This window comes from Leucopleurus acutus (genome assembly GCF_964270905.1).
Source record: "Leucopleurus acutus genome assembly, chromosome: 3".
NCBI classification, from domain to species: domain Eukaryota; kingdom Metazoa; phylum Chordata; class Mammalia; order Artiodactyla; family Delphinidae; genus Leucopleurus; species Leucopleurus acutus.
This window is the reverse complement of record NC_139145.1, coordinates 2,181,485-2,318,807: the sequence shown is the minus strand read 5'-3', so window position 1 is coordinate 2,318,807 and position 137,323 is coordinate 2,181,485. Positions and strand designations below refer to the sequence as shown.

At 59.5% G+C, this 137,323-nt stretch overlaps 9 protein-coding genes across 11 annotated transcripts in view; 5 read left to right on the top strand and 4 right to left on the bottom strand.

The window, feature by feature from the left end:
* Positions 1-6,897, top strand: part of FZR1 (fizzy and cell division cycle 20 related 1) — a 24,142-nt gene extending 17,245 nt beyond the window's left edge. The window contains exons 3-14 of one of the 2 annotated variants that reach the window (XM_082836927.1): positions 1-85; positions 183-246; positions 323-450; positions 938-1,020; positions 1,423-1,606; positions 2,436-2,501; positions 2,970-3,072; positions 3,175-3,359; positions 3,509-3,742; positions 4,042-4,146; positions 4,585-4,677; positions 5,046-6,897. The exon at positions 1-85 is cut by the window's left edge and continues 41 nt beyond it. In XM_082836927.1, the coding sequence (XP_082693053.1) occupies positions 1-85; positions 183-246; positions 323-450; positions 938-1,020; positions 1,423-1,606; positions 2,436-2,501; positions 2,970-3,072; positions 3,175-3,359; positions 3,509-3,742; positions 4,042-4,146; positions 4,585-4,677; positions 5,046-5,087 (1,372 nt within the window). In that variant the 3' untranslated portion in view covers positions 5,088-6,897. Of the gene's footprint in view, positions 86-182; positions 247-322; positions 451-937; positions 1,021-1,422; positions 1,607-2,435; positions 2,502-2,969; positions 3,073-3,174; positions 3,360-3,508; positions 3,743-4,041; positions 4,147-4,584; positions 4,687-5,045 lie in introns of both variants that reach the window. The other variant, XM_082836926.1, reaches the window with a different exon arrangement.
* Positions 6,898-8,619: 1,722 nt separating this feature from the next.
* Positions 8,620-11,817, top strand: TEKTIP1 (tektin bundle interacting protein 1; the record flags this gene model as incomplete). The annotated part of the gene is given in 5 exon segments (XM_082835933.1): positions 8,620-8,753; positions 10,937-11,186; positions 11,188-11,200; positions 11,298-11,423; positions 11,522-11,817. Coding segments are annotated over 5 exon segments (702 nt in total). The 3' UTR covers positions 11,701-11,817.
* Positions 11,818-12,420: 603 nt separating this feature from the next.
* Positions 12,421-21,652, bottom strand: MFSD12 (major facilitator superfamily domain containing 12; the record flags this gene model as incomplete). 2 transcript variants are annotated; one of them, XM_082835779.1, is made up of 10 exons in its annotated part: positions 12,421-12,495; positions 12,611-12,741; positions 13,883-13,977; positions 14,063-14,233; positions 14,628-14,720; positions 14,805-14,897; positions 15,187-15,369; positions 15,490-15,628; positions 17,380-17,590; positions 21,355-21,652. In XM_082835779.1, 10 exons carry the CDS (start codon positions 21,650-21,652, stop codon positions 12,473-12,475), a joined length of 1,437 nt encoding a protein of 478 aa, XP_082691905.1. The 2 variants fall into 2 exon arrangements, with proteins under 2 accessions (XP_082691905.1, XP_082691904.1); XM_082835778.1 differs by lacking the exon at positions 12,421-12,495 and having other exon boundaries at positions 12,555-12,741.
* A 9,632-nt stretch (positions 21,653-31,284) lies between these two features.
* Positions 31,285-36,867, top strand: HMG20B (high mobility group 20B). Its single transcript, XM_082835373.1, has 10 exons — positions 31,285-31,308; positions 31,589-31,644; positions 32,131-32,239; positions 32,727-32,930; positions 33,569-33,689; positions 34,035-34,081; positions 34,362-34,434; positions 34,660-34,875; positions 35,501-35,633; positions 36,159-36,867. The coding sequence occupies exons 2-10, from the start codon at positions 31,607-31,609 to the stop codon at positions 36,169-36,171; spliced, it is 954 nt and encodes a 317-aa protein (XP_082691499.1). The 5' UTR covers positions 31,285-31,308; positions 31,589-31,606; the 3' UTR covers positions 36,172-36,867.
* Positions 36,868-39,577: 2,710 nt separating this feature from the next.
* GIPC3 (GIPC PDZ domain containing family member 3) lies at positions 39,578-43,009 on the top strand (the record flags this gene model as incomplete). Its single annotated transcript, XM_082835156.1, has 6 exons — positions 39,578-39,820; positions 40,582-40,767; positions 40,882-41,062; positions 42,253-42,365; positions 42,645-42,726; positions 42,858-43,009. 6 exons carry the CDS (start codon positions 39,578-39,580, stop codon positions 43,007-43,009), a joined length of 957 nt encoding a protein of 318 aa, XP_082691282.1.
* Positions 43,010-44,253: 1,244 nt separating this feature from the next.
* Positions 44,254-46,026, top strand: LOC309959952 (uncharacterized protein; the record flags this gene model as incomplete). Its single annotated transcript, XM_082836495.1, has 2 exons — positions 44,254-45,354; positions 45,814-46,026. The coding sequence occupies 2 exons, from the start codon at positions 44,254-44,256 to the stop codon at positions 46,024-46,026; spliced, it is 1,314 nt and encodes a 437-aa protein (XP_082692621.1).
* Positions 46,027-47,433: 1,407 nt separating this feature from the next.
* Positions 47,434-52,498, bottom strand: TBXA2R (thromboxane A2 receptor; the record flags this gene model as incomplete). The annotated part of the gene is made up of 2 exons (XM_082834850.1): positions 47,434-47,679; positions 51,713-52,498. 2 exons carry the CDS (start codon positions 52,496-52,498, stop codon positions 47,434-47,436), a joined length of 1,032 nt encoding a protein of 343 aa, XP_082690976.1.
* A 9,633-nt stretch (positions 52,499-62,131) lies between these two features.
* CACTIN (cactin, spliceosome C complex subunit) lies at positions 62,132-75,247 on the bottom strand (the record flags this gene model as incomplete). The annotated part of the gene is made up of 10 exons (XM_082836925.1): positions 62,132-62,975; positions 63,476-63,756; positions 63,847-63,969; positions 64,482-64,674; positions 67,826-67,940; positions 68,027-68,189; positions 68,956-69,101; positions 69,548-69,643; positions 72,253-72,739; positions 75,075-75,247. The coding sequence occupies 10 exons, from the start codon at positions 75,245-75,247 to the stop codon at positions 62,485-62,487; spliced, it is 2,268 nt and encodes a 755-aa protein (XP_082693051.1). The 3' UTR covers positions 62,132-62,484.
* A 4,268-nt stretch (positions 75,248-79,515) lies between these two features.
* Positions 79,516-137,108, bottom strand: PIP5K1C (phosphatidylinositol-4-phosphate 5-kinase type 1 gamma; the record flags this gene model as incomplete). The annotated part of the gene is made up of 19 exons (XM_082836494.1): positions 136,975-137,108; positions 108,200-108,231; positions 106,682-106,774; positions 104,699-104,829; positions 103,763-103,880; positions 98,474-98,626; positions 96,872-97,171; positions 95,932-96,137; positions 94,141-94,224; positions 92,859-92,907; positions 90,899-90,983; positions 89,084-89,245; positions 88,153-88,291; positions 88,030-88,062; positions 86,771-86,875; positions 84,172-84,271; positions 82,675-82,752; positions 80,031-80,114; positions 79,516-79,824 (listed from the first exon to the last, which is right to left on the bottom strand). The coding sequence occupies exons 1-19, from the start codon at positions 137,066-137,068 to the stop codon at positions 79,516-79,518; spliced, it is 2,355 nt and encodes a 784-aa protein (XP_082692620.1). The 5' UTR covers positions 137,069-137,108.
* Between the last annotated feature and the right edge of the window lie 215 nt (positions 137,109-137,323).

Here is a 137,323-nt window from a genome sequence, read left to right as displayed (position 1 = left end):
CGTGTCCTCCCCCAGCAAGCACGGGGACCGCTTCATCCCCTCGAGAGCCGGCGCCAACTGGAGCGTGAATTTCCACAGGATCAACGTGAGGGGGTCGGGAGAGGGACCCTGACCGCGCAGCCTTGGGGCACGGGCCGGGTCCTTCCCTCTCAGCCCTGCCTCCTCCCCTCCCTGCCCCGCAGGAAAATGAGAAATCTCCCAGCCAAAACCGGAGAGCCAAGGACGCCACCTCGGACAGCGGCAAAGGTCGGGACTCAGGCACCCCGCCCCCGCCCCGCCCCCGCCCCGCCCCGCCCCGCCTCACGGAGCTTGGTGCCCACAGACGGCCTGGCCTACTCGGCTCTGCTGAAGAACGAACTGCTCGGTGCCGGCATCGAGAAGGTGCAGGACCCGCAGACGGAGGACCGCAGGCTGCAGCCCTCCACGCCTGAGAGGAAGGGCCTCTTCACGGTGAGCCCCGCTGGCTGCCTCCGGTCTCAGCCTCCGCGGGCATCTCCTCCCATCTCAGCCCTGCCGGGGGGCTGGAATACAGGAGGCGCGGGGGCCCACTTAACCCCGTGCCCCGCACCAGGCCTGTCGCCCTTCTGCGCGCCTGCGGGTTGGAGGGACCTAGGGCCAGTGCCGCATGCAGGGCGGATGGGCGGGGCCTCAGCCTGAGCCGCCCCGCAGTCCACCTCTCCGTTTGGGCCCTGGAGCAGCGCTAGAAGGCCTGGCTTGGGTCCCTCAGGAGACGGGGCTGAGGGGCTGGTGGCTGCATGAGGGCTGGAGAGACAGGCTGATGCCAGCAGCCCTGCAGGAGGACGCCTTGGGTGCGAGGCTTGGTTTGCCTGGGACGCGCATCTCTAGTCAGAGCCCCTCCCAGTTTCGGCGCACCCTGGACTCAGGCACAGGGCTTCCGGGACGCAGCATCCACTCAGTGGGTGTCCCCTGCCCCCAGTATTCCCTCAGCACCAAGCGCTCCAGCCCCGACGATGGCAATGACGTGTCTCCCTACTCCCTGTCCCCCGTCAGCAACAAAAGGTGAGTCCAGACCTGCCCTGGCCGGGGTTGGGGCTGGGGGGCAGCTGGCAGGGCCCGGGAGCTGCCATCAGTTCTAGAGCTGTGTACGGGGTACGGGGTGGCCCAGAGGACCCCCCTCATTGGGGACTTGCTGCGGGCCCAGACCAGGTGCTGGGAGCCCGAGAGGGGTCCTGCAGGAGGCGCCGGGCAGAGGGGAAGGCGGGGCTGTCGGAGCTCAGGGCAGCTGAACATCCAGTGGTGGAGGGGTCGGTGGCCGTGGGGTCACCCACGGGTTTGGGATCACAGAGTGACAGAGTCGGGACAAGCGGGAAATGACGCAGCCTCCCAGGGCCACCGGGAGGAGATGGCATCTCTGCAGTTCTGTGCAATTGTTGCCTAATCTCTGCCTCGGTCTCCCTGCAGTCAGAAGCTACTGCGGTCCCCACGGAAACCCACCCGCAAGATCTCCAAGATCCCCTTCAAGGTCCTGGATGCGCCCGAGCTGCAGGACGACTTCTACCTGAACCTGGTGGACTGGTCATCCCTCAATGTACTCAGCGTGGGGCTGGGGACCTGCGTGTACCTGTGGAGCGCCTGCACCAGCCAGGTGGGCGCCGCTGAGCCTGTGCGCATGCGCACGGGCTCGGGGGCGGCAGAGCGGCTTCCTACGGTAGCCGAGCCGGGCCGGGGCCTGTGTGAAGGGTGGGAGTGTTGGTGGGGGCCTCCAGAGCCTGGGGCAGCTCCCGGCCACCCCCTCCTCCCAGGCCTGTCTCCTCAGTGTGCAGACTCTCCTGGGGTCGGTCAGCAGGGGTGAGCGGAGGCCCACGCCCATCCCTCCCTGGGCTGGCTTCCGAGAGTCAGGAGTCCTTGCTCCCCGGCCTGAGCTCCAGCCTCCGCCCGTGCCAGCAGAAGAGGCACGGTGTCCGGGCCCGGCTGAGTGCAGTGTCCCCCACCCAGCAGTAAATGCCTCGGAGTGGCTGCTGGACACATGTGGGCTCAGGGTCTGCAGGGCACAAAGACCCTGCAGGTGGGGTGTTTGAGGGACAAAACCAGATGCAAGTGGGTTCAGAGAAGGTGAGCGAAGCCAGCACAGGGAGGCCGGCACGCGCGCGCACACACACACACACACGGCACGGCACGGCACGGCACGGCAGCCTGTGGCCAACACCTGCTGCAGGGATCCCCCCGCCCCCGGGCGTGATGCTCGCGTCCCTCCAGGCTCTGTGCAGTCAGCATCCCTGTGCTTGGGTGTGTCCCCTCCTGGCCTGTGGCTTCCCGAGCCCCCTAGCTGCCTTCTACTGGGTCCCAGCACTGATGCCAGTGCCCCCAGGCCTGAGGTGTGAATGAATGAATGAATGGGTGGACAGACAGATGGATGAATGGACAGTCTGGACCTTGAAGGAGCAGTGGGCACCAACTGCTCCCCCTTCTGCTAGGTGACCCGGCTCTGTGATCTCTCCGTGGAAGGGGACTCGGTGACCTCCGTTGGCTGGTCTGAGAGGGTCAGTACACTAGCCCTATCACCCCGCTGGGCAGGGTTGGCCCAAGGGACGTCGACCGGCCCTCACTGGAGGGGCCCTCGGCAGTGTTGGGGGCCTTGGAGACCCAGAGGAGCCAGAATCTGGCCTTGTGGTCACTTGTCCAAGCCCCAGTGACACCTGTGCCCCCAGCTGTCCCCAGCCTGGTAGAGATGGTTGGAGTGACAGAGACTCTGGGGCAGGCTCGCTCCACATGTTGAAGCATGCAGATCTTGGGACACATTGCATGGATTTTAATAGTTCCACTCTCTGTACGACTGTCTGCCCAGAAAGTTCCTAGGAGGGGTGTCCGAAGGGGCGCGTGTTAGAGACCTTGAAAGAAGTGGGCCCAAGGCTCTCCCGTGGGGAGGTGAGGGGAGCTCCCCGGCCGCCCAAGCAAGGGGTCCCCACACAGGGGCCTGATGCCCGCTCTTGCCCGTTTTGCCGTCCTAGGGGAACCTGGTGGCCGTCGGCACACACAAGGGCTTCGTGCAGATCTGGGATGCGGCCGCAGGGAAGAAGCTGTCCATGCTGGAAGGCCACACGGCGCGCGTTGGTGAGGAGCCGCTCGGGGCCCGGGGGTGGGTGGGTCCCAAGGGGCCGGGCGGGTCCCGAGGGACCGGGCCACGTCCTCATCCCACCCTCTGCCTGGCCGCAGGGGCGCTGGCCTGGAACGCCGACCAGCTCTCGTCCGGGAGCCGGGACCGCATGATCCTGCAGAGGGACATCCGCACGCCGCCCTTGCAGTCAGAGCGGCGGCTGCAGGGCCACCGGCAGGAGGTGTGTGGGCTCAAGTGGTCCACGGACCACCAGCTGCTCGCCTCAGGGGGCAACGACAACAAGGTAGGCCCAGCCCCTGCCCTCCCTCCCTCCCCGCCGGCCCCCGTGCTGTGGAGCAGGGATGACAGGGGTGCACCCCAAGGGAGGCCAAGATGGGCCCTGCCTTCCCTTGGGGGCCAAGCTGCCCGGGCCTCACAGCCCCGTCCCTGCAGCTGCTGGTCTGGAACCACTCAAGCCTGAGCCCCGTGCAGCAGTACACAGAGCACCTGGCGGCCGTGAAGGCCATCGCCTGGTCCCCGCACCAGCACGGGCTGCTGGCATCCGGCGGCGGCACAGCCGACCGCTGCATCCGCTTCTGGAACACTCTCACGGGGCAGCCGCTGCAGTGTATCGACACCGGCTCCCAGGTGTGCAACCTCGCCTGGTCCAAGCACGCCAATGAGCTGGTGAGTGCGGGGCGCAGGAGGCCAGGCCCCAGCTGTCCAGGTCTGGCAGAAGCTGACCCGGTACCTGTGCCCAGTGACTGCAGGAGAGGCCCGAGGGCTCTCGTGTGCAGTGTGGTTCCCTTTCTGGAGCCAGTCATCGACCAGGGTGTGGGGTTGAGGGCTGACACCTGTGGTCTCTGCACCCTGTGGGCACGCCTTGGTGTCCTTGTGCCTCGGTGGGTGTGTCTGGGGGGGTCTATGCCCTGGGGCCACTGGAGGGGGGAGCCCCAGGCTCTGACAGCGTTCTCTGTGTCCCCTAGGTGAGCACGCATGGCTACTCGCAGAACCAGATCCTCGTCTGGAAATACCCATCCCTGACACAGGTGGCCAAGCTGACCGGGCACTCCTACCGGGTTCTCTACCTGGTGAGTCTCCCCAGCTGGGCCCTGTTCCTCCACCTGGAACAGCTTCGGGCTCTGGGACTGGACTGCAGGGCGCGGCAGCATCACTCTGAATCTGCTTCACCAGCGCCCCTGCCCTGTGAGCAGGGGCAGCTCCGCCTGCCTTTATAATCTCCAGGTGTTTGTTTCCACATAAAAATAGAAGATGCCACGGATAACCCACATCCAGCCCCTCAGATCACCTCTAGATGTTTCACCAAATAACCACTTGCACGTGTCTGGAGAAAGCCCCTCCCCGAATCCACTCACTCTTCAATATTTTGGTTTTTTCTAGAAAAAAGTTCTGTGCTTAAACCAGCAAATCCTTTGCCCAGTTGCACAGAGCGGGGTGTGGCATCCTTTGTGTTCTCATGGCTTTGCCCGTAGGCCACAAGGACAGAGGGGGTCTCTCTTCTCCCGCAGGCCATGTCCCCTGATGGAGAGGCCATAGTCACTGGTGCTGGAGATGAAACCCTGAGGTTCTGGAATGTCTTTAGCAAAACCCGTTCGACAAAGGTAAAGTGGGTCGGTATCAGCGCCAGATGTTCCCCCACGTGTGTGCCCTCAGCCTGTCCTGGGGCCTCCTGCCCCACCCCCGCCGCTCAGCCAGCCCCAGTCACCCCGTCAGCTGTGCCCTCCCCGGGATCCCCACACCCCCTCTCTCCTCCTGCATCACCTGGTGTCCCTGCACATCCTGGGGCACTCGCCGCGCAAGGTGCCTGCACAGGCCCCTCCTCAGGCCCGGAGCCTCGGGGTCCCTCCAGGCAGAACTTCCTTCCCGTGCCCAAGCGGCTGGCGCCCAGCCCAGCGGCCCAGCCTCGAAGCTGGCCCCTGCGGGAGGTCACCGGACCGAGGGCTCAGCGTCGCTCCTGTGTGCCCTGCAGGAATCCGTGTCCGTCCTCAACCTCTTCACCAGGATCCGGTAAACCCGTGGCCGTGCCGTCCTGGTCGCAGAGCGCCACCTCTCAGCGTGCATGGACCCTCCCCTCCCCCGAACATGGGCCCCAGAGGAAGACAGGCAGCCAGGGTGGGGCGGGAGCCGGGCCTGGAGAGACCCTGAAGGTTCTATTAAAGCCTGATTGTGAACCCTGTCAGCCGGTGTTTGGGGCGGGGCCGGGCTCGGGCACCAGCAGTAGTGGGGCCTCCGGATCCCTCCACCCTGGGTGGCCCCGGCTCGGACAGCTGTTCTCGGAGCGGGATGGACGCCTCCTGGATGCCGCCTCCTTCCGTCCGTGTCCATCACCGCCTCGCTGGGGCTTCAGGCTCTGCCCGGAAGCTCGTGCTCACTGCTGCCCACACCTGCTACGGGACAGACGGCTGGACACCAGGCCGGTCGGCCGGGGAAGGGCCTGGCAGGATGGCAGCTCAGGTTGGCCCGGGAATCGAAATGACGTCCCCACTCGAGAGGTTTCTTTGCAGCCACCTCTGCTCTCCCTGTCCCAGCAGCCGACCGGTGGCTCTTTCAGGGGCACGGCGTTGGGAGCAGGCCACACGCCAAAGGAGGTCACCTTGAGGCGGACTTGTTTGAGGGAGACTGATGTGGGACCTGTTCGCCATGATGGCTCGCCCCAACTGTCCTTGTCGCTCACGGGGTCACAGCCGACTGTGGTTCTTGCAGCTTGCTGGGCGGCCGGTCAGGGTAACCTGAGGACAGAATTGACCCTGCAGGTCAGGTCCTGTGGGCGCCCAGCCCTCCTCCAGCCCCTTCTCCTCCAGGCCACCCTAGTGGGTCCTGTCCATCTGCGCCTTCGGCTGCGGGAGGGGGCACCTGAGGGTTCCCCCAGAAGCTTCCTGAGCTCCCCCTGACTCTGGGCCCACCTCATTGTCCTCTTCTGCCCTGTTCTCAGGTGAGACGGAGGAGGGAGGTGGGGCCAGTGTGTGGCCAGGGGCCTGAGCAGCCACCCTGCCTCTCCTCCTCTCCCTCCCTCTCCCCTTCCCAGGTTGGAGGACATTGATGGACGTGGCCTGGGCAGGGCGGGGGTCCAGCGTGGCCAGGGGGGCCCCACAGAGTCCCATCGGTCACCCCGGCTCTGCCGGAGCCCCCGCTCCTCCGGTTGTGAGGGCCTTGTGCTCTGCTCAGCCAGCCACACGTGTGCATGTGTATATGTGTATCTGTGACTTTCCTTTGGATTTGTTTCTGTGTTTCTGTAAATCAGTCCCCAAAATGTTAAGGCTTGCTGGGGGAGAGCAGTGGCCCACCCTTACCCCTGGGGGAGACAGAAGTCACAGCTCTTAAGGTCTTCTTCAGAGGGGCAGGCGGCTGAGCCTGCATGAACTTGGGGAAGGGTGGGTCCCGCCTCCCGGCCCATCCCGGCTGCTTGCTGGGGACGGGCGGGGACGAGCAGGGACAGTGTACATAGATGTGTGTATTCCGATGGGTCCAGATTTTATTTTTGTTTGTTTGAGTTTTGTTGTGTTTTTTTTTAAATAAGAGAGCAGTCCTTTGTCTACCGCACGCCTGGCGCAGGTGAACCTCGCTCCTCCTGGAATTCAGCATCGCCGTCATTAAACCATGTGCGTCGTGCCCAGCTGGGGCTGCCTGTCTCTCGATCCATCTGGAGTCTGCACACACCGGGACCCCAGAGCGGCCTGAATGTCACAAACCGGTGGGGAGTGTGGCTGGCTCTGGGGGAGAGGCTGCGGGGGCCACTCAGAGGCGGTCAGCAGGGGGCGCCAGGGTCCTTGAATTCATGCCCCCGTGATCCAGGCCAGTCCTTGCAGCCAGGCTGGTTCTGTTGGGAAGTGGAGGGTGGGCCCGGGGCTGGTGGTCCGAGCACATAGCGAGGCCTGGCCCGGGGTAGAGGGGGCGGCACCTCTGCCTGACAGATGGGCTTCCGGGGCCAGCAGGGACACCGCTGGCCCAGCACCCTGTGCGTGGGGAGGGCCAGGAGGCCCCAGGGAGGAAAGCAGCCTGGACCAGAGGGGTTGTGACACTGGGTGGGCCTGCGGGCCCAGGGGCCCCAGGGGTCTTGAGAAGGAAGGGAGGTGAGGCTCTCTGCAGTGAGCAGCTGCCCACAACTGGTGGCGCACCCCATGCCCTCCCCGCAAGCCCGGGAAGATCCCCATCCTGGGCAGCCGGGGACAAGGGAGGCCAGAGCCCAGACCTGCCCTTGAGGAGCTTCTGTATGTCAGGGAGTGGACGACAGAGTGTAAGTGCATGTGGCCGTCACGGTGTGAAGGGTGGCGTGGGCCTTGGGAGAGGGCAGCTTGAGCCCAGGGCTGACGTGTCAGCAAGGGCCTGAGGGGGGCACGGACACACCCGGGCAGAGCTGGTGCTCCAGGCTGTGGACCCATGCAAAGGCCCTGGGGCAGGACTGTGCCTGATGAGCTGGAGGAACAGCCAGGAGGCCCCTGTGTCTGGAGCAGAGTGAGCGAGGGGGAGAGAGGGAGGAGGGGAGGGCAGGGAGGAGACAGGGCAGGTCGTGCAGGGCCTTGGGGAGGACTTGAGCTGTTACCCCAGGAGGGAGGGCGGGACCCTGGAGGGCTGTGGGCAGAGAGGGGAAGGGCCACCCTTCCCCTTGGTGTGGAGACCTGGAAACAGGTGGGCAGGGGCGCAGCGACCAGGGAGGACGCCCTGCCCGGGCAGGCAATGACAGGACTGCGGCCACAAGCAGGTGGAAATGGTGAAAGGCAGGCAGGTTCTGGATTTCTTGTGAATGTTTTAACGTGTAGTAAAATGTGTGTAACATTTTAAGGTGTACAATCCTGTGGGTTTTAGTATATTTACTATGTTGTGCTGGCTACCACCATCTAATTCCAGAACATTCCATCACCCCCAAAAGAAGCCCCATCCCCATTATCAGTCACCCCCATCCCCCTCCCAGCTCCTGACAACCATGAATCCACCCTCTGTGTCTGTGGATTTGCCTGTTCTGGACGTTTCCCATCAATGGAATCAGACACTGTTGTGCCCGGCTTCTCTCACTGAGCTTCGTGTTCTCCAGGTTGTGTCAGCGCGTCACCCCTTTCCGTGGCTAACGTTCCAGTGTGTGGAGGGACCCTGTGTTGGGTTTCTGTCCTGCGGTTGGTGGGCATTTGGGTTGCTTCCGCTCTTTGGCTGTTGTGGATCGTGCCACTGTGAACACGTGTGTGCAGATTCTCGCGCTGGACGTATTTTGGAAACAGATGGAGGACTGGACGGGGGTGGGGTGAGAAGGGAGGACCTGGGGGCTGCAGGGCTGCTGGCCGGAGCACCTGGAAGGGTAGGGCTGAGGTTGTGGAAACGAAATTCAGAAGCTTCGTTGGGTTTGGAGGCCCCCATGCGGCTGTGTTGGGGGGCAGAGAAGAGGTGGGAGGGCTGAGCCCCAGGTCGGCCCTACCCAGATGAGCGCCCGCCTCCTTCTCCAGCCTCTGCTCTCCCGGCTCGGCCCCTCAGCTGGGGGAGAGGCAGTGGCCTGGATGGTGGCCAGCAGACCCAGCTGTTGCCAGGACTCCGGGCTGCCTTTGTAGCTGTCAACAATGGCCCCGCAGGCCTTGGAGGCAGGAGCCCCCGGGCACCCAGAGGCAGACATGCAGACCCTGAGGCAGGAGGCTGCCCGGCCCTACGTCCCCCGGGGGACCCTGGAAGTGAACCTCCGGGCATCTGTCTACAGGTGAGCATGTCCTGCCCCTGCACTGCCTCTTTGGGTTTGCTTCCCACCAGTGTCTTTCAGTCTCCATAAAGGTATGTGGGTGCTGCACCTGCTCCCTGCACCCTCCCCACCCGCCTGCACCAGGCTTGGGACCTGGCAGGAGTGGTGGTTCACGCATGCAGGACACACACACAGCCAGCCAGCAGAGCAGATAGGTTCCCGGGAGCCCTGCGCTGCTGGAACAACCCCACAAGGGGGCGGCCTCGAGCACAGAATTTACCTCTCCCAGCTCTGGGGGCCAGGAGCCCCAAGACCAAGGTGTCAGCAGGGCTGGGGCCTTCTGAGGCCATGAGGTCACATCTGCCCCGTGTCCCTCCTGGCTTCTGGGGGTGCTGGCAGTCCGTGGCGTCCCTTGTCTCGTGACCTCCCCTGACCGTGTAGATACCCCAGCCTCACCAGGGCTCCGCATTAGGGCCTCCCTGACCCGGCATGACCCTATTGTCTTAAGTTATGTCTTAAGTTACATCTGCTAAGACCCTATTTCCAAGTAAGGTCATGTTCTGAGATTCCGGGTGGACGTGAACTGGGGGGACACGTTCAACCCATTAGAGGACCCATTAATAAGCGTTAATAAACTATAATGGGTCACCATGCTGCTTTACAGGAAAGGCGAGTCAGTGCCCTTGCTGCTGTTCCATTTCCAAGAAAATTAAGTAAAAAAAAACTGCCACCACGATAGAAGCAGGTTCCCACAGGCGTGTGATGGGATGGAATGGCTCGTGCCTACACGCTGCTTCTGGAATGAAGCAGAAACCAGTAAGAGTGGCGGCCCTGGTGGAGGGGACTGGCAGCTAGGTCAGGGAGACTCACTGCTTTTTCCAGTACTTTTATTTATTTAAATGCCATTGGATTTCTTGATTCTACGTCAAAAAGGCATTCATTTATTATGAGAAAAAAATGTTTTTCAGCCATAACGCGATGTTCTTTTATTAGTTTTTTTGAGGTGTAATTGACACAGAGACTCGCTTTTCATTGTGTGTTATTTTTGACTGTTTTAATTCCTTTTTACAAGCCAGGTGCATTTTGTAGTTTTGGTTCATTTTGTAGTTCAAAAGAGTGGGGCCTGCCAGACGGTCCCCAAACTCCCCTCCCTGCAAGTGGCAAAGCAGCCTGCGGCCACTTCCCAGAACTGACCAGGCCGAGCCCACCTCTTATGAAACACGTGGGTTTCTGGTCTTCCGTGTGGAGTGGGAACTCCAAGCAGGCACAGGGGAGAACGTTTTATCAGCAGCCCTGCTTGGACCATCTTGGGGCCACGGGCTCATTCCCTAGGGCATCTCCCTGGAGCAAAGCACGTGCCCATGTCTGTCTCTTGGGCAGTGGTGCTGCGAGGGTGTTCCCGAAGGATAGCTTTAGTTTTGATGGTATCTCATTGAGGTTTGATTTTTGCCATCGTTAGCCTATTTCCACTTCCCTCTTTGCTCTGCCAGCCTCTGTTCCTTACACCATCCCTGCTGCCCCAGGGCCTTTGCACAAGCGGGACCCTCCTCACATCACTGCCACCTCCTCAGGGGAGCCCTCCTGATGCTTTCAGCCTGGGACGGGCTCTGGCAACAGTGGCCCCTGAAACAGGCACTCCTGTGTAGCTGCAATAGTTTCTCCTTTAAATGTGAGCTTGCCTTCACTCCCCGCTGGCCCCCATAGCTGGGCGGGTGGCGATGGCACAAGGGTTCCCCAAAGGTCTACCTGGGAGAATGGGCTCCCCATACACTTTCCCAGTGTCCCCAACCCACGGCTCCCAGGCCAGACCAATGACGGTGAAACCTGCGCCACTCACTGAGCCATAGCTGAGACCACGTCCTCCTGGTGCACCTCCAGGCCAGGGGGGCTTCCTGGAGGAAAGGGCCTGCAGGTCTGGGAGGCTGGGCAAAGAACTTAGTAGAGGCAAGAAAAGATGAAATGTTTAGGAGGTCCTGGGGGTTGGGGAGGATGTGGCAGAGAGGAGGGGCTACAAGGAGTCAGCCTTCCACCCTCTGCCAGCCTAGGTGGGAGGGTGTCCAGTACTGAAGGACAGACAAGGCCCCCCGCACCTCGGGCCAGGCTTCTGCATTCTGCACCCTCAGTGCTGGTGATGGGGATGAAGAGGCCCGAGGAGGGCAAGGGGGCTGAAAACTCAGTCTCTGTCCTCCCACCCCTGCCCTCAGCAATGACTACCTGTCCCAGGAGGGGCCCCGCCAGACACCGGCCATCAAGCAGGAGATGCGCTGGAAGTACACACCCATGGGACGCGATGCGGCCGGCCAGCTGTGGTACACGGGCCTGACCAACTCGGACTCTCGAGAAGCCTGGAACATGCTCCCTCGGGCTCTGGACAGCCCGCACTTCGAGGCTTATGCCCGCAGGCACGGATGCCACAGCCCCCCCCCCCCCCCCCCCCCGGGAGCGCAGCATGCCCAGCATGCCCTCGGGTGAGTGCCCAGCCCGGCCCTCCCTGACACCAGGCTCACCTGGAGGGGAGGGTGAGGCCCACAGGTGCAGAGATGACCCCTGATCCCTACCCCACAGCCTACACCCAGCGTCTCCGGGAGACCGCCTGGTACGACCCCATCATCCCTGTGCAGTACAGGGGCCCCCGCACGCAGTACGGGAGCGTGCTCTGGAAAGACAGACCCAACCGGGACGAGGAGTACGGTGAGCTTGGGCCAGGGGCAGGCGACCCAGGGGCTGGCGGTGAGACGCCGGGGGCCAGGAGGCGGGGCCAGCCGGTGACCCGGGTCCTGGCCCCCCAGTGATCCACAGACACCAATTCGGGGTCAAGCCGCTGTGGCAGGCGTCTGACTACGGGCCATACCTGTCGGCGCCCCAGCGCCCGCGCTACACCACCCAGAACTACTGGCAGTGGGACCTGGAACCCTGCTGCCCCTCCACCAACCAGCAGCCCCGGCTCGTCTACACGCCCAGTCACTGATAAAGATCTCGTGCTGCCCGGTGTGGCTCTTCAGGGACCCGGCGCCTCTCCCCCAAGGCGTCTGTCCACCTCTGGGGCTGGGGCCTGGGGAGGTCAGGCAGCCAGATGAAGGGAGCTCTGAACCAGGACCCTAGTGACCAAGCTCCAGGGCAGAGTCAGACAGACGACCTCTCCTGCCCTCGGCTCCCTCTACCCCGGGCCCCAGGCCAAGGCACAGTCCTGGCCCCAGGCGGCTCTTTACTCACTGTCAGCAGTGGCCTGGGTGCAGGGAGCCGCACTCGGGGCCCCGGTGTGCTGAGCCTCACCATCGCCACGGGCAGGGTCTGGGCCCAGCCCCCTAACCCTGAGGCTGGGGCTCCTGGCAGGCTCCGCAATGGCTCTGTCCTCCAGGGCCTGGCGGCACCCGGTACTAGCACCCAGGAGACCCTAGGCTGGCTGGGGCTGAGCTCGGGGCAGGCCCAGCGCCCAGGAGCCTCACATCCGGCCCCCACACAACACAGGGCACCCCGAATCATCCAGACAGCTGGGGGTGGGTTAGTCAGGATTGGGGTACCCCAGACCCACAAGGACCCCACCAGCCCCTGAATACCAGAGGGCCTAGCTCGGTGTCCCCGCCCACCAAGCCCCACCTGACCCCCCCGCAGCCAGGCAGGGATGGGACAGACGCAGGAGTGGGATCAGAGCAGCAAAGGGGCCGCTTGCAGGCCTTGTAGGGCAGCGAGCGTTCACAGTCGCGGTTAATTTACAAAGGGTAAAGGACCATGGGGCGGTGTCAAGGTTGGGCTCCAGGGTGCCCTGCAAGAGAAGGGGGTGGAAGTGGGGTTAGGGAGGGCGGGGCCTGTCCTGGCCCAGACCTACACACCCATGGCTGGTTTGGGGCTTTTGTGGGGTGGCGGGGCCTGCAACTCACAGCTCCGAAGGCGGACGGGCCAGACCAGGAGACTGCACAGAGCCAGGGTGGCAGCCACGCCCACGCCACCCGTCACGGCCACCATCACCCAGTGGTAGAAGGCCACGCAGGCTTTGCAGCAGAGCTCTGAGCTGGGGGCAGGGGAAGGGCAGAAGGGGGGTGAGCAGATGCCTGTCGGTACCTTCCAGCCCCAGCCTGGACCTCCTGCTCCTCCCATCTCAGCCGGGGCACCCCATCTTTCCCCGCACTCAGGCCAGGACCAAGTGGTTGCCCTCAACCCCCTTCTCCCCTCCAACAGCTGATACTTAAGTCAGTAAGGTCAGCTCTGCCTTCCAAGTCTACCCCAGACCGCCCATTTCTCCTTCCTCAGGATCCAGCCCCGTCACCACCTGCCCCCCCCCCCACCATCCTAGTCCCCTCCCTGTTCCCACCCTCCCTTCTGTCCTCCCCGCAGTAGCCGCCAGAGGGCGCCTGTGAGCACCTGACTCAGACCCCGCCCCTTCTGCTCACAGCCCTCCAGGGGCCCACCTCCCTTGGGGCAAAAACCCAAGTCCTCTTGTGGCCCACAAGGCCCTGCACGACCCATCCCCTCCCTGCCCTCCCCTCCTCCCTCTCTCCACCTCGCTCACTGTGCTCTAGCCACAAGGGCCTCGTTGCTGTCCTTCCACCATGCCAGGCACAGTCCTGCCCCAGGGCCTTTGCACAAGGATGCTCCTCCCCATACGCCTAGAACTCCCTGACATCCTCCAGGTCTTGGGTCCCACGTCACCTCAAGGCAGCCCTTCCTGACTTCTCGCCTCAGTCAGGCCTCCCCAAGTGGTGGCCTTCACACCCTTTGTACACATTTACTCATGAGATGATTCATGTGGCTCGTGTTGTCCCCAGCTCCATGAGGACAGAGGACCAGGCCAGCTTTCATTCCCAAATCCTGGGCTTCTACAGGGTGCAAACTCAGGTCTAGAACCATCTGGGGCTGGAACCCTAGGTTCTGAGGGTCTGAATTACAGGGATTCCAGGCTCTCCCTCTGCCCTGTCTGCTCACATCCCCCCGATCCATCTGTGTGTCCTCAGCACCCGGCCCAGGACAGACTGTCGGCTCAGTAAATAAATGGGTGCTCAAGGTGGGGAATAACCCGGTCTCCCTGGCTGTGAGGCCACCGGGGCGGGGTCTTCTGTTCTCATGGAATTAGCAGACCTGGGGCAGCGCCTGGGGCACAGCACGGCCTCAGCACAGCTCATTAAACGCAAGAACAAATGGATAGGGGTACTCACGAGCAGGGGTGCAGGCTCTGGATGGCCATGACTGCCAGCCCATTGGCCACCTTGTCCAAGAAGCTCATGGCGCCATACACGAAGGCTCCGCTGTGCTGGGGGGGGCACGAGCAGGGGGTCAGCATCCCAGGCCTCGGCCCTGGTCCCCAACCCCAACCCGGACTGGCTCAGCGGCCCTACCGTATGGGGGCCGATGAGGTCAGCTGTCATGGCCAGCGAGGTGACGAGGATGGTGGCACAGCCCATGCCCAGCAGCACAGCCACCACATACACAGCCACACCCAGCTCATCTGCCAGTGCCACCCAGGCTGCGAAGGCCAGGATCACCAGGAGGCCCACAAAGTAGGTCATCTGCAGAGAGCCCGGCCCAGCATCAGGCCCACCTTGCTGGGCAGCCCTGAGCCTGGCACTTGCCCTTTCTGATCTTCAGTCCGGCCCCCAACCCCAGCAAAGGGGGGGGTTTGAGTTGGGTTATCCCTAAGGAGCCCCCAGCTCTGACCTCAGAGGATTCTGAGCCTCAGAGGTGCTCCGAGCTCCATGGAGCAGATGTTCTAGGGCTATGCTGTTACAGCTGCCACTAGAGGTGGGCGGCTACTTGGGTCTCAACGCAACCCAATTAAAAGGAAACAAAATGAAGCATTCAGTTCCTCAGTCACGCCGGCCGCCCTCTGGCTCCCACGCTGGGCCGTGGTCTGGAGTCGCCCAGGGTGCACAAGGCACACTACCCTCTGCCCGGCCTACTCACACTCCTCGCGATGCACTTGTTGACGGGCTTCAGAAGGAAGGAGGAGAGGAAGCCGCTGAGGTACATCACCAGTGGGATGGTGGCGATGAACTTCTGTCGGGGCAGAGTGGGCACAGGCGTGTGAGGAGTGGCTCATCAGGCTCAGGGCCCCGCACCCCCGCCACCTGGCCGGCTCACCTTAGGCAGGTTGAGGGAGTAGGTGAGGTACATGGCCATGTATGTCTGGGACAGGTTCACAATGAGCCTCGTGCTCATGTACAGCAAGCCTACCTGTAAACAGAGGAACGGGTCAGAGGGGGCCCTCCTCTACTCCCATAAGCGGGGAGCACTGGGGGCCAACTGAGTAACCCTGCAGCTGGCACCCGATCCATTGGTAGTGACTGCCTAGCTCGTCAGGTGGAGAAGAGAGCAGTGACATTAGTAATGTCTGCCCTGGGTGTGGCTGGAGAAGGGGCTACGTTTTGCTCCAATGTCTGCCATCCCTGCCTGCAGCCGCACAGAGTAAGGGCCTGGTGGGAGAGGGGCATCAACTCCAACAGCCTCTGCCCCTATGACATACCTGATAAAAGGCCGGCTCCCGAAGCCAGTGTTTCCAGAGCAGCAAGGGCCGGGCAGTAGCAGGGGCCAACAGAGGGCTGTGTTCATCTGGCTCCTCCACCTGCCGCCGGCGCCCCTCCCTGGTGCCCAGGTGGAACAGCAGTGAGAAGACAGCTCCAACGCCCACCACCAACAGCGAGAGGTTCTGGGGACCGGGCAGGAGAGGGGTCAGCAGCGACTCTCGGCCCAAGCCCTGAGTTCAGGGCCTTGGGGTTGTCCCACCCGGGCAGCGGCCAGCCTTGGCCCACCCCGGGCCCCAGCTCACCCGGAACACCGGCACATCTTGGACCCCCAGCTGGTCATAGACATCCTGGGTGGACCCCATGTGGGGAGAGCCCTGCAGGTGGAGCAGAAGCCAGGCAGCCCCATAGACGGTGATGCTGGCCACCACGGTGAAGGCGTACCTGCCAGGGCACAGGCAAGGCCTCAGCAGGGCAGCCCGGGAGCCACGCAACCACTTACTCCCCAGGCAGGCGTACAGTCAGGGCGTCTGGGGAACCTCCGGCCAGGTGATTTCAGCCACCAACACACTGGGTAGCCCAGGAAAGCCTCTGCTGGCCTCAGTTTCCCCAGCCTGCACGTATCTGATTTCTCTGGCCCAAGACCCCACCGTGAGGTCCCATCTGCCTGGGGCCTGAATGTAGAGACTCAGCAAAGCAGGGCCAAGTCAGGCCTGCAACCCAGAAGCCTGAGAACCCAAGATACTCAGAAATCCTGGGCTTCAGCTGGGCAAGGGCTCCATGGTCTAGAGTCATCCGAGTCCACTCCTGCCTGCAGCCCCAGAGCCATGTCCTGCCTAGGGCCCTGGCCGGGGCGAGGAGCCTCTGGATCTCACCAGGAGTCCACTTCCCTTTCTGAAAGTGAGAACAAGAACACCCACAGAAGTCAAGGCGAAAATGACACGAGGCAGGCGGTAAAGCACTTGCGGGTAGAAAGCGCCCAGAGGTTGGCCTCTACCGGGCCCAGCCTGTCCCCCTCAGCTGGGGCCCTCGGGGGCCCCAGGCATTGAGCAACCCCCGCCGTTAGTGCCCGCAGCTCTCGGCCGTAATGGGGAACTGGGCTCAGACAGGCAGGGCCCTCATGACGAGCGCTTATGCCTGCACGGCCACCTTCATGTGTGACGTCCCTCCTGCCGAGAACTGTCATCTGATCCCTGGTCCCACTGCACAGGCCCCACTCTGCTCCAACCCTGTCCCCGGGCACATGACAACCTCTCGGGCTTGTGAGAATTCAAGATCTTCTGCGTGACGGGCCCAGAACTGTGCCCAGCCCACAGCCAGCGTTCCATAAGTGCCCCTGCTACCATCACATGCAGAATCACCTCCTTCAGCACCTCAAGCAAGAAACGGACGCGCTGGGCGCCAGCTGTACCCACGTGTGGGAGGCGGGATTCTAAGATGGTTCAGACATTCCCATGACCTGCCTCCCTGCCCCCTCTAACCCCCTCCCCTTGGGGAACAGGACGTGTGAAGCCCGTGTTAGGTAACTGTCTGTGGCAAAGGTAAAGGGATTTTGTGGATGTGAGTAAGGGAGATTATCCTGAGTGGGCCCGACCTAATCAGGCGACCCTCAGAAAGTGGGCTCACACCATCCCTGAGATTAGAGACTCGTGCTGGCCTCGAAGAAGCAGCAAGTCCCTACGACTTCTTTTCTTGGCCGTGCCGCGCAGCGTGCAGGATCTCAGCTCCCCGACCAGGGATCAAACCCATGCCCCTGCAGTGGAAGCGCAGAGTCCTAACCATTGGACAGCCAGGGAAGTCCCCACCCCCAAGACTTCTAAATCTATAAGAAGACAAACACTGCCAACAATGACATGAGCAGGGTAGAGGGACCCCAAGCCTCAGATGACGCCCCAGCCCTAGCCGACACCTTGACTGCAGCCTCAAGACTAACGCTGAGAACCCAGCTAAGCTAAGCCAGACTCCTGACCCACAGAAACCAGGAGGTGGTCAATGGGTGCTGTTTGAAGTTGCTAACTTGGTGCTCATTTGTCACGCAGCAATGGCTGAATAACACACTAATGTACAGATGCCCACGCCGGGGCAGAGTCCCAGAGCCGCACAGCCAAGCAGAGCCCAGACATGGGAGGGTGGCCCTGGGCCCCCCGCCGTGCCTGCTCTTCGCACGCCTGCCCGCCCTGCCCCGAAGGTTGCACCTGAGAGCCGTGAGCTCCACCTTCTCATGGTCGTTGGTGACGAGCTCCGGGATGAGGCTGAGGTGGGCAATCTGTGTAGCAGCCCAGCCAAACTGGAAAATCACGATGAAGGGCCCGTAGTAGAGGAGGGCAACCCACTCAGGCGTGGTGGCGTTGCAGCCCAGGCAGGGGCTGAAGATGAAGGGGAAGGACAGCAGGACGCAGATAGTGCCTGTGGACAAGCAGAGCGGGGAGGGCACATTGCAGGGTCTTCCCACGCTGGCCCAGGGCTCCCCAGGTGAGCGGGTGGGGACAAAACCGAGACATGGAAAAGGTTAGAGACCCCCTCCACAAACACACACACAACAAAGCCACACAGTGAGTGGGTGTCAGCAGCCCAGGCTCCCCAGGCTTACAGCCCCTGTGACAGATGGGGAACTAAGGCCGAGAGATCTGGGCCCCCCCCCGATCACACACAGCCCAACAGGACAGAGGGGCTGGGCCTCCCAGTCCAGGCCCTACGCCCCTCGTGTGTGATGGGGGAACTGACACAGAGCCGGCCACATGCTGTAACCATGCAGGGGCAGGGCCAGATGACAGGGGGCAAGAATGGGCTCTTGCCATGCCGGCTCAGGGCTCGCCAAGTTTGCCCCCTTGGTGACAGCTGGGGAAACAAGCCGAGCCTAAGGCCACGCAGCAGGTTGAAAGGGCGCTGTGGAGGTCCCCTGGGGAACTGCCCACCACAGATGCGCCACTTACCCCATCACTTCCCCTTCCCGCCTCACCCACGGAGGGGGCCTTTTCCTCCCAGCTCCTACCAGGCGTCCCGTGGGGCTGCCAGGAGTCAGGAGGCCCAGGTGCCTCTCCCTGGAAAACACTCATACCTCAGAACAAGCACAAGTTCTCCCCGAGGTCCCAAAGGGGCCTGCACCACCCGCCCTGACCCATCCCCTCCTCCCTCTCTCCCCCTCGCTCACTCTGCTCCAGCCACTCGGGCCTCCTCCCTGTTCTTCCTGCCCCAGGGCCTTTGCACAGGCTGTCCCCTCTGCCTGGAATGCTTTTCCCATGACATCTTAGCAAGGCGCACTCCTCTTCATCCCTCCAGGACTCAACTAAAATGCCACCTCCTCAAAGAAGCCCCCCTGACCAGCCCAGTCACCAGCAGTCCCCTCCCCACTCTGACACCCTCTGTCTGAACCCTGCTTTCTCTCCTTCATACCCTTTGCACACACAGGAATTCTTTTGTCTCTCTGTCTGGGGGGTGGGTAACAGGTCTCTCCAAGTCACTTCTGTGTCCCTGGCACCCAATATAGAGTCTGGCACATCAAGATCTTTTGAACGCGTGAATAATAATAATAGTGGCCTCTATTTAAAACAGCCCAAAGAGGTGAACGTTATTATTAAACCAACCCATTTCCTGATGAGTAAACTGAGGCCCACTGAGTGAGCTGCAGAGCTGCGAGGCCAGCCTGCTGGACTCAGCCATGCTCCTTCCCTCCAGCCCTCCACCCTTCTCCTCCCATCCCAGAGCGCCTGGAGCCAGACTTCCTTCCTCCCCACCAGGCCCCGGAGGTGACCTCATGCCCCAGACCCTGGGCCCACCCCAACAGTTCAGGGACTGGGAAATGAAACCAAAACCACGCTTGGTATTTCTCTGGAACTGGTGCCTGGAAGAGGCACCCCAGGCAGATTCCTGGTGGCCTGGAGGCCACCCCGGGGCCAGACAGGAACTGTAGACTCTGGTCAAAAGAATGTGCAGCCCTGGCCGGACGGACTGTACCCTGCTGCTGCCCAGGACACGTTAACCATTGTCAAGGCCAGGCTGCCTGGCTGGGGGACTTTGGGCAAGTGACTGCCTCTCTGGGCCTCCGTTTCCAGGAAAGGGAGCTAATAAAAATACCTCACAAAATTGGCATGAGAATTAAGAGTTAATGTGTGAAATCGGAAGCTCCTACTTCTTTGCGCCACTTCCTGTCTCAGCAACTTCAAAGCCATGAGATGTCACACCTTTGCAAAAGCTGTTTCAACTACTTGGAATGCCCCCCTACACACATACACTCCTATTCGTCCTTCAAAGCCCCAAAGCTAATGTCCCCTCCTCCAGAGCTCTGCTTCTTCCTATGAAGCCCAGTCTACCCACCTGCCCAGCTTGGACCCGACAGGAGTGTCCATGTCTGGCTTTCCGGGTCCTCTCTGCGCTAGACGGGGAGCCCCGAGGGCTTGTTAAGGGAAAGAATGAGTCTGTCCCCACCACCCACAGACTTGGGTAAAAAAGAGAAGTGAGCACTGAGGCCGAGGTGACCTTCACTCAAGTCACCTTATCAGGCATCACAAGGGGCCACCCTGGCTTCCTCTCTCCACGTATCTTCCTGGATCTCTGCATATGCAGGGAGAGGGCACAGGTGGAGGCCCTGGTATCTGGTTGGGGCACCCATCATAAGCTGAAGGCATAAACACAAAGCCTTCAGTGTACTGACAAAGGTGCCTCCACTACCCTAACCTCCCCTCTGCAAGGGGACTCAGCGTCTCCCCCTGGGGTCAGGTGGGGCCGTCGCTGAACCTCAGCCCCCCACCTACAAAACGGGAAGACAGGCTGTTACGAGGTCCCACCTCAGGGCCTTTGCACATGCAGCGTCCACTGCCAGGCAAACCTACCTGTGGCTGACTCCATCTCCTTAGAAGGGGCTCACCTGTCTGCCCCAGAGAAAACAGCCCTCACATCTCTCTGACCCAAGAACTACGTTTTTTGTGTGTCAACGGGTCTACTCAACTATTATGAACAAAACTGCATTTGATACTCTGGGCTCAGCTCTGTAAGCAATCCCAACCGCAGCCCGCAGAGGGATACCTCTGTCTGGGGTCTGAGTCACATGCCTCTCCCTGCTCCCGCCACGCCCCCGCACCCGGGCTGCTAGCCTAATGTGACCCAAGAACAGCCTGTGCATCCTCAGTGTCTAAGAAACTGAAATCCAGCCCCTAAGCCACAGCCACAGCAACGCCAGCCACTTGCAGGCAACTTGGAGATCTGTTGTACCTTGCAAAAAATGTCCCTCATGAGGGCCAAGGCAAATCACTGCCTCCTCAGTCATTGTTCCCAAGGGCAAGGAGATACCAGCCGGCCCTCCTGGTTTCTGGAAAGCTGCCGCCCAGAATTCCCAGAAGCGGGCAGGATTCCTGGTTCTGCCTCCTTAAATGCCCGGCATGCCCCAAGCGCCAGGATGCGGCGGGTACTTCTGCCAGCGAAAGAACAGCAGGCAAAGTGGCCAGGGCTAATCTCAGGGCCCAGGGTCCGGGCGGGCAGAGAAGGGATGCCAGGAGCCGGGCCTTATCATGGGTGTGCACCGGGCAGGGTGCCCCGGCCCCCGTGGGACCCACCTCCTCCCCTCACCAACAGCCCTCTAGTCCAGGTAACTCCCTCATAACAAACAGAGGGTGACCCCATTACCTGCTCTGCAGATCCCCATCCCATCAGCCGGACAAGCACAGAACCCCGACCCTTCTGGCTCACCCGGTCCCCAACCCAGTTCCCAGGACAGCTCCCCAAAGCCACCAAGTGCCAGGTTGCCCGAGATGAGTGAGGGGATGGATGCACAAAGTGCACTGGGGGAACAGACAGCCAGAGGGGACTCTAGGCAGCCTGACTCAAGAGTTGTCCTGGGTGGTCACCCTGATACAGATGAAGTCAGGCCAGACCAGATAGACTGACAAGAGGAGGCGCGGGCAGTAGACCCAACCCAGAGAGGGTTCAGGGTGCCCCGGAGGATCAGACAAAGAAAAGTGACACTGGACGGTCACACGAACAGTCAGACGGAGGAGGCTCCGCGGGTCGGCCGGCAGCCATGCGACAGACAAACAGAAGGGGTACTGGGCAGTTAAGCAGACAGATGGGAAGGCTCATGGGTTGGGCAATTAGAGAGGACGGAGCAGTGGGACAGAGGGGGTAGGTTCGGGCTCTGAGCCAGGCAGTCGGATGGGGGAGTCCGGACCGGGGCTTACCGACCAGGTGCCAGGCCTTGCGCGGGCCGAAGCGGGCGCAGCGGCCTGCGGCGCGGTCAGCCTCGAAGCCCACGAGGGGCGTGCACAGCCCGTCGGCCACCTGACCGAGCAGCAGCAGCAGGCCGGCGCCGCGCGAGCTGTAGGCGCGCACCGAGTGCAGGTAGAGCAGCAGGTAGGTGAACCACATGGACGCGCAGAGGTCGTTGAGGAAATGGCCCACGGCGTAGCTCAGCCGCGCAACGAGGGATAGCGGCCGCGGGGGCGCCCCCGCTCCGGCCGCCGGGGGCCCCGGGCCCATGGCGGCGCTCCGGGCTCGGCCCGTCCGTCCGGCGCCGGCAGACGGGACCCCCGGCCCGGGCTGCCCGCGCCCCGCTCTCCCTGCTTCGCTGTCCTCTCCCGCCCCGCCCGCCCCGCCGAGCGCTTTTGCGGCAACAAAGCCGGTGGACCCAAGACTAGCTCGGGCGGGGCGGGGAATCCCGGGAGCGGCGTCCGCGTCCGCCAATCGGGGCCGCGGGCCAGGGACGGAAAGCCAATCATCACGAAGAGAGGCGTGGTCGCGGGGTTAGCCCGGCCTCGACGCCCGGCACCGACGGGGCTACTGGGTCCTAGCGCCCGACGATTTCACAGTGGTTTGCGGACCCCTCCCACGGAGGTGGGGGGCGACGCCAAGGGCACCCCTAATCACATCCCCGTCTCCAAGCCCGCGCCATCTCAGCCTGATTGCAAATTTACGAGGCCTGCCTGCTGGAGGCCGGGGCAGACGGGGTGAGTTCGGGGCGTGGGTGGGTGGAAGAGAGGTCTGAGTCCGACCTCGCCTCTCTTGGGGCCCGGTGATTTCCCGACGCGGAGAGACCCAATCGGATGCAGAGAGGACGCATTGGTTCTAATTATTTAGTTATTAACGATAATAATGGGGATAATCAGAATTCTAACACCAGCTGGTATTTAATGAGCGCTGACTGTGCCGAGCGCCCCACGTGGATTTTCTCATCCCACTAGAGCAGGAGGCGGGGCAAATCTCCGATTTCACAGGCGACAAACCCGCCCAGAGAGGGGACGCAGGTGCTCTGGGGCGCACAGTGAGTCAAGTGCATGCGACTCTGAGGCCTGTGCTCTGGACCCCTCCCCATCCTCCTTCCAACAGCCCTCCCACGATTGGGTCACCACGCAAGCAGTTTCAAGTTCCTCCAAGCGTAGGGTGCAGCTCCCCCGGCCTCCGGGCCTCCAACAGCAGTGGAGGCCTGCACTCCACTGCACTCTGGAGCCAGAGTCACGGGATCCAGCCCCAGCCCCACCCCCTCCTAGCTCTTCCGGCTGGGACGAATCAATTTCAGGGGGCCTCAGTCTCCCGAGCTCTAGAATGGGTATAATGTATGTTTAAAAGGATATAAGCTTTATCTTTTTTTTTTTTTTTTGGCCTCACCGCGCGGCAGGTAGGATCTTAATTCCCTGACCGGGGATGGAACCCGCGCCCCCTGCAGTGGAAGCGAGGAGTCTTAACCACTGGACCAGCAGGGAAGTCCTTTAAGCGTTCTCTCAATATTCTCAGCCAGAAAGGCTTTCCAGCACCCTCTCCTCCCCCCCCTCGGTTATTACTCCGGGTTCCACAGTGTCCTGGGCTGCCCCCATCACAACCCTGACACCTCCTCCTTTCCCTGCCCCAATTGTAACTGTCTCCCCCACTGGACCACGGTCCCTGTCAAGGCAGGAACCAGGTCCCTCTTAGTCACTGCGTTGTCCCCAGCGTGCCTGGCACATAGTAGGAACTCAAGAAACATCTGTCAAACGACTGAATGGTGGACATACAGGCAGAGAATCAGAAATGCAGACAGAAATTGGGAAACAGAGGGGAACCCACTTATAAACTTGAAGCCCAGGCAGCCCAAGGGGTGCCTGGCCCAGACGCCCACACTGACGCAGACCACCCACAATTCTTTCATGAAAAGGAGCCTGAAAAACTGGTGGGGATGGGGAATAGTGGCTCCAAGAGATACAGCCTGGCAGGGGAAGAAAGGGGATAAGGGGTAGACCCAGATCTTTGATAAATGGATTAGGAGAGATAAGAACCACAAGTCTTCCCTCCCTGCTGGGTATGCTCCCCTTCGATGATTTCTCCGAAGGAAATGGAAGACGACTTTTAAAATTACTAGCCTAGGGACTCCCCTGGTAGTCCAGTGGCTGAGACTCTGCGGAGTTCCCAGTGCAGGGAGCCAAGGTTCGATCCCTGGTCAGGGAACTAGATCCCACATGCTGCAACTAAGAGTTCGCATGCTGCAACTAAAAATAGATCCTGCATACCGCAACTAAGACTCAGTGCAGCCAAATAAATATTAAAAAAAAATACTAGGCTAAGCTTTTCATTTGCATTCCTCCTCTCCTTTCACCCCTCAACACTTCACACCCATTTTTTTTAAAGTCTTTATTGAACTTGTTACAATATTGCTTCTGTTCTTTTTTTAAATATATATAAACGTGTTTATTTTTGGCTGCGCTGGGTCTTTGTTGCTGCATGCGGGCTTTCTCTAGTTGCGGCGAGCGGGGGCTACTCTTCGTTGCGGTGCTCGGGCTTCTCATTGTGGTGGCTTCTCTTGTTGTGGAGCACAGGCTCTAGGCGCGCGGGCTTCAGTAGTTGCGGCACGTGGGCTCAGTTGTTGCGGCTCGCAGGCTCTAGAGCACAGGCTCAGTAGCTGTGGCGCACGGGCTTAGTCGCTCCGCGGCATGTGGGATCTTCCCGGACCAGGGCATAAACCTGTGTCGCCTGCATTGGCAGGTGGATTCTTAACCCCTGTGCCACCAGGGAAGTCGCCACACCCATTTTACAGATGAGAAAACTGAGGCTCAGACAGACGTCCCTTGCCAGAGGACAAGCAGCTAACAAGAGGCGGATTCAAGTTTCCAACTGAGCTCCCTGTGACTTCCAATACCTTTGAGTTATTTATTCACTGGCAGGAGAGAGCCCACCTGGAGGGAAAGGTGGCTCAGTTTTCCCTCTTATCCGCCTCCTGTGTGGGTCAGGAACACAAGACGTCATCCCCGCAGCCCCTTGGGGCAGATGCGGCAGGGGAACGAGGGGATGTTTGGCAGAGGCACCAGCACATCTCTGATCTCTGGGTCCTTGCGCTGTTAGAGTCAGCTAGTATTTCCTGGCCTTGACTCTGTGGGGAAGGCAGGAACAAAGCTGATTCCGACCCTGGGGGAGCCAGGGAGCTGCCTCCGGAGCATCATCATTCATTCATTCATGAACTCATTCATTCATTCATGAACTCATTCATTCATTCATGAACTCATTCATTCAGTGGACCTGGTCTCAGGCTGAGCAATTGTGGACCCCCAAAGCTTCTGAAGCCCCTCGTCTTAAGGTGGGGGGGGGCGGAGCCACACCCTCCGAGCCCCCCGGGGTCAGTGCTGGGGCTGGAAGAATCAGACCAAAAGGGTGATTAAGTGGCAGAGGAGTTGGGACATTACCCCCAGGTCACTGGAGCCACAGTAGAGTTTTTAGAAGCGGGGAGGGTCAGATAAAAAGTCTGTGGGGGTGAGGGTGAGGGCGGTTTATTCCAAAGCAGGCTTCAGCTGCATGGGTGGGACACCAGTGGAGGGCATACATGACCTGAATAAGAGGCAGACTTGCTGGGAAGATCAGAGAAGGCCATTGCCTAGGGGAAGGAATGACAGGAAGGAGAGATAAATGCCCAGCCCTCAGAGAAGGACAGACAGGCTTGTGGTCAGGAGAGATCTGGACATCCTTTGATGCCCCCAGAGCATCCCCAGCCCCCCTCAGACGCGCCAGAACCGCGTCTCCCCTCCTCCCAGCTGGAGATCAGATGTCCCGGTGGCCGCTGTCCAGCCTCCGGAGAGGTGCTTGCTTTGATCTTCTTCTGACCCAGGTCAAAATGGGGGACGGGGGGGGCACTCAGAGAGGGAGGGTTCGGATGGAGGCTCAGAAGAAATTTCCTTAGATCCCTGGGTGGCTGTGCAGAGCCCACAGCCAAGACCAAACCCAGGCAGTTTCATGCAAGCCACTCAGTTTCCCTTTCTGTGAAATGGAGGTGAGAGAAGCAACTCTGAATAGCGTTCTTGGGAGGTCTTAGGGAGATCAGACAGGGAAAGAACTTCTTGGGCCCTGGAACGGGGTTTCTCAAGCTGGCCAGTATTGACAGTTGGCCCTGGATTGTTCTCTGTGGTGAGGGCTGGCCTGGGCATTGCAGCATCTCTGGTCCCCACCCACCCCCGGCCCCAGTCGTGAAAACCAAAATGGTCTCTAGACATCAGGTGGGGGCAGGGGAGGGGGCGAATTGCCCCGAGGTGGGAACCACTGCAGTAGAAAATCCTCTGTAACACGGGCTTCAGTCTCCGTGGACAAGACTAGCCAATGCTTGTCTGTCCTTCTGTCCTACCCTGAGGGCTGGGCATTTATCTCTCCTTCCTGCGTCACCCCTACCCCTAGGCAGGGCCTTCTCTGATCTGAGCACTATGCCGTGAAGTAAACTCATTCGAGTGAATTAAACTCATTATATCCTTCCAACGATCTCATAAAGGCAGACATGGTTATTATCCTACTTCACAGAGGGAGCAAACTGAGGTGCAGAGAGTTTTGATAAATTGCCCAAGTCACACAGCTGGGGCTCAGCGCCACCTCCCTGAGCTCCTGAGGGTCCAGCAGCAGTGGGGGTGCCCCCTCCTCAGAGGTCTGAGACCCCCGTCTCCACACCCCTTCGTTGTGGCAGCTGATACCTCTGTGTTTCCCTTTTGCCTCCTTGGCTCTTCGATGCCAATGAAAGCAATCCCCTGGGTTAAATTCACTCTGTAAAAAAGCCTGAGCAGGGCTGATCTATCCTGGGAGCACCGACAACACCCTGATCCTTCCTGGGGGTGGAGAGAAGTTGAACCACCCTATGCTGGCAAATAAGCATTAAAAACATAAACGGGGGACTTCCCTGGTGGTCCAGTGGTCAAGACTCTGACTTCCAACTCAGGGGGAGCAGGTTCCATCCCTGGTCGGGGAGCTGAGATCCCACATGCCTCGCTGCCAAAAACCAAAACATAAAACAGAAGCAGTATTGTAACAAATTGAATAAAGACTTTAAAAATGGTCCACATCAAAAAAATCTTTAAAAAAGTAAATGGGGGACTTCCCTGGCGGTCCAGTGGTTAAGACTCCGTGCTCCCAATGCAGGAGGCACAGGGTCGACCCCTGGTCCTGGTCGGGGAACTAAGGTCCCACATGAGCACGGCATGGCCCAAAAAAAATAAAAATAAACGGGAGGCACCACACCCCAGTAATTTCATGTCTTCCTACCTACCCTGGAAAAGCCAACCAGGGACATCAGACAGCAGGTTGAGAACGTTTGAAGCAGGGGCTGCAATACAGTCATATCGAGAAAAACCAGAACCTGCGTCAGCCAGGGCTCATTAAACAGGCGGTGATGCGGTCCTGCTGTGGAATGTTACCCAGCGCCAGAGGGAACGAGGCACTGCTCCGGACCTCACATATAAAACCACTGGGAGAAAGGCTATGAACTCTCAGTTTGCAGGGGATGTTCACAGCATGATGGCCATGTGATCCCAAAAAGCAAGATGTGAGCTCACATTCCTTATAGGAATACATTCACACTCGTGTGTGTGTGTGTGTGTGTTTGTGTGTGTGTGCGCGCACGCACGTGTTGTGTGTTTTTGGTTTTTTTTTTTAATTAATTTATTTATTTGTCTGTGCAGGGTCTTAGTTGTGGCACACGGGATCTTCGTTGCCACACACGGGATCTTTGGTTGGGGCATATGGGATCTAGTTCCCTGACCAGGGATCAAACCCGGGCCCCCTGCATTGGCAGCATGGAGTCTTAACCACTGGACGGCCAGGGAAGTCCTGCACGTGTTGTGTTTTGCACTGTGTCTCCCCAACATTCCTAGGTGAAAGTCCTAACCCCCAGGACCTCAGAATGTGACCTTATTTGGAGATAGAGTCACTGCAGATGTAATGATGAGTCACAGCTGGAGCAGAGTAGGCCCTAGTACTATATGACCGGTGACCTTAGAAAAAGGGGAAATTTGGACACAGACACATACGCACAGGGAACGTCATGTGCGCATGAAGGCAGAGATGCCGTGATGCTTCTATAAGTCAAGGCGTGCCGCAGATTGCCAGGGACCCCCGGAAGCTGGGAGAGCACACAGAGCATGGGACAGACTCACGGCCTCAGAAGGAACCAGTCCTGACCAAGCCCTTGATCTTGGACTTCTGGCCCCCAGAACTGTAGCCCTAGGAGACTCATAGAGTGCGTGCGTGCGTGCGTGCGTGTGTGTCTAGGAGAAGTTTTGCTAAGAAATGTAACAAGCTGACAATGGAGAGTACGGTGGAGGTATGGTGGCCTTCATACACTACTTTAATTTTGTACAAATGAAATGAATTTGCACATTATTTGCATAATAAAATTAATTTTGTAAACAAAGATATTTAAGCCATCCTTAAGAGATCTCATATTTCTAGGACCACAAATCGGGATACTCTTCCTGTTTTCATACTTTAAAAATTTCCAAATGGAGCATAGAAATGAATGCAAAGAAACTAGCATGAAATTATATGACATTAGACAGCTAGAGTTCCTGGTTTTACTGAGAGCTAGGACTTGAGAGAACTTTCTTACTAAGAAAAACCTATTTATAATTTGGGGGCAAAAGGATCTGCTTTTAGATAAACGTATGAAGGATGTAAAGTCAAACAGCAGAAATGCTACTTCTTACATGCTTGTTGGGGGGTGGTGTGTGTCTGGACTGCATGCACTGGACTGAATGCAATGCAGTTTGGACCCAAGACACTTTTGTTTTTTCTAGAAAATACCCACACAGCAAGGAATTTGTATCGATGCCAAAGAGCTCCAAACTTCTTTCAAAATCAACCTCAGTAGGGACTTCCCTGGTGGCACAGTGGTTAAGAATCCACCTGCCAATGCAGGAGACACGGGTTCGAGACCTGGTTCGGGAAGATCCCACATGCCGCGGAGCAACTAAGCCCGTGCGCCACAACTACTGAGCCTGCGAGCCACAGCTACTGAGCCCGCGTGCCACAACTACTGAAGAGAAGCCACCGCAATGAGAAGCCCGCACACTGCAACAAAGAGTAGCCCCTGCTCGTTGCAACTACAGAAAGCCCGCACAGCAACAAAGACCCAATGCAGCAAAAAATAAATAAAATCAATTTAAAAAAATCAACCTCAATAAATTGGAATGTTGGGATTGACATACACACTACTATTTATAAAACAGATAACTAATAAGAACCTACTGTATAGCACAGGGAATTCCACTCAATCCTCTGTAATGGCCTATATGGGGAAAGAATCGAAAAAAGAATGCCTATATGTATATGTATAACAGATTCACTTTGCTGTACACCTGAAACTAATACAACATTGTAAATCAACTCTACTCCAATAAAAATTTTAAAAATCAACCTCAAAACCTTTCATTTCTTTTTGATACACAGGAAGACCCCTAAATTCCTTGTGTGGTACCTTGGGAGTGGAAGGACAGTTTCTATGCCAACACCAGCCTTGTCAATCAAGCCAAAGAGGCGGGGCTCGGAGGGTAGGTCTTCCCCTGTCTTCTAGCTTGGAATTCTCACCTAGATATGCTAGTTTCTAACCCAGCAGAGAGGCAAGCGAGAGTGGGAAGTGCCACATCGGATTAAGCAACAGAGCAGGATGTGGAATCTGGGTCTGTCAAGATCCCGGGGAACTACTCATCTTCCTCAGCCCTGGGCTGGCTCTTCGAAATACAGGTTCATTGGGATTTAATTCACACACCAGATAATGCACCCATTTAAAGTGTACAGTTGCGTGGGTTTTAGTATATTTAAAGAGTTATGCAACCATCACCGCAGTATAATTTTGGAACATTTTGAGCACCCCCAAAAGAAACCCCGTGCCCATTAGCAATTACTCTCCATTGCCCCTCCCCAGTGATTCTCTAGCCCCAGGCAACCACTAATCCACTTCCTGTCTCTCTGGCTTTGCTGGTTCTGGACAATTCACATAAATGGAATTATACACTGTGTGGGCTTTTGTGATGGCATCTTTCATCGAGCCTAATGTTTTCAAGGCTTATCCTTGTTGTAGCATGAATCAGCAATTTATTCCTTTTTATGGCCGGTGATATTCTATTGGATGGATGGACCACAGCATTTATCTGTTCATCAACTGATAGACATTTGGGTTGTTTCCGCTTTTTAAAAAATTTTTTTAAATTTTTATTTATTTGGCTGTGCTGGGTCTTGGTTGCGGCAGCCATGCTCCTTAGTTGCGGCTCGCCGGCTCCTTAGTTGTGGCATGCATGTGGGACCTATTTCCCTGACCAGGGATCGAACCCTGGCCCCCGGCATTGGGAACACAGGGTCTTAACCACTGCGCCACCAGGGAAGTCCCTGTTTCCACTTTTGCACTAGTGTGAATCTTGCTACTGTGAACATTCATGTACAAGTGTCTTTGTGGACATATGTTTTTAATTCTCTTGGGTATATCCCTAGGAGTGCAATGGATGGATCACATGGTAACTCCATGGTTTGTTTTTTTAACCTTTTGAGGAACTGCCAGACTGTTTGCCAAGGCTCCTGCACCTGCCTGTTAGAAATTTACATGATTCATTTATTTGTTTATTCAACATATATGTATGGAGAGTGCCTGTTCTGGGTGCTGGGAATATAGCATTGAGCAAACAGGCAGCTCACAGGGAGCAAACGAACATATGGAGAAAAGATAAGACGAGGTGGGGTACAAGCCTGGGAAAGTCTCACTGAAAAGGGGGCCATTTAATCTGGGGGAAGGGCACTCCAGGTGGAAGAAAGCGCGAGTGCAAAGGCCCAGAGGTGGGAATGAATGAAATGTAGGTATCTGAGGAACATCGAGGTAGCCGGTGCTGAGTGAGGAGGAAAGTGCAGGGAGGTGAGAGCCGGAAAGTGATGTCGGCAGATTGTTTAGGTTCTAATGGGCCATCATGAGCACCCAGTAACCACAACTAGCATCCTGGGGTCAGAGGCAACCCCAGTCCAGGCTGTAAGAAGACCAGGCTGCTGCCTGGGGATCCCCAAGATCCCAGGGCAGAGTCTCCTGGCCCTCCATCTTCACGAGGTCCTTGCAATTTTCCTGTCCACACCACCTTTTCCTAAATGCTTCCAGCCCAGCTCCCGGTCTCATCCTCGCAGCATCCCAGCCTCCTGGTCCTGAACACCGTGCAAAATCTCCATTGCACAGGAGAGAAAGCAGAGGCCCCTTCACAGGAAGGAGAGTAGCCCCTGCATCCAAAGGCCCCCGGCTCAGAGCAGGGCGGGGCACGGCGGGGGCGTCGGGGGCTACAAGTCCTGTCAATAAACGGGAAATTTCCCCTCCAGGTTTGCTAAGAACAGGTCCCCACCTTGCCGTGGGGTAAGGGGCTGCTCCGAAAGACCTTAATCCCTCCCCTACCAACCTGCCGCCGTCCCAGGGTAACTAGGGCGGGGCTCAACTCGGAGTCACAGGTCCCCGGATCCTGCAGGGGCGGGGAGTCTCGCCTTCAGAGGGGGAGGAGGAGTCCGCGCCGCGCCTACTGGCCCTTTAAGAAGCTCCTCCTTGCGATGCTTCAAAGCATCCTGATTGGTCCCGAGAGCCACCGAGCGCAGCCGACCTGATTGGTCCCGAGAGCCGCCGAGCGCAGCCGAACTTGACGCACCCGCCCGCAGCGTTCCCTACTTACCTCCCACGCGGCTCAGCGGCCGCCCCAGCCAATCACCAACGGGCGCGCCGACCCTCATCTACATGGTCACGCCCCAGGGGAAGGGCATACCCAATCCGACCGCTCGCCGAACCGTCATTAGCATGCCGGGGGCGGGACAGGGCGGGGCGGACGGCAGCGGTGGGCGGCAGGGGCGGGCTCGGGGAGGTTGGTTGGAGCGTCGTAGCAGCCGAGAGGTCCGGGAAAGTTTCTTTGGAGGTGAAAACAGCCGCGGAACTCGGGGCCCTGCGAGGCGGCGGGGGCACGGGGGTCCAGGGGCCGGTGCGGGGCCCTTCTCGGGCCGGGGGGGTGCGGACCCGGGCCTCCTGGGGGGGCGATTGCCCAACAAAGGATCCTTGGGGCGCCTGCCCTCGAGGGCCTCCCCGCCCCCGGTTCCGGCCCCCCCAGGCGCCCCGGACCCGGCTTTCCGGGGCTCCCTAGCCCGGCCCCGTCGTCACCGGCTTGGGCGGCCCTCATCGGCCACGCGTCTACGTTCCAGGTGCGGCCGGGAGTGGCCATGTCCCACGGTCCCAAGCAGCCCGGCGCGGCCGCCGCGTGAGTGCGACATCCCCTCCCCCCAGCCCACTCGGAGCTGCAGCCTAGCCCCCACCTCGTCCCGTTGGAGCTCCTCAACCCCCGCCCCCCAGGGTCTTGACTTCCCCGACTTGGAGCAGGCCCTCCCCCTTAGGCCCCCACGGGCTTCTCCCCCAAACCTCCGGGCTCCAGTTCCTTTCAGGGGTCCCCTACTAGCCTCCCCTACTGCTCTTGCCCGAACCCTGGATCCTTACCTCCTCTGACCCCTGCTTCCTGAACTCAGGCCCCTAGCTGCCAGTGTTAGCGTCGTGGGGGCGTGGGTGGCCCTGGCGTCCCGTGGCTCTAGTCTCTCCCACGCCCCCTGTGGCCCCCCCTAGTGCTTCTGCCTCAACCCCCGGATCCTGACCCTCTCAGAGCCCTCCTCTGAGGGAGGACTCAGGGCCCTCTCTGCCAACTCCGCCGTCGGTGTTGGGAAGTGGGGGTGACCCTGGCTTCCCATGGCTCCAGGCCGGCGAGCGGCAAGGCTCCAGGACAGCATGGGGGCTTCGTGGTGGCTGTCAAGCAAGAGCGCGGCGAGGGCCCGAGGGCCGGAGAGAAGGGGTCCCACGAGGAGGAGGTGAGAGTCCCTGCACTGTGGTGGCGGCGGCCCTTAGTCTTGAAGCTCCGCCCCGAACTCAATTTGAATTCGTTGTGGCTCCGCCCGCAGTCCAGATTTCCCTCCAGACGCTGAGGCCCCGCCCCGTGCCAGATACCACGCCCCAAGAGCTCCACTGCCACTCTAAGTCCAGGCCCCGCCCACTGCCCAGGGATCGAAGCCAGTACGGAAGCCACGGCCACAACGAGGCCACACCCACAACACAAGCCCGCCCCATCCCTGGGCTGATCCTCTGTCCCCAGTACTTCTCTGATCCCTTTACCCCTGGCCAGGGGTCTCTTAACCACACTCCCCCAACCCTGAACCCTGACCAGGCCATACTTGCAGGCCTTCTGGGTCCTACCTCGTGGTTAGGCCCCGCCCAAGTCTTTCAGGGCCCCGCCCCTTCCCCTCTGGGCCCGGCCCCAGCCCTCCAGGCCCCTCCCAACGGCGAGGCTGGGTTCTGCAGCCGGTGAAGAAGCGAGGCTGGCCCAAAGGCAAGAAGCGGAAGAAAATCCTGCCGAATGGGCCCAAGGCACCTGTCACCGGCTACGTGCGCTTCCTGAACGAGCGGCGCGAGCAGATCCGGACGCGCCACCCGGACCTGCCCTTTCCTGAGATCACCAAGATGCTGGGCGCCGAGTGGAGCAAGCTGCAGCCGGCAGAGAAGCAGGTGGGGACGGCTCGGGACAACTGACCTTCCCTCACCCACTCAGATACCCACCTGCAGCCACTTACCCCAAAGGAACAGGTGTGGAGGGTCCTTCGTTCCTCCTGGACTCCAGGACCTGGAGAACTGACCACCCATTAGCTCTCTCTAGCTTGTTGAAGGGAGGGGAGAGTAGCAGTAGGCTGGAATAGACATAAAATTTAATAAACAACGTTAGACTAAAGAAGTAGGGGTGGGGGCTGGATTTCTGTTAGAAACCTTATGGTTTTTAAGTTCTGGTAATTAACTTAAAAATTGCAAAAACATCAAGGAAACGTTAGCACCAGCTTGCACCCTCTACCCTGGGATTTCAACAAGCAAAATGCATTCGGGAGGGCAGTCCAGCCTGGAGGTGGGAGCCTGCAGACATTCAGACACCAGGGAGTGGTTTATAAAGGCTGGAATTGGGATGAGGTCGGTGAGGTCAGGGAATTGGGAGGTAGCCTGAGCAGCAGCCTGAAGGGTGGGGTTTTGTCTGGAGGGCAGTAGGGCGCTGTGGGAAGGTGCAGCACAGTGAGCTGACTGATGGAGATGGGGTCTTGGCCTGCGAGGGCTACCCTGCCCCTGGGCTGGGCCAAGCCTTCTCATGCTGTCCCCGCCAGCGGTACCTAGACGAGGCTGAGCGGGAGAAGCAGCAGTACATGAAGGAGCTGAGGGCGTACCAGCAGTCAGAAGCCTACAAGATGTGCACAGAGAAGATCCAGGAAAAGAAGATCAAGAAAGGTGCGAAGGGCCCCAGCCCCCAGGCAGCTGAGTGCCTGCTCTGAGATAGGTGACACAGGCAGACCAACCTACCCCCTCCAAAGGGCTCTCACGGTCCCGTGGGAACGAGACACACATAACCAGACAGTTGTGAGTGAATAGGGCTGGTCAGCGCTGAGATTGGGCACACACAGATGCGGGGGCGGGGGGAGGGGGCCAGGTGGGGATCTTGACCCAGGATGAGTAGGGCTGACTAGGGGAGGGGAATGATGGTGTTCCAGGCAGGGGGAACAGCACGTGCAGAGCAAAGCGTGGGGTCCGAGGAGACCTGGGAGGCTCACCCTGCCCTCCTCCCTCCCCCACCAGAGGACTCCAGCTCCGGGCTCATGAATACCCTTTTGAATGGACACAAGGTAAGCTTCCCTCCTCCATGGAGGACACCTGGGCAAGAAAGGTCTGGAGGTACTTAGACCTCTGGGTGAGTGAGGACCGTCGCTCCTGGGATGAAGTGAGCGCCCGGTCCAGATGTGTGCAAGCAGAGGCTGGACAGCCACACAATGGGAAGGCTGTAAAATGGACTCTGACCCAGGTGGCCTGAGGAGACCCTCCCAAGCTTAGGGGATGTCCCAGAGGGGGTGTGGCTGCCCTCCCACCCTCTCCCAAAAATATTGCCACCTTGTCCTGTCGTCCCAGGGTGGAGACTGTGACGGCTTCTCCACTTTCGACGTCCCCATCTTCACGGAAGAGTTCTTGGACCAAAACAAAGGTGAGCGCTGACCATAGGTTCTTGGAGCAAGTGTTGGGCCCAGAGGGCGCCAAGGGGGTAGGCAGTGGGTGCCTTCCTCCCCTGCCCCCGTAGACCAGAGAGCTGCGGTGTGGGGCTGGAGGCAGAGCAGTGACGGAAGGCCTGGCGTGAGGCACAGCGAGGGGCAAAGCGCGGCTGAGGGAAGGCAGGGAAGCGCCAGGATCTGACCCGGCTCCCCGCCTACAGCGCGGGAGGCGGAGCTGCGGCGCCTGCGGAAGATGAACGTGGCCTTCGAGGAGCAGAACGCGGTGCTGCAGAGGCACACGCAGAGCATGAGCAGCGCGCGCGAGCGCCTGGAGCAGGAGCTGGCGCTGGAGGAGCGGCGGACACTGGCGCTGCAGCAGCAGCTCCACGCGGTGCGCCAGGCGCTCACCGCCAGCTTCGCCTCGCTGCCGGTGCCGGGTGCGGAGGCCCCGCCCCCAACCGCCCTAGCCCCGCTCCTCCCACCCCCGCGAGTCCCGCCCCGCTAACTCCGCCCTCGACTACTTCGGGCTCCGCCCAGGCTACCGCGAGTCCCGCCCCCTCTGGCCCGGCTCCGCGAGCCCTACCCCTCACCCCCTCACCAGTCTCTTCACAAACCTTCACCTCCTTCCCCTTCGCCACGCCCCTGCGGACCCCGCTCCCGGCTACCCGAGCCCCTCCCGCCCCGCTGCCCGACCTTGCTGCGCCAGCCCCGCCCACGCTGGCCCTCGCGCCCCGCCTCTGACCCCTCCCCTCATGCCAGTCTTCCGCGTTCTTTCCTCAGCTGAGCTGGGCCAACTTCCCCTCCCCCACTAGCCCCCGTATCCCCCCCCATCACGACCCCGCCCTCTCCAACTTGCTTCATCTGACCCCTGCCACAGCTGACCTTGATTTCCCCGGGTCCAGACACCCTGACCGCGCCCGCCCGGCCCCACTGAGGTGCGCCCCTGACCCTCTCCCCAGGACCCCGCGCTTACAGACCCCCACCCTCTGACCTCTGCTTCGGTGGAGACCCCACCGCGGTGACTCCTCCGCTGGGCTCGGCTGACGGGTCCCTCCCCCCCAGGCACAGGCGAGACGCCCACGCTCAGCACCCTGGACTTCTACATGGCGCGGCTGCACGGTGCCATAGAGCGCGACCCCGCGCAGCACGAGAAGCTCATCGTCCGCATCAAGGAGATCCTGGCCCAGGTCGCCAGGTGTGTGCCCCAGCCGGTCTGCCCCCAGGCCCGTTCAGCCCAGCTGGGGCTGCCTTGCGTAGGGGCTGCCTCAGGCTAGACCTTCGCTGGCGGGACCCGGCGAAATAGACTAGCTTTAGGCCTCCAGCGGGGTTTCTGGGGTCTGTGGGCGCTGCCCAGTGGGATCTGGCTGCCGGCTCTTTTTCGGAGGGCACAGCCCATGCGGGATCTATTAGGTGGGGCTGGTTTGATGCAGGTGGCTGATGGCCTAGCCCCTGGGGGCGCTGATTCGGCCTGGTACTCTATTACGACTCTGGTGAATCATCCAGTACTCCCTTGGCCCAGGGGACCCGAGCTTCCCCAAAGCTTCGGGGTGGGTTTTTCTGGGTGGCTCCCAGCTGCCCAGGATAGGTGGGATCAACTCCAGGCTCCCCACCCTGGCATCTGAAGGAGCAGAGAAGGATGGCCTCTAGGGTACCCAGGAAGGGGGTGGGGTTGAGAGGTGATGGGGGTCCCCCCTCACAGATCTCCTCCCTTCTGTCACAGTGAGCATCTATGAGGGTGTCTGCTGCCCCATGATCCAGAGAAGACCAAGCCCTGGTCACGGCCCCTCCCCCACCCCCACCCCATGGAGGAGGGGTGTGGGTCCATCCTTTGGGGCCAGGCCCAGTCCTGCACCTTGGGGGCTCCAGCCCCCCTAAAATTAAATTTCTACAGCATCCCTCTAGCTGTCAGTCTCCCCAGCACCCCAACCCAGAAAAATCGCCCACCATGCACAGTGCACAGAACCCCATGGCCCCAGGGCCCACCACAGGGCATGTCACACTACACGGATGTGGGAACAGCACGCATGGACAGCGTGACCCGGGACAGGAGGAGACCCGCAGCCGCTCATCCGCCCAGTGTGGGGAGAGTTACACACCCTACACCGGCTCTCCAGGACCAGTCCCTGGACACAGGGCAGAGAAAACCCACACCTGACACACTGGGACTCCTGCCTGGCAGGTGCCACCCTAAGTGCCCACACGGCCAGGCACGCCGCAGGGACACACTCTCACACTCCGGGCGGGGCCCTCTGCCCCAGAATGGGGGGGCTGGTACTGACCACCCTACCCTCATCCAGCTGAGGGACCCCCGTGGAGGGGGCCCCTTTGCCACTGCTCAATTGGACTTTTTAAATAAAAATGGAATTTGAATTTCAAGCTTGTGCCTGTGTGTCTTTTGGAGGGAAACAGGCCAGGACCCTCTGTTGGGGTCCTAAGCCTACTCGCCCCAGCCCCTGGCAACCAGAAATCCACTTTCTTTTTTTTTTTTTTGGGGGGCCACACCACGTGGCACGTGGGATCTTAGTTCCCCGACCAGGGGTGGAACCCATGCCCCCTGCATTGGAAGCCCGGAGCCTTAACCACTAGACCACTAGGGAAGTCCCACAAATCCTCTTTCTGTCTCTGGATCTACCTGTTCTGGACATTTCATATAAATGGAATCACATGCTGCGTGCCCTTTTGTGTCTGGATTCTCTCACTGAGCGTCGTGTTCTCAAAGTTCATCCACGTTGTAGTGTATGTCAGTGCTTCATTCCTTCTTCTGGCTGAATAATATTCCACTGTGTGGATGGCCCACATTTTGTTTATCCAGCATCTGTTGATGGCCATTCAGGTTGTTCCCACCTTTTGGTTGTTGTGAATCGTACTGCTGAGAACATGCATGTACAGGTTTTTGTTTGAACACCTGCCCTCACTTCTGGGTCGATCCTGAGAAGCAGACTTGCTGGGTCAGATGGCAATTCTATGCTTAACTTACTGGGGAACGCTCTCAGAGACTTAAGCCTTTAATGGAATGTTTGGGGCAGCTTAAAAATTCTAGGGAGTAATTTGACAAGCACTGATGTTACCGGTTGAATTTTGTCCCCTCCAAAGAAAATCTTGAAGCCCTGACCCCCAGAACCTCAAAATGTGACCGTATTTGGCAACAGGGTCACTGCAGATATGATTAGTTAAGATGAGGTCATGGAGTGGGGCAGCCTCTAATCCAATATGACTGATGTCCTTATAAGAAGATAAAGATTTGGACACAGCTGCAGAGAGGAGACAGCCATGTGACAACGGAGGCAGACACAGGCAAAGCACGCCTCCAAAGAATGCCAAGGATGACCAGCCACCAACAGAAGCCAGGAGGGGCAGGAAGGATGCCACCCAGGGTGTCAGAGGAGCTTGGTCTTGCTGATTTCTAGCCTCCAGAACTGTGAGAGAGTAAATTTCTGTTGTTCATGAGCCAGCCAGTTGGTGGTACTTTGTTACGGTTGTCCCAGGAGACTCGAAAAACGATACTCTCACACACCCACGTCCAAGTGTGTGCTCCCTCCTCTCACGCCCTCCCTGCCTCCGTACCCTCATCCCAAATTTGGAGTTTACCATTCCTGGGCAGGTCTTTACCTACTTTTAGCACAAAAGGATGTCTTCCCACAAGAGTACCATCCTGATGGATTTTTTTTTGGTTCGTTTTCTAAAGGTTCGAAAGTAGACGACTCTGTGGTTTCTAGTTTAATCACAAAGTTGTGCAACCACCAGCCCAACTTAATTCCAGAACATTTTCATCACCCCCAAAACAAACCCCCCTCCCATTAGCCATCACTCCCCATCCTCCCCTCCCCCAGCCCCAGGCAACCACGAATCCACTTTCTGTCTCCATGGATCTGCCTGTTCTGGACACTTCATCTAAACGGCATCACACGCTACGTGGCCTTTGTAATCTGGCTTCTTTCAATGAGCATCGTGTTTCCAAGGTTCATCTGTGCTATAGTGTGTATCCCATTTTGCACGTTTTTAAACTTTACATAAATTTTCTTACATCGTCCAAAGCCTTCTGCAACTTGCCTGTTTTCATCAATGGTTGGTTTCTGAGATTCATCCAAGGCGAAAGGCCTCTCTTTGGAGCTGCTATATGACATTCCACTGCTGTTTATTGAGCCAACCATCGTTCCTGTCGGTGATGCCTAGATGCTGTGTTCCCAGGGGATTCTGAGAGACGCCTCCTGGTGCCCAGAACTTCCTTCTAATTTATCTGTAACCCAGTGTGCCCACTGTGTGCCAGGATACAGCAGGGGATGAAAGAGACCAGAACTCCTGCCCTCCTGAAACTGACATTCCAGTTGAGGAGACAGAGGAAACACAAGATGAATAAATATACTATCTGCTATGTCAGGTCATGCTCAGTGTTAGGGAGGAAAAAAGCCAGAAAGAGAGATTGGGAGGTGGTGATAGGAGGTGACAGCTGAGCCAAGAGCCGAAGGAGGTGAGGGAGTGAACCACTTGGAGATCTGGGAGAAGATGTTCCAAGTGTAGGGGCACAGCCTGTGCAAAGGCCCTGGGGCAGGATAGTGCCTGGTGTGTTGAATGAACAGCAAGGAGGTCCGTGTGTCTGGAGCAGAGTGAGCGAGGGGGAGAGAGGGAGGTGGGGAGGGCAGGGAGGGGACGGGGCAGGTTGTGCAGGGCCTTGTGCGTGGAGGGGAGGACTTGAGTTTTTACCCCGAGGGAGGTGGGAGTCCTGGAGGGCTGTGGGCAGAGGATGGACACGTTGTGGCTCAGTTTATACCAGGGTAAGCGTCCTCCCCACCTCTTATGGTTGTTGCAAGGATTAAATGAGTGCGCCCAGCAGAGAGCAGGCGCCCGGGCACCCACGGCTGCCCCATCCTTATTTGTGATCCTTATTTTTCCCGCTCCCCGGAGAGTTCACAGCTGGCCCTGGCAAGGCCGGCACACCTGGGGCCAGCCCCCCCGCCCCCCTGCCCTCCCCCCCCCACACCCCCGCACTCCGCGGTGTCGCCTTCCCGGGAGGCTCGGGTTCCCGGATCCCCTTACCCCGACGGCTCGGCTGTCGCTCCTTGGGCCGGGGGAGGGGAGGCTGCAGGAAGCGGCGGATCCGGCGGCTGTGGCCGTGGCCCCGGTGGCCGAGCTCCTCCTGCCATGGAGACCACAGCGGCCCGCGAGGCCCGGGGGGCCGAGGCCCCGCGCCTGCCCGCGCCCCCGCCCTCGCCCGCCGAGCCCCCAGCCGCGTCCCCCAGCCCGGCCGCGCCCCGAGCCCGCCCGCGCCTCATCTTCCGCACGCAGCTGGCTCACGGCAGCCCCACGGGCAAGATCGAGGGCTTCACCAACGTCCGCGAGCTTTACGCCAAGATCGCCGAGGCCTTCGGGATCGCGCCCACCGAGGTGAGGCCCCCGGACCCCCAGCACCCGAGGCCCACCGGCTGACCGGGGATAGGGGTGGACCCTGGACGCCGGGACTGGGGCCCCAGAACGCCCATCTTCGGATGGAGGGGACCCGATCTCCGGATCTCAGAGACGCACCTCTCAGATCCTGGGGTGTCCCTACCCGGTGGACCCCCTGCGCAAAACATGCGCACGTCTTAGGGTTAACGGATGCCTAGTTCGTCCAGGAAAACACTGGGCTGACCCAGCTAGGAGTGGACCCCAGCTCTCAGGGAAGCGCCTATGTTTCCTGGGCGCGGCTGCGGGGCTGTGGTTCCAGACAGCCCCCTTTCAGGTGAGAAGTCCGAGGCCGCGGGGGGTCAGGGGCTGGGTTGTAGGTGCGCCTCGCAGCCCCGAGGGGGCGCCAGCAGATTTAGAACAGTTTTAAAAGATCGGGGGTGACAGGGCAACGAAGGGTTAAAAGGGGAAGTCTGGGGGGTGGGAGAGGGGGCGTCCTCCTGCCCTAAGTCTCCTTCTCACCCTGCTCCCCATTCTGGGGGTCCCAGTCTCCTCGCCTCCCACCCCATTCTGAGAGGATCCCATACTCTGCCATTACACGTGACTGCGATCCTGGTAGGGGATGACTGGGGTCAGTTTCGTGCCTCTTTGCGCCTCGGTTTCCCTATCAGGCCCCTGAGCCCAACCCCCGGTTGTTCTGCGCAGACGGTGGGGGATGAATGAGGTCTGTCATTAATTTTGGGCTCCCCCTCCCCTCGGGACAGATCTTATTCTGCACCCTAAACAGCCACAAAGTGGACATGCAGAAACTCCTAGGCGGCCAGATAGGGTTGGAGGACTTTATCTTTGCCCACGTGCGCGGCGAGACCAAAGAGGTGGAGGTCACTAAGACCGAGGACGCCCTGGGACTGACCATCACTGACAACGGGGCTGGCTATGCCTTCATCAAGGTGCCCGTGGGGGCGGGTGGCTTCCCGGGTGCCCCTCTCTGCCCCTCTCTGGTGTGAACAGGACCTGAGAGGGGCCGCTGGGGTGGCCCTGTGAGTGACTCTGGGTCCCTGCAGAGGATCAAGGAAGGCAGCATCATCAACCGGATCGAGGCAGTGTGCGTGGGCGACAGCATTGAGGCCATCAACGACCACTCAATCGTTGGCTGCCGCCACTACGAGGTGGCCAAGATGCTCCGGGAGCTGCCCAAGTCGCAGCCTTTCACCCTGCGCCTGGTTCAGCCCAAGAGAGCTTTCGGTGAGGGCCACCTGGGGCCCAGGGGGCAAGCTGGTGGGGGGCGGCGGGGAAGCTCTTCCAGAAATTGGTCCTCTGCATGCACTGTGTGGCAAAGGGTGGGGGGATGGGACAGGATGGAAGGTTCTAGATGCCTCTGGTGACAGGACAGGGAGCTTCTGGCCCTGTATGAAGAACAGGAGGGTCATTTCTAGATTGTTATAGAGTTGGTCTGGGCATGGGGGTCAGGGGAGGCTTGGGAAGATTGGGAAAGGATGAGGAGGTATCTGGATCTATTTTGTAGCTGGTCTGGGAGCTTTTAAAGTACTGCTATGAGGCTCTGGTGAGTTCTTGAGAGTGACTCTCAAAGGGAGCTCTAGAATGGAGCTTTTCAAAGAGAAGTCTGTGACTGGTCCATGGATGAGATAAGGAGGTCCCCGTCGAAGAAGGATTCTTAACCTCAGCACTATTCACATCTGGGGCTGGATGACTGTTGTGGGGCGGTCTTGGGCACTGTCAGGTTCGACCTAACAGGTGCCAGTGTCTCCCCTGAGTTGTAACAATCAAAAGCGTCTCTAGGTATTGTCAATGTCACGGGGGGGGGCGCAAAATCACACTCCTCCCCCCCCCGCCCCCCATGCCAGCTGGGTTGAGAACCTTGATCTAGAATGTAGATCACCTTGTTTAGTTCAGCAGACAATTGTCTTCCATAAGCAGACTTTCTCAAGGAAGGAAGCAGGATGCTAATTTCCTTTCTGGCACAGGCTTCTTATCTCATCATGGACTGGCCCTTTGAGTCACCCTGTCCCAGAACAAGAGGTTCTAAAGGTGCCCTGGCCCATCTGGAGGGAGGTCCCAGGGGAGTGCGACAGGATGGGGTCCTAGATCTGCCCTGGAGCAGGACAGTGAACTCTGAGAGCCGTGAGCAGGTTAGGAAGAGCCAATTCTAGAGCAAGGAGCTTTCTAGATTGATCCTCTGGGAACAAGGAGAATCTTCAGCAGTCTCTTCTAGAGAAAGTCACTTTGAGAGGAGGAGGGAAATTTGAGGGAAGAAAGGATTCTCAAGCCTGGTCCCTGAGGATTCACCCATGGACATAAGGAGGACTTTGAAGGGTAGGAAGGTTCTAGAAAGGCTCAGCTGGTGGCTTCTGAGTGTTCAGGAAGATATGGATCTGCCCAGAACACATGCACCTCCCCCACTCCGTCCCCTCCAGATATGATCGGCCAGCGAAGCCGGAGCAGCAAATGCCCCACGGAGGCAAAAGTCAGCAGCGGGAGGGAGACCCTGCGGCTTCGGTCGGGGGGGGCCGCCACTGTGGAGGAAGTGGTGAGTGGAGGGAGAAGGGTGGGCAGCAGGGTCTCTTGCACCTCGGGCTCTATCGCTGACTCAGCATGACCTTGGGTAAGACCCTCTCCTTTGCCCAGCCTCAGTTTCCCTACCTGCAAAGTGGGCCCTTGTCAGTCAGGGCAGTAATGGTGGGACCGGAAGCATTGACTGATGTGTGGTCCCAGTCTGCTGTCACCTAAGGGGTGGGGGACTGGGGAGGGGGCTGGGCCGGAGTGATCCCAGGCTTCTGACCCTCTGCTTTGCTCCCTACGACCCCAGCCTAGTGAATTTGAGGAGGAGGCATCTCGGAGGGTGGATGACCTGCTGGAGAGCTACATGGGCATTCGGGACCCAGAGCTGGGTAAGGGGCCAGGGTAAGCCGGGTGGACCCTGGGGGGAGGACAGCCCATGGGGAGGAGGCAAGGGTCCCAGGGGAAGCTGGCGTCCCCCCAGGGAGCGCCCTCACCCACTTCCCCTCGGCTCGGCCTGCAGCGTCCACCATGGTGGAGACATCCAAGAAGACAGTGAGTGTCCAGGAGTTTGCACGCCATTTAGACTCCGTTTTGGGCGAGTTCGCCTTCCCGGACGAGTTTGTGGTGGAGGTGTGGGCCGCCATCGGCGAGGCCAGGGAGGCCTGTGGCTAGTCTGCCCCGGGGCCGAGCGCAGCCCCAGCCCGGAGCCCAGCCCCATGTCCCAGCCCTCCCGGCCAGTTCCCCAAGCCCAGCCCTGCTCTGGAGTCCAGAAGCCCAGATCTGAGACCCAGCCTTGCTCTAGAGCCCAGCCCAGCTCAGAGACCAAGCCCAGATCTGAGACTGGTATCACCTCCAGAACCCACACCAGTTTTGAGACTGAGCCCAGCCCCGAGACTCGGCCATGCTCTAGAACCCAGCTCAGCTCGGAGACCAAGCGCAGCCCTGAGACCACGTTCACCTCTAGAACCCATACCAGTTTTGAGACCAGGCGCAGCCCTGAGACCCAGCCCTGCTCTAGAACCCAGCCCAGCTCAGAGACCAAGCCCAGATCTGAGACCCAGCCCTCCCCTAGAACCCAGCTCAGCTCGGAGACCAAGCTCCCCTCTAGAGGCAAGGCCAGCTCTGAGATCACGTTCACCTCTAGAACCCATACCAGTTTTGAGACCAAGCCCAGCTCTGAGACCAAGCCCTGCTCTGGAACCCAGGCCAGCTCAGAGACCAAGCCCAGATTTGAGACCCAGCCCTCCCCTAGAACCCAGCTCAGCTCGGAGACCAAGCTCCCCTCTAGAGGCAAGGCCAGCTCTGAGATCACGTTCACCTCTAGAACCCATACCAGTTTTGAGACCAAGCCCAGCTCTGAGACCAAGCCCTGCTCTGGAACCCAGGCCAGCTCTGAGGCCCAGTTCATCACCAGAACCCAAGCCAGTTCTGAGATGCAACCCAGCTCCAGAACCCAGCTCTCCTCTAGAACCCAGGACAGCTCAGAGACCAAGCCCAGATCTGAGACCCAGCCCTGCTCTAGAACCCAGCTCAGCTCGGAGACCAAGCTCCCCTCTAGAGGCAAGGCCAGCTCTGAGACCACGTTCACCTCTAGAACCCACACCAGTTTTGAGACCAAGCCCAGCTCTGAGACCAAGCCCTGCTCTGGAACCCAGGACAGCTCTGAGGCCCAGTTCATCACTAGAACGCAAGCCAGTTCTGAGATGCAACCCAGCTCCAGAACCCAGCTCTCCTCTAGAACCCAGGACAGCTCTGAGGCTAAGCTGAGCTCTGATATAAAGTCAAGTTTGGGAACCCAGACAAGTTTTAAGAGGCACCCCGGCTCTGAAATCAATCCTAGTTCTGAAAGTCAGGCCAGCTTTATGACCCAGCCCTGCCTTAAAACTCGACCCAACTCTGGAACGCAAGACAGTTCCATGACCCAGTTGTACCTGGACACCTGGTCTAGCTCAGAAACACCAGTTAGTTCTGGAACCCAGGTGAGACTCAAGAAGCAGCCCAGTTCCAGAAGCCACATCAGCTCAGGATTCAAAGACAGTTCCGAAACGCAACCCTATTCTCATGCCCAGACCAGCTCAGGAACCCAGATGCACGCTGCAGAGCAGTCCAGGCCCAGACCCCACCCCCATACTAGGGCCCAGCCCAGCTCCAATGATGAGTCCAGCTCAGAGACTGAGCCCAGCTCTATACCCCAGACTAGCGCAACAAGCAGATCTATCTCCAGAATTCAGACAAGCTCTGGACCCCCATCCATCTCTGGGGCAAGGCCCGCCTCCAGAGCTCCACTTGATGCCAAGACCCACCCTCACTGCAGAACACAGAGCAGCTCTAGAACATCATCCAGCTCTGGGACCCAGACAGACTTCAAGGCTTGGCCAACTTGCAGAGTTCAGTCCAGCTCAGGCACTCCACCCAGCTCCAGAACTCAGCTCAGTTCTAGAGCGCAGGCCGGCTCTGAAATCCCATCAAGCTCTAAAACACAGTCAATTGCTGAGACCTACTTGAGTTCCAGAGTCCAGCTAAAGTCTGGGCCTGGGACCCAGACCAATGCAGCAACAGACTTAAGCTCCACAGCTCTGTCGAGCTCTGAGAGCAGGCCCAGCTCCAGAACCCAGCCCTGCCTGGGAACTCAAAACACCTCTGGGACCCAGCTCGTCTCAGAAACCCTGCAAAGCTCTAGAAACCAACTCCAGACCACACCCCCAGGCAACTCTGCTATTGAGCCGGACTTTGGGAGACAGACCAGCTCTGGAACTCCGCTCATCTCTACAGCCCAGCCCAGCTCTGGGACCCAGACCAGTTCAAGAATACAGCCCAGTTCTGGAACCCAACCCAGCTCCGGAACGCAGACCAGTTCTGGAACCCAGCTCATCTCTGAGACCCAGCCCAGTGCAATAATGCAGCCCCTCTCTGGAGTCCACCTCATTTCTGAAACCGAAACCAGCTCCAGAACACAGACCAGTTCTGGAACCCAGCTCAACTCTGAGACCCAGCCCAGCTCTGGGACCCAGACCAGTGCAAGAATTCAGCCCAGCTCTGAAGCCCAGCTCAGCTCCAGAACCCAGTTCAGCTCTAGAATTCAGTTCAGAGCTGAGACTCACCACAGCTCTGAAACCCAGACCACTTCAAGAACCCAGCCCAGCTCTGGAATCCACCTTACTTCCAGAACCGAATCTGTTTCTGAAACGCAATCCGGCTCCAGAAGCCAGACCAGCTCAAGAATACAGCTCAGCTCTAGAAATGGGCTCCGCCCACCAACCCCTGGCCTTGACCCCAGAACCCAGGCTGATCCCACTGCCCCAGCCCGACCTCAACACCCAGGCCCATCACTCAGAGCCCCACCTACAGGTCCTAGGAGGGTCTCTCACCCTCAGTCCCATGATCGGGTTCAAGGAGCCCAGGCCGATACTGGCCCAGGCCGAAGCCCATCCACTTCTGCCCTGTTCCCACGGCCGTGGTCCCCCTCCGTCCCGCAGAAACCAGCCCTTCCCCCCAAGCCCCAGCTGAGACCCCAGAAGTCCACCCCACCCACCAAATCTGTCATCCCTAGTTCTGCCACCAGGGCGGCCCTCCTGCATTCCCAGCCCCCTGAACCCTCAGCTCAGGGGCCTGCCCCCTCCCCCGAGCTCAGGGAGCCAGAGCCAGCTCCGCCGGCGTCAGAGCCCCTCCCCTACCATGGGGGGCTATAGCTTGGGGGTGACATACTTGTGGTCCCCATCCCCTCTCCTGCCCCTCCCAGCCTGGGTCCCCCAGAAGCAGCCGGTGACCTCATTCCCCCACAGGCGGCGGGGTGGGGGGCGGTGAGGGAGGGTGGACACAGGGGCTTTGGTTTCACCCGGGCCTGGCTCTGGGAGCTGTAAGCAGATCCCAGGTCTGTGGAGGGGAGGCGGGGTGAGGCGGGGCGGGGGGGGAAGTTGGGGCAGGAGGCGTTTTCCCCCTCATGTACCTCGAGGGCTCATGGGGAATAAAGGCACCTCCCACCCCTGCAGCTCTGTGTGTCGTTTTTGGGGGGTGTTTGGGGGAGAGCAGAGGAAGGGGCAGGCGTGAGGGTCTGGGGGGCTGACATGACAGCACTAGATGCTTCTTACGTGGCTACGATGTGCCAGGCACATTGTTAAGTGCTAAGCGTGCAGGTGCTCATGGACCTGCAGACGCACGGTGCTCTAGACAAACTCACTCGTTCGGCCATTCTGTCTGCCTTTACTGAGCACCTACTATGGGCCAGGAGCTGCTTGTTCAAGGCATGGGGAGTCTGAAGGGCTGAGTGAATAGATGGCTAAACCACAAGCTTATGAGGGAGTGCATCCCATCTGCCGTGGAGGAAGCAGGCGTGTACGCCATGGTCCCTGTGTGTCTTGCCCTCTCTTTTCCTCACCTGCAAGATGGGCTTAATCCCAGAACCCTCTCTTAGGGGCTGTAGGGAGGCTTCCAGGAGATCCAAGCTGTAAAGTGCTTAGGGAAGACTCAATAAAGGAACTGGGGACAGGAGCTGGAAGCCAGCCCAACCTCCACAGCCCCCCAGTCCTGCTCGGCTGCCACACGGTTGGATAGGAATATTGATACAAGAAACTTCAATAATTGACGATTTCAGAGCCAAAAGAGATTATATTTTGGCAAGAGAGGGAGTCTCTTGCCCGTTCTCATTCAACCTTTTCTAGACAGAGACTTCTCAAATTGGGCTGTCAAAGGGAATCAACTGTACCCCAGTAAGCAGGTCATATTCAGGGGTCAGAGGGGGTCAGAGTCCCCCATTTCTGGAGGATTTCTGCAAGGGGAGGCTTACAAGTCTGCTTTCCTCCAGACACCATCCCAGCATTGCCCACACCCTTCCTGGGATTGGGAGGGGCCTCTGAGTGGGGAGGGGTGGAGAGAGGGGAGGGGCTTTGGAAAGGGGAGTCAGGGAAGAGTTGGAGGGTCCCCAGGGATGATGGAAGACAGCACACAATCCTGCCACTCAAACTGTCCATCCTGCACTCCTGGCTCCTGGACTTCCGAACAGGCAGATGCGACTGACAGGGAGGACAAAGTTTAGATGGGGGACATGCTGGCAGGGTGCTCTGTCCTTCCAGAGCTGCCCCCGACATCCAGCCCTGGCCCTACTGCATCGTGGACCTGCGGGTGAGCTGGGGTTGCAGGGAGAGAGACCTGGGCCGGGTACTGAGGCGAGGGTGGAGGCGCCGGATCACCGCCCGGCGAAACAGGATGTACACCCAGGGGTCGAGGATCTGGTTCCAGGTGGCCACGCGCAGGTAGATAAGCAGCTGCTTCTCGGTGGCTCGGGACAGCTGCCCAGTCGGGCTCATGGCAGGCGGGCTCCGCAGCACCGTCTGGGCGATAAAGACCTGCGGGGGGAGGGGTGTGTGTGCGTGTGGCCAGAGCGGTCAGCCGGGGGCCAGGCCGGCCACCAGCCCTGCCCTCCACCAGTACCTGCCCGGGCCACCTGCCATCCACCGAGACCCCGTGCTGATTTTGTCCCCGAGGTGCTGTGTGACCCCGGGAGAGCTGCCTGACCTCTCTGAGCTTCAGCTGATGTGGCCGAAAAATAGCACACTTTTCCTGCTCTTCTCCTGGGCACAATTAAACGTGGTGGACAAGAGGACTTGCAGGTGCGAGCAGGTGGAATCACTGTGACTGCCAGTTTTATTATTCTATCAAACATTTATATTTTATACAAATTTTATAATATAATATCAAATTATGGTATAAAATTGTATATTAAATAATTAAATTTTATGTTGTTTATTTTAAGTCAGTTTATATTATATTAAAATTTATAGTTTATAAAATTTTGTGTTAAATAATTTTTGTTAAATTCTTATATTAAATCACTTTAATATATTTTATTAAATATTGGATTTTATATTTAATATTATACAATATATAATGTAATACGGTATTTACAGATTATCATAGAATATAATTAGTTACCTAATAATTAATATATTGTTAATTATAACTATTATATATAGTTATGTTATATATATTATATAGTATTTAAAGTTATATATGTAATTATATAATATATAACATAATTATAAGGATGTGACTATATATTACATAATGATTGATATAATTATTAAGAATTAATAATATGTAATTATAGCTATATGTTATATCGTATTTAACAATTACATAATATATATTATATAATGATTGATATATTATTAAGTATGAATGAATAATATATAACTACAGTTATATGTTATATAGTATTTAACAGTTATATAATATATAACTATATATTATATAATGATTGATATAATTGTTAAATATTAAGTAATAATATGTAATTATAGTTATATGTTATACAGTATTTAAAAATTATATAATGATTGATATAATTATTAATTCTAATCTAATCTAATTAATTATAATTATTATATTTCATAATTATAATAAAATTTATACTATAGTTAATATAATTATATTCATATTGTATTGCATGTATTATACTAAAATAAATTTTTTCTTTTTTTTTTGGCTGCACCATACAGCTTGCGGGATCTTAGTTCCCTGACCAGGGATTGAACCTGTGCCCTCAGCAGTGTAAGTGCAGAGTCCTAACCACTGGACCGCTAGGAAATTCCCCCACAATTATTATTTTAAAATTGTTTCCTGAGCACCTAGTGTGCTGGGCAATTCTGGGGACACTGCAGTGGCCAAGACAGACCCAGGTCCCACTTGCACAGGTTCACAGGCTCACAGCCCCATTAGGACAGGTGACCAGGTGGTTGCAGCTTGGCGGTGGGAGTGGGGGTGACCTAGCAGTGATGGAGGCACCGTTGGAGCCCAGAGTAGGAGCCTGACCGGGCTTGGGAGAGGTAACCAGATGGCGAATAGGAGTTTCCCAGGTGAGTTTGAAGGAAGTGTCTGTGGGCCTTTCTTCTGGGACAATAGGGAGCTATGGGAGGTTTTAGAGCAGGAGTTGCCTCATGGGCCAAATCTGGCCTGCCACCTGTTTTTGTTTTGCTTTGTTTGCTTTATTTTTGCCTTTTGGGTTTGTTGTTTTGCAAGGAATGTTTTTACATGTGTCAATGGTGAGAGAAAAAAATTAGAAAGCATATTTTGGGGGTTTTTTAATTTAAAAAAATTTTTATTTTTATTTTTTATTTTTTGGCCATGTCACGCAGCATGCTCAACTAGGGATCGAACCCACACCCCCTGCAGTGGAAGCACGGAGTCTTAACCACTGGGCCACCAGGGTAGAGGCCTAGAAAGCATATTTTGTGACGTGACAATGACATGAAATTCAAATTTCAGAGTCCGTAAATGAAGTCCTATTGGTGCACAGCCACGCCCGTTTGTTTCCATGTAGCTTTCATGCCACAGCAGCAGAGCTGCGTCGTTGTCACAGAGACTGTGTTTAAAGGGTTTACTATATGGCCTTTTAGGAAAAACTTTGCTGCCCAAGGGGACCAGGAATCGTTTAATGATTCAGTGATTCTACCTAGGATGCCTTCCTGGTTTTTACCTAACAGTTCAACTTCTATTTATCCTACAAAGCCTCAGTTCCAATGGCTCAGAGCAGGGCAGGGCTCATCCTGGCTATTTCAAGAGAGTCAAGGCTGGAGGGCAGGGAGAAAGAAGAGGCTGAGACAGATCCTTGTCAGGGACCTCTTGGTGAAGGTGACATTTGAGGTAAGACATGGAGGAGTGAGGGAGTGATCCATGTGGAGATCTGAGGTGGGGGAAAGCATTCCAGGCAGAGGGTACAGCCCAGTGCAAAGGTCCTGGGGCAGGACCGGGCCTGGCATGTTGGAGGAACAGCCAGGAGGTCCATGTGTCTGGAGCAGAGTGAGCGAGGGGGAGAGAGGGAGGAGGGGAGGGCACGGAGGGGACGGGGCAGGTCGTGCAGGGCCTTGTGGGTGGCAGGGAGGACTTAGGCTTTTACCCTGAGGGAGGTGAGAGCCCTGGAGGGCTGTGGGCAGAGGGGGGACCTGACTCAGGTGCTCACAGGCACCGTCTAGATGCTGCTCGATAAATAATAATGATAATAATTACAAGTGAATATAGAAATGGCCTCAGCTCGACACAGATGTAGAGAATAAACGTATGGACACCAAGTGGGTAAAGTGGCGGGGTGGGGCGGTGGTGGTGGGATGAATTGGGAGATTGGGATTGACATACATACACTAATATGTATAAAATAGATAACTAATAAGAACCTGCTGTATAAAATAAATAATAAAATACAAAATAAAATACAAAAAAAGAAATGGCCTCAGCTCTATGAGACCAGGCCTGGGAGGGACACCCCAGGTACAGAACAGAAGCACATTTCTCAGCCGGAAGCATCATCCTGTAACTGCCACTCCCCTGGGACCCATCAGTGCCTGCAGCTTCACGTATCACAAAAAAAATTATGTTCCTTTCTTTTTTTTCTCCCACCACCGACACACGTAAAAATATTCTTAGCAAAACAAAGCAAACCAGATTTGCAATCTTCCTATCCCACAGGTTTAGCTTTTGTTTTAGCCCTTATCACCTCCTAATATCTACCACTTCACTTATTTATATACTATGTTTATTTTCTGTCTTCCCCACGACCTAAGAGTTCCAGGAAGTCAGGCAGTTTTGTCAGCTTTGTTCCCTGTGCAGTGCCTAGACCAGAGCCAGCAACACACTCATACATAGCTCAGTAAATGTTTGTTGAAGGAACCAATGAACAAATGAGTTCATGTCATCATCCTGACAGTCACTCTGAGAGGCTGGCACCTTTTTAGTCATCCCCATAATAGGGGGAGATTGAGGCTGGAGGAGATTGAGGCTGGAGATTGACCCGTAGCCAGAGTCACATGATAAGTCCTTGTTGGATGTGGGCTGGAAACCAAGTATCTGATTCCAGTCTCCAGACTTGTCGCCATACAGTCAGAAATGGAAAAATAACCACTCCAAGTGGCCAATTACATCAATCAGTGGAAGGACTTCAGCAAGCTCCCCTGACTCAGGGAAGATCTGTGCAAGGCTAGGGTCCAGCCCAGAACTAGGCACAAAGTAGAAATGATTCAGTAATTGTACCTGGAATGTCCTCCCTGCTTTTCTCTGGCAGGTAAACTCCTCTTCATCCTTCAAAACCCCAGCTCCAATGCCCCTCTTCCAGAAAGCCTTCCCTGATATCCCAGGGAGAGCCTGGGAGCCCTTCCCTGGGCATCTCAGTCCCAGGACACTGCCTCTGCCCCAGTCCTGCCCCCAGTTTGGGATTATCTGTGTCTTGCTCATGGGTTCCTCAAGGAAGGACCCTTGAACACTGGGGTCATGCCCACATTTTCTTGGGCGGACAAGAACCTGAGGGTTATGAATTCATTCGGGAGGAACCGAGGCCCAGTCACCAAGGGTGGGTGGGAGACCCCGGCAGCCCCTGCCCCCGCCACTCACCAGCAGCGGCATCCAGCAGATGCTGGCCACCACCATGATGCCCGTGAGCTGAGCCATCATCTCGACCTCGCAGTCCCGTGGGCGCTGCTGAGCGGCCTCCTGCCCGTGGTAGACGTGGCACAGGGTGGCCACGCTGATCGTGTTGAGCAGGAAGGAGAGCCCCACTGAGAGGCTGCCAAGGAGGGTGAAGAGCAAACCGAAGGCCACATCCCCTGGCTCGGCACCGAGTGTGAGGAAGCACCAGGAGCCCGGGTACTGCACGGTGTAGCGACCCACACCCAGCAGGGGCAGCAGGCCCAGCGCCAGCGCGGCGGCCCACACCAGCCCCACCGTGGTCCAGGCCCGGCGCTGCGAGGAGGCTGCGGGCCGTGAGAAGGGCCGGGTGATGCCCAGGTAGCGCTCCGAGGCCATGGCGGCCCCCAGCAGCAGCGGGCACAGGCCAAAAAAGACCATGATGACGCCCATGAAGTGGCAGAGGCTGCAACCGGGGTCCACGACCTGCCAGTCAAAGAGGGCGGCGTGCTGGGACACCACGATGGTGCCAGTGACCAGCAGCCCCATGAAGTCAGTGATGACCAGGCCGCAGAGGAAGGTCAGGAAGGAGGATCGCACATGGGAGCTGCCCTGCCGTGCACTCACCAGCACACTCAACGCCAGCAGGTTGGAGGCCAGGCCCACCAGGCAGAAGGAGGCTGCGAACCAGGGGGAGGCGATCAGGCGCCGTTCCTCCAGCGTGATGTTTGTTGGCCGCAAACAGGGCCCCAGAGAACTGCCATTGGGCCACATGGCGCCAGAGCGGAGTGGGGAGGGTCACCACCCCATCAGGCCAAGGCTGCAGGTAGGGTGGACTGGCACTGGCTCAGGCACACCTGGGGAGGGTGGTGGCGGAAGAGAAGATTTGCTGGTGATTCATTCTGCATTTTAGTCTGAGCAGCCCTGGTGAACTCCTACACAACCTTCAATGCCCCAGCTCAAATATCCCCTCCTATAGGAAGCCTTTCCTGACCTATCTCACTCCCTACTCAGTAAGTATTACTATTACTACTATGACTAGCTCCAGCCCTGTCCTGCCCAGGCTCAGTGACCCTCAAGGGTGAGGATCAGTTCTGTCTCCTCTGGGAACCCTGAAAGACACCAGTTAGTATTTGCCAGGTCTCAGAGAAGGGCTGAGAAGCCCCAGTTTGAACTCCAGCCCTCGTACCCACTGTGTGACCCCAGGCAAATGATTTCTTCTCTCTAAACTTCCATTTCCCTGCTGGTCATCCATCTGAGCCCTTGGTGGACTGCAGAATCCAGAACAGATTTCAGCTATTGTAAAACAGGACACACCCAGTGTGGGGAGGGCAGCTGGCTGGTGGCCAGAGGTCGCCGGTTCTCGAGCAGGCTCCAAGGTCAGCCTTGTGGGTCACAATTTGTCGTGAAATTGTGGGAGAAACCCGGCCCCATTGGTGTTTTAGGGAGAGCCTTCCTCACATGTTGGAATCGTGTAGATTCTTTTTTTCCCCCGTTTTTGTTTAATAAGAAATAAACCCAGAAATCCAGTTCCATCTGGGAGCAAAACTCAGGTCATGTGGAGCAGCAGGATCCCTAGGGACGGGCTATAAACAATAGGAGGAGGGTAATGGGCTATAAACTACCCTGTGTGGGGCTGGGGGAGAAAATTGGAGAGACATATGGGTCTGACTGCCTCGGGTGTGGACGAATCAGCCAGATATGGGGACGTCGAGTAGAAATAAAATGAGACCATTCAAAAGCCAGCTTCCAGGGGCTTCCCTGGTAGTCCAGTGGGTAAGACTCCGCGCTCCCAATGCAGGGGTCCTGGGTTCAATCCCTGGTCGGGGAACTAGATCCCACATGCATGACGCAACTGAAGAGTTACATGCCGCAACTAAGAGTCCACATGCCACAACTAAGAAGTCTGCATGCTGCAACTAAGAAGTCCGCATGCCGCAACTATTCCCCAAAAGGACACAGCAGGGAGGGCGTAAGGTCACCCAGGCGGCCGGCACCCCACCCTGGGCGCACACCACGAGCCATCCTTGTGCTGGCAGGGAGGGGGCACTGGGTGGCAGGATCAGAGTGGGCAAAGGTGGGGAGGCAGGACCATGGGAGGCACAGATGGCCCAGGCAGTTAAAGCTCAGAAAGGTCCTCTTATGATCCCCATTTTGCAAAGGCAGGGAACCTGAGGCACAGAGAGGTTAAATAACTAATCCAAAGTCACACAGCCTAGCCGGGGTGGATCTGAGATTTAAACTCGGGCCTCATTACATACAAATGTGTGTAATTGAGTCAAAGGCCTGCGAGTCAGGTAGAGGCTGGTAGGAGGTGGGTGTGGAGGGTCACCATCATTGGAATTTCCCTTGATGAAAAACAGATAGGATTTTTCTAGGGAATTCCCTGGCGGCCCAGTGGTTAAGACTCCGAGCTTTCACTGCCGAGGGCATGGGTTCAGTCCCTGGTCAGGGAACTAAGATCCTGCAAGCTGTGCAGCTCAGCCAAACAAGACAGACAAAAAACACACCAACCAAACAAACAAAAAAAAGGGATAGAATTTTTCTAAAAAGTTGGTCAGACTGGATTCGAACACTGACTTTGCCACGAACCCTGAGGGGAGTCAAGCCCCCGCTCTGAGTCTCAGTCTCCCTTCCTATAAGATGGGGCGGATGATGAGAATGACTTCGTCTGTGCCCAGGGCTAAGCCCACGCAGGCGCTCCATTCGTGCTGGCCCTGAGCCCATGCCTGTGACCCGGCCTCAGCACTGAGCGTGCTGGCTACCCCCTCACTCCCCATCTCATTAATTCAGCTCAGCAACTCCTTATTGAGCCTCATAAATTATCCAGCTCCTGCTGGCCAGCTCCACAGAGCTTCCCTCCCAGGCTGAGAGCCAAGGCCACTGCCACTTCGATGGGGGCGGGGCCTGGAGACGGAAACCTGAACCCCAGAGGGGTGGGGGCTTTCCGCGGTGCTCGGCCAGCTGAGCCCTCCACTCCCCGGCAGGGGTGTGCTCCTTGCCGTCTCCGATTTCGCCTGCACTCGGATTCCCCCTGGGGCGGGGCGCTTGCTCCCTCCCTCCCTTGAGAGCTGGCAATGCGCTGTTTCTAAACATTCCTGGGGACTCAGGGCTGTGCCTGCAGGCACTGCCCCTGCCTCAGCCCTGAGTGGCCGCCAGCTCCTCCCAGGTCTCATGGTCTCCTGGTTCCCCACCCTTGCGCGGGAGCTTATGCACCCGGGGACACACACCCCGTGTCTGCCTCGTCTCCCATGTCTGGGAACAAGCCTGTGGCCCAGGGCCTTTGGCCTGGGGGAGGCTGGAAACTGGCACCACTCCCTCTGGCCCCAGCCGGTGGTTTCCAGTCCCCCCGAGGGGTTCAGGTGAGAGCGGGCAGCTCAAGTTCCCCAGGCAAGCGGGCCAGAGGGGCACCTGGCGAGGCCTCCCTTCCCCTCCCACATTGGCCAGGAGGGCTGGCAGGGCCCCCACCCTGCAGGGGACCGTGCTCTTCCCAGCCCGAGGGCCATAAGCACCACGGTGTGGCCCTTGGGGGAAGTGCTCTCCCTCTCTGTGCCTCAAAAGAAACATGGACCCCAGATTTGCTGGACAAACCCAGGATTCCATGGCCCGAGAGTGGGGAGGTTTGGACTTTGAAGGTCCAGGATTCTGGAATTCTAACGAGTTCCCAGTTCTGGAAGCTGAAGGCCTCAAGAATCTAGAATTTCAAGGGGCTGAGGTTCCAGAACTTTGACGGGAATTTGGTTGGGTCCTGGGTTCCAGAAATCTCTCTCGGGTCCTGGCTCCTCTCTGGAGGATGGACTTTCAGTGCTCCCTCAGCCTCCCTCGGTGAGGCTGGGAGGGATCCGTCCACCGCTGTCCCAGAGGCCTGTGCGCTGGGTCGGGCTCGGGCACCAGGCTGGTCCTCCCTCCGCCCACCATGGTGGCCCCGATGGAATGTGGTCTTTGGTTCCCAAGGGCCAGGCCCCTCCTCTGTCTGAAGGTCCGTCATCACCTCTGCCCCATTCTTCTCCTCCCGCTTCTGTGATCCATCCGTCTTTCAACAAGTCCCTCTTTCTCTTGACACACCACCACCTGGCCTGCCTGGCCTGCCCGGCCTGCCTGTCCTCACGCCATGGACCCACCCAGCCTCCCCCAAGGGTGACGGTGACCTCAGACAAACTCGGACTGGAGCCCGCAATCTGCCACTGCCCAGCTGGGGGCTCGACCTTGCTGAGTCTCAGTTTCCCCCTCTGTGAAATGGGGATAACAAGGACACCGACTCGCCTGCTGGCATTCTGGCTGGTCTTCCCAGGCCTGACCTGCTCCTGCCACTGAGACTTTGCCTCCGCTGTGCCCTCCCCATCCCCACCCCGCCTGGTGCACCCTTCCTGCTTCCTGGCTGTGCTCACAGCTCATCTCCTGGCTGCGTGCATGGGGCAGCCAGGTGGGAGCCCTGATGCTCTGTGTGACCTTGGCCCACTTCCACGTTTCCTAAGTCCTTTAATGCTGCCCAGGTGACAAACGACGATGTCTTCTGGCATGAAAGTGCAGGGACCAGGCCAATCTCTGCATAAGTTCCTGCCCTTACCCGATGCAGACCTGCACGCCTGAGGGTGTGGACCCCCTCCACGCCCTTGTGCAGCCACAGACGCCCACACAGACACAAACGCATACATGCAGGGCCACTGTCAGTCCCCAGGCCCACCCCTGCCTTCCCCTACCACAAGACTCAATTTCCGGGAACCTTTCCTGTTTGTGACAGCAGCCAAGCCCCCACCCCAGAGGCATCACAGTCAGCCTGCCAGGGTTGGAGCTGAGCCTTGGCCCGGACTCACACGGTCCCTCCCTGTGAGCCTCAGTTTCCTTATCTGTCCAGTGGGTGTCCCCAAGCACCAGCGGGGGACGGATGGGTGATGAAGGGACAGGACCCAAGCCAGGCGGCCAGTGGTTAATGATGGGCACAACTCCGAGTGTGCACACACACAACCAACCAGACGTGTGCTCACACTCACAGCCACAGCCAGCACCCTGGCTCCCTCCCCGGCTGTAGTGGCACCGCAGGACACGGAATGGCCGGGCACAGACCCAGGGAAACCCACACACAAAGTACATTCTCCGCCACACTGGCCACAGAGGCACACGCAGGTGCCCAGGGCCGGTAGCACTCCAGGCACGGGACCCAAGCTCACCAATGCCCCGGAACACCCAGCACCTGGCAATTGTCACCGCCCACGGTGAAACACCCACAGCAGGGCGGGTCACCGCAGGATACACCCAAGGCACACCTGCCCACTCTCATGCCCCGCCCCTAACCTGATGGCCAATTGTCCTCAGCAGGCGATGGTCGATGGGGCGTACAGGGGTAGCCAGCCGCGCAGTCGTGTCCCGGCGGACCTGCGGGTGCCGGGCTGGAGGGGGGCGTGCGGAAGCGGAAGCAGGGCGGCTTCCGGGGCCCCTGAGGAAACTGAGTCACAGCGGGAGAACCACGCCGAGGACCCCGGCACTGCCACGTCGCGGCGGGACACAGATAGAGGGTGGGGCGGGGCGGGGCGGGGTCCCGGGCCGCGGGAGGGGCGGCGAGGTCCCCTCCCGGCCTGGAGGGGGTTCGGCGGGGACTAAAAATAGCCCGGGGCTGGGGCTCCGTTCTGCGGCCGGCGCCCGTCTCTGCTAGTGTCTGGCTCAATCTCTGTGTCTTTCGGTCTGTCTCCCATCAGCCCCTCCAGTCCCGCGCTGGCCACGCCCCTCCCGCCCGGGCCTGGCTGATGAGGGTCAGTGGGCGCGCCCTAGCCCAGCGGGGAAACCGCGAGGCCTCCTGGGGGAGGGGGCGCCCATGGGACCCCAGGGCCGTAGGGGCAGGGGCGGTGGCCGGGGTGGCCGGCGCCCTCTCGGGAGCCTCCGCCCGCTCCCCTCCCCCAAGCCCGCCCCAGCCAGGTCCCCTCCCGGCGCTCCGGCCGCCAAGCCCAGTGTTATTCACCGTCCGGGCTGCACCCGAGGATGAGAGGGGGCGGGGCGGGGGCGGGCCCGGCGGGCCCCGCTCCCCAGGGCGCCAGACCCCGACCCAGGGACCCAGGGCTCAGAGCTGGTGAACCCGGTGGGGTAGGGCCTGGCACACAGTAGGTGCCTCATCAATGTAGGGTCTGTCTGAGGCCCCTGCCCGGGCTGGGGGTAGAGGTGCAGGGACGTTTAGAGGGGAGAGGCGAGCACACTCTCCACCCAGGAGCTTCGTGGGCAGCCTGCTGAGACAGGCTTCTCGAGCAGGTGATCTGGGAGGGCTGTGGGTGGTGGCATTCTAGGGGGAGGGTCCTGTGAGGACACAGGCTGACATTGGGGCCAGAGGAGGCAAAGCCCCCTGCAGAGCCGCCTGCGGTCCGGGTGGGGAGGTGTGCTTTCCCTCAGCCCCCGCAGTGCAGGGTGGGGAAGGATGCCCAGAGCCCGGCACTGCAGGAGTGATTGAGGATGAGCAGCGGGCTGGAAGCAGGGCTGGGGAATGTCTCCCCAGGAAGGATTGGCTTCCTTGGAAGCCCCCAGACTCACTCAGGGCTGTGGGCCAGGGTCTGATCAGCCCAAAGCCATGAAAGCAGAGGATGACCACCTGGGTACGGCTAGAGCAAAGGCATGGAGGCTGGACCGTGATGCAGGAAAGTGAGAAGCTCCTTAAAGGTCCTTCCTGCCCACAGTCCTTGGGCCTCAGGTGGGTGAAGGGGGTCCACGGGCCTGGGGCTGGCCTTCGAAGATGTGTGGAGGGCAGGGCTTGGGCATGGAGGGGTGGCCTTGGGCCTCCTTGGCGCTCAGTTAAGGCCTGGAGTGAGCCGGGGCTCTCTGGCTTGGCCTTGACCTCACCCTACCCAGTCCTCGGGGGCCTGGGAGGGGCACAGAGTATAGGCTCTGAGTGAGAAAGATGGACTCCTGCCCTGGCCCTGCTCTCCCCTCCATTGGGTCTACCCACTATCCTTCCGGCCTCTGCATCCCTCCAGATGGCACCTCCTCTGTTCCATCCCACTTAACCGTAACTTCTCTTCCTTGACAAGGAATCTCCCCAACTCCTATGCATCTGGCAGAGCCCTGGCTCCGAGGCCCTCTCCTCTGTAAAGCCTAGTTGTTCCAGGCAGTCTTGCCTCCCCCACCCCCTCCTTAAGGGCAACTCTGTGGCAGCCCATGTGGTAGAACAGGTAGACTAAACCTGACCTGCCCTCAAAGATCCCCCAGGCTGGAGAGAGAGAAAGCTGGATACAGACAGTCCCACTCTCCTGCGCTCAGGGCTGGGCCCAAGGAAGTGACAGGGCTTAGGTAGGAGCCCAGGAGGTGAGCCAGGAAGGCATCCTGGGGTGGGGGTAAGGGAGAAGGGACTGAGAACTGGGGCTTTGTGGAATGCGTAGGAGTTCCACAGGTCCAAGAGACGTGGCAGAAATTACACGTGCAAAACTTTGGAGGCAAGAGAGAACATGAGGCTTCGGGGAACTGTAAGGAGGGCAGACTTGGTGGGAAGAGGATGTGGGGCTGGGACTTCAGATGGAGTGGTGGGTGAGATGAAAGGGGACTGTTCCGGTCTCACTTCCTCTGGCCTGAGATAAGAAGGACAGTGCTCCTTCTGGGAAGTAGCCAGGGCAGGGGTCAGAGAAGCGCGCTTGACCTGCAATTAGCCTGGGTCTCACCACGACCCTGCAAGGCGGGGGGTAAAAATGCTCATTTTATAGATGGGGAAACTGAGGCCTGGAGGGCAGATAGGACGTGTCAAAGGCCACGTGTGGGTGGGATCTGAATATGAGTACTGGGCTTCCCCCACCTCCTGGGCTGGTGGCTGGGGGTCTCCTGGCCTCCGTTTCCCACCCCCCCCGCCCCCCACCCTGCTCATAGGGCACACGGGAGTCGTGGGAGGGGTTGAGATGGCCTGGGGGCTCCAGATGGTGGAAACAGAGACCAGGTTCAGGACGTGCCCCCCCCCCCCGCCACCCCGGCCATGGCTGTGGTTTCCTGTGGGAGCCAGGCAGAGAGCATCTATTCTTAGCTTCACTCACAGCCCAGGGCAGGAAGAGGCTGGGGTGGGGGTTGGGGACAATCTGAGGGACACTGGGTGGATGCTGGGCTGGGGCTGTGTCATGGGGCAGCTGGGTGGGGTGATGTGCCTCCAGTCTGCCTGAGGGGTCTTCCTGACACTCAACTTGTGCCCTGCCCAGCTTACTCACCCTCTATGGCTCCCCAGTGCCCTGGGAAAGAGTACAGCAGCTGGACTTGCATTCGGCCCTGCCCTGGGCGCACCTGTTGCCTTTTCCTCTGCAAGGCAGGCCCCACCCTCCTTCTCTGCCCGGCAGCCCCGTCCTCCCAGGCCCAGAACGGGCATCCCTCCCCTCCTCCAGGGAGCCTTCAGTGTCCCTTCTGGGGCCCCCCAGACTCAGTGCCTCCCCTGCCCTACCCTGACTCCTTGCCTGGAGGGCGACTGAGCCCAGCTCTCCTCCCTCTGGGCGGGGGCTCCTGGCTAAACACGTGCCCAGCGAGTCGGGGTCACAGCCACCTTGTTCCCCCTGCTCAGAGCCACCACCTCCCTTGGGTAGACTCCCTGCCTGGATTGCAGGAGGGGCGTAAGGAGGAATCAGGATGCTGGGGCTGGGAGGACTCCTCGGGGGGCAGGTGGGGAAACGGGCTGGGAATGGGAGGTTGGAGAAACTCGGGTTCTAACCCTGACTGCTGCTTTCTAGGCTTGAAAACATGTGCCTCTGTGAGCCTGTTTCCCCAAATGGACACAAGCGCTGTCATGCAGGGCTGGCGTGAGGTCCACAAAACACAGGCTAAAGGCCAGGCTATTGCAGCCACACAGAGCCTGTGCTCTGAGAACAGAACAAGGCCCGACCCATCTGGTGACCAAGCACCCTGCTAGGCGCGAAAGTGCCTCCCGGCTCTGCCCCCGACTCAACCCTGCTCCCTGCTCCCGGGGCCTGTCCCACACTTGATGACAGTGGAGCAGGCCAGGGATTAATTGGTAGCGGCTGCCCAGAGGATTCTAAGATTGCTCTGGCAATCAGCAATTGATTACTAATGTCTGTGGAGGGTTCCAAAGGGGATGGATATGGTCTGTGTTCTGCTCTAAAGGGTAGTCTTCATTCTGGACCAGGCTGGCTGGGTGGGACAGGGTCTGCAGTGGGGATTGGGCGTCCCATGACCAGATGCACTTCCCTGCCGAGTCCCCAAGCCCTGCTGTCTAGAACATGTTTACGGATGTATGAGCATGTGTGGGGTGGGGCAGGGCAGTGGAGGCCAGAGCTGAGCCAGAGGCTCCTGGGACATTGTTAAGTCGGGGTTGGTAGATGACCAGTGGCCTGGGGAGTGTCAGCCTCAGCGCTGGGGAAACAGGGGCAGATTACTCTCTGTGGGGGGCCATCGTGGGCCCTGTGAGGTGTGGAACAGCATCCCTGGCCCCCACGCCGCGATGTCAGGAGCCCCCCAGATCATGAGCAGCACAGATGTCCCCAGACGCCAATGAGCATCGTCCCCTGGCCTAGGTGAGCAGCTGCGCGCCTCCTGGCGCGTTCAGAAGTACAGCCTCCTTCTGGGAGCTGAGGCCGGGGGTGGGGGACAAAGCGGGAGGAAGCCCTCAGACTGCGAGGGGCTCCCTGAGGAACTGTCACGGACTATCTTTAGGTGTGGTGGTGGTTTTCAAAAGGTCTTCTTGGCTGTTTAGTGCCTTAGTTGTGACAGATGTGCTGTGGTTACGTAAGGCGTTAACAATGGGGACAGCTGAGTGTGGGGTGCGGGAACACTAGACTATCTCTGCGGCATTTCTGAAAACCTAAACTTATTCCAAAATAAAATGTTTATTGAAAAGAAACATGCAATCTCACAAGTAGACCAATTAAATGAAAATAAACAAGATTCCCCCCCACCCCCCCACCTAAAAAAATCATTTTAGAGAAACAGCCTGAAACAGAAATGTTTCCAGATGAAATAGGGTATTTGGGCGAGGCTGTCTGAGGAGCTGGCAGCGGCCCTTCAGGCTTCTGACCACTTGAGGTTGGAAATGTCTCCGTAAGAAAACGCTAAAAGCAATCTGTTTCTGGGGTGGGCCCGCCTGGGGCACCGTTGACAGTCTATGACTGGGTGAGTGATCGTACCTGCCAGGCCCTTGACTGCCCGTGTCTGAGACTTGCCAACAAGGAGGGCAGCCCTGTGGTGGCTGGGAAGTGGCTCTAGGAGCGCAGCCTTGAGGGACGCGCAGAGGCCCAGAGGCCCGATGGGGCGCCACGGCCGCACCCTGGGGGCTCCTGTGCTCGGTGGCTGTGGAAGGATGTTCCCAGACCTGATGGCGGGCGGTGACGCATCCTCCGTGCCCACCGGGCGGAGGCTGACCCCAGCCAGCACCAGGGGCGAGCTGGGGGACCACAGACGTCCCCGGATGGCCTCTCCAGGAACATGCACTCAAGGGCCTGGAGCCTGGGTCCTGAAGCCGCTGGCCATGTCCAGGGGCTGAGCAACGCCCTGCAAGCCCCCCAGAGCCCCGGTGATGCAGGGCCTGTTTCTTGGGTGGGGCTCAGCGTCAATCCAAGGACTGAGGTCTGGAGACGCCTGCTTGGTTCCCTGGGCTCTGAAAATCCCATCAGCAGCCCCTCCTGTGCGTCAATGCCCCTGGCCCGCCTGGTGGTGGGTCTCCTCAGCTCTCTGAGGCAGGCTCCGCAGCGACTCCTGTTCACACCAGGAAGTGAGGCCCCGCAAGGAGGAGGCCCAGCCAGGGGAGGCTGCTGGCTTCCCACACCCCTGGTCAGTTCGCAGGGGTCCGGGAGGGGGCCCGCCGGTCACCGGCGGTAGCGGTAGCGCTTGAAGTGGAACCAGAGCTGGAAGATGCCGTTGGCGAACTGGCAGCGGAAGCCGTGGCGGTGCGAGTACTCCCACTCGCGGTTGACGATCTTGAAGGCGATGTCCTCGTAGGGCGGCCCGGCGTGGAAGCGGAGCGTGGCGAAATCCTTGTTGTCGGCGCAGGCCTCCAGGAAGTACTCGGGCGTGGAGCGCTTGTCGATGAGGTCGGGGTAGAAGATGTTGAACTTGTAGCCCTGCACGATCTTGGGCGGCGGGTTGTCGAAGTCGTAGTGCGTCTGGTTGTACTTGTTCCACTCGAAGCCCGTGTGCACGCGGTTGAAGAAGCGTGGCTTGCGCGGCCGGTACTTGTCCGCCCACAGGTAGGCCTTGCCCGTCAGCGGCATCTCCACGCTGAACTGCGCCTCGTCCTGGCCCATGCCCTCCTTAGCGCGTCGGAAGAAGATGTCCTCCGCGCTCTCGGTGGCGTCGCCTGCGGGCGGGGCGCGTTAACCGGGACCCCGGCACCGCAGCCTCCCTTTCCCGGTCACATGCCCCGACCCGGGCCCGCCTGCCCGGTGCCCCCCGCCCTCCCGGGTGGGCACCAACCACCACGTGTCCCCTGCCGGGTTGGCCGAAGAGCCTGGTGGTCAGAAGCCCGCAGTGGGACCCCCGGACCGGGGCCTTTCCGAGGCCGTTTCTCCACTGTTCCGGGACGATGGCTGCCCAGGAAGGCCAAGGCCCGGGCAAGCAGGCAGTATAAGGAGCTCAGAGCAGAGCTGGGCACGGGAAGTAAAGACCACCACCCCTGTGTCCTTGGGACCAGCCAGCCGGTCACGCCCAGAACGAACAAACGAGCGAGCGAGCAGGTGAATGAACGGACACTCTCAAGAGAGTAGGCGGCGGAGCGCGGAGCAGGATCGAGAGCGGGTTCACCACCAACACCCCCTTCACCAAGGGGAGGCTCCGCCCCCTGCTGGCCCCGCCCCGCACCTGTGACCTGGAGCTGCTGCCTGGACAGCTGCAGGCGCTGCAGGTCCTCGTCCGGCTCCAGCACGTGGGCGTCCAGCGGCAGCTCGTGGGCCGTGAGCAGCCGCGGGCTGTACTTGCCGGCGTCGTAGTCGTCCAGGCTCTGTTGGATCAGATCCTCCTCCATGAGCACCGCCTCCCCGTCCGCCTCGCCCTCCGCCGGTGCGGCGGCTTCCGCCTCGGGCTCAGTAGCGCCACCCTCCGAGGGCCCGGGCGGGGTGGGGGCCGGGTCCTCAGTCTCCAGGCTGCGAGAGAGGGCTGGACTGAGCGGGGCGGGCAGTGGGCGGGGCTTCTAGTCCCGCCGCCCGGCAGGGGACGTCCAGACCCAGGCCTACCTGTGGCCCGGAGACTGCGGCTCCTGCTTGAGGATGGGGAACAGGGGCTCGCTCTCCACCCCCTGCTCCTGCTTCAGCTTGTACAGCTTCTGCCGCAGCACGTCCTGGTGCCGCTCGCGGAGCCTGGAACGCAGGCCGGGTGGTCACCCTGACACTCCAAGGGGGAAGGCCCCCCCCCAAGGACTTCTCATGACCCCCCCATTTTGCTGCAAGGACCCGGAGTTTGAGGGCAGCAAGTGGCCACGACACAGGCGGACACCGGGAGGGGGCAGGTCCCTGGACTGGGGTGTTCACATGCAGGCGTGACCTAAGGGCCAAGCTGGGCTGGAAAAGGATGGGGGACAGGCGAGGAAGAGGATAAATTTAGAAGTGACTGCACTTAGCGGCAGACAGGGGCCGTGTTTACATGACAGCGCCAAGCACGAGGAGAATTCATACACAGAGGGTATGGGGCCTGTGGAAGGCGGGGGACAGCAGCCTTGAGGGCTTCCTGTGATGTCCGCTGACCCGGGGAAAACAAAGGCCAGGTGCTAAGTAGAGGCCGGAAGGAAGGCGGGCAGGCTGCTGGGGGCTGGGCGGGGGCCTTCCAGCTGGGGCCCCAGCTTGTGGCTCCCAGGGAGGCCCCACCAGCTCACCTGGCACGGGCCATGTGGGCACGCAGCTGCTGCAGCAGGCTCTCCCAGTAGCCCATGTCTAGGTTGGGGCCCCCGGCCCGTATCTTGCCCTCGATGCCCTGGAAGATGACCTGCAGCTGGCTGTACGTCTTCCCCTTGAAGACCGACTGCACGTCGGAACTGACCGAGGCGTTGACCCCCTCTCGCCGCTCACCTGCAGTGGGGTGAGGGCTGCTCGGCATGGGGCTGGGCCCAGGTCCTAACCCTCTAGACTGAGAGGCCCCTGAGGGTGAGGCCAATGCTGCCTGACGCCAGCTCTCCCTCACAATGGCTGGCTTCCTTGTTGGTGGCTCATCAGACAGCACGCTGTGCCCTTCGACCCCTGCCCTGCCCCAAGGCCCCTGCACATGCGGTGGGTGCTTCCCACCAGCAATAAGTTCTTCCACATCGAGTCCGCCTCCTAGATCCCAGCCATCCTCAGTCCTCAGCGAGAGCATCCTTTCTACTGGGAAGCCTGCGTCAACTACCAGACTGCTCTCTTGGCCTGGATGCCTGATTCCCGGCTTTCCAAGGGCAGGGAGCTCCGTACGCAGCTGCTGGGTGAACGTGGGGGCAGGCAACCGGCTCATGTTCCCTGCTCCAAAGCCGGCTTCTCCAAGCCCAGATGATCAGACAGGGTCAAGAACCCGAGTCCCCTCCAGCCAACCAACCTGGGACCCTGGAATCAGCACCTGGGCTCCCAAGCAGCCCTGGCCTCAGCGGCAGACCCACAGGGCCGGCAGCCCGGCCTCGGTCTGTAGCAGGTGCAGACACATCACGGGACCAAAACCCAATTCGGCGACACCCTTCACACCCGGCCAAGCAGAGCTGCATCCTGCACAGACCTCAAACAGAAGCCAGGCCTCTGCTCGCTCAGACAGACGGAGCCACCGGTGCTAACTTACAACCCAAACAGACAGCCCCAGTGGGCGCCGCTCCCACAGAAGCCCCGGGTGCTGAGCCACTGCTTAAAGGAAGCCAGGTCCTGGGTTTGGATGCCACCCAAGGGTCCACCAACAGGCCTGGCTGGAGAGTGCCGGCTGAGTGCCCTCTGGGACACCATTTCAGGAGGGGGGGTGGCACCGTTTGGGTGGAGGGAAGGCTTCTCCTCAGAGATGCTCCCTGGGAGGACCCACAGGGATTGTAAGGGGACCCACTTCCTACTGCACGCTCCATTGTACAGTTAGGATTTCCCAGCTGCAAAGAGAAGAAAAGGAGAGGGGGGGAAAAAAAGAAAGAAAAGGGGAAAAGCGAAAGGAAAGGGAAGGGCCAACTTAATTTAAAATGAAGGCCGCCTCTGAGGGGCTCCAGGAGTGGTGGAGACAAGAAGTTCCCCCTCTTTTCTCAGGAATCAGGCCAAAAGAAGACAAACACAAACACTCTCTTTGAGGACACCTGGGACCCTAACCGTAACACGCGAGAAGGGAAAGGGGACAGAGGGGTGACTGACGTGGCAGGGAGGGGGAGAGGGAAGGGAACTGCCACAGGAGGGACCGTGGGCAAGGCATGCGGGGAGCCCTGGAAACGGAAGGGACCCAGCACAACGTCCCCCTGCCCCGCGGCCACCAGCCAAGGGGAGAGAAGACATTTCCTGACACGTGGGACGCCAACAATTTCCTGCCTCTCTCTACAAGTTACTGGAGGATGCGAGGGCACAAACCACAGAAAAGAGAGATGTGGGGTCCCAGAAAGGGGCTCCTCCTCTGGGGCGAGTGCAGGAAGCTGCAGGAGGGTGGCAGCAGACAACCCACCCGCGGTGGAAGAGGGAGTGGGGAGAAAGGGCCCAGGGACGGGGCAGGGGGCCTGATGGGAGCCTCCCAGGTGTCTGACCCCCTGGGGAAGGTGGGGTCGGTGGTGCAGAATCCCCCACCCACGGTCCTTGCGCTGAGGCGCTGGCATCCTAAGAGCGGGCGCTGTTTTGAATGCTTGACGACCATGTACTCACTCCTCTTCACGCAATCCTCCCGGAGGTGTTTTCTCAACCCCGTGCGATGCAAGGAACAACCAAGCTCTGGGGAGGTCACCGATCGGCCCCAGGTGGCCAAGCTGCTGGGCGGCCCGGGTGTGCACCCAGAGCCACACCTGTAACTGTCATTCTGTCCAAGGGCCCTGCAGCACCCTCCCAACCAGCACCACTGCCACCAAAGCAGATGTTTCTGGACATGCATTTATTTTTCGTCATTGTCGTTGTTGTTTTTGGCCGTGCCACGTGGCTTGCGGGATCTTAGTTCCCGACCAGGGATTGAACCTGGGCCCTCGGCAGTGAAAACACAGAGTCCTAACCACTGGACTTCCAGGGAATTCCCCTGGACACCCATTTCTGATAGCAAAGAGTCCTTTCCTTTCTCTGGAAATTACTACAAGATGTGCCCCGCTACGGGAGAAATAAAACTCCACTTACAAAGATAAAGGATGCTCCTCCTTTTCCTAAGAGGAAGGAAACCTCCCCGACCACCCCCAACTGAGCAGAGAACAGCACTTACACAGGCTCAGGAAAGGGAGGGCATTCGTCCTCAGCCACCATGGGTGGGCACTGACATGGAGCTGAGCTTAGTGACACAGGCTCAAGGCCCCCAGGAGCTAGATGTCATTAAAGCCGGTGGCTTCAGGGGGGCGGGAGGGGTGGGACTGCAGTGGTTGCCAACGAGCTTTTAGAACAGTGCCTCTCAACTGGAGTTGAATCTGCCTCCCGCCAGGGGACACTGGGCCATGTCAGGGGACATCTGTGGTTGTCACAACCAGGGGCTCCTGCCACTGAGTGGGTGGGGCAGGGAGGCTGCTCCACATCCCACAGGGCCCAGGACGGCCCCACAGAGAACGGTCTGGGCCCAAATGTCAGCAGTGTTGGGGGGAGAGACCCTGCTTTAAAGCTTGTCTCCCTTGCAATTATGTGCAGGCAATCATTCTGAGGAAAAGAAAAGTTGATTAAAGAAGCACGCCACGCTGCACGGGTTCCCGCCAAGTGCAGTCAGGTCCTGTTCTCAAACGGACAAAGCCTCTGGCGAAAACTTGAAACCCAAACAGAAAACCCGCAGACGCCGCTCCCGGGGGAAGCCCAGTGCTAAGCAGCTGTTTAAAGGAAGCCACTGGTGCTGCTTGGATGAGCCCACACGCCAGCGGGAGAGCGCCTCGCTCAGGACCCGCTGCCCCCGCTGCCCAGTGCTGCCCCCTGGTGGCTCGCAGACAGGCCCTGGCAGGGAGACCCCCAGAGAGGAAGCCGAGGCCTCTTCTGTGGAGCCACCCGGCCCAAGCGGCTCCCACCAGACCCAGAGGTGCCTCCCCGAGGGCACAGCCCGGTGTGTCTCCGGTGGCCCGACCCGCATTACCTGGCCCCTTGCCCGAGGCCTCCAGCTTGCGAAGCTTGGCGATCTCATCCTCCGTGATGATGGTCATGTCCCGCCAGAAGTCCGCGTTCTTGCCCTGCTCGAGCTCCATGTACACCTGGAGGCGGAGGTGCAGACGGTGGGTGAAGGCACGCCCGGGGCTGGGGTGGCAGCAGCAGTGCCAGGCGCACAGCAGGGCCGTACCTGGATGTCCTCCAGCAGGTCTTCCATGTCGGCCACCGTGAGGCCGTTGAGGAAGGTGTAGGGCTCGTGCATCTCCACAGCCAGGTCGTCGTCCTCAGCGCTGATGTACTTGGCCAGGAGGTCGATGGGCTTGGCCCGCCCGTCCCGGATGCGGATCTTGGAGCTGCCGGGGAGCGGGGGGCAGTGTCAAAGCTGGGGCTGTGTCCACCCTCCTAAAGACCTCGCCCGCGGGGGTTGACTGGAGCCAGGGGAGGAGCCCGTGTGGGTGGTGGTCAGGGAAGGCTTCCTGGAAGAGGAGGCGTCAGGCAGAGGAGCAAGACAGGTCAGCTGGAAGGCACAGGCCCTGAAAGGGGCAGAGACGGGAGCAAGGGGTCTGAAGAGCAGCGGGTGGGCGGGGACACAGGGTCAGAGAGGCCCACCCGGGGTGAAAGATCTGGAGCCTCAGTGCTGTGTGTGGGAAAACGCATCAGAGGCTGACCCTGGTCCAACCCCAGGGAGCCCTGGGACCAGGCAGGTCTGAGCCCCTGGGGGCTGGCGCGGCTGGTGAGCAGCAAGGTGAGAAGGGGCCGGGCCTGGAGCTCACACACCCCGTGTGAGCTCGGGCAACTCTCGACACCCCAGGAGCCTCACTCTTCTTGACTCTAGACGAGGCTGCTGAGTGAACCACCCTGTGGCCTGGGGATGGCGGGGCACCCGGCACCCTCTGCTCAGCAGCACATTCGTGTGACCCCTTGGCACCCGGCCCCTGGGGAGACAGGCGCGATGAAGGAAGCGACGGGAAGCAGCACCCGAAAGAGGGTCAGGAGGGACCCCGAGGAGGAGGAGGAGGTGGAAAGCCGAGGGCCCAGGGGCAACACGGGGGGGTGGCGAGGCGCGCTCCCTGCACCCGGGGGCGGGGGCGGGCGGAGGGCGGAGGGTGGCGCACGCACCGCAGCTTCGCCTGCTGCAGGTGGAAGTGGTCCTCCTGCTCCTCCCACGTCTTGAAGTGCTCCGCCTCCTTCTCGCGCTGCAGCAGCTCCAGCTCCTGCTCCCGCATGGCCTTCTCCCGCTCGCGCTCCAGCCGCAGCTGCTTTACCTGCGGGCACACGAGGACATGAGCGGCCAGCGTACGATGGGGGTCTTGTGGGTCTGCCTTCATCCTGTCAGGCTGGGGGGCTCCCTAGGGACGGGTGGGACCACACCCATGGCCCGGCCCCGGACACAGGAATCGGTCCGGGGACGCCTGAAACGCTGGACACACCCTGTGGCAGAAGGAGCCCTCCTTTTGCTAGAGACACAGCAGCCTTCAGCAGCCAGGGCCACTTTGGCCACCCAGCAGGGAGCGTCTTAGAATAAATCCCAGAGGCCAGCAGAGCCAGGCTGGAGGGAAACAGCTCTCTGGAGTCACTGCCTGAGCCCCTGGATCCAGCTGTGCCTGAAGCCAATGTTCCCTGGACTCTCCACGTAAGCCAATCAGGTCCCCCTTGACGTAAGCCAGGGTGAGCCCTCAGGAGGGAAGGAGGGTGGCCCGGGGCGCCCCACCTTCTGCAGCTCCAGCCGATTGTCCTCCTGGATCCTCTTGTTCCGCTCCTTCAGCTCCTTCTCCTCCAGGTGGCTGATCCCCTTCTTCTCCAGGGCCTGGAAGGGCCAACGACACGCCCGCTGAGCAGCGATGCCCCCTCCTGCCGCCCGTCCCAGGATCCCCTGCTGCTCTACGAGGCGGGCATCCACCAGACCGAAGCACCCGCTCTGCCGATGAGGAGCACGAGTCTGAGGGAGAAGTGACCTGCCCGCGGCCACACCCCGACTTCCAGCGGAAGAATCGGTTCAGTACACTCCAGCATCGTGGGGCGCCCTCTGCCCCGAGCCGTGTGCTGAGACACAGGGAGAGGCAGCCCCGCCCCTGCAGAACGCGACCATGTCACACACGGGACAGTCTTACTTGGGGCTGCTGACTCTTGTTTTACACGCAAGCCTGGCTGCACCGGCTGGGTGGTGTCTGGCTCTCAGCAGCTCAGACCCCCAGCAGCCACGCGGAGGGGCAGAACCAGCGACTGAGCGAGAGGGGGACTCTGAAAGCACACTCGCCGGGGTCCTGGCTCACGGACCCCTCGGGGCACCCCGAGCACGGAGAGCGGCTCCTGTCTGTGCCCTCACCTGATGGAGGGGCCCGGGCACAGGCTCCCGGAGACTCCCCGCCCCTCCCAAGTCATCTCACAACTGTTGTGGGTGGCACGTGCCAAGACCCGTGCCTCCTGTCACCTCCGCCGGCTCCGAGGGTCGTTCCAGGAGCCCCTGTGCACAGAAAAGCGTGCCCCCAGGGTGACACGGCGTGGCCCGGCCCGGGGCCACCGCCACACAGTGACAATGACCGCACTTCGTCTCTACGGCCACACACAACAGCCGCAGAGGGCCTGGACGGGGAGAGCCCGCACTCAGACACTGAGCCCTCGATCAACGCCCAGCCCGGAGAGGCATGCTCGTGGCCAACACCACGCCTGCCCGCTCTGCCAGCCCAGGGCCCCGAGGCCACCGGGACAAGAGGCGCGACACCGCCCACACAGCTGGGCCGTCTAGTGCCCTCCCCCGACTACAGAGGCCTCAGAGGCTGGGCCGGGGCTTCTCAGACGCCCCGAGGCCCGCTCACCCAGTCCACATTTACTAAGGGCCGACTGCGTGCCAGCGCCTGGGACAGAGCCTGCCCCGTTGAGCTCACAGTCCACAGGAATTACACGCCATAAAGTGGGACATGTGTTTAGATGTCACCTTTGCAACGAGACCTCTCTGGACCCGTGCGTTTCAACTGCAGCCTCCTCGCCCACCCCCGCCTGCCTTCGTTCCTTCCTCTGCGGACTCAGCTAAATGAGTTATTTACAGCCAGCCTCCCCTGAGACTGATGGCCGCACAAGGACAGGCGTCTCTCTCTGTCGCTCACTGATGCATGTGCAGGGCCCACACGGTACCCAGCACCCGGCAGGCGCATGATTCACGTCTATTAGTAAAGCACTAGGAAGGGAGAAGCAGTGCCTTGATAAAGGACGCAGGGGACCTGGGGGACCAAGGGGGCCAGGGAGGCCTCTCAGAAGAGGGACACATCAGCTGAGATCTGAAGGTTGAGGAAGAAACAGCCATGGGGAGGGCTCGGGAGTGCTCCAGGTAGAGGAATGGTGAGTGCAAAGGCCCTGAGGTGCTGTGAGCTCAGAGTGTATGTAGACAGCGGTAGATATGGTGGCTTCCGCCTGTGTCCACCAGCTCTCACCCTCCCCACAGCTGTGTCGGGTCGAATTTGTCCTCCACATAGGTATGTCCACGTCCCAACCCGGGAATCCGGGAACATGACCTTATTTGGAAAAAGGGTCTCTGCGGATGTGATTAGTTGATGTTGTACCGGACTAGGCTGGGCCTTAGTCCAGTGACTGGTGTCCTTATAAGATGAGGGAACTCTGGACTCAGAGACACAGAGAGGAGAACATCATGTGAGGACACAGACACTGAGGGAAGACAGCCACGTGACGACAGAAGCAGAGACTGGAGTGATGCAGCTACAAGCCGAGGGTGGCGAGCAGCCACCAGAAGCTGGAAGAGGCGAGAAAGGATCCTCCCCGGAACCTCCAGAGGGAACGTGGCTCTGCTGACACCTTGACTTTGTACTTCTGGCCTCCAGGACTGCGAGGGAAATTGTGTTGCTTTACTCCAAGTGCCCAAGGCCCCGGCCGGTGGGTAAGGGATTGGTGTGTAGTTTTGTGGGTTTTTTTAGTCTTTTATTTATCTGTTTTGGCCGCACCGCACAGAATGCGGGATCTTAGTTCCCAGACCAGAGGTCAAACCCACGCCCCCTGCAGTGGAAGCACAGAGTCTTAACCACTGGACCGCAGGAGAAGTCCTGGTGTGTAGTGTTCATCTCAAGGATGAGGTGACAGCTCTGAGGTGAAATCCCACCCTGGGCATGTGACGCTGAGAAGCTGTCTTGAGGTTAGGCTGGTTCTGTGGGCAGAGTGCCTGAGACTGTACACCGCACGAGACAGCGTGGGAAAAGCTGGCGGAGCCAGTGTGTGCACACGTGTGGGTAAAAATACATTCTCCATGGGCAGGTACGACCTGGGCACGTGTGCTGAGAATGCTAAGCAACGTCTTTGAAAATAAGTTGTAAACAGTTCATGAAGCAAAAAGCGGCAGAAGCACAGGAAGACCTGGCGAGCAACACAAGCAGAAGTAAGGGCTGTGGCCGGTGGCCACCTCGGGCTCACCTTGTTCCAGATGAAGGTGCCCAGCAGGTTGTTGTCCCCGAAGGGGTTGTCGGTGTTGGTGTAGCCCATGTACTCCTCGCCCCAGCCCATCTTCTCGCGCTGCTTCCTCTCCTTGGCCTCCTTCTTGGCCAGCCGCCGCGCCCGCTTCTCCTCGGGCGTCTCGAAGGCCTTCATCAACTCCTCCTGCTGCTTCCGCTCCTCGCGCAGGCGCAGCCGCTCCTGCAGGCTCTGCCGCTGGCTCAGGACCGCCGCCGCCGCCCGAGGGCTCTGGGAGTGGCCCGGGGACGCGGAGCTGGATGCGGAGGAGCTGGGGGACCAGCAGTGTGGCCGCTGCTGCCACTGGCGGGCCCATCGGCCCCGCTGCCGCTGCCGCTCGTCACCTGAGTCGGACTGAGAGGAGCGGTCCTGGGAGCGCCGGTGGGCTGGCGGGGGGCTCCGGCTCTGCCTGCCTCGCCGCTGCTGCCACTGCTTCTCATCCGAATCCAACCTGCGGAGGGAACCCGTGAAGCTCTGCTCGCTGCCTGCTGGCCAGCCATCCATCCCACCGCCCTTTACTGGGCGCCTGCTGGGTGCCAGGAGCTGTTCTAGGTTCTGGGGAGACGGCAGTGACCAAAACGTTGATGGCCCCTCCCTGCACATCAACAAACACACAGTGTGACACTAGATGGTACCATGAGCTACCAAGACAGTGATGCAGCATTAGGGTGTGGAGAGGTCAGAGAGGATCTCTCTGAGGAAGTAACGCTGGAGGAAGTGGGGGAGGGAGCTAGGCGGACATCTGGAGAAACAGTGATCCAGGGAGAGGGCACAGCAAGAGCAAAGACCCTGGGGCAGGAATTTACTTGGCTTATTCAAGAAGCAGCAGGCAGGCCTGTGTGTCTGGAGCAGAGTGAGTGAGGGGGAGAGAGGGAGGAGGGGAAGGCAGGGAGGCAGGCTTGGGGCCAGATGGTGCAGGAGCTACAAGCGCTGTCCAAGGTGTCCAGGGAGGGCTTACAGGAGAAGATGGTGTTTATCTGGTCCTATAGGACGGGCAGTAGTGAACTGGAGTAAGACTGTAGGGAATACAGAGCCTTGGAAGGGCACTGCGAGCAGGGACGGCACCATATGAATCCTGGGGATAGATTCTTTAATGTTGGGGGCCTCTGAGCAACTATCTGTCTCTAGTTTGCCAAATGCTCCACTTACTAAGTTCACGTCAAAGAATCTATACCATGAAAATCAATTATTTGATTTTCAAGTACGTAAATACAGACTGCAAATCTAATCAAATCTTCATAAATGACATTGACTCTAATTACATTTCTAGGGTGGCTGATTCTTGTGAATAACTAAAATCTTAGAAACCCCTAGCTGATAATAACAAGATTTACAACTACATGTGAACCAATACTAAAACATCAAGGCCAGGAGCTGAAACCAGAGTCAGCAAACTTTTTCTGTTAAGAGCCAGAGCGTCTATGGCACAACTACTCAACCCTGCAGTCACAGTGCAAAAGCAGCCACGGACAGTACATGAACAAATAGGCATACATTTGTTCAATAAAATTTTACTTCTGGACACCAAAACCTGAATTTCATATACTGGGTTGGCCAAAAAGTTTGTTTGGGTTTTTCTGTAACATCTTGTGGAAAAACCCGAATGAACTTTTCAGCCAACCCAAATAATTTTCACGTGTCATGAAATACTATTCTTTTGATTTTTTTTTTTTTCTCCTCACCATTTAAGCATGTAAAAACTATGCTTGGTCCACAGGCTGTAGTTTGCCAAGCCCTGGTTTAAACCATCTCTTTACTATTCCCTCTGCTTATTTCTTCCTGGAATTCCTAGGTGACAATGATCTTATGAGACTCAAAAGGAAAAGCCACCTACTCAAACCTAGAGGGTGATCAGCTATGTCTGACAACAGTCACTCTGGCTATGGTGTGGAGAACAGGCTGGAGGGATGGGAGACAGCACACACCTGGAGAAGCCCCGTGGAGATCCTGAGGGCACAGATGAGGAAATCTGGGGGACAGTGGGGCAGGTACTGGCCTGAGTGTCACAGTCAGTTATGGGCTGAGCCAGCACTAGGACGCAGGTCTGAGAGTCAGTCCCTATCACGGTGCTGGTTCCTTTGTGCTGGAGCAGACTCAAGCCAAGTCTGGCCAGGTGCCCCATCTCCAGAAGAAAAGGGCTGCGGGCTGAGGGGCGGCTGAGCACCAAGTCTCAGGAGTCAGTTGAGTCCTGCCACCTGCCATCAACAGTTCTTCCCTCTCACACCCCACCTCCACTGGCAAGTGCTGTCACCTCTACTTCGGAAATCCCTCTCAAATCTCCCCATTTTCCCACTGTACCTCCCCACAGCCTCCCTCTCCTGAAGGCCATCATCATCTGTTGCCTGGACAGCTGCACTATCTTCCTCCTCCCTGGTGTCACTCCTGCCGACACGCTCAGTCCCTTCTCCACGCGAAAACCAGCAGGAGTTCTGCAAAGTAATCCAGACCACATCGCTCCCTGGTTCAAAATCCTCCACAGCTCCCTACTCCCCTCCAAATAACAGTCAAACCCTTCACCACGGTACACAAGACCGCACGATCTGGTCTCCCGCTTCCTCTCCGACCTCATCGACTCCCCTCCGCCTCGCTCACGGCGCCTCCTGCTGTACTTCCAACCACCAGGCGCCCTGCCTGGAACGCCTCTCGCTTTCCTTTCGCTGTCTGGTTAACCCCGACGTGATCAGACGTCCCCTTCTTCAGGAAGCCCTCCCTGACTAACTAGGGGGTCTCCCAGCTCCCCGAGGGCTGGAGCCGGACCCCCAGCGCGGCTCACACAGCGACCCTACCTGCGCTCCCGGCTCCTCCGCCTGCGCCGCCTCTCGTCGTCCCGGCGACGTCGGTTTCGCCGCCCATGGCTCCCGCTACAACTTCGGCTCCGACTCCGACTCCCACTCCGCCTCCGCTGCCTTCGGCCCCTGCGACCAGCCGACCGCGAGCGAGAGCGTGTATCGCGACCCATCGGTTGGGACGGTGGCGTCGGCGCAGACACAAATATCCGGGACCTGCGCCGGGGGCCTTCCTCGATCGCGGCGCGTGCCTGGCTGCCCCACCCACGCCTGAGCAGGGAGCTAGGAACCCATCTCGCGGCTCATCCTTCGGGGATTCCGACCCTCCCATAACCTCCCCACCGTCCTCAAACGTGGCCTGCGTAATGAACTCCTGCCGGACTGTTGTCGCCGGGGCTGGGGATTCGTTCTTCAGGCAGTACTGGGGGCAGGCCCAGGTGGGTCCTCGAGCCTTAGGGAGCCAGAGGAGCAGTGGGCGGAGCAAGGACGAACCAGGAACTGTTAGGGGGCGGAGCTTGGGGAGGCGGGACCAAGAAGCAGGTCCAGAGAGGAACTGGAGCCGGCGTGGGCGGGGCCTAGGAGGCGGGATCAAGAGAAGGCGGGGCCTCAGGGCGTAGCCAAGGGAGGCGTGTCCCGGGGGCGAGGTCTCGCGGCCTGTGGAGGTGAGAGTTCAGGCTGCCCAAGGAGGTGAGGGGTGGGAGCTGGGACGGAGACGGAAAAGCCTTAGATGCTGGGCTGACCCTCTGTGAGAATCACCATCATGCTTCACCACCCGCCAATAATACCTATGGGTTTCAGGGGTTAAGGTAAAAAAACAAAACATAACTTGGATAACTCAAGTTCCCCATTAACCCATTTTATAGGGGGGGAAACTAAGGCTCAGAGAGTGAAAGTCACTGTAACACTCCCGCTCTCAATGAGGCAGTGCAGAGCTGGGATTTGAACTTGGTGGTCCAGCTTTGTCCTCTGGGTGCTGGCGAACCGTAAGAGGGCTTTGAGCAGGGAGGGATGAAAGGGGTCGTTAGGTGGGGTCCCTTCAGGGCAGGCAGGCAGGGGCAAGACTGGAGGGGCAAGAATGGAGGCCCGGAGATCTGAAGGACCCCGAAGTCCCGAAGTCTTGCCCTGAGCTCTCCCAGCCCATCCCAGAGAGTGGCACTTAATACTTTAAATGTTTATCCTATAACACAACTTCCTAACACCACCCTAGATGCTAGCTTTGTATGCTCTGCTTGGTGCCGAGGTGGCGGTGGTGGCGCAAAGGGAACCCTTGATGACTGCCTCTCATGGGATGTGGGTTGTCCTGGTGATTTTCCCGATGCAGATGCATCCTTGAGCTTATCTGGATACTCATCTCTGAATGTAAGGTGAGCACATTCTCGATCGCCTAGTCTTGTGTATAAACAAGCCGAGCCGTCTGCGTCTGGGATTAAAACTGGGTTTTCCAAGGGCTTGTTTACAGACAGGATCTTATTTTCAATGCAGTGTTTCTCAAATTGGGAGTCCGGGAGAAATATTTTCCCCTTAAAAGGGGTCCACGCATTACTCAACTTGAGAGACTCTGGCAGAACAAATACAAACTCCGGGGAGTGTTTGTTCCTTCCAGCTGGGTTGCACTGATGTGAGCTTTTAAGTTTATCCGAGCTGAACTGGAACTCACTACTATTAAGGCATTCGGGTCCGTTGTTGTTATTTAATTATTTTGATTCTTACTAAGGTTTCTTTGTGCTCTCCTTCAAAGTCAGTCCTTAAACTCCCCCTCAGACCATCGGAACGCACAGAGAGACAAAGAGGTGGCTAATGCTTATTACCCGATTTATTAGAGAGATCTCTTCCAAGTAAAAAGGGGGGGGGGGATGGCGGGGCTGGGGGGTGGGGTCCCGGGCCTGCATATGAGTGTTACAGGGCCAGCAGTGGCTGCGGTTACAGAGGCGCCCATGGCTCTGGGTTTGAGCGGGATGGCGTCCTGTGCCCGAGGAGGCTGTGCCCCGGATTGTCACACACCAGACCATGGGGGCTGAGCACACGGAACCCCCGGTGAGAATTAAGACACACAAGGTTTGCAGTTTCGTTGTGTTTGGAAATCAGTTCGGCCATAAAAACGGGGTTGGGATGGGGACAGGCGATGCAACTGAACCACCAGAGAAGGTGGCCAAGGGTGCTCGTCCCGGAGTGGGGACCGAGGGGCTGCAGCGACAGTACCATGGCAGGGGGCCCCAGTGGGACGGGAGTATTGCACTGAGCCAGGTGGTGGAGGGAGAGGGCGAGAGGAGGCAGAGGCCAGAGGCCAGCAGGGGACACACCAGAGGTTCCACCTTGTCAGTCTCAGAACACGCCTTTCATTTGTACACTCGTGCCCACGTTCGCAGTGACAGCAGCCGTCAGGGACGAGCTGCGACAGAACCAGGACATCGCCACAAAGGAGTCGACAGACTTCCATCCTGGGGCGGGGTGGGGGCGACAGCTGGCTGGGTCCAGGGCCCTCCTTGCTGGGGGTCTGGGGAAGGCCGCGAGTTCACTACACGTGATAAATAAGGTCCTGCCTTCCTACCCTTGCCCTGACCATAAGCACATGCCTCCCATCGGCCCAGTCCGCAGACCACTTTGCATCCGTGTGACAGTTCTCTGAAAAAGGGACAAAGAATGCAACTAACACAAAGGGGGTCTTCAAAGGGGTGTTCATGACTTAGCACAAAAATGAAAACGTCTCGATCACCAGAAGGTTTGCAAATTTCTCCAAGTCAGGATCGGACTGATGCATTTGTTCCGTGGTTCACTCAGGAAAGCCTGAGGGGCCCAGCTCCTGCAGCTCCAGGTGGCTAAGGGCGCCCTGGACGTGGGGCCCGATGCTCTGGTGGTCCCCACGGGACACAGTGTCTCTGTGCGCAGCCTCTGGGGGCCTGGGCGGGGACTCTGGTCGGCTTTTGGGCGACTCAGCAGTCCCTGTTCGTCCCCTTCAGACCTCTGCCCACTCAGCCCGCCTCCCCCTGGGCAGGACGGGGCAGGCACTGAAGAGGGCGCCCGTGTGAAGTCCAGGCGAGGACGTTCTGGAGTCTGGACACACCTTCCGTGGACAGGAGGGGAGGACGCTGTTTTGCTTCTAGTCCAGGACACTGCCGGCTTGTTCGGACAGGTCCTCTTCCCAGAGCTGCTTTGTGCTGAAGTGTCCCTGGCGGCCCTGCGCGGGGAGAGCCCCCAGGGCGCAGCCCGGTTCTCCAGGGAGGAGAGGTGCAGCTAGACACCAGGTTCTGGCCAGGCGCACGAAGCGGGCTGTGCTGGGGATGCGAGGAGGGGGCCCGCCGAGCACGAAGACAGCAGTGTACGCAGTTTGCAATGGACTCAAAAAATCAAATTCCTGGGTCGGTGGGTTCTCCAGCTGTCTCAGGCTCCACCAGGGAGGCAAAGGTGGGGAGAAATTTTCCCAGAAGGTGCAACTTCCACTCCACGCTAGCTCCCAGCTCCTCCCATGCAGGGCAGGGCGGGCCAGGGGAAACCATCCCTGTTGTGTCCCTCTCCAGAGGCGGGAGAGACCCTGCAAAGCTGCCAGCTCCAGCAGCCTGCTGTGGACACAGCAGGAGCCCCTGGCAGCTGACCTGTGGGGCTCTGGGCCCAGCAGTGGTTGCCCTGCTGAAGATGACCATCCAAAAAAAAAAAAAATTTGTTTTTCACCAAGAATTTCTTCTCCTGTCCTTCAATCGGCACAGGTGCCCCCACCATTAAAAAGAAAGAGGATGCCCACCTCAGTCCTCTTACTCAAGGGGGTCTGGTCCTCTAGGCCGGGCACCTGACTGTGGGGCTCTGCTCCAGGACACGGCTCTCGGGAAGTCCCGTGGGCTGAGGGCCCAGCCGCCTCCTCCCAGCTTGGTCCGTCTTCTGGAGGAGAGGTAAGCCCACGGCCCTGAGTTCCATTGAGAGGGGGCGGCCGTGCGTCCACATGGAGGTTCTAATCACGCCTGGTGATTCCTGCTCAAGGTCACCGGGGAGGTGGGAAACAGATGCTGAGAGATGGCAGGGGTGACAGGGTGGAGAGCGCCCCCAGCCACCGCCCGGCCACCCTCAAGGACTGTGTCCGGCTCTTGGCCCAAAACCCTGAGCCAAGAGCACCTGGCAGGCGCGATGGGAGGCCTCCAGAGGCGCCCTGGGGACCCGGCGGCCCTTCCATCCCAGGGGCCCGTCCATCCTGGCCAGGACTTGGCATGGATTCCACTGGGGTGCAGGTCCCCAGAGCCTAGGGCCTGGTTCCCTCAGCAAGACACATGCAAGCACAGCAAAGAACCAGAAGTGCAGTGGAATGGAGTTTTTTCTTTTCCATTGTGTGGTGGTTTTGTGTTTTTTTTGGCCTTTTTCTTTTTCTAAAAAAACACACATGTGTGCTGCCATGTCTGTGCAAAGAATAAGGGCCCCAAATAAATACATGATCGGAAACTCAGGAGGGTTCACAGTATCAGGCATAGGGAGCTGACAGGGAGCCGGGGCCAGGTGAGTCGCCCGGATTGGGATCGCTGCAGCCCGAGCGTCCGCGCCGTCGAGGGGAGGGCGAGGGTGAGGGCCGGCGGCCAGGCGGGCGTCTCCCGAGCTCTGGGCTGAGCAGGTGGGCAGCACCTCCAGGGAGCAGCCGGGGCAGCAGCAGACACTCGGCTCCGTCAGTGCCTGCATAGGAATTACTGAAGAGGCAGGGGGCGGGTGAGGCCATGTTGGGCCGGGGCCAGACCCACACCCGCCGGGCCTCCCCTGGCCGGGTCGGGCCCCACAGCTGATGCCGAGGGCCAGGGACCCCAGGAGCCATGAGGGCTGGACACAGGCCCCCGCACGGTAGAGCCCGGCTGCCCCTCCCACCCTGGGCCTCAGTTTCCCTGTCAGTCCCGGGGTGCCTGGAGGCCAGGCTCTCAGGCCCTCCTTGGCCAAGGCCACAGGCCTGAGCCCCGAGTGGGCCCAGCTGGCCAGCCGCGGCGCACTTACTGTGTCGCTCTCGCCGTCGGAGGCGGGGTGGGCCTGCGTGCTATAGTGAAGCGGGGAGTACACCCAGCTCCTCTCATCGGTGGGCTGGAGGGCAGGCGGGCAGCACGTGCGGGAAGGGCGCAGAAGAAGAGCAAGGTGCGTGGAGGTGCGACAGAGGCGACAGGAAGGAAGGAAGAAACAGAAATAAAAGAGGGGGCCCCCGAGGCGGCACGGGTAGGCGGCTCAGCCCCCGCTGCCCTCTCCCTGACGGGGACCTGCCCCAACCCGGATGGCCCTCGGGCTTGGCGGGGCGGGGGGCTGGGCCTCTGGGGCCGAGTGGCCAGAGCGCAGTGGGGCGGGCAGCAGGAAGCGGTGAGTGGGGGGGGGGGTGTCAAGGCAGGGCCGGCACAGCAGGAGGCAGGGAGGGTGGGCGGGGCTTGGTTTGCTCTGCTGTCCACCCCCAGCCCCCCACCCCCCCGCCATGGCACCCTGACCTCCAGCCTAGCCCGGCAGCACCCTGGAGACCCTCTGCTGGGGGCCCTGAGTGGTGGCGACGGGGGGGGGGGGCATTTCCTGACCCGGGAAGCCTTTCAGCACCGGCACACACAGGTTTGCTCAGGAGAGACCCAGGCAGGCGCCACCCAGAGAGTAAGCAGCAGAGGCCTCCCTGCCCCGCTCCAAGAGCCCGGGGCCACCTTCCTGGGGAGGGGGCGCAGCGGAGCCCAAGTCCCGGCCTGGGGACAGGCAGAGCGGGGACTGGCCGCCGAGGGGCCACAGGATGGTCTTCCTCCAGCTGCGTCTGGGGTGGGGTCCCAGTCCGGGTCCCACTGCGGGGAGGACATACATTCCTCCGGCCCCCTCGTCCCTCCCAGGTCTGCTCTCACCACCAGAACATTGTTGGGGCTCCCCCGGCCGCCTTCTGTTCTCTCTTCCTTCAACGTCCCCCACAGCCTGTGACCTCCACCCCTGCCGCCAGAGCACACACCTGTCCTGGCCGCGTCCCCCTGGGCGTCCCACAGCCCCTAAGCCCACGATGGCACCCCAAGACCCACCCCTCCTCGGCGGGGTTGGGGCACCACCAGCAGCCAGCTTCTGCCCTGCTGCCCTCGGGGCCCGCCGGCCGCCTCTCCACCCCACCACCCCACCATCCCCGCAGCTCACAGGCCGTCCCGGTACCCATGTGGGCCCAGGCCGTGCACCCACGAGAACCATGTCCACCTATGGAGGGGTTCGCACAAAGCATCTGGGGCAGCAGGGCGAGACCCCAGCTTGGGCCCCGCTCATTCCTTCAGGGGGTCACAAAGCAATAACCCCCCTGGCCCCCTGCCCACCTGGGAGCCCGGGGGGCGGGGCCGGGCCCGTCTGGGGCCACAGCAGGCCCTGACACTGGGGTGGCTGCCCTGCTGGGCTCAGAGTGGGGAATGACACAGGGGTCCCGCAGGGAACCCCGTGAAGAGCCGGCCCTGGGTGACCCACGGAAGTTGGGCCAAGGGCACGCCTGCCCCGCACGGCAGGCCTCGGCGTCCAGCCTTCCTCTTGCCGCTTCCTCTCCTCCCGTCGGCCTCCAGGCTCCTGCCTCTTCGGTGCTCCAGCCAAGACCGCCCTTCCTCTTCCGCCTCCCCACACCCTACGCGCTTCTCAAAAGTCCATGTCAACCCCCCTCCAGGCAGCCTCTGCCACAGCACCCCACCCCATGGCCCTTGCACGCCACGTGTCCCCGACTCTGGGACCATCTCTGGGGAGCGGCATCCCTGGCTGGACCGAGCATGGTGGGAGGGCTGTGGAAGCAGTCTCCCTTTTTCAGGCTCGCCCGGCAGCGCCCGACACCCAGTGACGCTCAGAGGGGCTGCTGACGGGGCTGGAGTGTGGTCTCCAAGAGGCCTCATCTTGAGAACACAAAGTCTCGCTTTAGGCCTTTGCCTTGTCCTGCCCGTTTGAGTGCTGTGTGCCTCTAGGAGGTTACTTGGCCTCTCTGGGCCCCCATTTATTGCTCACGATGACAATAACAAGTACTAACGATGCCACCGCTACACAATATCCCCATAGCATTCCAGGCACGCTGGGTGGATAAGCGTTTATTAGACACACAGGTGCCTGAAGCTTGGGATCCAGATTGTGTCTACCCTGTACTCTCAGGGGCTCCCTGGAGAGCCAGGGACTCGGTGTCTCCATCTGTGAAATGGGTATGGAGGCACCAGCTCCTTTCTCCTGCAATTAAGGGCTTGGCTTTGCAGTCCCGCTGCTGACTCATGACGCTACCCCCTTCAGGGGACAGACACCCCGTGGGAGCCGTCAGCAGCGAGGTCTGAACAAGTGGGAGCAGGGCACCTGGCACGTCCCTGACCCGGGAGGGTGGGAAAAGGGGCAAGGGCGGCCAGGGGATGGGGGTCAGATGCAGACCCTGCCACAGCCAGGCCAGCCCCTGGAGCCCCAGCTGTGTGCCCGCAGGCCCAGTGATGCCCACCTCAGAGGGGAGTAAGCAACGTCCCCATGGGATGCCTGCAGCACAGAGCCCCACACGGGCCAGCGCGGCTGACCTCAGCCACAGTGACATTTTCCCCAAGTCCCTTCTCAGAGGAAGAGGAACAGCCAGGACCTGTGGCTCCCTGTTGCCCACGGCGCGGGGCGGGGCTGGGCTCCCTGGAGGCCTGCCACGGTCACTTACAGTCCCTGAGGAGCTCAGCGTCACGGCCCGCAGTCGGCGATGCCGGGGAGAGTAAATCCAGTACCTCCCATCGGTGAACTGGGCGGGCCGGGCGGGCGGGGGAGGAAGCAAACAGAGGACAGGATGAAGTGACAGGATGAGGCCACAGGGATCTGGCAGGTGGTCAGGCAGGGAGGGCGCCGGGAGGGGCAGGTGAGCCGATGGCCAAGCAGGAGGTGCGGGCAGGGGTCCCACAGGCTTCCTTCTCTGCTGCGCGGGGCCCGGCTGCCCACTCGGGGATTTTGGAACCCTGACGCACACGACAGGACACGGCCCCAGGGGCCACCTCCCCCAGATCCAGAGAGCGGGAAGCAACCAGCCCCGGCGGGAGCTGACGGCAGGTGGGGGGACACACAGGGTGCACTTGGTACCCTCCAGGCCAGGCAGGGCCGTGCCCTGGCAGCACTGGCTCGGGGACCGAGAGCAGGGAGGCCGGTGTTAGTTACGAAGCAGCGATGCCAGCGGGAGGGCCAACCTCACCCAAACAGGCCCCAAGGCACAGCGCCGGGCAGGGGGCAGGCCCCGGCTCATTTTCCTGGGGCAGGGTCAGGGGTCAGAAGTGAGAATGAAGGTCCGGGAAGAGGATGGGCGGCTGGGCGCGTGTCTGGCCCTCTCTGTTGTAACTGGGACCATGTGATCCCTGAGCAGGGCCACCCAAGGGAGATGGCTCCAGGACCCACTATCGGGGGCTCCCTGGCCCCCGGGCACCCACTTCACCCAGGCTCCTGGTTCAGCTCCCTGCCCGCCCATGGGAGGTATGTGGGGAAGGAGACCCCCAGCTCTGGAGAGAGGTCCCGGGTCCCCGGGGCAGGGCCCCTTCCTACTCTGACGGACGCCACCTTGTCCAGGAGCAGCTGCGTATCCTCATCCTGTGAAGTCGGCAGTGTGGAGCCCACCTGCCCCTCTCGGCGGGGCCCTGGCCTCCCTGAGCATGGAGCCCACCCTCCGCACCCACCACCCAGAGAGAGAAGGTGCGCGTCATGCCAGCCCACCACGGCCAGCCTGGGCTGCCCCGGGACCCAGGGCCTGGGCCTCCCCTCAGGCCAGCGGGGCCGAGCACTTGAGGACTCCAGATGTTTCCTGGGGCACCGCTGAAGACAGGGCCTTGGCTCGTGACCTGATGTGGTCATGAGGCCTGGGCCGGAGGGCCTGGGCTGGATGGTGAGGGACGGGGGTGCTCCCCAACACCTGAGTGTGAGCGTGCTGGCCGGGCACGTGGCCCTGAGTGTTGAAAGGTGAGCACACACATGTGCCTGAGTGTGAGTGCACGTGCAGGTGTGCACAGGCGCCTTGAGTGTGCGACGTGTCAGCACGAGCCTGTGAGGGAGCAGTGTGCGCGTGTGTGAACGGGTGTGGGTGTAAGCACACGTGGGTTCGTACAGGCACGTGCGTGTGTGTGCACGTGTGAGCACAAGTGGTGGAGGGTCCGGCGACGGGAGGGATCCCAGGAGGACTTACAAAGTAGATGTCTGTGGCAGGCGCGTCCTCCTCGTCTGAGGCCTGGCTGGCAGTTTCCACTTCGACGGCAGCAGAGGCACAGGCCGGGGATGACCCCTCCCTGGGGACACGGGGAAGACACGGGAGTCCTGGCTGGGGGTGCTCTGGACAGCCCGCGCCTTCTCCAGCCCACACCCCAGGACCCTCCCTGCTCCGCACCGTCCTTGACGCAGGGAGTCCGACTGCAGGGATGCATCCTGTCTGACACGTTCTAGTTCCCGCACAAAACAAACAGAACACCTCCAAGCACTGCTGCAGCCCAGGGAACAATGTGCCCACCCCCGAGCAGGCGGGCCCTTCCCCCTCTATTTGCTCAGCTTCACGCCTGTGGGCAGATCCCCGCCTCACCACTCACTTGCTGGGCAGCCATGAGGACCACGTTCTTTCTCGGAACCTCAGTTTCCTCGTCTGTAAAGTGGGGACACATGGCACCTACCCCCGAGGGGCCAGAACCTCTTTCTCCTCTTTTCTGAGCACTTACTAGGTGCCAGGCCTGTCTGAGGGCCTTGTGTGAATGAACCCACCAAACTTCCACTCGGGAAGGGGGGATGCTGCTGCTGTCCTGTGTTACAGATGAGGAAACTGAGGCTCAGAGTGAAGGTGAGGAACGTGCCCGAGGCCTTGGCTGGCGGCCATGTGACTGGTGACTAAATTTCACCTCCTGGATGAAATGACGAGTTCTGAGAAGAAAGAGCACCTGTAACCGTGCAGAACTGGTTCTCCAGTCACGTTTGAGGGCAACTTGTTTTGTGGGGCAAAGACTGAATGACATTTCCCACTGCAACACTTCAGTTAATGGCAAAAAAGCTGACAGTGGCAGGAACTGGTGCATGTGTGTGAAATAATAGCAAAGTGCACCTGGGAATGTGTGCTGGGAGTGCTAAGTAAAGTCTCTAGAAATAGAACAGAAATTCTAAGAAGTATATAAAGCAAAAATTATGGGAAAGGCAAGAAGAACTGGATAAGGCAATTACAGAATTAAAGAGCCCAAACAGATAAGAGGCAAGTAAGGACATAAAGGAACCGACGACACCAATCAAGACACTGGACAGAAAAGGCTTGTAGAGAACTTTCCATCTTTTCACAGAGAAGACACTTTCCTCCCAAGTGTCCACGGACACTTAAAAAGTGAATTTTGGGGACTTCCCTGGTGGTGCAGTGGTGAAGAATCTGCCTGCCAATGCAGGGGACACGGGTTCGAGCCCTAGTCCAGGAATATTCCACATGCCGTGGAGCAACTAAGCCCGTACACCACAACTACTAGGCCTGCTCTCTACAGCCCGAGAGCCACAACTACTGAGCCCGCCTGCCACAACTACTGAAGCCTGCATGCCTGGAGCCCTTGCTCTGCAACAAAGAGAAGCCACTGCAATGAGAAGCCCGCACAGCACAATGAAGAGTAGCCCCCGCTCACTGCAATTAGAGAAAGCCCGCGCTCAGCAACGAAGACCCAACCCAGCCAAAAAAAAAAAAAAAAAGCGTTATTTTTTGGCTGCATTGAGAGGCATGCGGGATCTCAGTTCCCCGACCAGGGATCGAACCCCTGCCCCCTGTAGTGGAAGCGCAGAGTCTTAACCACCGGGGAATTCCCCAAAGCGTAGACTTTTTTAGGCCATTTTCTTCAGCTCGAAACCTAATAAAGTTAGAAGTACCAAAAAGGTAAACAAAAAATCTTAAACACTTGAGAGACACCCCTAAAATGCCTTAGTCCAGGGTCTCCCCCTCAGCACTGCTGACATCGGGCAGGTCATTCTCTGCTGGGGGCCATCCTGGGCACTGTGGGGTGTGGAGCAGCGTCCCTGGCTCCCACCAAGATGCTAAGAGCACCCCCGGTCGTGACCACCAAAGATGTTCCCAGACACTGCCCACTCTCCCCTGAGGGCAAAATCACTCTCAAGTGGTTGAAAGCCACTATCTTAATTCAAAGAGGAAATAAGAAAAAAATCACTAACCATGCACATGTGAGTCAGTATAAAAGAACTGCTTCACGTCAAAACCCACGGGACACCGCAAAAGCAGTACTCAGAGAAAACTACATAGCCTTAAGGGCCTCGTTATTGAAGAAAAACAGGAATTTAAGCACTGGAAAAAAGAAACAAGTGAGAAAGCAAACCAGAAGCAGCTAGAAAGAAGTCATTACTAGTGAGTTACAGTGAATGAAATAAAAACAAAACACAACAGCGGAAAAGGTAACTAAGTCCCCAACTGGTTCTTTGAAAAGCTTGTAAGTTGCTGTCTCGCAAGCCCCAGCAAAGCTAAGAGGGCGAAGAGAGGAAGGGTGGGAGGGAAAGTAACCTCAGATGACAGGGCGGCTCTGAGCCCTGGAGGAGGCGACCCTTCCCTGAGTGCAAGACCCCCGCTGCTCCCGGCATCACGCGCTCCCTTCCCCCCCATGCCCCACGCCCCGGAAGCCCCATTCCCGCCCCCAGCTTGCGGACTACTTTTCCCAGCCTGCCCAGCGGACAGCTGGCCACGTGACCACGCTCGACCAATGGGGCCAGAGCAGAACTGGAATGCAGGAACCAGGTAACGGGACCGCAGGGACTCGAGGGCCACTCACCCCGCATCTTCCTCTTTGGGGACCACGATTTCCACGCTGCACGCGGGCTCCACCTGCACCGTGATCTGCTGCAGGTCCTCCTCCGCATGCGCCTCCTCCTGGGGCCTGGAGGCAACGGGAAGCCGCGCCTCAGTTTCCCTCCTTACCCCCCCCACACACCCCCAGAAGCACCAGCCGAGCTCCAGGCCGGTGCCAATTTCCAGTCCCGGTAACAAGCTGGTAGCCTCCACGAGGTGCTGTCTCCACGCACCATCAGACCAGGGCCCTGAGCCAGCCCAGCTTGCACCTGGTCCCTCTGGCCGTCATGCCCGCCTGGGGGCTGCAAGAGTCCACCTGGGGCTATCCTGTGACTCTGGCACCAGCAGAGGCATAATGAGTGAATGGTGGCCTGGATCCCGCCCACCCCCTGGGGGCAGCTAGGCACCTGCCTGGGGCCTGGACTAGGGGGTGAGGTAGTTCTGGGGTTCCAGGCTGAGACCCGTGGTGTAGGTGGGTCAGAACATTGCAGCATCCAGACGTGCAGAATCTCTGGATGGCAACACCAGGGAACAAAATGGTGGCTGACATCAGAGCAGGTAGCTGGACAGAGGGGGATGCACTTTGCACCAAAGATGTTTTGTACCATGACTTTTTTTTCAACTGGCAGGAATTATCCCAAAAAAAATAATTACAGAAATGCCCTCTTCACCGCAGTCCTGTTACAAGATCAAACAACTGGGAACAACCCAAGTGTCCATGGCCCATTAGAGGGACGGCAACCAGCACATGCTCCACCTGCTCAGACAGGTGACCTTCTGCTGGTAGGTGACAGAGTAAGGGGCAGTGTGCCGCCCAGAGTGCACGCTGGTCAAAATGTGAGGAGAGACACGCCCGAACGTGTGTCTGCTTGTATATTCACAAATATCTCCGGAAAAGAGACAAAAACTCCGTCCGGGGGTTGCTCCCAGAACGGGGAGCAGGCATGGGGCAGGGGGAAACATCTTAACTATTTTCCTTTTTGTATCTCTTAGAATAAAAATATTAATAAAAAGAGAAAGAAGAACCAACAGGCACGTGTGGGAGCAGGGTCCTCTGGGCAGCCAGGTGGGAGACAGACACAGAATCACCTGAGATATCCTATGCGGTCTAGAGCCTGACTTGAATCTGTGCCCGGAAAGCAGTGGTCAGAGAGGAAGGGCTCTGGGTGGGGAAAGCGGGGGAGGGACTGGGGCGGGCGGGCGGGGGAGAGAAAGAGGGAGAGGGCTGGGGTCTCAGCTCACCGGCCATCCTGTCCGGAGGACTGCGTGCGCCGCCTGCAGAGAGACCACAAGGAGGTGGGAGAAGTGGGGCGAGGCCCCGCCCACGCACAGCCCCCCGCGGAGGGACACGGCTGGTCTGCTCACCTGTACCGCGGCTGCTCTGATGTCTCCGAGGGGGACCGCTCTGGGATGGAGAGGGACGTGGAGGACAGGGTCGTGGCGATGGAGGCGGTGGTGGCCTCCTCGAAAGAAGGCGGTGTGCAGGGCAGGAGGTCTGGCCGGCCTGTGGCGAGGAGTGGGTGGGCACTTGCGGGGGCCTGGGAGGCCTCTGGGCTCCACCTACAACTCGGCTCACTCTCTACCACCCATGCCCCCCACTCCCACCTGCCCCCCCACACTGTCGTCCCTGCCAGCTTTAAGCGGGCAGATGTGCTCCAATTTCCCCCTGGCATAAGACCTTCCAGTAGCTTCCCACTGCTCTCAAACTGAAATCCGAACCCCTCCCTTCGGCCCCCAGGGGGTCCTGCTCCACAGGCCTCACCTGCCCTCTCCCCCCTCCTGCTCTGCTCCAGACACACAGGCTCCTCGCTGTGCCTCCCACACAACAGGCTAGGCCAGGTCGCACCCCAGGGCCTCTTGCACAGGCAGCTTCTCCCTTCCTTGATGCTCTTCCACCAGCCCCTCCCTGCCTGGAATCTCTGACCCAGGGGACAGGAGGGACCTTCCAGAACATCAGGCCCAACCCCATTAAGTACTTCATCCCTCCAGGTCTCTGTGCACCTCTGATGTGAAGGGAGCCTGTCACCTCTGGGGCGTGGGTTGGCGGGGGGTGGGCGGGGAGGCAAATTCTATGCTCAACCTTCGCTGTGGCTCTTCCGGGGGCCCCGTCCCAGCTGCTCCCCACTTCCCAGCTGGGTTCCAGTCACCACCCCTTCCCATCCAGGCTGGGCCCAGCTGCAGGGGCCGCTTCCTCCTGTTGGACTGCTGCTGTTGCTCCCTGAGCCCCTCCCTTCCCAGCCCCCCAGGGATGATGCCTTGCCCCAGGGGCCCCCTTATCTCCCGGCCGCCTGCTCACCTTCGTCCTCCAGCGTGGGGTAGCTGCGGGCCCCCCGCAGGTCGTACTGCGCGTCCTCTCGCTCGCTGGGGATCTGGCTGGCCGAGAAGGCGGCGGTGGGCCCCAGGGGCTTGACGGCCAGCAAGGCACCGCGGCCCTTCTTGGACGGCGAGGACTTGAGGGCTGCAGAGGAAGGGCGGTTGGTGCTTGGATGGCAGCACCGAGGCCGGGCCCTGCAGCCCCCGGTGCCTCCGTTGTACAAAAGCCTGGTTGCCCCCCCACCCCCGCCCCGCCTCCAGCCTGTCCCCCAGTGCTCTTCACTCTTGGTGGAGAAAGCCTGCCCTGCTTTCCACCCGGCTTGCCTCTGGAGGTGCCAGGAGCCCCAGGTACCTGTCCTGCCCGTCAAGAGAGATGGGACGAGCCCCCGGGGACCCAGCACTCCTACCCCGGCCCCCAGAAACAGCAGCAGACCAGCAGCTACCAACATCTGCCACGCACTCTGGGGCCTCACCCACTGTGTCGCAGCCCACCCGGCCACGGCCCCGCCGCTGACATGCAAGTCAAGGGCCTGGGACAGTGGGGCTCAGCACCAAGGGTCTGGCTCCCATGCAGGCTGCAACGGCCTGGGGAACGCAGCTCAGCTCTCGGGGCCCCCAAGTCCTTGTCTGCAACATCAGGGTCAGGGGAGGCGGGTAAACCCCGAGACGCCCTCTGCGCCCCGTCAGGGCCTGTCACCACCCTCTCCCAGCGGGCCCTGTGACCTCTGCCCCCAGCATGGCGAGCTTAGCTCCCGCATACAGTAGGCGCTCGGTTTGCCTTAGGCACAGCCATCCAGTCCCTGGAGGCTGGCACTCCCCGGACCACAGCACCCTGAGAAGGTTCCAGGAAGAGATCTGCTGGTAAAGGTTAACAACCGGCTCTCTGGGGACAGATGCTGGGTTTGTGGTATTTGCCGATTTCCATGGTGTAAACGGTCCCTCCACAGTCAACCTCAGCGTACAACTAGATGTCACAGAACGTGGAGCTGTGCCGAGAGCCAGCTGCAGGTGACCGGCGCTGGCTCATGGCCCGCACACATCTGGCCCAGGCAGTGAGAGCAGCCCCCCAGCTGAGAGCCAGACACTGGGCCTGCCCCTTCCCGCTGCCTGCGTGGAGCCCCCATGGAGTGCAAGGCCTGGACGGTAAGGCGCACACCAAGACCACCCCCACGCCCACAGACGTTTACTGAGCACCTACTGTGTGCCAGGCCCCGAGCTGGACGCTGGGGACGTGGAGTGACCAGAGTGAACAAGCACCCTGCCTTTTGGGGGTGGGTGAGGGGTTGGGGGGGCCGACGACAGACATGTAGGGAGAAAGACCCCTTCAGGCCCCATGTGGGGTCCGGCCTGGGGTGCACCAGGGTCTGTGACTCTGGAGGCCCAGCACGGACACGGGACCTCCAGAGGCCACCATGGGCCGGGACCACCACGATTGCCCTGTGCCCTCCCCGACGACGCCCAGTTGGGCTGATGACCGGCCGGCTTCCGTGTGGCAAGGTCCCGTTTCCTTGGCAATGGTGCTTCCCCACTGATCGCGTGCGTGAACACACCTCCCTCTCCTGGCTCTGTACAGATGGGGAAACTGAGGTGCGGAGGGGGCGCCACTTGCTCAAGGCTGTGCGGGAAGGAGAGGACTGGGACTGGGCGGACGCCACCCCCACTGCCCTGTGCCCTGGACCAGGTCCCCGCCTGAGGCCCAAGGCTGGCTGAACACAGGACCGGCGCTCCAGGTTTACCCTGCCCTTGATCTTCCGCCTTCTTCCCTCCACGCCCCCACCCAGAGGGCCTGGGCACTCACAGGAGTTCTTCCGGAAGACCGTGTTGCTCATGAACTTGAAGAAGCGCTCGGCATAGAAGCTGGGTCGGTGCACAGAGATGGTGTCCTGGGAAGGGAAGTAGGGGCCCAAGGGCAGGCAGGTGTGAGCGCTGTGGCCCCATGGAGGCTCCCGTGTCGGGGGCGGGATGTAGCCTCTGTGGGGAGGGGACCCAAGGAGCAGGTAGGGACAGGGAAGCAGGAAGGTGGTTTCCTAATAATCGCATCTGTAATTTTAACTTTTTGAACCATGTTTCAAAGAGGTAAACAGGTAAGTATCAAAATCAAGAAACCGGGAAGAATCTCTAAAGCAAGGGTAGGGGAGAGCACGGCCCGTGCCTGCTTCGAAAGCTGGGTTGCAGGCCTGTCCCTGTGGCTGAGGGAGGCTGGTGTCCTCGGGGCAGGCAGGCCCGGCGTCCTGCACTCAGGTGGGGGCGGCCCTGGCCACGCACTGCTCCTCATCTGTGCCACGCGGAGACTGGAGGCTGCCGGCCTCGCCAGGATGTAGGGACGTGAGGCAGGGAGCCCGGCACACAGTCGGGGCGCGATACGGGCTGGGCCCCTGGACGGACACCCTTGCTGTCCCTGGGATCCAGTCTCCTCGCCCGCTATGGCACGGTCTCCCTAGCACTGCTGACAGCAGGCCGGTCGTTCTCTGGGGGCCGTCCTGGGCACTATGGGGTGTGGAGCAGCATCCCCGGTCCCCACCCACTCGATGCCAGGAGCCCCCCAGTGTGACCACCACAGATGTCCCCTGACACTGCCCGGTGTCCTCCCCCGGCTGTAACATAACAGAACCCATCTGGACATGTGGCCTCCCACAATGAACGCTGCACTCTATCCTTGCCTGCGTGGAGGCGTGGCCACATGGCCACATGACCACGTTCTGGCCGATGGCTGGCGAGCTGAGATGAGCTGAGATAACGGAAGAGTCTCTCCGCCCTGAGAGGAAGGGCGCCCCTCCCTCCGGCTGGGGCCAGGGGCTGAGGACAACGCCTGGGGGTGTGCAGCAACACACAGGAAGAACCTGGCCCCCAACACTGAGGGCCATCCTACTGGCCCCAGGATGCTCACACCTGGACGGTTACTTCCATCAACATTTGAGGCTCCTGGGGAGTCGACCCAAATCCTCTGATAGGGGTTGCGGCCGCCCAGCTGTAACCTGGACCTTCTCAGCGCTTATTCCTGAAGGTCCCCCAGACCCTCCAAACGCTGAGTGGTGGGCGGGCTAGTTAGGATGCTGGATTTTACAGACTGCAGGCACACACACAGCCCTTAGCACTTGAGTGAGAGCTGGCCTGCGGGGGGCGGGGGGGCCCATGGGAGGAGAGGCCTCCGCCTGAGGGTCCGCATCTGGACCAGGGGTGCGCGGGCTGCCTCGGGCCCACAGGCAGGCTCTGTTTAGCCCCAACTCTTGGTCCTCACAGTCTTTTACATTCTGAAGTAATTCACTGCAAGTGTTCACGGGTTGGCTGCGCTCACAGGAAAACATGAATTTCAAGCTTTTCTCAAATAACTGAGCCGGTCCATCTAAGCAGGCTCCATCCCCATGGGGCAGCAGGGGTCAGAGTTGTGCAGTATTGCCCCCAGGGTGCAGCTGGAGCCCAAGACGCCCTCCACATCACACGTTCCCAGAATGCTCTCTGCCTGGCCGGCCCCTGACTCCCCGGGTCAGCCTGTCCTTGGGAATCCTTCCCACTCAGCTCGGGGCCCCCCGACCCGCTCCAGGAAGCCTTTGTGTACCGCTCACAGATGGCTCGGACCCCTCGTTGAGGATCCTGCAGCTGCCTTGCTTCCTCATCTCAGCCCTGACCCCTTGGCCCATGACTGTGGCTCCAGAAAGGGGGACGCATCTCTCAGCTCTTTAGCACCTGTGCCTGGCCCAGGGAGACGGTCAGTGCGTTTGTGGACGGATGGACGGAATGAACGAACAAACGATGCTCACCCCATCGTGGACGAGAGCCTTCCAGGTGTGTTCCAGCTTCTTGATGAACCTGCAGAGAAGAAAACGCCCAGAACGTCAGCCAAACCTTCAGGTCCAGGGGTTCTCTTCTGGGCAAGCCCATTCCAGGGGACACTGTTGATGTCTAGGGACGTTTGTGGTTGGCACGGGTGGGAGTGTTCCTGGCATCAAGGGGGTAGAGGAGTCCTGGTGTAGAGCAATGAGGCCACCTGTTGCATCAGCCAGAGGCCACCTCCCCTTTCCTGCCCCCTTGACCGCCCCCCCACCTGCTGGCTGCTCCCACCACATTCTCTGGGGGTGGCAGTGGAAAGGTCGTGGTACATAGCCCCCCGTGGGGGAAAGAGCCCACCCTTCCTCTCTCCCACGGGCCAGGCTGAGCCCGGCCCCTCACTGCTGGAGTGAGCGCCCTGCACCATGACCCCCAGCTAAGCCCCGCCTGACACCGGGGCTGGGGAGAATGTTGCCTCCTCCAGGCAGCCTTCCTGGACACCTCTAGGCTGCAGGGGGAAGGAGCCCCTCCCTTGGCACACACCTCCGCCTCAGGGTGAGCTCCCCTCGCCCCACCCGGGGCCTCTGCAGAAACCCTGGAGCTGCCTGCTCCTGCTCCAAACGGGAGGGAGACGCCTGCAGGGGGTGGGGTCAGCCCTCAGGAGAGGAAACAGCCTGCAAACATCAGCTGTCTGATGGGCAAGAGGTGACCAGCAGGCAGAGGAGTCACCCAACGCCAAGTGGAGTTCCCGGCGCGGGGTGGGGTGTGGACGGGAAAGGGGGACCGCCACGGCCACAACCTGCCTGTCACGCCTGGACTGTGTGTAACTCCTTCGATAAAAAACTAACAAGAGACGCTCACTGCTGTAAGCGTGCAAAGCACAAGGCACGGGTAACGGAGCTGCCCGTCACCCAGGAGCGTCTGGTTCCTTCGGCTACACCACGCTCGTGTCCACACTCGAGACCACACAGCACATGGCATCGGCTGTGAGCATTTATTTCTGGAAGTGTAGGAACCTTCCAGAGATGTTGCGCTTCCCAGCCACAGGGTGTTTCCGTCTTGCTCTCTTCAGCCCAGCACTTGGCACACGGCAGGGCCCACAGTCAGTCAGCTGGCGACACCTCACCCACCACCCAGCCCTGCACTGGCCCTGACCGGGCTCTCACTGGGGAGTGGGGAGACAGGGTGGGGGCAGGCACCCACCCGTGGGACCGCAGGCTGGAGGGGGCACGGGCTCCCACCTGGAGGACCACAGGATGGGGGGCGGGCACCCACCTGTAGGACTGCAGGATGTCGATGATACCAATGTGTAGTAGAAGCCGCTCCCCGCGGCCGTTCACAGCGGGGATCCCGCCCATCCTGGGGAAAGGGGTCGAGAGTATCAGCACCTGCAGAGCTGCCTCAGGGGCAGGCCTGCCTGTCAGAGGCACAGGTTGGAGGTGGCCTGGAGCCCCGAGCCTGGGGCCCTGGGCCTGGTCTGGGACTTGCAGGGACAGAGATGGAGGGAAACGCAGGCAGGACTGATGGGGCCTGGGGCTCGAGGATCCACATGCTCCCTGTAGGTGGCAGCCTGGCTGGACCCTCAGAGGGGGTCCAGGCACCTGGGAACCCCACCCTGGTGAGGGGTCGAGCAGCTCTTCCGGCCAGCTCACCAAGTCAAAGCTGGAGGCCACAGGGTGCAGAGGGGTCCCGGCCATGAGACCCAGATGTGCGCACACCCACACGTGCACACGCAGAACTTGCACACACAAGTAGGCACACGCACACATGCCCGCATGTGCACGCGCAGGCTCCCGGGCAGGACCAGGCTTCCAGGTGCAACCTGGGGAGTTAATGGCCTCATGCAGCCCCAGGCTGAGCCTGCCCGGCGCACTTAGCGAGGTTGCACGATGCAGCAGCTGTCCTGCAGTCATTAGGGCCCCAGAGGCTCTGCCAGCCACACTCCACACCCGAGCTCACCTGCACGCCCTGCCATCTCGCCTGGCCTGGCACCAACCCTACGAACGCCAGACGGCTGAGCTCCGGGCCAGCTCGTGTCCTCCCAGCCTCAGCCCAGTCAGGGCCCTTCAGCTGGCGGCCCAGTGTGGTGGCCAGGCCGGGGTCAAGCCTCGGCCCGTCCCCCAGCTGGCTGTTGCACCCTGACGGCTAGCCCCACCTCTGAGCCTCCTTCTCCCAGCTGAAGACATGGGGATGCCACCCTCCTCCTCCAGGGCCCCCTACCCCCCAAGGACTGAACAGGGTCCGGAAATGGAGGGTGCCGCCAGTTCCCGGCATGGTCAATGCCTGGTGATGAGGGGACAATCGTGACACCTGTCCACAGCAGCGGTTTCCATCTGGGGCGACTCTGTCCTCAGGGGACAGTGATGCTGTCTGGGGACATGTGTGGTTGTCACGACTGGAGGGCAGGGATGCTGCTCCACCCACCACAGTGCCCAGGACGCCCCAGAGAAAGTGACCCGACCCTGAATGTGAGAAGCACAGGGTGGGTGGTAGGGATACCCTGTGAGTATGTCAGCAACCGCGCCTAAGCCCCCAGGGCAGGACCAGGTTGGCCAGGTGGTGGGTGGGGTCGGGGGACGCACTCCTCTCTGGACCTGGTCACCCCTCACTGCCGCCTGGCATCGCCAGGGAAGGACCGTTCTCAGCCCTGCCCCCGGTGGGTCCCGGGTTTGGTATCTTCCACCTTCTCCGGGGCCGTCTTTCAACACTCTTCCAGCTTTGCTGCCTACGGTGGCGCTTTAACCCACCCTGGGGCCCAGCGGGAGGGAAGGGGATCTGTGCTTCCCACAGGGATGGCCAATGACCTCCATCTACTGACTGACTGATCTGGACGCCCTGGTCAGAACACCTGGCCGCAGCTGTGTGTCCGCCGTCCACCCCTCGGGGCACGGGGGGCTGGGGGAATGGGTGGGCGCTGCTGTCCGCTTGACAAACCAGGAACAGGCCAGACCCTGGACTTGGTCGTATCCCTCTCACCTTCCTCACGACTCCCCCCGCCCGCTTCTCGCCTGGCAAGGGGGCCGGGACAGAGACAAGAACGGGAAGCCCCCGAGCCCCGCCACCTACGTGTCGTCCGTCTCGATGGCCTCCCCGCGCGCGGCCCCGCCCTGGATGGACTCCATGGCCGTGGAGTAGAGCGCCTTCTGGCCCAGTGGCCGCTTCTCGTCAGCGGTGCTCTGGGCGCCCTCGGCCTGCCGCTCACGCTCCTGCTGGTCGATGTTGTGCACGCCCAGGAGCAGGCTGTAGTCCATGATCTTGAAGCTCTCCAGCACCTGTGGGGCTGGGGGTCAGGGGGAGGCGCCAGCTGCCCCCCAACCCCCACACCCCACCCCCATCTGGGTCTGTGTCCACTCAGTCCCCACAGCCAGGTGGGAGGCCCCATTCTCATCCCACTGGGGACCCCAGCGGTGGGCCTGGGGCGCAGCTTCTGACTCGAGGCCAGGCCGCCCTGGCCCTAGTTCAAGAGCCCGGTTCTCTGGTCACCACTCCTGCTACAGGCCCCAAGGTGCAGCCCAGGACACCCGGGCCCTGGGGGGTGGGCTCTTGAAAGCCGTGGGGCCCTGAGGTGTCTGGTGGTTTTCTGGGGAGGGGTCTGGGAGCCGGGGTGCAGAGGGGACCCTGGAGGACCCAGGCCTGGCCTGAGCCCTGCCAGGCCTCCGTATCCTCGCCTCTGAGGCCGAAGGGGGCGCGGGTAGACTGCAGTTGCAAGGCCTGCGAAGGGCCTGGCGGGTTTTCTTTTTTCCTACGAAGCACCTGCCCATGGAGGGCAGCTCGGAGCCCGCATGAGCCTGATCTGAGGTGCGCTGTAAGGTGAGGGCCCTCCCTGAAAACACCAGGCTGCTCCTGGGGCTTTGTTTCGGCAGCAGGAACGCAGCATGAGGTGGGGCTGGGGCAGGGAGGGAGCGCCTATCTCGAGCTCACACTGCGTCCCCACTTTACAGGTGGGAAAATCGGGTCTCAGAGACGGAGGCCCCATAATCACGGCCCCGGCCAGGCCCCTCCTCACCAGGCAGTCGCGCTGCAGTGTCTTGACGAGCGCGGAGAAGGTGTCGGCGTCGAGCATGAGCCCCTCAGGCATGTCCTGGATGAAGTCCAGGTCTTTGTAGGTGGGGATGCTCTTTTCCTTCTCCTTCTTGCTGGCCCGCCGCTTGTACGTGGAGCCCTTGAGGTCGAACTTGAGGTGCATCCTGACCACGCGCGGCAGCACGTTGTTCATCACCACCACGCGTATGTTCTTCCCGCCCGACTGCACACAGTACAGTCCGTAGAACTTGGGCAGCAGCGTCCGTGGGTTCTGGTTGAGGTTCTGGGGAGGAGAGGGTCACTGGAGATGATGCCGGGAGCTGTGCCCGCAGCCTGCGCGGCACCCTGTCTGCCCCACAGATCTCAGGCCAGAGGCCACCTCCTCAGGAAGCCCACCCTGACCACCTCTCCCAGGCTCGTCCCTCTCTCCGCACCCCCAGCACCCTGACTGTACAGCCAGCCAGATGAGTTCCCTATCACCCCACCTGGAAGAGCCAGGAGGATCTGTTTCTACAGAGTCAGGCCCTGCGAGAGACAGCCTTTCCATAAAGGGTCCCAGGGGATGCTGCCGAGGTGTCTGGGCCTGGCTTCCCACCAGGTCAGACCCAGATGTCCCACCTCCCCCGCCCAAACTGGGGGGATGGCGGGCACGGCCTCCAGGCGTGTCCAGGGCAGGGGTCAGCAAACTCCGGCCCGAGGGCCAAATCCAGGCCACTTGTCTTTGTACAGTCGGGAGCCAAGAATGGTTTTACATTGTTAAAAAAATAAAAGAAAAACAGTGTCCTGTGACACGTGAAAATTACGTAAAGTGCTCACGTCAGTGTCCAGAAGAGAAGCTTTACTGGCACTCGGCCATGGCTACTGGCTCTCGCCTCGTCTGTGGCAGCTCTCTCGCTGCCACGGCAGAGCTGAGCCGTGGAGACAGAGGCTGCCACTCACAAAGCTGAAAATGTTTACTGTCTGGCTCTTTACAGAAGAAGTTTGCTGACCCCATGAGCTAAGGGAGCCGGGGGTCTCACCCAAGATCATACACGGCTGGGGTGGGTGGTGCATCCCACAGGGAGAGAGGGGTCAAGACCTGTGCAGAGCTGCCCGGGGCCTCTGCCCCTGCCCACATCTGTGTGTGTATCAGGACCCCAGCTACTGCAGGCCAGCAAGTCTGAGGCTCCTGCTCCCACCCCCGCCCAGCAGCCCAAATGCCAGCTGGCAGCCAGGCCCACCTCCCCAGTGCCTCTCTGAGTCACCGGCTGTTGAGACATGAGGCGCGAAGCCATGATTTCTAGGACCCGTGACTCAGGGCAGTGGGCTGGGGGGATGGCCAACAGGGCCCAGATGGCTGTTCCTGCCTGCCACGTGAGGGGGTCCTGTGGGTGGGGCTCAGTGACCCAGGACGGCCTGCCTGGAGGGGATGGTGCCCAGGGTGGGTGGTGCCGGGGTGTGTGTGCGGGGGGCAGGGAGATGCCGGTGCCCGGGGGTGGGGGGTAGTGCTGGTGTGGGGGGACTAGTGCCCACGGCTCCTCGGGCAGAGGGAGGAGGAGGGTGTGAGGTCGGGGGCGCTGGGGCTGGAGGGGCACGGCGCTCCCACCATGTAGTAGCCGGGCAGCAGCTTCTGCAGGAACTCGGCCTCCTTGTGCATCACCGTCTTGATGATGAACTCATCGTCGCTGGTGACGTAGAACAGGGAGCCGCTGGCACCAGGGTTGGACAGCTCGATGAGCGGCTCATTGCACAACGAGTACTGAAAAGGGGGGCAGCGAGTGGGCGGGGTGCTCACCAACCCCCACCCCCCCGGGGGCCCAGGGGCTGGCAGGCAACCCCGAAACTGGTCACTGTCAGCTCCATTTTACAGACAAGGCCACTGAGGCTTGGAGAGGGGGACGGTCTCGCCCAAGGCCACACAGCAAGGATTTGAGCCCGGGCTAAGCCTGCAGCCTCAGTGCTGACCCACTAGAGTGTGTTCCCTCTCCTGTGAGGGACAGACACCTGGCCATATGGGGAGCCGACACACCTGGCCACGACTTGCCTCCCAGCCTCCCTGCAGCTACGACGGTCAGCTCTGACCCGTGAGCCGTAATCACAGGCTGCCGCGTGGTACTTGGGAGAGGCTCTCTAAACGGGTGGCAGGAGCTGGCGCACCTCCTGTCTGCACCCCTCTCTCCTCCCCACCTGGAACCCCGCAGCCGCACTGGACCACGTGGTGACCTTGGGGGTGGAAGCCCAGCACCGGGACGGCAAAAACAGAAGCTGCGTGCCTGGTGAGCAGCCCTACCCCGGCCCCCCCCCCCCACCGACACCCTGGCCCCTCCCACCTCTCTTCCCCACCTCCTAGTCCCTGACACCCACGTTCCACCTCCGCGATCACTGCCCATCGTCCCCGCGCACCCCCTCTGCACCATTAGATGGTAAGTTCTAGGGAGACGAGGATATCTACATGATTTGTTCACATAACAAAAGGGGTTCCCAGCACATACTTCAGTGCCTGGCACAGAGTAGATGCTCAATTGTTAAGCAAATGAATGAAAAGCAAGGCCTGCAGGCCTTTTCAGCTGAGTCAATGAAGTACTTTTTGGAGTTGAGGCTGTCTGGGTCAGGTTTTCTGTCTCTTGCACCCCCCAAATCCTAATTGAGTACTGCTGGTATACACAGAGTGGAGGACGGGCCCCCTTTCCTATCCACAGAGAAAAGCAGGGAGACAGACACAGGACCCCACTGCCCTAGGCCCAGCTCCTGGATACAACTACACCTGACGCCACAGCTGCCCCTGGATGTCCAGGCCCCTAAGCCAAAGGCTACCCTGTGTCCACAAGCACTAGGCGTGGGGGTGCTCACAAGCCGGAGCCCACTGACAGCCAACCCTGGATCCCACCCGCCATCACCCCTTCCGAGCACGGAGCAGGACTGCACTGCCTGGCTTCTCTGGGGTGGGGTGACGCTGTCTGACAAGCACTGGCCAGTGAACTGTGAGCACAAGTAGTGGGTCATCCCCAGGTTGGAAGATTTAAATGCTGCTGTGTGCCTTCCAGAACTCTCCCTCTGCCTCGGAGGCCAGACGTTTGGGGTGGGAGCTGCTTCGTCAGCCTGGTGTGCCAGTGATGAGCACAGCCCCTAGTCAACCCAGGGCGGACGCAGAGTGTGAGCAAGAAACACACCACTGTCATTTTAGGCCACACGGATGCAGGGGTCTGTTTCTTACCCAGCATAATCTGCTCCGTGCTGACTGATACATGCTGTTCCCAGTGCTCCTGTTTCTCACGTATTACTGACTCTCAGGAGCACCAGCAGAGGCAGACTCAGGTCCAAAGGAGGAGAGGGGCCTTCCTCAGTCCCTTGACCAAAAGCCAACTGCCACTTTCTCAGTACTACCTGACACCCAAGCATATTTCCATGCACCCCCTGGTCTGCTGGTGCCTGACCTCAGCCTTGAGAGGTAGGAGCCGGCAGTTTTATTGCCCCCACTCAGTGTGATGGAGGCAGAAGCCAGCTCATACGGCAGTCAGCACAGTCAGGATATGCCAACTAACAAGCAGCCCCCAGACAGCACTCACAGTGCGTCTGCTGTGGGTCAGCTGGGACTGTGTTCTTCGCTGTCACTCAGGGGCCCAGGCGGGGGCCACCCCGAGTGAGGCACTAACACTTCCGGCATCTCTCCTGGAGTGGTGGGGGGACAGTCAGTCCTCCCACCAGGGATTCTGAAGCCCAGTCTTAGCACCGGGGACACAGCAGTAAACAAAACAGTCCGAATCCTTGGCTCCTGGAGCTGACATGCTTTTTTTTTTGTTAATTTATTTTATTTTTAGTTTTTGCTGTGTTGGGTCTTCATTGCTGTGCGCGGGCTTTCTCTAGTTGTGGTGAGCGGGGGCTACTCTTCACTGTGGTGCACGGGTTTCTCATCACGGTGGCTTCTCTTGTTGTGGAGCAGGGGCTCGAGGCTCGCGGGCTCAGTAGTTGTGGCACGTGGGCTTCAGTACTTGTGGCTCACAGGCTCTAGAACACAGGCTCAGTAGTTGTGGCACACGGGCTTAGTTGCTCTGCAGCATGTGGGATCTTCCTGGCCCAGGGCTCTAACCCGTGTCCCCTGCATTGGCAGGCGGGTTCTTAACCACTGTGCCACCAGGGAAGCCCTGGAGCTGACATTCTAGTTGAAGCCAGACAGATAAATAAAGTAATACACAGTGTGTCAGATGGTGACAAAGGGCACAGAGAAACATCCCGCGGTTGAAAGGCAGACGTGCTGGAGGCAGTTACGCTGGCCAGGTGGCCAGGAAAGGTGTGTCCCCTGAGGAGCCAACATCGAGCAAAAGAATGTGACTGAGCCCATGCAAAGGCCCTGAGCGCGTGCAGATGGTGGAGGACAGCATAGGGAGGAGGCCGGGTGGCCAAGGGGATGGTGCAGCGGAGTTCGGTTGGGAAGGGAACCAAGGAGGCCGACCTTTATTCCGAGTGTGGGGACAGCTAGGGAGTGACATGGTGTGATCTGTGCCTTAAGAGGCCCCTCTGGACTTTGGGGGTGCAAGCCCGACGGGGTGCCCAGGTAGGCGGGGCGGGGGCTGGCCAGGGGCATCAGTGGAGGACGAGGAGTGGCCAGATTCCAATGCGTCCGACAGCAGGGCTGGCCGTAGGAGCAAGAGCAGCTCAGGGAAGGCTCGGACGGGGGCGAGGGGCGTGCAGCTGCGGCCACAGCCATTGTCCATCCCCGCTCCGCCTGTAGCCACTAGCCACAAACATCCACAGCACAGAGGCCCCGCCCAGGTGCCCCGCCCTCCTTGCGCTCCGCCAGGCATGGGCCCGCAGCCACCACCGGGCACCTCTGGGCACAGACTACAGCGAAGCACCCTGCAGGAGAGCAGGGACGTCGAGCGGAAAACCCAGCAGAGGGAAGTGTCCAGTTCTGTACAGGATAGATCTACGGGAGGAGAAAGTTCTGGAACCAGATGGCTGACAGCAGCTGCCCTGGTGAGCAGCTTGGTCGGGGCCGTGGGTCTTGGGCCGCACTAGGCGCCACTGCCGAGGGGCAGGCGGGTGACAAGCAGGGGCTCCTGAGCCAGGTAACCCACCGTCAGGACGGGGTCATGGGCAGACGACCCCCGATTCAGGAAACAGCCCGCCACCCCACCCCACCCCCATGCCCTGCTGTCCTGAGCTGAGATTAAATGACATTTAACCCCAGGAGAGCACAGGGGTCTCACAAGGGGTGAGAGTGACTATGCACAAAGAAACTCGGGCCTGGCGCCTGTAGCTGGGGCAGGGGGTGGCAGCCAGGGGCCGAGGCCGTGACCGTGGAGGAGAGGGGAACCCCGGGGGAGGCAGAGCCGGCGAGGGACAGTCCGGGTGCCCGGTCCATCCCTGCCCCGCCGCGCAGGCTTCACTCCTGCAGCTCGGAGCAACCCGGCCCACAGGCTGAGGGGCTCCGCTTGCCCTCCGCACGGCACCCATTTCCTTGCCGTGTTTCCCGGCTTGCTCCCCGACGGCCGACCCCAGCAGGCTCCCCGAGGCCCTGTCTGCAGCACCCCCACCCCCTCAGGCCCAGGATGGACACGCCTTAAGTCTGAACCTTCCAGCGAGTTTCCAGCCCGCCAGGGCCCTGTGGCCCAGAACACCCAGGCCATCTCCGCCCTCCTGCTGCCATTCCAGGCTCACGCTCCCTCCGTGGCCTATGTTGGAGGCCGCAGGGCTGCTGCCTGCCTGTCCCTGGCGGTGTTGGTGGGAGTGGAGGTTAGGGAGAAACGAGAACACTCCCCGTCTGGGAGGAGCAGGGAGAATGAAGTTGAAGGTCGCCAAGGTGGGGCTGGGTGACCTCAGACGTCTGAGGTCCCTACACTTTACTTATCAAGTTCGAGATCAGGCCCCAGCCATCTCCGTGGCCCACCTCTGTGGACGTGGCAGTTCCACTGTCCACTCCCTGCTAATGGACACCGAGGCCATTTCTCCCCAGCTGTGAACAAGGCCGTAGGTCTCCCCTCCTGGTGACATGACAACACAGAGTCTGGGTAACCGGCGTCCTTTCTGCTGTAGAACCGCCAGGCTGCACACGAAATGCTCCTCCGCGCGCCGCGGGGCTCGCAGACGAGGGAAGCTCTTCCCAGGGCTGGGATGGGGGAGGTCGCGTGGGACTCGGTGACTTCTGGGCACTGACCGGGCAGAGCTGGGGAGCCCCAGATCACATGTGTCCCCGGCCGGAGCAAACGCTGGGCCTCCAGAAGGACGTGGCCCCGGCTCAGGGCACAGCCTTCCCACAGATTAAGACCCGAACGGGAGCAATCGGAACACAGTCAAGGCCCCCCAAACCCACGGATCGGGTCTCCCCGGAGATGGCAGGTGCCAGGAGGTCAGACGTGGGCGTCTTCGCAGACGCCGAGGCCTCCACGTGCAAAGTCACAACGTGTGACCAGGCGGGCCTGGAACAGACCAGCCGGACCTTCTGAAGTGGAGACTCTGGCCGATGACCCAGACGCTGCTGCCGTGAAGCCCCATCTGGACGTGACCTTCAGGAGTCCTGACAGGGATGCGAGGTCAGAGGGTCTGGCCTAGGTTTTGTTTTTTCTAACTTGAGAGACTAAAACCACAGCGGAGCCGGGAGGACAGAGTCCAGGCTGGTGGCCAGGAGCACAAGCATGGCCGGTGACGGGACAGTCCCTCCAGGATGAGCGCACAGAAGACTGTAATGTCTGGAAGGAACAGACGGCCCGGCCAACAGCCAGCGAGAACCAAGTCCGGCCCGCCCCGACTACAACCTGAGCAGGGAGCCCGGCGACGCTGCACCCACGTTCCTGCCCCACAGAGACCAAGAGACAACAAACAGGTGGTGATCTGAGCCGGCGAGCCTGGGCTGGAGCCGGGGGGCTGGCGACGCAGCAGCAGCCGAGGACACACTCACCAAGTAGTCATCCGGCCGGATCCCAAAGAGCTCCCGGAAGTAGCGGAAGGCGACAGGCGCATAGGTCTTGAACCTGAAGTCCTGGAAGTGATGGGCGGGGGTGAGGTTGCTGCCTTCACTGCAGAGGAAGCAGGGGGGAGGTCTGTGAGGGACCTGCCTGCCCAGGCCCAGGCTCAGCCCCAAGGTCCCCAAAGAGCCAATCCAAAAAGCAACACAGGGCTCCCGATGGGACAAAGGGCCATGGCCAGCCTCGGGCTGTCCCCCAACAACCACCCTCCTTTCATCAGCAACAGAGCCCACAGCATTGGGTGTACACATGGCTGCCCAGAATAAGACCACTGCCAGCCTCTCCCACAGCCTGGTGTGGTCAGGGAGCTGTGCTCAGCCAATCCCCTGTGAGTGGAGGAGAAATGATGTGGGTCCTTTCCTGGTCATGCCCTTAAAGGGCAGGGGCATGTGCTCTCCTTCTCCTCCTTCCTGCTATTGGAATGCAGGTGTGATGGCAGGAGCCTAGGCAGCCCCCGGGGGCCACTGGTAAGTAAAGCAGCATATTGAAGATGCTGGAGAAACCAGAAGGAATCCGGGCCCCCTAACATCACGGAGCCACCTGACCAGCCCTAGACTATCAGTGTGTGAGTGTGTCGCGCGCAAGCGGGCGCACACACAGGCACACACACACACACGAGAAACAACAAACTTCTGTCTTTCCCTGTTTTTAAAAGTCCCCATTACATTGCGTCCCTGTGATTCAGCAGCAAACTAACATCCTGACACAGGGCTGGACCTCAAAACCAGGAGACCCCAGGAGGGGCCAGTGCTATTTTTGGCAGAGAAAGGAGCTGAGAGAACGGGAAGACTATTTCCTAGCACCGCTGTCTGCGAGCAGGGCGAGCTGCTGAAGGCACGGGAGCTGCCCCTGCAGGCCGGGCCAGGTACCTGGGGAAGAAAATGCTCTCCACCACGTAGAAGTCCTGCATGAGCACGTCGCGCTCCGGCTTGGAGCTCAGGTTGCCCACGGTGTAGCCAATGCCCAGCTGGATGGCCCCCTTCAGGGTGGAGGACGTGGTCTGCGGAGAAACCCAGCCACATCAAGACCCCCGGGGCCGGTCCCTGGCCCAGCCCTCGGCCGCCAGGGTGAGAAGCAAGGTGGGAGGCCCCCTTGGGACAGGGGGGCGGCATCTGGCCTGTCGCTCAGCCTGCACAACCACACAGCAAGGAAGTGGCCTGGCTGAGACGCCAACACCACCTGGCGCGGCCCCAAGGCCTGTTTTCTATCCAGCTTCTAGAAGGTTCCCACATCTCAAAACTGCCCCAACACAGCAAGGGTCTTTGGGGGATTTTGCCAGGGTTTCCTTTGCGGGGAGGGCACAATACACAGCAGTGCCCAGGCTGCACTTCCGAGACCAGGGTTCCATCTGTCCACCTTCGAGGGTCTCTGCCTCTCTATTCCTCGGTCCCCACACCGGTCGAGGATGGAGGTGACAGCGTCAGCCCTCCCGGGGCCACCCTCATGCCCGCCCACACTGGAGAAGCACCAGCTGCCTGTCCATCTGTCAGCACCGCCGCTCATGTTACTGTCACTGTGAGCCCTAAGCAACGTGCCCACCACTGAGGAAAGACACCTCGGCCCCCAAGCCACTGACTCTGGTCCCCAGCACCCCCACTGCAGGAGCAAGCCCTTCCCCGGCACCTGCCTCTCTTCCTGAAACCCCCCGCGAGACACTCCCTCAAGATGCTACTGACTGAACACAGTTCTCCAGAGAAGATATGCAGACAGTCCACAAGCACAGGAGAAGGTGCTGAACACCACCAGCCACCAGGAAGATGCAAATCAGGACACAGTGAGACGCGCTTCCCACGTGCTGGGAGGGACAGAACCAGACAGACAGACAACAAGCACCATGGAGGCCCAGAGTGGAATCCTTGTGCTCAGCTGCTGAGAATGGAAAAAAGGGCAGCCGCTGTGGACAGTCTGGCAGCTCCTCCACTGGGTTACATATGGCTCTCATGGGACTCAGCAGTTCCACCCCTAGGTGTGCAGCCCAGAGAGAGAAGCACAGTCCACACGAAAGTACACAAACCTTCACAGCAGCACAACTCACAACAGCCGAAAAGTGGAAACAACCCAAGTGTCCATCGATGGACGGTGGATACACAAAATGCTTCCCCCTCCACACACGCGATAAATGCTTCCCCCTTCATCACTCGGCCATGAAGAGGGGGGAAGCCCCGACACTCGCTACAGCGTGGACGGACCCTGAGAACACGATGCTCAGTGAGAGCAGCAGACGCAGAAGGACACACAGGGTGTGATTCCACTGACAGGAAACGTCCAGAACAGGCAGATCCACAGGGACAGAGAGTGGGTTCCTCACTGTCAGGGGCTGGGGAGGGGGTGGAGGAGGCGAAGGGGTACGGGGCTTCTCTTGGAGGTTAACAGAAATGTTTTAAAGTTGACCCTGGCAATTGCTGTACAGCTCTGAATACTCTAGAAACCACCTAACTGAACACTTCAGAAGGGTGACTCATAGGCTGCATGCACTGGCTTCCAGCAAAGCTGGTATTTTAGGAGGCGCAGCAAGGCGGGGGGAGGGCGGGGACCAGAGGCAGCGGGGCCCAGGGTTGCCTCTCACATCCCCGGCCCGAACCCTCCTCTCCTCAGCCCCACTTTCAGAGGGAAGGGAGGGAGCTGTGATTTCCTCTTGCCCAAGGTCACATCCAAGGCCACAGGTGACTCAAGGAGCCCGGCAGGTGGTACAGCCTCAGAGCACCTGCCGGCAACCAGCAACCGAGAGCAACTGTCTCCAGCCACCTAGTCTCCAGCCACCTACGGCCGCGGCCCACACCCGACCTTCAGGGCCCGATGCACCCACGAGGACCCCTCGTCCCACCCCCGCCGACGGAGGGCAGAGCAGGAACCTTCTTGTAGGTGGTTTCGCCAGATGCGTCCACACCCCGATGACCCAGCTTCTTCCCGTGGCCAGGGCCCGGCTGTCCAGTCATCAATGGGGCCTGGAGAACAGGAAGCAGGAAGTGTTTAGAACTGGCAACGAGGCACTGCTGCAGGGGCCAGAGTGCTCTGGAAATCCTGCCGAGAAGGGGCTTCATCGCCGCCCGGCTGGAGCCCAGGGCGGGGGCCGCTGGGGGCGGGATGCAGGGCACTCGGGCTCCACGCCCGGGGGGCCACCCCCAGACCAGGACCGCCAGCTCCTCTAGAAAGCAGGAAGGTCGGCAGCCCCAGCCCTCTGCAGGCGGGGGGAGAAGAGCCCCAATTTCAGGGTCTCCCCCAACCTGGCACTGCTGACTTGGGGCTGGTCACTCTGTGAGGCCGTCCTGGGCGCTGTGGGGTGTGGAGCAGCATCCCTGGCCCCCCCCCACTCGCTGCCAGGAGCCCCCCAGTTGTGACAACCACAGACGCCCCCAGACATGGCCAGGTGAGACCCTCTGGGCTGGAATGACTGCAAACAGCATCTCCTCCCTGAGGGAAGAAGTCCCGCTGGCCTGGGAGCAGGCTGGCTCCTGCCAGCTCCAGGGGACACATGTGGCATCCCAGCAAAGTCGTGTGGGAGCCGCTGGCCCCCGTGTGTGACATCACTGGGGGAGGATGGTGGATGGGGCAGTGGGGCCTGGAGGGACACAGGTGCCAGCTCAGGGCCGGGGCTCCACGAGTCACAGACATTTAAGAAGCACCTGCCGCCACCTGAAGGGCTCAGACCAGCCTGTTCTGCTGACCGCCAGGGGCCAGGCTCCGCTCAGGGAACGTTAGTTGCCAGCCCTGCTCCGCACCCATCTCTGGCTCCCCACTGCCTGTGGCCTGGATGCCCTCCGGGACCCCAGCAGGTGGACAAAGCTCACCTAAGAAGGACCTGAGTGCCCAGCCGCGTCCTGGGAGAGGAGCCTGGCTGGGAGGGAAGGCAGACACCCGGGCAGGGCGGGGGCTCCTGTGCACCTGGGCTGCCTCTAACCCGCTGTCCGCGGCTCCTTGGACAACAGGGCTCACAGACGCCCCTCGCAGGCGGCCTCCGGGAGTGACCGGAAACTGACCAGGGACTGGGCGCCAGGGGCTCACGCAAGCGGACAGGACTGGAGGGACCCGGACAGGTGTGTGGGGCTGCTAGGGCGCCGTCCTGGAGGCGCGGCTGGCGGGCGATGGCACCACCCTCTCCAGGTCCCTTCCGCCTCCCCGCTCCCGGACAGCCCAGGGTAGGATCCTCGGAGCCCTCCCCACCCGCCCCACGCCTCCCTGAAACTCAAGATGCTGGCGGGACAGACAGGTTTTCACCGTCTGACGACAGTTGCTTATTTGCTTGGCCAGCATCTGGGGCCCAGAGAGGTGCAGGGAGATGCCCGAGGCCACGGAGCAGGATGCGGGCTGGGCCGGGCGCTTCCAGTCCACCTTCGGGAGGCAGGCCAGGGTGGGGCCCATGGGACACTCACCTCCACTGGGGTCGTCTTCTTCGGGGCCGAACCTGAGGGGGAGAAGGGAGACTTCAGTCTGGACATGGAGGTGCCACCATACACACACCCTGCGCCCCTGGCAAGGCCGTGAGGACCCCACATGGCCAATGGCCTGGGGACGTGATGCAGACGGGCTGGACGAGGGGCCCCGAGGCGGGAAAAGCTGCGGGAGCGACCACCACGACGTGGCCGCACAGATGGGGGGCGGGAGAGGAGAAACGGCACAGCCCACCGCCAGGAGGGCCCTGGGCGAGGGCAGGTGGTCGTCGCAGGGACGGGGCAGCAGCAGTAGGTGGCTGGGGCCCAGGCTGGAGTGACGGCGCGGCTCCCGAGGCAGCCGGGCCAGCCAAGGATGCTGCCTGGCTCCCAGCTGGGGTCCGGGGGGCCCAGGAGGCTCACGTGGGGAGGCCTCAGGCCAACCACTGACCTGTCTGACCTCGGTGTCCTCACCCAGAAAGCAGGCTTCTGCCGAGGATTATCTGTTCAGTGAGTGTGATCAGCAGATATCTGTCGCCCCAAGGATGTCCACATTCTGATCCCAGAATGGGCTTTAAAGGTGGGGTTAAGTTGAGGCCCCTGAGACGGGGATGACCCTGGATTCCCTGGGGGGCCCAGCGTCATCACAGAGTCCTTATAAGAGGGAGGCAGGAGGATCAGAGGCAGAGAGAGACGGGAGATGCTGCGCTGCTGGCTGTGAGGATGCAGGAGGGGCCGCGAGCCAGGGGTGCGGCGCCTCTAGAAGCTGGAAAAGGTGGGAACCGATGCTGCGCTGGAGCCTCTGGTAGGAACCAGCCCTGCCCACGCCTGGATTTAGCCCCGTGAGGCCCCAGTCAGACTCCTCACCTCCAGGACTGTCAGAGAACCAATCTGTCTGGTTTCAGATCAAGTTTGTGGTGATTTGTCACAGCTGCAACAGGAAACTCAGACATCGGTATCTACCAGGTGTCAGCTTGGAGAGGGGAGGCAAGTGGTGACCAGGACAGTCCCGTCCCCCGCCTTCAAGGGCTCACAGCCCAGGGGGAGCAGAGAAGGGCCTGGACAGTGCAGCGAGTGCCAGCAGGATGACTTGGGGTGACAGGTTGGGGGTCAGATCAGCAAGGGAGGACTTGGGCTTTTACCCCAGGGAGGCGGGAGTCCTGCAGGACCGGGGGTGGGAAACACACCGACCTGACTCAGGTGCCCTCTGGTGGCCGTGGGAGGACAGACAGGGTGAGGACAGAGCCGGGGACCAGTGGGGCGGGGACCGCGCTGGTCCAGGTGGGAGATGATGGGGTGGACCAGGGTGGCTGCTGTGGAGGGGTGAGTGAGAAGTGGGAGGATTCTGGTTAGCTCTGAAGTCAGGATAGACAGGCTGTGTGCACTGGGGGCGGAGTGAAGAAAAGTGAGGAGTCGGGAATGACTCAGGATCTTGGAGCGACTCACAGGAGAGAGCTGCCTCAACCAAGATGGGGGACCCAGCAGGAGCAGGTTTGGGGGGTGGTTGGGTGCAGGATGGCCATGCTGAGTGCGAGAGCCCCGTGAACCCCCTGCGTGAAGACGTCAAGGGGCAGCTGGACCCTGAGTCAGGAGCTCGGGGAGGCCCAGGGTGGAGACAGGGCTGTAGGCAGCTGTCCGGGGGTAGAGGGGGTTCGAGCCCCAAGAGCAGACAAGGCCATCCGGGGAAGGTAGGGGTGGGGGAGGAGAGACACCCACGGAGGGGGGTGGGGGGAACAAGGGCAGCCGGGGAGCAGCAGGCCCAGGTCAGGGGTCAGAACACCCACTCTATCCACCCGGCTTGGGCCAGGGCTGGGGGCTGGGGACTGACAGCGAACGGGCATTCAGCTTCCTCTGGGAGGATGAGAATGTTCTGGAATCAGTGGTAACGGCTGCACAACACTGTGCAAGAAACACTGAATTGTACACTTAATAGGGAATTTTATGGTATCTATGAATTATCTCTCAATAAAGAACATAAACCCAAGACGACACGGCCGTGGTGCAGCCAGGCTGGACAGGGTAGGGACTCCCCTGAGTGCCCATCTCTGTGCGCGACCCCCAGAAGACAGGAAACTGAGGCCAGGTGGGCAGCCAGCTGGGCGCTTCGTGGCAGCATGGCCCACAGAAGGGAACCCCCACCCCCAGAGGACAAAGCCCACGGGCCCTGGAAGGCGCATACCACCACCAGAACGGGAAACGCCAGCCACATGTGGGTCACAACAGTCACGCCCGCCAGCAACACGCAGGCCTCCCAGCCCGGGCTCCCTGGCCACAGGGACGAACCTGGGCTCAGCCCTTCCCGAGGCCCGGGGGGGTGGCGGAAGGTGCTGGAAAGCCGACATAATATTTTCGTTGGCTGTCCAACAGCAGAACAATGCATGGTTTTGTGTCTGGGGGAAGGAAGAGCGAACAAGGCAGGAAGCGGCAGTGGACCGCGCAGAACATTCCAGACTTCGTCTGACCCCAGGCAGCCCCTTCTCGGCCCACCTGGGGCACCTGAGCCCACAGCCCAACCCCTGTGCCCACCCGATCCTCTGCAGCTCCCGGCCCCTCATCCCGGGGTCCAGCTGGTCCAACACGGTGGTCCCGATTCCCCCCCAAGCCCCAGCCCACCACCGAGGCCTCTGCAGTCTCAGGCCTGTGGGAGCGGCCTGGCCAACACCAGCATCGGACGCAAAGTCCCAGCCGGGTCCGCCCTGCCTGGGGACACTTGAGGGACTGACCTCAGGGTCTCCCCGCTTTGTGCCTGGATCTCACCCCCAGGCCCCCCTGCCTCTCCTGGCTGCTGAAGGGGGAGACCCACCCCACCCGGAATACCCACAGGCGTGAGGCCAGGACGGGCAGCAGGCAGGCTCCACGCTGGCCCAGGTCATAGGGCAGGGACAGAGCGAGGGGAGGACAGAGAATGGATGGAACACCGGGGACGGCGCCGCGCCCTCTGCCCGGACACTCTCCCCGACGTCCCCTGTCCCCTCGGAGGGGCCTCCTCATGGCCTCCCCGGGTCCCGCCATCCACACGCTCTCACTCACTCTCTGCAATTCCCTTTTGGAACCTCGTCTGTCGGTCGCCCTCCTGACCAGGTGACCCTGTTGCCGGGGGCCATGCGGTTCCTGCACCCGCTTCCACCACCGGGCCAGGGGCGGCAGGGACCAGCCAAGATGTCGAACTCCTCCCAGCCCAAGATGTAACCAATTATCTTTTGAATGAGCCACCCTGTTTTCAAGGAAATTAAGCTTTAAAAATAGCCGGGGGGGAGGAGGAGAGTGTGAGGCGCTGCAGAGCTGAGACCTGGGGGAATCTGGGGGCACAGCTGTGCCTCGGGCCGGGCTCCCCGCAGACACCTCTGAAGCCCGCTGACGAGGGACCCACCCCCTCCTCAGCACACACAGGACTGCTTCTCTACATCTGATGTGGAAAATAAGGCAGAGAAAGCTCCCCAAGGACCCTGGGAGGGGCCTTAACATCTGTCCTTCAGCAAAACCACTAGGTTTTTTCTACCTTGACGTCTACCCAGAGTCCACCACTGTCCCCGGCTCCTCTCAGCCCCCATCCTCTCCCACCTGGACCAGCTCAGTCCCCTCCCCTCTGGTCTCCAGCTCCCACCCTCCCTCCAGCCTATCCTCCCCACAGCAGCCACCAGGGGGCGCCTGTGAGCACCTGAGTCAGGCCCCACCCCTCCTCTGCCCACAGCCCTCCAGGGTCCCACCTCCCTGGAGGTAAAAGCCCAAGTCCTCCCTGTGGCCCACAGGGCCCTGCACAACCTGCCCCATCCCGTCCCTGCCCTCCCCCCTCCCTGTCTCCCCCTCGCTGACTCTGCTCCAGACATACAGGCCTCCTTGCTGTCCCTCCAACACGCCAGGCCTGGTCCTGCCCCAGGGCCTTTGCACGGGCTGTTCCCACCACCTGAAATGACCTTCCCAAGACCCCTACAAGGTTTGCTCCCTTGCTTCATCCAAGACCTGGCTCAGACGTCACCCCCTCAGAAAAGCCGTCCCCTGACCACCTCGCCCCAAACTGCCCCTCTGAGGCCACTCTCCCCACCTCTCAGCTTTCTCTCTTCCCACCACTTGGCACCACCTGGTGCTTGTGTGTTGCATCTTCCCCCAACTACAGGGGACCAGGTCTGCTTTGTCACCTGCCAACAGGCACCTGCAGAGCTCTCTGAGTGCTGAGGGGGAGAGGTCCCTCCAGAAAGGGGTGGCAGGGGACATGAGGCCTGTGGGGTCACTGCAGGGGCTGTGCCCCGAGCACTGCCCAACTGGTGCCCAGGAGAGGGCTGGCTCCCCGTGACTCAGCAAACAAGAAAGCACAAGGCCCGAGAAAGCAGGAAGCGGTGCCAGGGCCAGCACTCACTCACTTCCCCTATTAGCTGGAAAGGTCTGGCCACAGAAGCAGAGTCCTGCAGGGAGGCCGCGGGGAAGCCGGGCATCCCATGGGCATGGCAGGAAGCTGGGGCCCCCGGTCAGGCTGGGCTGCCCACAAGCCACACCGGGAAATCTGCTTGTAACCCATAAGGACGGACGGCTCTGTGGCCAGCAGCCGTGTGACTCACCCCGAGCTACAGAATTCGACAGAAGGGACTGTGTGATGTGAGGAAGGTGGGCAGCTTCTGGTTCCACCCTCGGGGTCCCTGCTGGGGCCCTGGGGGAGACCCCCGGGGGGGGCAGGCAGCCCCCTCCCCTGAGGCCTGTGAGCGCGGGAGCCTCCTAGACTTCATGCCGCCCGCTGAACCCAACCCAGATGGCAGAAGCGCAGGCAAGCGTGTGCAGTCTGCAGCCACGCAGTTCCGAGGTGGCTGTTACACAGCAGTAGCTGACTGACGCAGGTACCACACCTCCACACCGAGAGCACTTCCGAGAGGAATATAAGGATCCAGTTCCAGGGACTCCTTTGGGAGAGGGATAAAGGACAGAGCACTTTACCTCCTCTGCCCAACTTGCATTCCTCACGCTCACAAAAGCATTAAACGTGCCACACGGCAGATCACTCATCCTTAAAAAGGCATGAAGCACTGATATTCGCTGCAACGTGGATGGACCCTGAGAACACGATGGTCAGCGAGAGAAGACAGACGCAGAAGGACACATAGTGGGTGATTCCATTCCATTGATGGGAAACGTGCAGGACAGGCAGATCCACAGAGACAGAGAGTGGGTTCCTGGCTGTCAGGGGCTGGGGGAAGGGGATGGGGACTGACTGCTCATGGGAACTGGTTTCTTTCTGGGGGGATGGAACGTTCTGGAATTATATTTTGGTGGTGGTGGCACAACAAAGCGAACATAATAAAGACAACTGAATTGTGTATTTTAAAAGGGTGAACTTTATGGTATGTGAACTCTATCTCAAAAAAAATTTTTTTTTAAGGAATGAATCCCTTTAGTTGCAAAAACACCACCCAGTGATGTGCGGCACCAGAGCCTTCTCCAGACCCTGCCCCTCTAGCAGTGATGCTGCAAAGCAAGAGTATGCAGGCCTCAGTCTCCCCACCTCTGACACAGGGTCGTGCAACCATATGGAGGTGTCTGAGCTCAGGAAGGGCAGCCAACCCTCCAGGCCACCGCACCCTCAACCTCCTGTGGAGAAGGACCAGTGTTTCCTTCTATTTCCAACCCATCCTGGGGCCAGACATCCATAAAACACAGTGAGAATCAGCTACTGGAGAAGTGAAGCAAAGACACGCAAGATCAGGCCCGAGGTTTTGCTCCTGATTCCGCGCACACACAACTGCAGTCAAACCAGACAGAAGTCACTGCCGCAGACCCCCACCTCCTGCTCTCACCTTGTGGAGAACCCACCGACGTGTCAGCTGTGACACTCTGTGCAGCCCGGCCTCGGCCTCTCCTCTCCCCTCTGCAGACAGTGTGTGGGGCTCCGGGTGCCCCCAAAGTCCACTCGCTGACCCAGCCCGCCCCCCAGCACTGCAGACACAAGGGCCGGGTCGCTCTCTGTGGAGCAGTCCTGGGCGCTGTGGGATGTGGAGCTGCAACCCTGCCCCCACACTGGACGCCAGGGGCCACCCAGTCATGACAACTACAGGGGACAGGGTTGCCCAGGTGAGACTGTCTGCCCTAGTCCCTGTGGTCGAAAGCCCTCGGACGAGACGTTTACCACGGCAGTGACAGCCAGCGTCACGCCCTGCTGCTGTGCGGGCCCTGTCCCACAGATCACCCGCCCCGCCCCGCCACTCATCCCTAACGCCACACTGACTGGGTGACATGGGTACTGGCCTCCCCAGTCTGCATGGGGACCTGAGGCGACGGTCCCCATGGGAAAGCCACAGGCAGAGGTGTGAACCCAGGCACCCCTGACTCCACAGCCCTGTGCTCGGCGAGTATATCCCTCGGTTACACCATCAGAAACCCCCTACCTGGGCTTTCTTTCTGGACGTACAGCGTTGATGTGAGTTGAGTCAACTTTCAAAATCACAATGTTTTGGAGATAAACCTGGGTTTCTTGAAAAGCGAGCAGATCTACATAGACAAGGCCAACATCCTCATTTGCCTGGATCCACGTTCTTGCCCTTCGTGGTCTGTTCCCTCCACAGTGGCCAGAGGACGCCGGCGAGTACCTGAGCCAGACACCACCTGATTTAATGACCACATTTCATTACCACCATTTTACAGAAGGGGATGCACGGGTTTGGAGAAATTTAGGAAGTTATCCCAAGTCAAAGGTGAAAAACCTTACGATCACACCTCAGAATAAGCCATGTCCAAAAAACTATTAAGAAACTACAGGAAAGGGGGAAAAAAAAAAAAGCGGGGGTGGGTCGTGAGGCAGGAACAACCTTTACTTAAAAATAAGTAGGGGGCTTCCCTGGTGGCGCGCAGTGGTTGAGAGTCCGCCTGCCGATGCAGTGGACACGGGTTCGTGCCCTGGTCCGGGAAGATCCCACATGCCGTGGAGCGGCTGGGCCTGTGAGCCATGGACGCTGAGCCTGTGCGTCCGGAGCCTGTGCTCCTCAACGGGAGAGGCCACAACAGTGAGAGGCCCGCATACCAAAAAAACAAAACAAAACAAAACAACAACAAAAAAATAAGTAGGGTGGGCTTCCCTGGTGGTGCAGTGGTTAAGAATCCGCCTGCTGGTCTTCCCTGGTGGCGCAGTGCTTAAGAATCCACCTGCCAATGCAGGGGACATGGGTTCCAGTCCTGGTCCGAGAAGATCCCACATGCCGCGGAGCAATTAAGCCCGTGCACCACAACTACTGAGCCTGCGCTCTAGAGCCCGTGAGCCACAACTACTGAGCCCACGCACAACTACTGAAGCCCATGAGCCTAGAGCCCATGCTCTGCAACAAGAAAAGCCACCGCGACGAGAAGCCCGCACACCACAGTGAAGAGTAGCCCCCACTCGCCACAACTAGAGAAAGCCCACGTGCAGCAATAAAGACCCAACGCAGCCAAAAATAAATAAATAAAATAAATAAATTTATTTAAAAAAATAACAAACAAGTAGGGGAATTCCCTGGCAGTCTAGTGGTTAGGACTCTGCGCCTCCACTGCAGGGGGCACGGGTTCGATCCCTGGTTGCGGAACTAAGATCACACATGCCGAGCAGTATGGCCAAAACAAAAACAAAACAAACAAAAAAAACTACAAAGCAAACACAGTAAACATATTAATATCAACCACAAGACAAGGAGTTCAGCTGTGAGGGTTACCACTCCAGTGGGGGCACTGGCCAATGCAGTGAAAGGAATGAGTATTGAAAAGAAAAAAGACAAAATTTTAGAAAATCTAAGAAAACCAACTGACCAATCATTGAATTAAATGGAGCAGAGCAAGGTGGCCAGACAGATACCAGTGACTCACCTGAGGTCATATTGCAGACATGTCAGGAAGAAGTGGGATCTGGGAGTTTCTGCCCTTTGCACCCACCATCTGCTCTTATATGTCTACCTATCCATGGTTTCACACTTGGGTTAATTTTAATCTGTCAAATGTAGACGACCTCTCTGATTAAAAGACATTAACAGGGCAGCTGCTAATCCTTCCTTCACCAAGGTCACACCTGGTGTGACACTGAATAGATGTGAATCTGTGGTCAATACCACACAGTGACAGAAATAAAGAACTTTCATATTTTTATATTACCTCAGACTTTTACCGCCAGCATTAATGACAGGGAAGGCTAAGAAGTCTAGAGTTAATAACTGATCAGAGTAGTTAACATCCCAAAGAACATGTTGAAAAATATCAAACTCTAGTTAGTGATACACGTACGTAAGTGTTTCAGGTGGAGCGTGTTGATGTCTGCAACTCTGAAATGCATCCGTAAAATTAGGTGGAGAGAAGGATGGAGGAGTGATGGGCAGGTGGATGGAGGGATGAAGTAAATACAGCAAAATGTTAATTGTAGGATCCAAGCGGTAATCAGTCAGTGTCCACTGCCCAATTCTTTCACCTTTTCAGTACGGTTGAAGATTTCCTTAATAAAATCTTTTTCCTCCGGATTAAAGGTGAATTTTCACCTTTGATGTCAGGTGTTTTTGAACTTTGGAGAAACACATTTTTGAGCAGATTCTGCCCAAAGAATGCGAGTGATCACAGGGGCAGTAGCGGACACTACTGAGCACCAGCGTGCCAAGCCCGAGGCACGGCGTAACAGGCGTTGCTCATCACACGCTGGAGGAGGCACGTGCCTACCTCAGGGCCTTTGCACTTGCTGTGCCCTCTGCCTGGGATGTGCTATCCCTACACCTCCTCGTGGCTGGCTCCTATCCTCCGCGCTCGGGTCTCAGCATGAATGTCTCGTCCTAGAGACCTTCCCCAACCACGCCGGCCCTTTCCCACCCCCAACCCCTTGCACCCTCTACCGCGCCCGTTTATTTCATGATACACATCACTGTCTGAAGCTAACTTCTTGATCGCCTTGCTCCTTCCTGGGAGAGCAGAGACCGGACTGTCTCGTTCACAGCCTCTTCCCCAGACCTAGTCCGCCTGCTGCCACACAGTAGGAGCATGGTAACTACAGGTCCAATGAGCTGGGGCAGGGAAGGCTAGGATGGAGAGAAGGGGATGGACGGATCGGGGGGCAATCTCAGAGGGGGACGGCCAGGATGAGGAGACCCCGTCATGGGAGGAAGTGGGGCTGGGACCCCTATCACTGAGACAGGGGCCCGGGAGGGACATCCTGGAGGTGGCTGGACACGCAGGGCTGGGGACACGCGGGAGACGGCCTGTGGAGGTGACAGCTGATGCCTAGAGCAGCGCTCAGCGCACAGCAGGTGCTCGCTGAGTCAGCAAATGAATGGATGAAGACACGGACGCTGGGAAGCCCCGCCCGGCCCACAGCGGGGCTTGGCTGGGCCCACTGGAGGAATCCACACCCGAGGTCTGATTCCCCGTCACAGCCAGGTGGCTCCGAGTCCACAGCCACCAACCAGCTGGGGCTGTGGCGTAGCGAGTGGGGCCTCACCGCGGGAGGACTCGGGCCATGGTCTGGAACTTCAGAACAGATGGCAGGTCTCCAAAAAATGTGTGGGGATTAATACAAGCTATTTCCTTCCTCTTGCATATGTTTTCTCTTATGATTTTGCATTTATCACTTTGCACCCCGGAACGGTGAATGGAACCAGGTGAGGAATGAAAAATTTTCCCCAGTAAGCGACTTCCCAGATGATATCCTGTCTGTTCACTCATTCCTTCATTCCTTCACTCGTAACAACCTCAGTGAGCATCCCTTAGGTATAGGGTCCTGTTTTACAGATAAAATACTCCAGGGGAAACTGGTTCCTTGCCTAATGTTTAATAAGAAGAGAGTTTAAACACCCAGAAAAGCACACAATAAAATAAAAGACAACAATGTGTTACTATGCAGGTTAAATGAATCTTTTTTTGTTTATCCCTTAAGTCAGGGGTCAGCAAGCAGTTTCCGTGCAGGGTCAGAGGAGACCCAGCAGAGGCCACCCAGGCGTCCCGGTGAGGGGAGTGACCTAAAGGTGGTTCTCACCCATGGTGGCCTGCTCCCATGGGACACTGCACAATGTCTGGGGACATCTGTGGTCATCACCACTAGGGGTCTCCTGGCATCCAGTGGGTGGCGGCAGCGATGCTGCTCCACAACCCGCAGCTCCCAGGATACCCCCAGGGAATGACCCAGCCTGACATCAGCAGTGCCGGGGCGGGTGGGGGGGTGGGGGGAGAGAGACCCGGAGCAAATATAAAGATGTGTGGTACGGGGGGGGCAGAGCCTGTACATGGGGGTTCATTATACTATTCTCTGGGTGTTTAAAATATTTCATGATAAAAATATACTTACTCGTACTATCCTGTCTGCCTTGCATTCTGTTTGAGGTGCCCCGTAATAAAAGGCTATGGCACACACGCAGCCCTCCCTGTACTGGGCTGGCGCCCCACTAGCTGAGTCTCCAACCCTCTCAACATCCCTGGGAGGTAATCACTGTTGGACCCACTTCATAGCCAGGGAGGCTGAGGCCCAGAGGTCCAGCGAGTTCAAAGGCTGCAACGTCACCATTCGCTGCACCGAGAGTCACATCACAGGCCTGAGGGGGAGGAAGGCTCTGGTGCCGTTTCCAGGTAAACCAGGGGTTGGAGCCACGGAGCTTGACCAAGTCTGCATGGCCAGCAAGCCCCTGGCCATGCAGGGGCCTGGGTGGGGTTCTCAGCCTCTGAGATCGACCAGGCTCCAGGGCAAGCCCCTTCCCCACCCCCGGCTGCCCATCCAGCAGCTGGCGGAGAGATGCAGACACCCACACAAGTGCACTGTGTGCAAACACGCTTCAGGAGGCCAGGCCTTCGGAGAGCCAGCTGTGCTGCCACACAGCTCTGGGCCCGTTTACTCAACAGCGCGGGGCTGGGGGCAGGGAGACAAATGGGGGCAGGGCCCCCTCTTAGCAAAGGTATCTCATCAACTCAAGCCGTCAAGACACACGAGGTCCTGGCACCAGGAAATAAGGCCTCTTTTCTCACCATGAAGCAGTTGCCAGTCCCATTTCCCTCCTCACTCTGGCTCCTAGGGAGCTCAGAGTCAGACTGGCAGCCTCGCCCCCCAGCTCCCTGTCCTTAGAGGCAGGACAGCACCAGCTCGCGAGGTGACACAGGGAACTCCCCTCCTAGCCTGGCAGTTCAGGGGCAAGTCCCAACCTCCCGAGCCTCAGTTTACCCCCTGCCAAACAGGTAAGAACAGTGCTGAGCTCCCAGGGTGTGGAGAGGAGTCTGAGGCACATAGAAAGCCGCCCCCAAACGCACCTTATTAGTTTTCCCATTGTCACCCTCCCCCACTTTCTTCCATTCATCACGCATGTTCACTTGGTGAGTCTGGTGGGGACGGTCATGGGGGCGCAGGCAGGACACGGTGGAAGCAGCACTGGACAGCTGGCACCACACGCTCCCCTGCTGACCCAGGTGTGCAGCCATGCGAGGTCTGAGCTCCCCCTAAGCGAACATGGCCCACTTCACACCCTCCCATCTGGTTCCTGGCCTCGTGTCCCTTCACACCGACATCTCCAGGGAGCCACACAACCCTCGCCCTTGGAATAACATCCCTGCGTGCCTGGGTTCCTTTCCGGAGTCCTCTGTGTGGGGAGGGAGTTGTGGTTGCCCTCCAGGGCCACGGCCACCTCCCCTTCTCAGCAGACTCGATGGTTGCGGGGAGCCAGCTGGGCGGCCTGAGCCCCGGGCAGGGCAGGCATCAGGGGAGCCGAGAGCAGCCTCCCGCCAGACAGTATATGCCAGGGCGCTGCAGGTCTGCTGGGGAACGTCCACCTGACACCCAGACAACCAGTTGCTGGGGACCCCTGCCTCACACCGTACACAGAAATCAACCCTGGACAGGGAAAGACTTAAAAGCAAAAGATAAAAAAACTTTAGAAGGAAATCAAGGAGAAAGTCTTTCTGTGCTGGGGTGGGTGGGGATTAATGTCTCCCGTGCAAAGTGTGAGCTAAGTGGAGCTCCAGGGGGTCCCCAGGGCCCCGTGTGCACCTGGGTCCCTGCAGACTCACTGAGCCCCCGAGGGCAACTCTCGGAGGTGCTCAGGCCACCAGGCCAAGCTGGGCCGGCCCGTCTGCACAGCAACCAGAAGCTTCCTCCCGAACCCTTTCTGGGGCTTTCCCTGACCCTCCAGGTGGAGCTGTGCTGCCAACTGTGTCCTGCACCTGGCCTGGGGCCCTGTGGCCATCTGGTCACCTGTCCCCGCCTCCACTGGGCTCAAGGACAGAGTCGCTGCCAGGGCCGGCACCAGCCTGGCACGGAGCGCAGGCTCACCTCACGTTGGATGACCGACTTTCGCTCTGCCCTGGGGCACAGACATGCCTGGCCGTGCGCAGCCTTCCACCGGGCCCACACTATCACCGCACCTCCTCCTCTGCGGATTTGGGTGCTGGGGTGAGGGAAGCCGCATCTGGTTCACACCCAGGTGGAGCTCGCCTTCCCCATGCCCGTCCTAGGACCTCGGCAGTCCCGGCTCTACCCTCTCCTGGAGGCCTGGGTCTCTCCCTCCGGCACGACACACTGTGACCCCACCTTTGGTGCTCTCCTGACTCCACTGAGAGCTCCACGGCGCAGGCTTCCCCTCTCCAGCCCCCTCAGTGTCCCCGCACCAGCCCAGAGCTGGGCATGGAGTAGACCTCAGTGAGTATCGGCTGAGCGAGAAACCCTGGATGGCTGCATGGAGGAGGCTGAGGAAAAGCACCACCAAGAGCCTCAGAGATGAGCAGTGGGGATGCAGCCCTCACGAGTCTCAGACACGTTCCCTCAAGCTGGACATCAGACAAAGGGCTGAAGGCCCAGAACGGCCACGGCCCGTGGTGCTTCCGGCCCAGCCTGTCCTGAGTGATGCCCTACTCGTCTCTCCTATTCAGTGGGGGAAACTAGGCTCAGAGAAGGGGTATTTGGGTGTTTTGAGTCAAGACAGAAACCCAATTCACGCTGCTTGGAGAAAAAAGATGTGTGAGGGGAGGAATATTTGTTAATGTAAGTCAAGGGCTGGCAAACTGCCCTGGGGACTCAACCCCCACTGCAATTGTTATAAATAAAGTTTTATTGGCACACGGCCCCACCCACTCATTCACAATCACGGCAGCATCAGCTCCCACAGAGACCACCCAACCCCTCACAGAGAAAGCTTGCAACCTACCAAGACCAAGGAGGCTGGGTGATGGGCTTCAAGCCTCACTGGGCTGGGGGCCCCGAGGACTCAGTCTCCCCATCTCAGCTCTGCTGCTGCCCCCCGCGGCAGGCACCTGGGTGTGGGGTGGACCAGCCCCTCCATCCTCTTGTCCCACATGAAGTCCCAGAGCAGTGAGGCTCTGATGCAGCCAGGCCTGGTCCCACTCACCCAGGGCCGAGGCGCCCTGCCTGTGGGTTGGACAGGGGCTCCCCAGGGGAAACCAGGTCGCCAGCGTCAGTGCTCGGGAAGGGGCCAGCAGACGGGAGCCAGGTCGGAGGACAGTGGCCAGAGCGCGGTGGGGACAGTGCTTCCCCCACCCTGAAGGTGCCTGGCAGAGGGTCACGCGCTATCTCAGGACTGATGCTCGAGGTTTCTTGGTCCAGTTTGCCTCCCAGTTGTATTTTATTCTCCAGCAGCCCGGGCTGGGTGGCACACACCGCACTGGATTCCAGCAGACCAAGGGCACTGAGGGAGGCGGGGCCGTGGCCGGAGGCCCCCTGCTTGCTCACGGGGTGGTACTGCTGGTTGCGGGGTGCTGCTCTCACAGTCCAGTTCTGGGCCCCATTTCCCAGGGGCCCCCAGACCCTATAGGCCAAACCAGGAGCCAGGCCCCTGACGGCCAGCTGGGCCCTGGGGGTGTCACAGGGGCTCCTGCACTTCGAGGCCCCTCTGAGCCAGGCATGGTGGAGCTGACCGCCCAGCTCCACCCAGTAAGACAAGGGCTACAAGTGCCCCATTTTACAGATGAGAAAACAGAGGCTCCAAGGCCAAACAAGCTGCCTGATCCCACAGCCACAGCAGGGGCCCATCCTGGGGGCGGCTCCTCCAGCCTAGCCCACAGCCTCACTGCAACGCCGTGAGAGATGGAGCCGCGAGGTTTGGGGCTAAGCCACCCTAAGATTCCTGACCCACAGAAAGTGTGAGATGATAAATGTTTATTACTATTTTAAGCCACGAAGTTCTGGGGTAATTTGTTACAAGGCAATAACTAACCGATGCTACCTGGGTCTCAACATGGCCCCTGAGGCACAAACGAGAAGAGTGGATGGAGATGGGAGAGCTGTCCAGATGGAGGGCCCTCCCGGCCCGCACCTCCTCCTCCTCCCCCCCTCCCCTCACTGTGTTCCCCCTATGTGGCCCCCTCACTGCTCCTCACACACGCCAGGCACAGTCCTGCCCCAGGGCCTTTGCACGTGTTTCTCCTCTGCCTGAACGCTCTTCCCCAGCTCACCATTCAGGCCTGGATCAAACGCCACCCTCTCAGAGAGACCCTCCCTGACCACCGGCTGCAGCTGGCTCCCAACCCCACTCTCCGCCACTTATAAGTCTGCTTGGTTTAAACCTTCTTTTTTATAGTTTTGCTCCTCCGGTGGCTGCTCCCTTAGTAGCCATAAGCCCCGTGCGGGCAGCAATCACATCCTCCTGCACATCTACAGCCTAGGGTGCCTGGCACTTGGCAGGATCGTGGGCACTAGCACCCACCCCCTTCTCCCTGGTGATGGCCCCAGGAGTCATGACGAGGTCCGGGGCCAGGGTGCCAGGGCTTGGCTCAGAGGGCACACAGCGGGCAGGAGCCCCAGGGCACAGGCTGCTTTGTGCGAGCCACCAGCTCCAACCCTCCAGTCACTCCAGGGACCAGCCAGGGCAGCAGGGACAAAGAGTTAACGCTGACCGAGTCTGTACCATGAGGCCAGGGCTGTTAATTTGTTTAATCTGCCCAACGGACCCGTAAGGCAGGTATTATGATTACCTCCACGTGACAGATGTGGAAGTTGAGGCTCAGAGAGACCAGGTCACTCACCTGAGGTCACCCAGGATAGAGAGGGGACAGATGGACTTGATTCCAGACGGCAGGCTTCGGCCTGAGCAACGACTGTATCCAGGAAAGGAGACAGGAAAGAGCCAGCTGAGAGCCAGCACAGCCTCCCAGGCAGTGGGAAGAGCCAGTGCAAAGGTCCTGGGGCAGGACCGTGCCTGCAGAGCTGGAGGGGGGGCAGGGGGTGGGGGGCGGTCGGCAAGAGGCTGTGATGCCAGAGCAGAGTCAGTGACAAGAGGTGAGGGCAGGGAGGGGACAGGCCCTGACACCACTGTCACCACTGGACCCACGTGTGGCTGGTGATTACGGTCCCTCTCCAGCGCTTCCCAGACTGGGGGCTTCCTTGGAGGCAGGGCCAGGGTCTGTCTTGGCCCCCGCTGTGACCAGAGGCCAGGCCACAAGGGCACCTAGACAACTGGACGGGGGAAACACTGGGGTCCCGCCCACAGCAACACAAGTAACTCAAAACGCATCACAAACCTACACGAACGCAAGAGCTGAGACCATAAAACCCTTAGAAGAAAACAGGTAAATCCTCACGACCTTGGGTCAGGTAGGAATTTCTTCACTACAACAACCAAGGCGCAGCAGCCAAAGAAAAAAAAAAACGGAAGCTGGTCAAAACTGACACCACTGGGCTTCCCTGGTGGCGCAGTGGTTGAGAGTCCGCCTGCCGATGCAGGGGACGCGGGTTCGTGCCCGGTCCAGGAAGATCCCATATGCCGCGGAGCGGCTGGGCCTGCGAACCATGGCCGCTGAGCCTGCGCGTCCGGAGCCTGTGCTCCTCAACGGGAGAAGCCACAAGAGTGAGAGGCCCGCGTACTGCAAAAAAAACCAAAAAACAAAAAACTGACACCACTAAAAAGATGAAAAGACAACCCACAGAATGGGAGGGAATACTGTGGATCATCCACCAGAAGAGGGGCTTGTGTCTAGAACACAGAAAGAACGCCTACAATTCAGTAATGAAAGGAAAACTAACCCAACTGGAAAACGAGCAAAGGACCTAATAGACGTTTCTCCAAAGAGGCCACACAAACGTCCAACACACACACGAAGAGATGCTCACCATCACTAACCGTCAGGGAAATGCACACCAAGACCACGGTGAGCCCCCCACCCCCTGGTGAGGATGCGGGAGGAGAAGGGGCACGGCCGCCGTGGGAGCGGAGCGGCAGCTCCTCAGAAGGTTAAATGGAGTTTCCATCTGACGCAGCATCACCACAGCGGGGTGTCCACCCAAGAGAAATGAGGACACGTGTCCACACAAAGGTTGTACGTGAATGTTCTCAGCAGCACGAGTCACAGCAGCCAAAAGGTGCAAACACCCCAAATGTCCATTGACGGACGACGGATAAACACACGTGTCCTTCCACACACGGGAGCATCACTCAGCCATGAAAAGGGGTGAAGCCCCGACACTCGCTACAACGTGGACGGACCCCGAGAACACGACGCTCAGTGAGAGAAGCCAGACGCAGAAGGACACACAGGGTGTGATTCCATTGATGGGAAACGTCCAGAACAGGCAGATCCACAGACACAGGCAGTGGATTCGTGGTTGTCAGGGGCTGGGGAGGGGGATGGGGGTGACTGCTCATGAGGACGGGGCTTCCTTTTGGGGTGATGAGAATGTTCTAAAATCGATTGTGGTGATGGTCACATAACTCTGTGAATATAGTTGCACACTTTAAATAGGTAAAACCTTGTGGCATGTGAATTATCTCTCAATAAAGCTGTTACTCAAAAAAAGCGTTTAAAGGGCTTCCCTGGTGGCGCAGTGGTTGAGAGTCCGCCTGCCGATGCAGGGGACGCGGGTTCGAGCCCCGGTCCGGGAAGATCCCACATGCCGCGGAGCGGCTGGGCCCGTGAGCCATGGCCGCTGAGCCTGCGCGTCCGGAGCCTGTGCTCCGCAACGGGAGAGGCCACAACAGTGAGAGGCCCGCGTACGCAAAAAAAAAAAAAAAAAAAAAAAAAGTGTTTAGAAAAAAGTCTAAGAGCAGAATGAGGTCTGCAGGCCGACCTCGCTTTACTGCACTGAGCAGATACTGAGTTTCTGACAAAATGAAGGTCTGTGGAAGTCTATCGGCGCCATTTTCCCAACAGCATTTGCTCCCTTCGTGTCTCTGAGTCACACTGTGTTATATCTCACAACATTTCAAACTCTGTCTCTATTATTAAGTTGTTATGCTGATCTGTGGTCAGTGATATTTTATGTTACTATCAAAAAAAAGATTACTACTTTCTGAAGGCTCAGGTGACCGTTAGCGTTTTTTTAGCAATAAAGTATTTTTAAATTAAGGTATGTGCATTGTTTTTTAGACATAATGCTACTGTACACTTAATAATACTACAGTATAGTGTAAAGATAACTTTTTTTTTCTGGCCGTACACGGCTTGTGGGATCTTAGTTCCCCAACCAGGGATCAAACTTGTGCCCCCGGCACTGGAAGCGCAGAGTCCTAACCACTGGGCCACCAGGGAATTCCCAAAGATAACTTTTATATCTGCTGGGAAACCAAAAATTCATGTGACTTGCCTTACTAAGGTATTTGCTTTATTTCAGGGGTCTGGAACCAAACCTGCAGTGTCTCCGAGGTCTGCTTGCATTTTACAAACACAACAGTAGGAGGTGTGTGACCAGGGCAGGTGTGCACAGCGAGTGCCTCCCAAGGGGCTGGCAACAGAGGTGCGTGAGGTGGGTATGAGGGTGGGGCCAGGCCTGTATTTCATGCCAGAAACACACGGCAGCTTTCCAAAGGAGGGAAAAGAAAAATCCCGAGAAAGCTGAATTCGGGGGTGGGGGGGCACATGCAAAGGCCCTGTGGTGACAGGACATTCTCCAGGAACAGCAAAGAAAGGGTCTGTTGTGGCTGGAGGGGAGGGTGCAGCTGGGGGCCAAGCCCTGACCAGCAGCCCATACTGCCCCCCCCACCACTTCACTGCACAGAGCAAGTGTTTCCACAGTGGTAAACAGGAAACCTTGCAAAGGACAGGGCCAGGGGTGGGGGTGGGGGGCAAGGTGTTAATCCAGAACTCACAGGCCCTAAGAGAAAGAAGGTTCCAGAACCTTCACCACTCATGCCACAGACACAGCCTAACACCTGTCTGGGCTGAGCACCGGCCTGCCGCCAAAGTTCAGAGCCCGAGGCTCTGGGCAGAGACGGCCCTCAGGTCAGCAGACAATCACCACATGGAAGATCTAAGGGGGGTGGACTCAGTCATGGAAATCGGGTGGGCTTCCTGGAGGAGCAGGCAGAGGACAGACTGTACAGTGGGGAGGAGGAACGAGGCAAGGAGGGTGGCTCCGGGGGTCACCAGGCACATTCTCAGTGGCTCCGCAGGTGGAAGGGTTCAGGCGGCTGGGTCAGGGTCACAGAGGGACTGTCAGCCCAGGAAGGAGGCTTGTCCAGTCTCGGGCTCTTGGAGGGCCCCACCGACCTCACGTCTCCAAATGCCATGTGGATCCTGGACTGAATCCGGGAGAGGGAAAAAAAGTTACTATAAGGGAAGGTTTGGGTTAATTCACAAAACTGTGAATCCTGACTGCGGGCTGCGCCGATGTTCCATTTCCTCCACGTGACCCCTGCACTCAGCTCAGAGAGCGTCTTTGTTTATCGGATGTACAGCCCGTCCTCCATCCTCCTTACTTACAGATTCCACGTCTGCAAGTCCACCTACCGGCTGGAATTTATCTGTAACCCACACGCGGGGGGCTGCCACGCTCGTTCTCAGGCACACGCAGGGCAGCGAGGTCTCGGGTGCCCCACACACGTGCCCAGCGAGCCCGAGCCAGGTGACGCCCTGCCTGCTCGGTTCAGCTCTCAGACCACAGACAAGTGTACTTTCCGTGGTCTCTTTAGTGCCATGTTTTCTGCATTTTTGTGTTTTTGGTGAGTGATTCTGCATCTAAAACGGCCCTCCAGCGTAGAGCTGAAGTGCTTGCTGGCCGGTGTCCCACGTGCAGGAGGACGGTGACGTGCTCATGGGGACAGTACGTGTGTCAGATGAGCTTAGTTCAGGCAAGGGTTACATCCCCGCCGTGAATGAATCAACAACTGGTATCAGACAAGGCGTCTTTAAACAGAAACGTACATCACACGAGGCTGCTGCATGGGCATCAGTTGTGATGATGGGGTGACAGAGGCGGAGCCTGGCCCCACGTGTCCTCCCTCCCTTGGCAGAGGGCGTGTGGGTGTCACCAGAGTGTCCCTGCAACTTTCCACAGGCTTCAAAATAAAACGTTAAAAAAATAATAATATATATGGAGACAGGTAAACATCCGGAATAATGGTCATTACCTCCGTAGAAACGGAGGGTCAAGACAAATAAATGCTCACTTTCCACTGACTGCAGGTCTGGGCTGCTGCTTTTTTCCAGTAAGCATGTTATTATTTGTAGCTGAAGGCATGCCTTTTGCACGAAGACAGAGGCAGACGAGGGGAACCGAACAGAAAGCCCAGAAATAGACCAGCTACACGCAAGAATCTGGTCTGTAATCAAGGTGGCACCTGAAATCCGTGAGGAAAGCAGATTACCCAGGAAGCGGGGGTGGGCTGACCCTGAGCCACCTGGGAAGACTTGGCTCAATTAAACCCTTGTACATCTCATGCCAGGATAAATGCCAAATAAAGCAAGAATTTAAATGTAAAGAAAAAATAAGTAAAATTATAGAAGTACTAGAAGAATTTAACTGTAACCTCGGAACAGAGGACACATTTCCATCATGACACCAAACTGGGAAACCATAAAAAGAGACTGATAGGGACTTCCCTGGTGGCGCAGTGGTTAAGAATCCACCTGCCGGGCTTCCCTGGTGGCGCAGTGGTTGAGAGTCCACCTGCTGATGCAGGGGACATGGGTTCGTGCTCTGGTCCGGGAAGATCCCACATGCCACGGAGCGGCTGGGCCCGTGAGCCATGGCCACTGAGCCTGCGCGTCTGGAGCCTGTGCTCTGCATTGGGAGAGGCCACAACGGTGAGAGGCCCGCGTACCGCAAAAAAAAAAAAAAAAAAAAAAAGAATCCACCTGCCGAAGCAAGGGACCCAGGTTCGAGCCCTGGTCCAGGAAGATCCCACATGCCGCGGAGCAGCTAAGCCCATGTGCCATAACTACTGAGCCTGTGCTCTAGAGCCTGAGAGCCACAACTACTGAGCCCACGCACCACAACTACTGAAGCTCACGTGCCTAGAGTGCGTGCTCTGCAACAAGAGATGCCAATACAATGAGAAGCCTGCACACCACAACGAAGAGTAGCCCCCGTTTGCTACAACTAGAGAAAGCCCACACATAGCAACGAAGACCCAACACAGCCAAAAATAAATAAAATAAATAGAAGATACTATCTAAAAAAACAAAGAGAGAGAGGCTGATAAATGGGACCACATGAAAACAAAAACACCTGCCTGGCATTGATAATCATCTTAAGAGAAGATGGGGAAAAGCTACTTAAACTTACTTGTATCATGGATTTAAAAAAAAAAAATCTTCCATAATATATAAAGAGCTCCCACAGATCAATAAGAAAAAGACTGGTAAATAATTTGAAAATGGGAAAGATACAATCAGTATACAGTTCCCAGAAAATGAATAAGAGTCCTGAGATGTGTACGATTAAATGCAGGAGTGGGGTGAGTGGTGAAAAGGGGTCTGTGAGTGTGGAATCAAGACAAGACAGAGTGGAGACATGAATGCTTGTGGGGGCAAAGGCACCAAGGACTCCCTGGTGGCCGATGCTCCATTTTCCAGCTCTGACAAAGTGCAGAATGCTGTCAAGGTGAGGCAGTCCAGTGCCACTGGACTGCCGTGTGACCTGGGCGGGCAAGTCTCTGCTCCCTTTGCTGGGATACATTTTTAATAAAACAAAGATGAAACATTAAAAGGAAAAAATACATGAAGACATTTCCCTCTGATTCACATTTCCCTCTGATTCACGTTTCCCTCTGATTCACGTTATGATAAATACCCAGACCTCCCTTTGTGCCATAAGTTTGGCAAAGATGGAAGAAATGGGCGAGGCACGGAGCTCTCACCCTTGCTGGAGGAAACTTGGAACGGTTCACCTTGGGTTCATCACGTGCATCTTATGATGCTCTGACATCTCGGGGACCTTGCAGACCTGGGGACTGTCCCTCCTGGAGTCAGCCAACCCCTAGATCACAAACCATCTGCCTGTGAGCACATCTCTGCTGTGCCAACCAAGCCACTATGGGCCACACCCTCAGCACTCCTCATCCTGCTCACACGCAAGCCCAGGGGCACCGCCTCAACCGCCCCCAGCCAGGGCCCATGCCAGCCCACAGCCGCCGCCATCGAACGAGCCAATCCCAAGCTGGCTCAGGGTGCCAACGCTGCCTGTCCCTCCCATCCTGCAGAAACCCCAGTAAGGACCCGTGCTTTCTCCGCGTCCGACCTGGCTTGCAGAGACAGGGCCTCCATTTCCCACAAGCTGGGCCCCGTCCTGGACGGTTCGCATGCGCTGGCTCATCTAATCCTCATGGGATCCCCGAGAGGAAGGCGTGCCTGGATGCTGCTTCACCAATGAGCTTCCCGTGGCTGCTGGGACCCTACGTCCTGCCTCTTCTCCACCTGCGCTCGCCCCCTCGGTCACCTCCCCTCATCACACGCTGTAAAGGCCATGTCCTGCCAGGGGCTCTACGATGTGTCCCCCACGGACACATCAGCTGCCCGGTCATCGCTCTGCACGAGGAGGCCCTTTCCCTGCCTCGTCCCCACCTCCTCGCCCCATGGCCGTCTGCCCAACCACCCCCTGGGCTCCAAACTTGGTCCTCTGCCCCCCACGTCTCCATGTCTCATATTCACACTGCGCCCGACCGTCCCCCATCTCAGCTGAGGCAGCTTGCCCTTCCAGGGGCTCAGACCCCAACCTGGGAGTCACCCTCTACTCCTCTCCCCTCCGCCGCCACACTCACCCCTTCAGTAAGTTCGGTCAACTCGGCTTCTAAAATCTGCTCTGCATCACTCCTTCCTCCTGCCTCCACCCGAGCCCAAGTCCCAGCATCACCACCTGGACCAGCACAGTCCCCTCCACCGTGGTCCCCTCCCTCCCCACAGTCTTTCCCCCACAGTGGCCAGAAGTAGCCCGTGAGCACCTAAGTCAGGCCCCGCCCCTAATCTACCCACAGCCCTCCAGGGATCCCTCCTTCCTGGGGGTAAAAGCCCAAGTCCTCCCCGCGGCCCACAAGGTCCTGCCCAACCTGCCCCGTCCCCTCCCTGTCCTCCCCTCCTCCCTCTCTCCCCCTCACTCACTCTGCTCCATCCACATGGGCCTCCTTACTGTTCCTGCAACAACCCAGGCACAGTCCTGCCCCAGGGCCTTTGCACGTGCTGTGCCCTCTGCCTGGGAGCCTCTCCCCACACCCCCTCAGTGCACATCCCCTCCTTCCTGTATATCTCTGCTCAGATGTTGCCCGTCGCCCCTCCTGAGTACCTGGCCTCCATCACTCCCCCCACACCCGTTTTTCTCTCCCCTTCTCCGCTCTGCTCTTCCCCGCGGCACTCGCTTCCCCTGCCGTGTTACACCTCTCTCTCCTTTCGTCACTTACTGTTTGCACACACCCCACCCGCACCCCCGGCATGCACACAAGGACCGTGCCCGTCTCATTCGGGCCTCCCCAGCACCTGGCCCAAGCAGTCTTCAGCAGCATCTGCTCACAAACACCTGACCTGCACCCCACAGCCCCAAACCTTCAACAGCAACCCCGTGCCCCCAGGATAACGGCCCATGTGTGTGCATGACACGCGCATGATCGAGAGAGAATAGCAACTGGGGCAGATGCTGGGGTCTCTTTCCTTGGTCAGAGCCAGAGGCCAGGTCTCCAAATGCCTTCCCACTGGCTCAGGCACTTGAGGCCCCTCAGGCTGGACCCCTAACCCCTCCATGGGGCCTGGTGGCACCTAGTACAGCGGCGCCAAGGCTAATCCCCAGGTCAGTAATCCCCCCACGTGCGCAGTCCCCGCTGTCCAGCTGGCAGCAGTCAGAAAATCCCCAGCGGGATCCCGACCTGCCCTGTCACACGTGGTGCCACGCAGCTCAGTGTGGGCAGCGGGAACAGGAGGGCCCGGGGCCTGGTCACCAGGCTGGTAAATGCCCGGGCCACACGGCTGTCACTTAACGAGCACCACCGGGGGTGCGGGGCTCACCTCTCCATGCCCCGCCGAATCCCTGGGACCCCTGCCCTCATTCTGAGAGGTGGAGGCAGGCACACTGTCCTCAGCCCACGCAGGGCTGAGCCCGGTCAAGCCCCAGGCCACCCTGCCCAGGATCCCGTGGGAATCCACCAGCCTTGGGGGCCCCGAGCAGCCCCCCAGACCTGCTCCTCACCCATCAGCACAAGCCTGCCAGGGCCTGGACCCCCAGACCTGCTCCTCCTTGGGCCCTCACCAACCACCCTCCCCCCACCAACTCCAGGGTGCAGGCCTCCCTACCCACCCTCCCCGCCACAAGACCACCGTCCAGGCCCCCAGCCCCACTCACCTGGATGCCCACCCCCGCAGCCCCTCCCCACCAGGCAGGCAGAGGGCTCTCGCTCTGTAAAACATGACTCTCTGCCCTGCTTAAACCCACCAGCACCACCGACTGGACTCAGACCAGACCCCGACCAGGGCCAGGCCCCCCACCCCTTCCCTTCTGAGGAACAAATCACGCTCATTCCTGCCTCAGGCCCTTTGCACTGCTGATCCCTCTGCCTGAATGCTCAACCGCAGCTGCTTGGGTCACCTGCTCCCCTGACCACCTGGCAGCAGCAGGCCCTGGTCACCCCCTGGGGCCACGGCGCCCATTTCACTGCTCTGGCAGCTCCCCATGGGCTGGCATGGTCTGACTCAGGTCAATAAGCGTTCTCTGTAGAGGACCAGCCAGTGAGTGTCTCCGACTTTGCAGGCCACGGGTCTCTGTCTCAACTCTCAGCTCTGCCGCTGTAGCTAGACAGCCCTGTGGACCACAGGCGAATGACAGGGCGTGGCGAAGCATCAGGAAGACGTGACAGACAAAAACCGGCGGGCGGGATGGACCCGGGGCCCCAGTCTGCAACCGCGGGCCTCACCTGTTTACTAGCTCGCCATCGCATCCTAACCCCCACCAATCTGAAGGTGAGGGAGCCCAGGTGCCGGACCCCTGCCCCCCCAGCAGGTGCTCCAAAATGTCCAACAGGCCCTGCCCAAGGGCAAAGCGAGAGGTGACCGCACGTCCCCGTGAGCCGAGTCAGACGGCGGCCCCTCCCACCCAGGCTCTGGGGGAAGCGGTTCCTCGAGCTGGCACCCACGTGGGGCCAGCCAGGGCAGCACCCTTCCAGGGCTCTACAAGCCAATCGACCTGATCCAGCTCCACGAGAAAGGCACAGTCATCACGCCCATTTCACAGATGGAGACACCGAGGCAGAGGACCCCCTGGCTGGCAAAGGCGGTCCGGCTCCTGAGGGCTCTCCACGGAGAGGACCAGGCTGCCGGCCCAAGCGCCGGACATGGCCTCACTAGAAAGTGGCCAGGGCGGGATTAGAACCGGGAGCCTTCTGCCTCCAAAGGCCATTGTTGACTACCAATGAGCAGACGAGGGACGCTGCTGCCGGCGGTTACAATCCGCCCACAGCTACAGAGGAGGCCCCTGGTGATGAGGCCCCACCCCCAGCCATGCTGGCCCGACGCTGCTTTTCGAGCACATGAGGCCTTTTGCTTGGGCCCTGCTGGCTTCCTGCACCTCCTTCAGGCCTCCCTCAAATGTCGCGGGAAGCCTCGTTGAGAGGACACAGTAGAGCAAAAAGTTGAAAGAACTAAGGAAGCAAATGACAGGGATATGGAGGATGAGCATCCCAGGCAGAGGGCACAGTGGGGCAGCACCAGGCCTGGCGAGCTGGAGGAACCGCGAGGAGGCCCGTGTGTCTGGAGCAGAGTGAGCGAGGGGTAGAGAGGGAGGAGGGGAGGGCAGGGAGGGGACGGGGCAGGTCGTGCAGGGCCTTGTGGGCCGCAGGGAGGACTTGGGCAGATCCCTTTTCACCACTCACCCCATTCCTGCATTTAATCCTACACATCTCAGGACTCTTATTCATTTTCTGGGAACTGTATACTGATTGCATCTTTCCCATTTTCAAATTATTTACCAGTCTTTTTCTTATTGATCTGTGGGAGCTCTTTATATATTATGGAAGTTTTTTTTTTAAATCCGTGATACAAGTAAGTTTAAGTAGCTTTTCCCATCTTCTCTGAAGATGATTATCAATGCCAGGCAAGTGTTTTTGTTTTCATGTGGTCCCATTTATCAGCCTCTCTTTTTTTTTTTAGATAGTATCTTCTATTTATTTATTTATTTTATTTATTTTTGGCTGTGTTGGGTCTTCGTTGCTATGTGCGGGCTTTCTCTAGTTGTAGCGAACAGGGGCTACTCTTCGTTGTGGCGCGCAGGTCCCAGGGAGGTGGGACCCTGGAGGGCTGTGGGCAGAGGAGGGGCAGGGCCTGAGTCAGCTTTTAGTGGGAGCCTTCTGGAGTGAGCGGGAGGGAGCACAGGAAGAGACAGGGGGCCAGGCCAGCCATGGATGATGGGGCTGAATTCACATGGATGAACCAGGTGGTGGCATGGAGTGGGGGGCAAATGGGTGGATTTTCGGTCCACTTTGAAGACAAAGCCGACATAATTTGCCACCAGGTTAGACGTGGGAGGGGCCGGGGGTCAGAGGGGAACACAGCTGACTATTCTGAGACATCACAGAAGCAGGAAGGACAGGAGGGAAACTGCTCAGAAACACCAGGCCACAGCTCAGGCCAAAGCCCACAGGCAGCTCGTGGACACCGACAGGGGCCCGTGAATGTGCCCAAGAGCCCAGCTCTCCTGAGAGCCTCCGCAGAACCAGGCGCTCCAGAGTCCCCAAAGCCAGCAGGGAACACCATCGGGCCTCCCCAGCTCTCCTGAGAGCCTCCGCAGAACCAGGCGCTCCACAGAGTCCCCAAAGCCAGCAGAGAACACCATCGGGCCTCCCCAGCTCTCCTGAGAGCCTCCGCAGAACCAGGCGCTCCACAGAGTCCCCAAAGCCAGCAGAGAACACCATCGGGCCTCCCCTGGTCCAGGCCTCGGGGGCCCAGGAGTTTAAAGTACCCGGATTCTAAAACACCACCGACACATTTCACCTCCCATCAGATTGGCCAAAACGGCCGAGGCCGATAACATCCGGAGCTGGCAATGCTGCGAGGAGATAGTCTCTCTTGGCTCCTGCCGGACCTTTCCAGAAAGCCAGCGGGCATCAATCTGGTTGCGCCTGACCCAGCCGTTCCAAGGCGGGGACTCCAACCACTAGAACTGAAAGTACCACGGCTACAAGCCCACGTTCAAAGATGTTTACTGCAGCATCGCTTGTGACAGCAAAAGGCGGCTCCAGAAACCACTGGATCGTCCCTCAGCAGGAAGCTCATGCCTAAAGGGGGTGGGCTGTCACTAAAGTTCACCAAGCGCCCTCCACCTGCTGATGCACTAACTCAGGTAAAGCTGGCAGTGTGGCCCCATTTTACAGATGGGGACACTGAGGCTCAGAGAGATCAAGGCCCTGTGAGGTCACAGAGAAATTGAGTGGAACCCAGGCAGGATAAGGGGTTTCCACCTTCTCAATCACAGCACCATATTCTCTCTCTCTGAAGAAAAGAATTGATACCAACGTGGGGAAAAAATGCCGTATTATGGATAAAAAGCAAGCAAGTTACAGAATGATGGGTGAAGGTGAAGTAAGGCAGCCCTCACCCCGGGCGACTGTGTCTTCAGGGAACACTGGGCGATGTCCAGGGACACCTGTCGTTGTCAGGACTGAGGGGGCTCCTGGCATCAAGTGGGTGGGGGCAGGGATGCCGCTGGACCCCACAGTGCCCAGGATGGCACCCACAACAAAGAACTTTCCAGCCCCAAACTAGCGCAGAGGCATCGAGACTCTGGCATCGTACGAACCCCCTGGTGAGCAAACAGACCCATCTGTGTGTTTATGCATCTGTTCGAGCAGCAGGAAAGGCATGGACAGTTGTTCCCCAAACTTAAGAGAAACGGGTTCGGCGGAGGACAGACAGCTATTAACCCTAAAGTGAGTGAAGTAAGTGATCAGCTGTGGGAACCGGATTTCTGCGGGTTTGGGGACAGGAGTGGGGACGGCCCCTTATGGGCCAGGTCCCTGTGCTCAGACCCAACCACAGCCGGGGCCTGGGACTTTATCTGCCCCCATCAGATCACCTAGCCCCTGATAAGACAAATATATGCTGTGTGGCTTTCCTGTGGGCACTGCATCCTAGTCTATTGTGTCTCTGCCCAGCACAGGGCAGAGGGCTGCTGGCGGAGGTCAGGGGGCTGACAAAGGACTTCAGCCGGGTCCCTCTGCCATGTCTGGGGCTGGCCAGGCAGGGCATCGCCGCCAGCAAAGAACGGGAGCCAGAGGGCCGGATTGTTGGAGCTGAACCAGGGTAACCCACCAAGCAGCTCCAGATGGCAGCAGGAAAGGAAGCGGTGGGAGTCCTCTGGAGCCCGGGGGAGCTCGCTCGCTCTGGCTCTTTCTCCAGACATTTCTCCCAACTCCCAGGCAGCACAGCATCTCCCTGCCTGCCAAGGAAGCTTCGGGAGGCCCGGGGCAGAAGGAGGATGGATGCCCCTGTGGGTGTCTACAGGGGACTCGCCAGAGAGGGCTGCCTGGAACAGAGAACTCTGCGGATCCAGAAACTTCCTATTTGGGAGCCTGCAACCTTGACCAAGAAGGAACCAGGCAGTGGCTGGGCTCTGCACACCGCCCCAGGGAAAGGCAGACCGCGGGCCCACAGGGCAGGGCGAGGCTGCCTCCTTCCCCAAACCTGCTCTCCTAGAGGGCCAGGGAGGCATGCCAAGGAGAGGGGCTCAAGAAAGCACTGCCCCTACAGAGTTACGGCAGCCCCCCAACATCCAGGGAAAAGGCTGCAGGGGGCCTTCTCCTCCCCCACCTGCTGGCAAGCCCTGGCACTGAAGGTGCCTGGAGATGTCATCCCCCTACCTACCTCCGGTTATAGGAGGTAAACTGAGACCCAGAAAGGGAAGGAATGGCCAGTGGACTAGAAACCAGGTCTGGTGAATTCCACAAAAATGAGGTAGTCAGGAGGCTGACCCATCTGGCCTCCGAGACCCCCCACTTCCGCCACAGCAGCCCCTGCCCTTAACGACCAGTCAGATGTGCCCACAGGGTGACGGCTTGCAGGGAAACGGGTGAGGCCCGGAAGCTGATACCAGCAAAGTGGGCGGCCCCGAGCAGTGGGTCCAGATGGTCGGGGCGGGGGGAAACATGTGGGACAGCGTCACCCCTTGGAGGCAAGGCCCCCCATCGGAACGGGGGTACTCCACTATCCCACATGCAGAGCAGCCCCCTGACAACACTGGGTGGGACGTCGTTCCCAAGCGCCCTCAGCAGGAGGCAGTGCACCCACCCACCACGCGTCCTAAATAGAGGTCGCACCCCTCCCAGAGGTGAGGACCCATCTTCCCCGCATGTCTCCAACGGGGTCTGCTCCACCCACAGCCTCCCAGAATGGGGCCCTGCGCCAACCCCCGCTCCCAGACAGCCGGCTCCCCCAAGAACGCCGGGAATGGGCGGCGCCACCCCGACCCCCAGGGCGGGGCGTCTCGGGCCCCGCGGCGCGTCCCCCAGCCCCGGAGTGGGGCGTTCCGTCCCCCCCGCGAGCGCCCCCGAGTGGAACGTCCCGGCCTCCCCGCTGCGGGTCCCGACGCCCCTCCGGCGCTCGGACGGGTCCACTGGGCCCCGGCAGGGGGGGCAGGGCGGGTCCATTCGGGGAGCGGGGAGAGAAGGAGGAAGGTCCGGAACCGTTACCTGCTGCCGCACTGCTCTCTGCCGCCCAGGCCGCGTCTGAGGTCACGGCCCCCGCCTCGGCGCTCTCCGCCTCGTCCGGCACCTCCAGCTCCATGGCCGCGCGCGGACCTGCCGGCGGGCGGGTGGCCGGCCGGCCGGAGGCTGCGACCCGAGATGCGGCCGCAGCCGCCGCTGAACAACAACCGCCACCGGCTGGAGAGCTGAGGGAAGGGGCCGGGCTCAGGGAGTGAGGGGCGGGCCAGGGGCGGGGCCAGGCGCTGCGCCATCGCGCACTGCGCGCACCGCCAATCGGGGCTCAGAGGCGGGGCCTGCGTGCGTCCCGGGCCCCAGGAGCGGCGCGAGCGCCCTC

Bases quoted from the DNA above. Each gene is read 5' to 3' on its own strand.
- HMG20B (XM_082835373.1), top strand. From the start codon at position 31,607: ATGTCCCACGGTCCCAAGCAGCCCGGCGCGGCCGCCGC. The intron at 31,645-32,130 runs GTGAGTGCGACA...CCATGGCTCCAG, and splicing joins CAGCCCGGCGCGGCCGCCGC to GCCGGCGAGCGGCAAGGCTC. The intron at 32,240-32,726 runs GTGAGAGTCCCT...TGGGTTCTGCAG, and splicing joins AGGGGTCCCACGAGGAGGAG to CCGGTGAAGAAGCGAGGCTG.